Here is a 144,179-nt window from a genome sequence, read left to right as displayed (position 1 = left end):
AGAAGCCTGATGTCCTGCTTAGGTAAGTTCATGATTCACAGGAGACTGAAAGTCTGGGCGTTGGGATGTCACAAGAAGATTTTGAAGGGGCTTAAACATGATCCAATTTAGTAAATATTTTTGTATTTTTGACACCTAGCATTCTAAGGCATAATTAATTTTTAATCTAGCTGCTCTTGCTTGCATAGATCTTCCCAGTTATTTGGAAGAATTTTCTACTGATAATCTTTTCTGCCAATATATAAAAACAAATACTGGAAGACAGCAGAGCTCCTAGAGAGCCATCTTGCTTATATAGCTGCTGCTTCCCTGGGTATCTGCCACTGCCTCCAGGGAGCAGGATGCAATGAAACTGTAGACGCTCCTTTGAGGGATTCTCACTGAGCTGTTGACAAGTTCTTCATGGGCTGTGGACAATATACCACTATGCACTTGTGTCACACCACAGGGCCTCCCATTGACGCTTATCCTTTTCGTTTGGCCTCTGACCTCCGCTGCTTGCCACTTAGGGAAGCAGCAGTTCAGAAAGGAAAGCAAAAGTCAGACCAAAGTAGCTTTCATCTACCTTGGATAGCCTCGCTTGTACTTCTTGCTGGTTTTCAAATAGTGCTCGTAATTAATGCAGATCGTGTATATTTCCCCCCATTTTGAAATGAAATCCATTCTTGAGTATAAATGGACAAAACAGCATTGTTTCACTGCTACCCACATATGTGAATTTTCACCCTGACATCATTATTATTTTTAAATTTTTTATTTTTTTGCATATCAGAGGTAATCCAGAACTAACCCCAGAGAGTTAAAAAATGTGCAAATGCAAATTCACAGGTTTAGTCTCTCTGCAGTGTGTGACTTTCACATGTTAGTGATCTGTGCTTGGGCTTACCAAACTGAAGGCCAAATGTAATATAAAAGTACAGTTTAGACAATTCATGCAACAATGATTTTTAATGTAATCTTCTCATTCATCTGAGTAGTTAAAACATTCCCTTACAATTGGTCATTATATGAATGCCAATATTTAAGTCTGGACTGGAAGTAATTATATTACTCTGCATCCTGACTGTAGAGCTACAGCCCCCCAACTCTTCACTTGGTGATGCCAAATAATAACTTCAGTAGCCTCCAAGTCCATTAATTGAATTACAGGAGTGCTGAAAACCCTGTCGTTATCTGGGGTTCTGTGGTGTTGAGGTGTTGTACAAAATCAGAATGAAAAACCACCTTTTATGATGTGTGGGTTGGAAAACAACCCACAAAGCCTCCTCCATTCCTCTGCTCAATGCCCAGTAGCTGCTTTCCCCCTCCCACTGGTTCTGGAAGTGGTCATCAAATGAAAGGGTAGAGCTAGAGGGAGGGAAGTGGGTGATTTAATTAGAGATCTAAGGGGTCATTTTTTCCCCCCCCAGCATGTAGTATTGTTGTAACTCAGCACTTATTGATGTGTGATGATTACAGACAGCCAAGAAACTGGCCTACACACTCTCTCCTAGACTTATGATGGCGGACACAGGACCCTTTGATTTCAAGAATGAACAGTTTACCCTCTTTTTTTTACACTTAAACTGATCTAGAGGAAAAATTAAATGAAAATAAAATTAGATGACACATACAGGAAGGACAGCCTGAAAAACAAAGCAAATGTTAAAAATTGGCAGTGTTCATTTACAAAATAAGGTAAAGCTTTGTTGAAAATATATCCAAGAGATTCAGAAGTATAGATTTTATCAAAAGTCAGCAAGATTTAAATTCTAAGCCCCATATAGAGTTAGCAGTATTTTCTCTGGTGTTTATACTTCAGTTTAGCAAAGATAAAAATAATCTAAAATGTTTAATTTTGAATTTTAAGATGCAGAATTTAGGAAATTACTAATTTAGTTTTAAATATGTTTACTGACTAAATCTTTAGTTTTGATCAGAGGTTTCACAGTTTTAGCTGGTGGTCTTCAGATATTACTTGCAAAACTATGCTTTCATTCCTTCAAGAAAGAAAATAAGTTTCTGACCCTTAATAGGCTGAAAGAGCTCATGTTTAGAAACTGTCTTGTAAATGAGAGTGGAGGGATTAATCAATGATTAATGGATAATCAACGGTTATATGAATATATTTTAATACTTGCTTTTGGCAGGACCAATACATTAAGTGAGAATCAAACCCAAAGTTTCTTAGTGATGATTAAGCATCGAGACACTAGTGGTGAAAGGAAGCTACTGGATATCCTAATGATTTAAGGTAATCGAGTTACCTTCTTTTGCTGCTTCATTTCATGAGGCTAGGAACAGTGGAGCATAGCCGAACATTTAAATCCTTTTCCCTGCCCCACAATAAATTAGGAAGGTGATTCCTGCTTAAAATAGATAGACAATTATCAGACCACTAAGGCAACCAGTTGTAGCTTCATTCACACTGGTTCTCCATGGATGCCAAGAGTTTGCAGGTTTGAGGCCAGTATTTATAACTCCAATCTACTGCATAGCTCTTTTTCATGTCTTGATTCTTAACAGGTGCTCTCCTCCTGCCCAGTCTCTGCTGACTGTGAAAGCAATTGAAGGTATTATGGTTAGACACTAAATATATCACAAAGATTAACTTGATAAATGATCAATTCTGGCCTCATGCTTGAAATTTAAGTCAATTGTCTGGATGAAATGTGTAAATCCCGGTATAACAGACATTTATCTCTCTCCAGACTTTTCATTGCTCTGCACAAGATGAAAGCCAGCGAGTGGATAATTTTTTCTGGAGGTGATGCTGTGTTTTTTTCTTCCACTAGGAATAATTTCCTGGGATGTGGTGTCCAGCTGTGTGTATGCGTGATACACTGAAAATAAGGGACATGGCTACTTTGGAGAGTGTTTCCAGTGGTGAAGCTCTGAACGGCATGAGATCTGATAGATATCACAGGTAGAAAATGGAATCTTGCCTCCCGGGCATAGTCCCCAGTGTCCTTCTGGTCACACCCCTGTTCTTAGGGTTTGTCCCTGGCAAGAGAAATGGGAGTATTTATCCTCCGTAACAGCCTGCAGGCATTGTGCTGCATATGTTTTAGTGGGAATATTTTCTTTTTCTCTTACCTCTTTGACTTCCTTTCTCTCTTGATCCTAGCTTCTCCCCTTCTTTTGCCTTTTCTGGAGGGGCTGTACATTTTCAAAGTTTAAGGCTTTATTTTTTCCCTGTTATTCCCTAAATGGCATGGCTGAAGTGTTACAGGCCAGTCATCAAAGTGTCTTTAAAAAGGGAATTGTCAGGGACTCATATATGTTTGAACTATACGTCTTTGCATAGTGATTTTCAAGGGTTATCAGAGGAAAATATGCGTTGCTTTGACAGTGGTCCCATCACAAGTTCTTATCTTCAGGAATTCAACCTCCTACTTTTACAGCCTATTCATAGTCCCTTTGGAAATTTTAAACACAGCATGTTAGGATGTTGGTTAACAGCAAATAAACCTGTGTGCTGACCTGCCCATGTGCTAATAATAAGTCATGAGTCTGCTTTTTAAGAAACTCTGTCACAAATGGTGGTTGAAAAAATAAATGAAAGGCCAGATTCCTACAGATAAGACCATCCAGATGGAACTGCTAGGGGATAGGTTAATGAGTTGGCTCTGTAGCCTTGACAGTCTTCTTTCAAAAAAAAAGGGGCACGTGTTGTTCAGACAAGCCCATGGCCTCTGTTTTCCAAAAGTGAAATTTACCATGGAGTGAAGGGCCAGTGAAAGGTCTCTGCCTCGAGCTCACATGGGATTGGAAGAACAGATAAGGCTTGTGCTGGTGAACCTCATTTTTAGGGAGCAAACTGGCCCTTTTTGGGGGGTTCCTGAAGAGTAACTGAGCCTAGGCATGAACATTTTGTGTGGGCTTTTGGTACACTCCTGGTCCTTAAGGATTTCCAAAGAGACCTGCATTTATGGCTTAGGGAGATTCATGGTTACCTTGCTCATACCTTTACATGAGTTCCACAGAGGCTGCATGTATGGGAAATACGCCATTATTTTTTGCAAGAATCGAATGGTTTTAATTTTTAACTTCATTTTTTTTTTTGTTATATCACTAGAGTAATTAGTTCCACTTTTCCATAATACTAATCAGTTCAGTATTTTCTGAAAGGACTTTTTGTATTGCAGAAATTATTTCCATTTGCATGGAATGTTGGATTTGCCTAAAGTAAGAAATTATATTTTTTGCCAGTAGATAGCCCAGATATTTGGTACCTTTTTTTGGGGTGTTGGGAGGTGGTTAGAGGGTAACACTAAAAACCCCCAATTATCTGCAACTATTATATCTTTTGCAACAACATTTTGGTTTTTGGTATGTGGTGGCTGTTGCTTTATTTTTGGCCAAAACCAGCGTGGATAGCAACAGCTGAACTCCTTGGTCTTGGGAGTTGCTTCCTCTTTTGGCTGATGGACAATTTGCAGAGCTAGTTCCATGATTTCTAGTGTCTCAAGAGTGCTTTAGAGTTTCACAGCAGGAGATTTGTAAAAGGGAAAGGAATGGTGTACAGGGAATTAAAAGGTCTGTAAAACTAGAGGCTTACTCTCCTGCGAGGAGTGATCTTGTCTAAATCAATAAACGTCCATGGTCTGTGTTTTTCAGCTCTGATTGTTAGGATTGTGAGTTCAGTCAGTGCATGCTGAGCAGAGCCAATATTGACTTAATAACACCAAAAAATGTATTTACAGCTATTTGTCCAAATTCTGAATAACTGTTCCTTTTGTTCTCTGTCCGTTGCTATTCCTGAACCATAATGCAAACAGATTTTGGCTCTGAGTCCAGTGAAGTATTTCTAAGCATGCTTAAGTCCAGGCACATGACTACTCCAGCAAACATTTGGAAGACTTTCTTAAGAAGAAAGGCTTAAAGAAAAGCACACACTTAAAGGGTTTGCTAACTGCAAGTTTTGTTTTTCCTGAGTATTTAGGAGAACAATATTTTTAGTGTGCCACGCACAATAAAAGATGCTCCTGAATAAAGATTGTATTACCTGTCATTAATTTCTGTTATTCCATATCATCATTATCTGTGTTTCTGCTGAAACACAGATATGTTTATCTAGAACAAAATATTGCATTAAAGGGGCATCTGTGAAAAGTTGCACTGTGAAATGCAAGTGGTCAGAAACAATGGCTGAACAAAAAATCTGAGACGTCCAAGATTTCTTTTGCAGAAATGCTATGTAAATACACGGGGTAAAGAAAGAAGGAAATATTGCTAATGAATAAGAAAGGAGGAGTGAAGTGGCTCTGTGTCTATTTTTACTGCTAAAGGGTATCTTTTTACTGCAGCTTAACTGGTGCCTGCTGAGTCTTGTCCTGCAAGGTCCTACAGGCACTGCAGAAGCCACATGGTAGCTGAGCAGGCTCAACTCTCTCACAGACAGCCCTGGCTGCCTTTGCCCACCCTGATCTCTTAGAAAAACTGTAGTCCTCAGCCTCTGCTAAGGGGGATAGCTAACATTTAATACTATAAAGTTATGCAACTACCAAAGTAGTATTGGCAGTGAACAAAAAAACCCTATTTGCATTTATAATGATTATGAAATTGGTTCTAATTCCAGGGTAGCAGTTAGGGAAATGGAATTCAGAGACATTAGGCAAAGATGCAGTCCCAGTTGAATTTTTCATTTTTAAAAGTTAGAACATGAAACTGAAAACCAACTGTCTGGTTATGAGGAGGACATGTTCTTTATGAGCTGTTCGCTTACATTTTCTGATGATTCATCTCCTGTGGAAATCCTTTGCCATGCCTTATAGACTAAAATATCATTCTGAAGATAGAGGCAGGATTCAAGCAGTACCATTCTCCCCAGATATCTTCTGATGAGGTGTCAGCTTCCTTTTGGCAGAGTCTGCAGGATAGATAAGGGACTGTGGCTACAGGCACAAAGGGCTTTTATGACAAGGTGAGAAAGAGAAAGTTTCAGATTAGCAGGAATTTGTATCTTTATTGTGCTTTTAACTTCAGTTTCAAATCTTAAAACAGATTTTTGCTGGTACATGAACTCGGTGAACTAATGTCCTATTGCATTTTAATTTCATCACTCTGAGTCTCTGACTTCAAAGCCTGCTCTAAGTCTAGAGAAAAGTTTGCAATCTGCTTGATTTGGCCATAGAAATGTGGATTTCTTGTATGTGGTTACAAAACAGGGGGAGCTCTTGAAATTCATCAGCCATGACTAAAAATATTCTATGTGTTTGGGAAGAACCATTGTATTTGCACGTGGATGCAGAATAATCTTACCCAATTTACTGTTGAAGTGAGGATTACTAATTTTAAAGGAAACAAATAGAAATCTCAGAGGTAGACTAACTGAAAATAAAATTAAGTATAACAGTAAAACAAATATAAAAAAGCATGCAGGATGTATGTCTATCTTCTCTCCTTTCTACCATATTTGTCTTATTCTATCATTTTATTAATACAAAAACTTTTTAGATTTGCAAGTCTTGCCCACAAATACATGTTTTGGAGCTTTAAAATGATGACCTGTTAAGAGTTCACTTTAAGCCTGAGGGATAGATCACATTCCATGAAATTGTTAAGACTGTCCATCAGATCAGAGGGAAACCTAAGATCTCACCACTTAGGAATCACATTCAGCATTTTGTGTGGCCATCCTTTGATATAAAAGTCAGTGGTGTGTGAATTCAATTATTTCACATACATAAAACTTTCCAAATCTCTCCTGAGTTCACATGTTTCAGATATATCCATATCTGTTAAGTTACTTTGGGGAGTGTCAACTGTACTTTGATTTTGTGGGAAATTAGATCAAAAATAAATAATATTTGGTTCATTGGAAAAGGACAGTTAGAGGGAGTAGCTGGTGAAAATTAAGGTGGTAGGTTTTAAATTCTCTAGGCTGTTGAAATAATCCATGTACACCAAGAAAATTGTGTTATTTCTAGCATTGCACTGTATAGAAACTGCAGAGCAGAAATTGGCAAAGGATATTAAGGTACCTGGGGTTTTGTCCTGAATATTTATCAGAAGTGATAAGAAATTCAGGTCACATTCATCTTCATGAGAAACCAGATGTGTCCAAATGTAGCTCCTGATGTGTCAGATGTAGCACTTGATTCAGGTAATAAGCCAGGTGCAATTACTGTTCTTGTGGTGGCCCATCAGATCTATCAGTCCATTCTCATTTACAGTGGGGTTCTCTGTCTAGTAACCATAATTTGATCTCTGGTGCTTTGGGAGAACTTTCACAACAAGGCAGGCAGTGGCCAATACTGAACATTCCTGGATTATGGTTCTGGATATGCATATCAGTCCACAGACCCATCTTCATCAGAATCCACAAAGGTACATCAGTGATGTAGTGCTAAAAGTTGCCACTTCTTTTTGTGGACCAGGAGGACTGCTGGGGACTCAAATGTTTTTTCAAAGAAAAATATTTAAAAACATAAAAATAGATGCAGTACCTAACTTTAGGAGCTTATCTCAAAAGTCCTGGTAGTCCATATTTGGGCAAAGTAAGTATCAAGGTCTTTGCAGATTTGGTGATGTGAAGGCTGCTGGATAAGCATGTGGCTCCTTTTCCCTTACTCAACAGCAATTTGTTTACGTCTGCTCTATCTCACTATACTCATTCAATGGCAGATGAGCATATAAACAATCCTAGGTTGGTCTAAACCAACAGCATCTATCAAGAGTCTGGCCCTGTCTGCTCACTGGCACTCTCTGAATTTCTCTAACTTTTCCTTTTCTGTGTACTACATGAAGTCTCTTCTCATATCTGCGGAAGCAGATTTATTGGCAGTAAAAATGTCCATTTAAATTGAAAGTTCAGTTATTTACTTTCTAGTAGTGAATAGTCTTCAATAAATCAGTCTTTCTTTGTCTTTCCTATAATTATTTATTGTTTACATTCCTGTAACAGACATATCTCCTGTAAAGCCTTTCAGCTTTAATCCACCAAAGCAGGGAAAATGTGATGTTGAAGTGCAACTGAGGCAAAGGAGCAGCTAGACCTCCTGAATTTTATTTCCCATTGATGGATGAGGGGCTGCCCTATATGATGTTGTCTGTTAGAAAAAGCAGTTTTCACTTGCTTTTTGAGGCAAGAATTATTGTCTCTTTCAAGGGGTTCTGAGGGCCTGGGAGAGAAGGACGAGGGTCCCTGAGAGGGATGTGTGGCTGCTGCCATTGAGACAGTGGCAAATAGTAGGCAGTGTACTGCATTAAAAATGCTGTATACCTCCTAGACAGTAAGGAATATCTTGCATCAAAACCCAAATGCCCAACTGTAACCCAGACACCTTTGTGTTTCTAAAACATGGAAGTGTCTTCTGGGAGGAAGATTTAGGTCTTTGGCCACAGCTGAACAGCCTGTCCCTTGGAGTGCTCTGTCATGGTGTGGGGATGATGAATTGTGGCCCTCAGGTAGAATGTAGATTACATTTATTTTGTATGATTTCTGATCCCTTGGAGTGCTCTGTCATGGTGTGGGGATGATGAATCCCATGAACTCAGGGATGATTTGTGGCCCTCAGGTAGAATGTAAATTACATTTATTTTGTATGATTTCTGGTTTGTACATTGGAGATGGTAACTCTGTGACAATATAGGCATTTATGATGTGATTGAGGTGCCATCTTATTTAACCCTATTTAACCCTGGTGATGTCTTGGGTGACTTTATCCCTTTGGTAGATGTTTCACCTCTTTGTCTACACTTAGTTACTATTTCTCCTGCTGAGAACCATTCAAGTGCACCACTGACTGCAAGTGCCTGACTAAGCATTTTCTAAAGAAAAGCAGGATAAGTCTGTAACATCGGTTGCAAAATGTACTTATCAGCGTGTGCTGTGGTATGGTAGGTACTCTGTGTCACACGTGGCAAGAATCCCTGATCTGTCCCTGCAGCTATTCCTTATGTTGAAATTGCTTTCAAATCCAGTGTTATTTCTGTCTTTAATTTTGGCAGCAGGGTTGGCAAGTTTAAATTTTGAGAGTTGGGGAATGAGAGAGCGACGGAAGTGATTCTTGAAGGGATCCGAAAGGACAGGCTAGCTGGAAGCAGGCAGGACTGCTCTGAGGCAGAGGAAGGTGAAATCCTACATGGAGCCCAGATGTCCCTCCCCCATACTTTCATCTCCCCTACCCTATAAGCTTCTCGTCAGAGCCGACCTCTTCCTGCTGGAGGACGTCTGAGGTGATTCCTTTCAGGGGCTGTCAGCGCTCCTCCCGTAACTGCCCTGCGGAGATGCTGTTGAGTGACACGAAACACTTTTTCTCCTGACAGGATTAGCAAGCCATCTCTCCACACTGCCCAGCTTCCCCTCCGCCTCCACCAGCTCTCTCCATGTGGCCAATGAGGTATGCTTGTGTCTTGAATGACCAAATAGCATTGGGTCACTTCTCTCACATTTGCTACTGAGAGAGGAACTTAGAGAAAACTTTCACTCTTCATGCAGCTCCATTTTTGGAACAAGAACAGGATCTGTTAGTCTATATCCATTTCTTTTATGCCTCTCCATTTCTATCTTGTGGAAGCATAGGGATTGTCAAATGTTATGCCTAGCCTGTGGTCCTTCCAGATGCAATCCTGCTCTGTCCACAGTCTTCTCATCAGGTGTTCTGTAGGAGTGAAAAGATGATTGTGGTGGTTAGCCTATCCCAGCGGAAATACCATGACTAATCTCTGGTAATTGAAAACTTTCCTTCCTTTAGGGGAAGATGCATGATGAAACTTTGCCAGTGGAACTTCCAGAATGAGGATTTTTATCCAGGATGTTCATTTTGACACCCCAGGTAACAATGTAAGACAGCCAGGGAGATGTTTTTCAGGCACTCCATTATGTGATGAGTCTCACCATTAGCTGGGGGGCCAGGGGGGGGATCAAGAAACTAATAGTAACTTGCCTCTCCCAAGCTAATGCTTGGTGGTTATCCCATTCTTCATTGGGTGGTTATGCTTTTCTTCATTGTCCCCAACTGGTTTGTCTTTGTTGGGTGACTCAAACAGATCTTCTCTTTGATTCACTGCTTTCCCCTCATCAAAAAGCTTACTCTACCTCTTTTGGAATGGCTGTTTTTGTTAACTCATGCTAACTAAAGCATGGCAGCCAGGTCTTAATCTTGCCCCAAATTTAAATGTATACTTTTCTTTTTGCAAAAATATTTATACAAATATGTATAAAAAAAGACATTTTTCCTCCAATTGCATATAGTACAGAGAAAAAAGGAGCACAATTTTTCTTCATTTCATATGTAGTGTTGTTAGTACATATTCAGCTAAGTATGTATTCAAATAATTCATTCAGATTGTAGTAAGCATGTGTATTGAAATCAGTGTTGGGTCTGTTATGGGCTGAATATGGTTCTGCACATTTACTGTATTATATTACTACATTACAATATGCTGTCATGTTCAAATCTCTGAATTTATTAAGCAGGATGTAATGTGCCAGATCCTTACAAATTTCTTAGTGTTTTGATACTTGTTCTTGGCAGAATTATCATTAACATAGCAAGCCAAATGACCCTTGCACTAGATTTTCCAAGCAGATGTCGATTAGCAAGAAACTAATCTCAGTTTATCTCAAATTATTCTCCTTTCAGATGGTTATTCAATCCCTGAAGTATGGGATGATCCATATTCACATTATCCCAAGGGAAGCTCTTTGGAAGAACTGTGACCTCTTTGCACTTGAAGGTTAGAGGAAAACATTTTTTTCCAACTCTTTACAATTCTGCTTCCATAGGTTGCCAACTCTACTAATCTTTTTGCCAAGGAAATATTTTTGCCCTGTTACTTTCCCTCCTATTCTACCTCTATTTTGTCTTGTTCAGGGCTGTTTCTAGGGAAGAGGACTGGTTTTGTTCTCTAAAGCAATCTTTCCTTGCAACAGCCACTCAAGTATTATGGTCTTACCATGACTTGATTCTTTTGGAAACACTGAAGTGTGAAAAGGAGCACTTGAATCCCATGGTGATGAGCAGGCATAAAAACACTTAGGTAGATCAAAAAGACTGAGTTGCTGAGTTTTGTGGCTTCTGTTTGGATTTTTTATTTCATTTAACTTGCAGTGTCAACAGAGCCAAAACTCTGAAAGGCATTCCAGACAGGAAAAGCCAGTGGGTAAATGACCTGAAACTGTTTTTGCGCTGTTCTTTAAAAGTGACTCTTTTTATTGTTTGTAAGGCAATGGCTGCAGACAACTTTAGCTGGTTGTTATTAGCTGGTGCAGTGCTGAGGATTCCTACTGCATAGCGCCATTTCATGTAAAACTAGAAAATCCCAGAAAACTCTCATTTCAGACTTGAAGTTTTGGTTTTCCTATGGTAGGAATTTGTTTTGTCACAGGGACTTTTCATCAGACACTTGAAATCAATTATGAAACATGCTGAAAGGCCTTTGAGTTCTTCAGAGAATCCTGATTATTTTCCTGACACAAGCTTCTTATATTGTCTAAGCAGCATCACTAGGAAAGATGGAATAGTTGTCTGGTATGCAACAATAATGCCATAAAAAGGAATGAGAAAGGCAAAAGCATTATAAACCTACAAAGAAAACCACATGTAGAATGACCTCTCTTGATCTTTTCTATCAAGGAACCAAGTATGTGTCTTAATGTCCAAATCTAGATAAATTTAATCTATATGCTGTCTACAATATTCCCTCTAGGGAATGCAATGCCAAGCGAGCACACTGTGTTCTCACACTAAAATCTTCCATCAGCATTGCTGTGGGTTGTCAGGCAGTCTCTTTGCTGCTCTAGCCTAGAAAAGAGGCCAAAGTTCAAGAGTTTCATTAATTCCTTCAGGAAGAGAGGAAAGTAAAAACATGTATTTTCATTGATTGTCCTTGTTTCATAGTTTGTCCAGACATCCAACTCACTTGGTTGTCTCTTTCTTTTGCCCCTTCCCGCCTTTTCCCCTTCTAGAAATAAAGGGGTTATAGAATTTTAATATCAGAAATGAAGACACTTAAATAATTCCATACTCAAGTTTTTGCTTTAAATTTCTTGTCCTTCATTAGTTTATCTGATAATAATTTTCAAGCATAAGCTCTTTGTTTGATTGTGGTTCTTTACCCACTGAAATTTTACAAATTTTCTTTTCCTAGTAGTCACTGAACAAAGACTGTTTCAGGAATGCTGGCTGCTTTGCAGAGCCCTGGCTGTATGAGATAGCTCCTTCTCTCTCAGAAAATGCAACCTCACGTAGCATAGAGCAATTAAACTGTTGGGAAATCTGAGAAACCCTGTGGTCACAGGAGATGCAATCCTACATCGGCTGCAAAACTCCCTGCCAGATGAAATAAAAATAGCTATTAATTTTGTTGTGTTATGAGCTAGGAGCGCATACAGGAGCCAAGCTCCAAAGCCATCCCTTTGTATGGGCTTTCCCTGAAATGTAAATGCACTCATGCTGTCAAATAGAAACAGAGGCAACGATGTTAATACTAGACACTGCTGTCACACTTGCAAAATCTGGAAAAAATGCTTTGTCTGAGGCTGATGTGTACCAGTTTGAGAGCCCCACTGGAAACTCAGAGATCACATTCACTGTGGTAATTCATAGCTCACCCTTACAAATGCACACAAGTTACAGCATCGAGGGCAAAGAGATGAAAGAAGGGCTGGACTAGAAGTATGGAGGAGAGCAATAGATTACCTTGGTTAACTTGGTAGTTCAGGAGTTCATGAGAAGTTTGTGACTGCTGTTCTTTGTTTTTCTTCTGCAGAGCAATTTCCCCTGTCCTCTTCCGCCTCTTTCATGTTATTTATTTTCTAGTAACACCGACCTTCTGCACTGAAGAACTCTCCTACGTGAAAGGATTTTTCTTCAGTTCACATTTTGTAAATATATTTTCTCGCTGGTTTTTCTGGCTTGTGCATAAAACCATATTTTACATTTTACGTAAATTCTTTAAAAGTGCATTACTTGAAAACCTACATTCCCTTGTTTTCATTAAGATCTGAATTAATCTCTTAAGTCAGATTCAAAAATAAAGCTGGGCCTCATAAGTCACTTAGGTGCTCTTCAGACTTACTTTTAGGGTAAATCCTGCTAGTATTTTTTTCCCTGCGTTTTGTTTACAATGATAATCTAATGTTCAGCCAATGCTTGGCTGTGGAACAACAGAGTTGTGAGATGACCAAGCTCATTTCCTGAGCTGCATCTTTTTGTTTTCATAAGAACTCTTTATTTAACATTTCATTTAAGAAGCCTTGTGGACTATCTCTTGATTAGATTCTGTGTGTTTCCTGCCACTTGCATGAACTGAGAAATGTAGCCTTAAAGCCAGAGCCAATATAAATATTTTTTCACAGAGTGATGTAACAACCAGCTTTCTGTTTCATGAAATTCAGACTTGTTAAGAACTCTGAAACTTTCCTCCATTTTTGGAAGAAAAGTTCTGAAAAATCATTTCAGTTGGGCATTTATCTAAGTGAAGAAGCTGGGGATTTAGCATTGTAGAAAACTACTGCAGAGACACTGTCAGAAAATAAGCGGTTAAATTTTCTGAAGGAAGATTGGGATATCAATGTTCTTAGCATTACGTTAAAAAGTGGCCTAGGAAAACCTGTGTACAATTCACTGAACTGTCTGTAAGGTGAGAGTCCCCTTGTATTATTTGTTCACTGTTTTGTATATTCACTGCTAGGCAGACAAGTTATAAAAACCTTCATCTAATCTGCCTTGGAGCCAAAATCAACTAAAACTTTCCCCTCCTTGAATAATTTTTGGATTTAACTGCTGATTTGTGGGGCTAACTTTGTAGGCCCATAGTCTGCTCTTAGGCTTCATAGTGGAATCTGGACTGACTTCACATGAATGAGGTTACTCTGCAGATATCCTTGTCTGAGACCCGCAGCTAGTCCAGAACAAGAGTGTCATGGTAGGTATTTCTGGAGAACATGAAAAAGAAATTGTGGATCATGGTAACATCTAGACCAAGAGAAGAAAGTGGAAGTTTGTGCTATAGGCATAGTTTTGGGGAAGAGGCCAGCTGAGATAGTCAAGACTAACGATTGTCACCATGGGATATGCCCCTGAGAGGTTCAGCCAAAGGACTTGAATGTTGGAAGTTTTTCAGGTTTTTTTCCCCTTAACCAATGTAAGATTAATTTATAGTATTTGGGCAGGGGGAAGTTAGGAGATGGGGTCAAATTGATGGCAAGCTGCCAAAATCTTCTTAACTTCTTTATCAAAAGAAAAATAAACTTTAATCTGCTTTTCTGATGTCTTTGAGTGTGAAAATGGGTGTGTTGCAAAACAAATGTATAAACTGCTCCGTAGCAATGAATTTGAAATTCTTAAAGTTTATGGGACATTATGAAACCTGTAGTTATGTATGTTAACAATTGCTAAGTTTTACTAGCTTTGCTTGAGTTCACTTTAAAAAAAAGGAAAAAATCTCGGAGACTTGCCACTGCTCTTAGTTTCCAATGGTCAATGTCCAAACGCTGCTTGGATTTCTCTGCTGATTGTTTTGATTTGCTTCTCAAAGGCCGACATGTAATTCACTCAGTCTGGTTCCTGAGTGTGATTATGATTTTTATAGTGCTATCTCCCTGTCTCAGTCTTTGTAGGTTTTTTTGATTAGTGTAGGGCCATTGCAGCTTGGCTTTCTCTTGTGGGCTTTCAGTGAGATGTGCCAGGTCTGCAGAATGGTAATAATTTTTTCCCTTCTGTCTGATTGTTGTGTAGCTGCATTTATTCAAGTACGCCAAAGCTCCCAAAATATCCTAATTTACTATTTGGTAATCATTGTCCTTATAAGTTCCCCAGTTACTGAATTTGCCTGTATTTTCTTTCCACTCTCATAAAACTATTTTTATAAGACACTGTTAAATAAGACCCCCTTTTTAGTCACTTTGGTTTTGCTGGACTTTAAATGGTAGCTTTAAATTTTGTCAGGTGCATTTCTGCATCAAGCAGAATGTGTTTGCTTGGACAAAACCAGCACCATATTTGAACATTTTTTCAGAGTAATGAAAAGGAAAAATGTACCCGGTTTCATGTATATTTTAATTCTTAATTATTAAAAAGATAAAAAAGTATTTATAGCCACATGCTTTGAATCAGATACCTGACAAAGCCAGAGGTTTGAGCATTTCGGCCAGAAATATGTCTTTTGACAACCCCCTTGAAGAATTTTACCTTATTTGATGAAATTATCACCTTTTTGAGAAATCCAAATTGAATTATTTAAAAAATATTTTAGCTTATAAAGTCTCAATTATATGGAGCACTGACTTTTTTCTGGATGCTGAAAATGTCTGCTTTGCTCAGCTGTTACCAGTGTGGTGTCTTCTTTGATACTATGTGGTAAAATGCTTTTGGATATTGGCTTTTGAAGCTACCAGTACTGTTAAAAATACTGAGAAGTCAACTCCCAATTCTGAGATTTTAAGTAAGGATGGTAAACAAAGCAGAAGAAAAGAAGCCCTGTGTCACATGAAGACACTTTCTCTTCACTCATGGTGAGATGACTCATGGTGGATGGGGCAGGGTCCAGTTGTGAAAGATTGCCAGCAGCCATGCTGTTGATGGTTCTGTCATGTAACAAGTACCCTGGAAAGACTGAAGGAAAACACTGGAAAAGCACAGATAAGGATTTTCCTAAATGTTAAGTTTGTCATGGGTAAACCAGCTTGACATGGGGAATTTTGGTTATATTAATTTATTGCAAATTAACACAGAATTTTAATTGCTGGTTCAGTTGTGATGCTCTACCAATAAGCTTCAGTTTTGAGGTGTTCAACAGCAATGCTGGAGTAAGCAGGACCTTGTGGAGACCAGCCCTGGACCTCCTTCAAACAGAGTCCCTCCATTCCCTGGCTACCCACACCCTGCCGTTTAGGTCCAGCAGAAATTTAGGAGCATTTCCTAACTTTGAGTGTAGGTGAGCATAGCCTGAAACCTGAGCCTTGCAGAGCTCATTCAGATTTGGTCCACTGGGTAGAGAGCTGGATCTTGTGTTTCTCTGCTCCAGGGAACTTTGCTTCACTGAATTTTTAATGCTTTTCTGCAAAAGCTACAATTAAAGTTTTGAGGAGAAAAAGAGACATCAGATATATTTTCCAACATTTTCTGGTTCTGGGACTGAAAAGCTGCTGCAGCTAATTTATCCCTCTAAACATTACACACTGCTATTGAAAACATGCAGAGAGAAGTGGAATGGAAGTGTCCAATAAAAACATGAGCTTAATGGAAGATTTAAGAATACAAAACTTTTGGAAACAATGTTGAATATTATAATGTTTTCATCCTACAACACTGTTATGTTGATTTTTAAATGCACTTCTAATGAAAATAGTATCCCAGCTTACAGCTGAACTGCAGTCAGCTCCCTTTGTGCAAAACACCAATTGATATGGATGAATTATGCCAGCAAGAAATAAAGATAGAATATGTTATTTGAAAACCATGCTTGTCAGATAAAAGGGGGAATAAATTATTATGTACCTTTGAAAAAAAAAATACATTAAAGATACAAACAGTGAAGAGAAAAGCATTGGGTGAAGAAATACAGTTAAAAGAGCACATCTGTTTCAAATTCTTATTTGGGGCAAAAGATCCCCACATATGTTTTTATTTTAAATTTGCATGTGTGTTGTTATCCTTGTGTTAACTATTAGGTAAATAAACGTATTGAGAATCCATTTTTCAGTGAAGTTTGGTTAGGAATATTTGTACACACTGTATGAGAGATAATTTGAAAGCTAATTGAAGCTTTGTGAAGAACCAATTTCCCACATGTCCCTTAACTTTTAATACCTGCCTTTCATGTATTAGTACTGATCAAAGGCATTTATTTATTTTGGAAATGAAATAAGTTTCCCCTTTGGTTTGTGTTTTTGACATGCTTTACTAGAGAGCAGCATAACACAGAACTATGTCACAGCTACAGCTGTAGCAAGAGCTGAACTGTAGTGGAAACTCATTTGGTTGTGTTTAATGAGAATCATGTATTGAGCTGTGATTGGTTTAGATAGTGATTTTAGACACACTAAAAGTGAAGTCATAAATGTTCCATTGAATAGATAGGGGGATCTCGTGCTAATAAACTTAGCTGTTTGGGCACAAGTAGGAGAAATTCCAGTGCCATTGAAATCTTTGGTAAAAACTATCAGTTTCCTTCAGTGGAACTTGAGTTTTACCCTGCAGCCCTTGTGAGGGTCTCTCTGTCTCAGACAGCGTCTTTATAAAGATTTGTGGTGAAAAAGTATTCCCTTTATGTTGCAAAGTCCATGTCATTAGAAAAACTACTGCTTGGGCAGAACATCCTCTCCTGCTTTTGTCATCAAATCAAAGCACCTAACTCAGGAACCTTAACCCTTTCCAAGGCAAAGACAGAGAGAAGGCAATTTATCCCACCTGGGACCCGATTTATCCTCTGGGTGTGATTCGGGAGGGAGCTGCCTTGTACTTGCCCAGGTGGGAGAAGCTGGGAGCTTCCCTGGGGAGCGTGAGGTGCTGGGGTGGTCCAGGGAGCATTGTTAGGCTCTGTCACAGGCACTCTGAGGAACAGTTGCAGGAATATCACAAAATAAAAGTCAAGGGGACATTTCAAGTTACTCCTAAAGTATCTTGGCAACATAAATTCACCTTCTGATGTTGGCTAGGGGAGAACACAGGTGAGAAAGAGTTTTTACTGTATTTTGCAGGAGCTAGAAATGCATTTGCTCTTTGAATGAAAATGACTTAATGGACTAATTATGCTCTCTTCTTCACTGCAGAAAAGTTAGTGATTCAATATCATTGCCTCTGCCACTTTATTGCTCCAAGAAATAGTAATAAAAACTAGCAATAGAGTCATTACAGAACTCTATTAAAACCATCACTGTGCCTCTAACTGCTGCAAGTAAAGAAAAAGACTTCTGGGCCAAAGTTTTCTGTCCAAGATTTTTGCCCTCTGTAGAGACGAAGGAGACTAAAAAAGAAATCCCTGTCTGTAGTTCTTGCCAAATAGGCATGGCTTCAGTGTTTGGAGAGTCCCTCTCGGGAGATCAGGAATGGTTCGATGTAGAGAGATTTGCAGAGGCTTAAAACTTATAATGAAACTATTATCTTTGCTCTCTCTACTCTTTCTAAATCATATAAAGTCAGGTGGTGTGTTCTCACAGTAGTATTAGTAACTGCCAAGTCAGATATAAAACAAAAAATATTCCTGACTTGGGTAAAAGAGCGAGTTGAGGACAAGAACTGTCAGTAGAGAAGTGATTTTTGTGTTGTCTCCAATAGTAAGGTGTTGCTCTTGCAAATAATTCTCTATAAGATGGTCTGGTGCCAAGTCTCATTAATTTCAGCAGGAGCTTCGTGAGAGCCTGGGGATTCTGCCTTTCAGAGCAATTTGTGTGACTGAGGCTGAGATGGAGAAACAGCTTTGTGTGTTGGAGGACAAGGTGGGGAGCTGCTGGCAGGGGAACTAAGCAGGGAGGGAGCAAGGGGGAAGCTAGAAAGGTAGTAATGCCATTACAATCAGAAGAATTTTCTTGAGTTAAAATCCAGCTGAAATACATTCCGTGTTCTGCTTAAAAAAAATACAGCCCTAATAATCCTGGATTGCCACGGATCAATTCTGCCTCCACTGAGAGCACTGAAGTCTGTTGGTTGGTTTTACAAGCCTTGGTTTCAGCCCCTGTCAGATCATTCACAGACGTACGTTTCTGACTTGCACAAGGTTGCCAGAGCACTGCAGGCTTGGTTTATACCCTCCCCTGTTTTCAGGCTAAAATGGAAACATTTTGAAACCCAACCTGACAAAAGTGAAATTCTCAAAGAAAACACAGAAGTCCCTGTTAAATACTCTGGAGCTCATCTTGTGTTATAAAATTCTCTAAAGTTGGCTTGATAAACTCAGGAGATTGAGGATGCATCACCCTATTTGTTTTCAGACCTTCCTCCCCTTTAGCCATCAACAAATTGCTGCTGTGGTAATCACTGCAGCTGATGCTCTTAGGAGGAGAAACTCAGATCGTGAGACTGAGGCATGTGGAGAAAGAAAGTGAGAAAATTGAAATACACACTTTTCCTTTGCACCATGCATTTTCCTATAGAGGAAAAATTGTTATTGGGTTTTTGGTTGATTTTCATTTTTTCTTGCCCTGTTTAAGATACTCAATTAAAAAGTTTGTTTACTGTAGGAACTGGCCTGTTAACCTCCTCCCCAGACCAATCCTACCTTCTATTTCACAGAGGTCAGCACCATCCATGCCAGAGAACGTTTTGGGAGTGACTGAGATATGTGTTGCTGAAAAACCTGTCTTTAGGGTAAGTTTCTCCTTTCCTCTCACCCCCTTTAATAAAAGTTTTGCTGTTGTGGTGCAGTTTGAGCACTTGTCATTAATAATAATTAAAAAATAATGTCTACATGTTTGAAAAGACTGATTGAAAACAGGACTATATGCAATTTGTGTGCATTCAAATACCTAATCTATTTGTGCTGTCTTAATATAAATTTGCTTAAAATAACTTTGTTACTTTCAGAGACTTGGTGTTTAAACTTTTTCCCCGAGTCTCTAAATACTTTTAACCTTTTTTTCCTAAATCTTATTCTGTGCTCCATATGTATGAATTCTCGTTTTGAGTACTTATTGTTAATTTTTATGATTGGTGTAGAAGAGAAGCATGGAATCCGGGTCACTTGGATTGACTCCATGGGAAAATGCCCCTAAAAATTAATTTATGATGGATGAGATTGATGCTGAAAAGGCTGACTTAATTTGTTTCATTATGTTTGGAAAAAGAATCTGAAGGCTTGACAGCAGCAGACTGAGGTGGGCACAGCAAAGCCCGTTTCTTGGCAATCTTCACTCACAGCTTTGTCTGTGCATCTCTCTAATCGTAAGTAATGTGCTGATCTTTGGCAGGTCCTGAACAAAATCCTGAATCAATTTTGCACCCAGGGGAGAGTACAAATCATCAGCGTGATGTGGTTCGTGGTGTTTATTTCTCAGAAACTTCAGTAGTGCAAAGAAATGGTTCTAAAACAGAGACTGCTGGAGGGAGAATGGGAGAAATAAGGTAGAGTAGGAAAATAGGATTTTTCCTACCACTTTATTCAAGGAAAAATGGGGGCTTGAAGACTGGGTGCTGCTTAACCTGTGAAAAGCACAGGTGCTTAACAGGGATTTGTGCTTCCATGTACACCATAACTGTTCAGTGGTTCGTGAGCAATGGTCTGCTGGTGGCACAAGGATGTCACACATTAACTTCTGTTTGGGAACACAACCATCTTAAAGCTTCTGAGATGACAGCATTTCTCTTCTCTGCCCTTATTGAATCGGATTAAATGCAGAGCACATTTTTAAAATTTAATGTCAGAATAGCTCTCAAATATGTTATTGTGAGAACTTCTGTCATGAGCAGAAGCATTAACTGCTGCTCCTTCTCATTTGACTAATGAAGGGGATGACTAATGAAGCGAGAGTGCAAGAGTTCACGCATAATTTCATTCTATTTGAATTTGAAATGCTGGGTTACAAAAGTGTTATGAATTTCCATTTGTGGCAGAAAGATAACTTGGAATAGAGCTCCTACTTCAAGCTTCCTGCAGGAATTTTCTTTAGTGTTGCTTCTTTTGTTGTAGGGAAATGTAGAGATTTTGAAAATATTTTTCCGTTTTAAACAAAGGGAGCTGATTTTCTGACTTAGCTAGTTCTGTTGGTGGTGTCTGTGTTTTTCAGATGTGGTCTTGACACTCTGGATCTATTACAAGAAAAGCTGAGGGTCTGGAATCTGAGTAACAATGATGGAATCTACCTTGTTTGTCATCAAAACTTAGTCTGGGGAAAATTAAATTTTCCTTTAAAATAATATGTTTAACCCCATTTTTAGATTAGGCTAAATTTGAGAAATAAAGGCATGACTACCTGCTGGCACCTCGTGGTGCATCCAGCCGTGATGCTGTAAGCTTCACTTACCAATGAAAATGGGGTTTCCACATGCAAACACGGAGAAACCTATGGACACTTGGGTGTTAACAAGCACACAATGTCTGCGTGTTTATGGCTGTGCAACAGTACACAGACTTTGGCCACAGAAATGTTGTCCATGAAGTGCAAAACCATGGCTGTATACAAAAGTGCATTCCCTGCTGATTAGCAAGCTGCCATAAACCCCTGTTGACACAGCTATTGGTTGTGTGTAATCATGGTGCGCGTTTTTTAGCCATCGCCTTAAGATTCCCAGTTTCTTGTAAAATCAGTCACTGCAGTACTTTCTTTTTTTTTTTATTTATTAATACCTGTGTGTATGAGGTGTCTGACAGAGTTATTATCCACTTTGGTGATGAAAAACTCCTGCTGAGGTCCAGGGGAACAGGATTGCAAAGACCAGCACGATGTCTGTCTTATAAAGCGCTCATTCTTCTGGCCGACCATCTGTGTGTGAAAAAGGACTGCTCTTACGCAGCAGTAGTTTTGTTGAGTTTGGCCTTGATTTCTTTTTTCCAGATTCTGCCTAGCAAAAAGGGAGGGAGAGAAGGGAAAAAGCAAGTTTCATTGGTGAATGGAGGAGGTGGGGGTGGAGAGAAGGAGAGCTGAAAGCTTAAAAAATGAGTGACTGGTGGAAGAGTACAGTAAAGTCAGTGAATAATTTTACTGTCCTAGTCTAGCAGCTTGGGAATGTGCCATGTTAAACAATAACATCTTCCAAGTGAGAAAGACAGAGGGGGAGGGAAAAGTTGGGGTGAAGTGAGAGGAGGGGAGTGGAGGTAAGAGAGGGATTGGATCCTTGAGTACAGTCACTGCCAGTCCTTGGATCAGCTATTTTTTATTTTTATTGGGATTTTTTTCATTAAATATTTGACACTGAGTCAATGCCCAGGATATAAAAATGTGTACTACTCTGTTACCATTGCTTGACAAATAAAATTACAGATAGGCTACTGGCTTCAGGTTTTATCCAAATAAATTAAATCATTATTGCTTCTTTGGGGCCTTATGGACCTCACTTCCCTAAAATCATTGTATTCCACTGAAGGCGATCCAGAGGTAAAGATGTAGGACTGCCATGCAGCTTGGCCTGGGTCTCTTTTCAGTTCTGTCCATTCACCTACTGAAAATGCTATCCAGAGGTTTTGAAGTCTTCACAGATTTATCCACGTTTTCCAAATGCCTAGTAAGGTTATTCCTTGTGTCACCTGCTGCCAGTTTGCTCTTAGTCTGGTGCAGATCTGGGATTTCAGCACATAGCTTATCTTGGTCAATGTCATGATCTGCTAGGAAAAATTAATGCAGCTGGGTGCTTTGGGAAGCTTTGAGTAAATCCTACAGACAATTTCCTGCTCTGTTTCAGGTGCTTTCTGTACCTGCTTAGCAACAGTTCTGTGCTGCAGGAGTGTTGGTTTCAGGTTTGCCATGGAGGATAGAGGGGACTTTCAGGGCATGATGACCCAGAACAAAGAGGCTGTCTGTTTGCTGCTGGAGAAAACTTGTCCTGACAGAGATGGTACGTGAGGCTTGGGCAGTGGCCACCCTCAGTCTGGGTTTGGGCTTGCACTGAATGCAATTTTTGTGGTGTCTTGCCGACATCTGGTTGGGAGGAAACTGATGCTGTGAGTGAGTGGGGCCCTTAGTTCTTAGCTTAATTAAGAGTTGAGTTCCAGCAGGTCTGATGCACCATCTGGTGAGAAGATGTCCCGTGTGTGCCTGGCTATTCATGTGTGGTGTGCTCCTCCTCCTCCCCAGCATCAGCACACCGGGACAGCCACTCCCTCCTGCTGCCACAGCCACAGTGGATTTCATGCTTAAACCTGCTGCCTTTCATCTGTGGCTGCACAGACCCTGTGAGACACATTTCTCTGGAGTGGTGCAGAAAACAGGAGCTTCAGCTGCCTGATTGACTGGGAGGTTTTTTCAGGAGAGTGTGAAATTTTAGCAGCCTCAAGGTTTGTTGTGCAGGCAGAGAGACGGGACCAAAAACCTGAGAACATCTCTGGGATGTTGGATAATTTCAGGCATTTGAGCCAATGTTGGTAGGAGGCAAGCCTGAAATTAGCACTGAACTTGTCTGAAAAAAAACCAACTCCAAAACCAAACCCCAACAAAAATTAACAACCAAGAAAAGCCAAATATATATAGGAAGCTGAGCTTCCTATAGCAGGTCCTTTTTGAAGGAGCTAATTTATCATAGCATTGATGGACACCCAGCAAGAGGTAAGAAGGAAAAAGCAACTGCTCTTCTAACTCATAACTTATGTCAATTAAGAGGTACTTCATGCTTTCATGGCAATGGATGTGAAAAGCCTCCAATAAATGGGTGAAAACAATGTAGAAAACACTTCCCCAGTTATCTAGTATATCACAATGATGCAATAGAAAGAATGGCAACCACAGGAGTGGAAGGTTAGTGACAAAAATCTGTTCCCTGTTATTAAAATTATTCCTGATCTAAAAATGGGAACAAGCAATAAAAGCACAAGATTTGCTAATGACACAAAAATATTCAGGAAAACCTAAACTAAAATCAGCCCTGGAGATTGTAGATACTACTAGGATGCTGAATGACTGAATCTCTTTTCTCAGCTTATTTGCTAATATTAATAAATGAAGAGTGATGAAACAAGAATAAATTTCATATATGCCATGACTAGCAGGAAATAGCTACTCCCACCTGGTGGGGGGAACACCTCATGTGTCATTATGGCTGTTTCTGAAAATGTCATCTCAAAATCATGGCAGATTCATCTAGAATGCTAGGATTTGGTAGAAGGGGAATGGAAATCAAAGTATAGAACAAGAGCATCCTGCCACAGACCATTCACACCTGTCCTTCTATGTGAAACTTTGAAATAATTTAATATAAAAATATTAAGGATTTTCAGAAAAAAAACCCCAAAATTTTGGATCATAAGGATGGTATGGAGTGATTTCTACATGAAAAAGAGCTTGATGGATTTTCTAGGCTGGAAAAGAGTGACTGTGGGGAAAAGGTGATAGTTATTTTTAAAAGCCATAAGAGTAAATGAAGGATAGAGAAATTAAAGAAGGAACTATTTCTATATTCAGTGTTTCTTGCTAAACAAGAAATATGAACAAGCAAAAAGAAGTGCAATGAAGTTGTGGACCTCATTGGTGCATCTTGTCCTGGACAAAAGTATCAGCAGGTTCAGAAAGGGATCAGGCAAATTATAGGAGGATGGGTTTTTGAGTCCCTTCCAGACAGGATGGTGCAGGTGCCAACTGTCAGTTCAGAAATTTCTAAGCTGGTACCTTCCTGGGAGCTGGATGGATACAACAGGGAAAGAATTACTCTGTACATACCCCTCTTTCTTATAGGTATTTTTAGCTGAACTCTGTAGGCCTTTGATTGGCTCAGATGGTTGTGCCAAATTATGACATATGTTTTTTCCCCACTAGGCAAAGCAAGAAATTGCTTCTTGTTGGCCGGGCACAAGTGAATGGGGAGGGTGTTTGGTGAGGAGGAAGGCTCTGCACAGGGGAACCAGAAATGTGGCAAGGGTGCCCATGTTCCTCTCTGGCTGTGCAAGTGGAGAGGATGATGGAAAGTACTGCCAAACAATGTGCTCTTTCTTTGATACAGATAATCTGTCTTAAGTGATCCAAACCACAGTTTTACACCACAGAAGATGACTGGCCACAGCTAATTTGGGAGATGGAAGTCTGCTCTGGGAAAGTGAACAACAGCTGATCAGAGGGTCATGTTCTTGCTGATAGTGCGGCTGCTGATGTTTTTTCCATATCAGTGTCAAAGAGGGAAACCAGCAGCTCATGTGCCAATGGGAGGGATATCTGTTACCAACGTCAGTACTTTGTAAACTACTTCACTATACTCCTTGTATCTTCTCTTTACCCCTTAGACTCTGCTTTAATAAATATTTTAGATGGAGATATATTCTCTGAAAAACCTAAATGTGCTGTGTAGATACACTGTAAATGTGTAGAAGAACAGACCCTCCCTTTACCACTTGCTCTGGGTTCCGCTCACAAAAAATCTGATGGTAAAAGTGAGTAGAATAGATTGGGAGAAGTCAGGTGAAAAAGTAAATATGCTCTGATTTAGCCATAAAAGCTGATATTAAAAAAAAATCATCAAAACACTTAATAGATCTATGTGAAAAGACAATGACTTTCAGAGTGTAACATAAGTTTTGATGAAATTCTGCAATATTTGGTTCACATTGTGGGGTCTTTTTTTTCCATTTCTGATTTTTGTCCAAAACTGGAAGTGCAGGAAATCCCTCAAGAAAGGCAGTTCTGGAGCTTTCCAGCTTATTTCAGGGCTCTAGAGATTCAGATAGTTTGGGTAAACCTGTGAACTTTTGGATGTTTATCTGAACTGAACCTGAACTCTAAATCTTCTAGGGTTCACCCAGCTAAGTCAGAGGGAGGAAGGCCTATAATGATAATTTTAAATGATTATTTTCTCATTGAGCCATGGATATGACCCTTCTCAGTCTCCTGAGAATTTCTTTGTGCTGCATGGAACAATGAGAAAGCTATATAGTGTGTATCACATATGCACAATTAAACATTGTATGCACCATTACGGTTTCAGCTGCTATACACCCCAGTTGCTGGTTGCTGTCTTTGTAGGAGGATTTAGCTAGAAAACAGATGACTGTTTCCAGACTGGTATTGTCTTTAGTGATATCTTTCATGCCACATGAAGATAACTTAGGGAAAAAGCACTAGAAACAAAGTTACTGAACTGCAATAGGCAAAGCCATGAAAAGAAAAAAAAAGATTAAAAAAACACATAGGTGAGTGTATAGTGTTCATTCTGTCAAGTTTTAAGTGACTATAGTTACATTTTCCTTGTCTGACTGTATAATCACAGCATCTGAGTTCTTGATGTTTATCTATGGAGACCTCTGGGAAAAGGAGGAGCACTTTATAATAATATCTATTCTACAGAAAAGAATTTTCTATAATACCAAAGATAACATCATACCTTTCCTGATGTCAAAGGCAAGGTATAAAATCAGGAATCAGCTGATTTTTCTTGCTGCAGGACTTTTCTAGTAGAAGTTAATGTAGGAAACCCACAGCAGAGTGAGAAATGGAATCAGGATTTCCCTCCACTTTGTCAAACTATCCACACATATCCCATCATCTTCAACAATTACCACTGGGTCAAATTTGTACACTTGCATTACATGTCCAAGATTAAAAGATACAGAAGTGCTGCACTGGTCTAGCTCTTGTTTCTTCTGTCCTTGTGAGGCTGTATCAGGAATAACTGTGCTCTTGCACACACTGATGCACAGGTGTGGTGAAAACAGAGTGTACATAGTATTACAGTGTCCTTCCAGATGCAGGAAAATGAATTGCTAGAAGAGTGCATAGCTAAATTTCACTTGGGGAGCTGACAGACAGGTGCTCTGGTTGGAAGTCTAGAGAAGCAGTGTGCTTTGTGCTAAAGCTTGCTTCCCAAATGCTTTCCCAAGTCATGCTTCTAATGTTTGTGAAATCACTGTGACTTACCACATCAGCAATCATTTATGGCTCTGGAACTGCCTGTCATGCAAGAGAAATTCAGAAGAGCTCATTTTATTTTTCAAGGGAATTTGGAAACCATCAGTGTTGTGTTTGAGCTCCTGGGTTTTCCACAGGACTTGGCATTCAGCAGGGCTATGCTGCTATCATCAGCTTCTCTCCATGGAGCAGCTGCATGCTGAGACATTTTCCAAACTTCAAGGGTTGTTGTTGGGTCCTTCAGGCACAGGAAGTGTCTCTTGTGAACTTCAGACTAGACTTGTTACAGATTTTTGACAGGACTCTCAAACAAATTGCAGTAACTTTATACTTTTGAAGAGAAGCTATGTGGGATTCAGTAATTTTATGGGATTTCCAGATTTTTGAAATTTCACTTTCTGTTTTTCTCTGAGTATGCAGCCATGAAGTTCATAGATGTAAAGTTCTGAGAGCTATATTTAAGGACTGATTTTTACCAGTCCTTGTGAATGGAGTCTTCTAGCCTGGCTTACCTTCACATTGCATTCACTTTTTCTAAAATATTGCCTTCTGGAGAGTATGCTTGAAAAAAAACCTGCTGTCTAAACCTCATTCTGCTTCTAGGAACATCCTATTGGAAACATTTAGGGATTTTTTTCTCCTATTGGAGCCAATTCAGTGGAACACTAAGTGAGAGAAATGTGTTAACGAACAAATCCTCTGTAGGGAATGGCTTAGAAATGTCCATGCCAGCAGGATGCAGGAATGTCTCCTAAATGTATTTAACCCCAAATGTGCAACTGTGTTTATACAGCAGATCAAAGAAAATGAGCTTCTATACACAAGGTCCAAGGAGATCTGAACCAGGGCAATTATACTCACTTGAAGGATATAGCACAGTGAACTTCTTAAGATCAAAGACTGTTTTGGGGCTTTTCCCACAGATTGAACTCTTAGTCTTAGCTCAAGCTCTAGGTATAAAATTGATTCAAATGTTTGCTGTGTGAAATCTTTCTGTTTTTTCTAAATATGTGTTGTTCCTCTGCTTCTGTCTTAATACTGACATTTATTTTGTCATCCAAAAAATGGTTATGACTTCCTTTTGAAACCAGAACATTGGATACAAGTTTACAAACTTGAATCCTTGCAAAAAAAACCTTAGATGTGAGTCTTGCAATGTCTTTTACTATGAAAATATTTGAAAGAGAGGTCCAGCTGAAAGCAGGATGCCATCATCATTATGATTCTAGTGCTGATGCAGATTTCTTTCAGAGGTAGAGAAAAGCCAGGAAAAAAATGGTATTATCAGTGGAAATGAAAACATTCAAAGGAGTGAAGTGTAAGAATAAGCCTCTTTCACATGCCCCCAAAAGACATCTTTCAGCTGGGGCTTCAGATAAGGAAACATTTCCAGTAGAAGTGCAATTAGGAGAAATAATTGGGTTGGTTGAACTCTGAGTGAGTTGACCCTGAGCCTCATTGTGACTTAGGTCTGATACTCTCTCTGGAGAACAGATTCTTCCCTGAGTCCCAATGCCACAGGTTGAAGCACTGACTCTTAAAAATGTCAACCAATGGGGCAGCTAAGATCCTGATTTGAATGGGGATCTGAGCAGCATGGTTTGGATCCCCTTTATCTCCAGGGAGCTTTAGCATGCTGTGACACTTGATTTCTTTTGTTGCACTTATTTATTTTGAGTTGTATTTATTTTGAGTTGTACACAGCCCAGTTCCTTCTCTCCTGATGAAATCTGAGTGTGGTTCTTAATGTCTTGTGTTTTGTTGAGCCATGAGTTGCCATGGAAATGAGTTTGATGTTGCAAATCTAATGAAGTATCTTATATTGTGGAACAAAGAAGAGCAGGAAGTGGTGACACTCTGGGCAAGAAGCCTCATGTGAAAGTCTCTTGTCTGAGATCAGTATAGGTCAGCCTGGTAATCCTGGTGCTGCTTACCTTTGTCTTTCAGCAAATCAGAGAACCTTACTGGGACTTCCTCTGATTAGGAGTCATTCATTACATAAATGTGGATTTTAGAGCCTCATTTCCTATATGATTTTAAAATCATGGCTGTGACATTCTTGTTGTTTGCCTGCTTAAAATTTTTCACTTGTTGAAAAAGGAAGGAAATACAACAAAAACCAAAAATATGTATGGGTCAAAAATTCAAGAATGGCTGTGAAAAATGCCAATGCCCTCCATTTTAGTCCACGATGCAGTGCTACACGGTGGATGTGCTGAGAAGATGTGTAAAATCAGAGCACTGTTAGAGTAATGCTTTAATTGTTAAACTGTCAAAACAGCTGTTAATCTGCAGTGGAGGGACTTCCCAGGGCAGGGGTTGTGTCTTGACCTTTGTGTTTTATAGTCAATGCTCTTCATTTCCTTCACCTCTAATAGGCTTCAAAATTATACAGAATCATGCATACTGAAAGAAACAGAGTTCTTAGGAGGGGTGGTGCAATCTCTGAACAGCTGCTATTATTGTTTCCTCGTCAGTCGTACTTCCAAGTGTGTAGGAAGCTGAATTCTTCTTGTACAAATATTCCCTATGATTTGTATCTCACTTCCTTTCCTGGGGTGGGCTTTTTTCTCTTTGGGCATGTGAAAAGGCTGGAAAACTGCATGGATAATGCAGTTGCTCAGTGCTGTCCTTTTCCAGAACTGTGGTGTGTGCAGGATTGTGCTGGGAATTTTCCCCCTTGTGCTTGAGCCCTGACTACAATTTATAGAAGGGTGGAAGTCTTGACATTTGGAACACAGCAATGCCTGTTGCTTATTTCCCAGTAGAACTTTCAACTTAAAAGATTTAGATGCTTTTCTTTATTAAATGGAGAAAATACTTCAGTGTTTTCAGCTCAAAGCCCATCAGCATATCTCCATATTTTGTCAGGGGGCCCAGCTGCCAAATCTCAGTGGAAGTGCTGTTAGCAGTGGTGGTAATCCAGCATGGTGGTCTAAGAAAAGGATAGGAGCCAGAAATTTCTGCTCAGGCTCCAGTTTTCTCTTTTGTTATTTGGCTACAGCCACTGAAACCAAAGCTTTGAAAAAAAGTGTCTGGTTTGTGATAAACTAGATGGTCACCCCAGAGTCAGGACCTGCCCCCCTTGCTTTTGGAAATGTTATCACATAACTTTTTACCTCTGTTTCTTGATCCATCAGCTCTCAATGATGCTATATTTCTTAAAACAGACTGGGCTGCTTGCAGTGCAGTGGTTAAATCTAAAGAAATAAATGTGCAGATGGTAAAGTAGGTTGTTAATTTTGGTCCGTAATTGCAAACCGAGACTAGAGTAGGAAAAGTCATGCAAAACAGGAGTATATGTTTCAGACTTTAATGTCTGCCTTTAAATTTCCATCTCTGTGTGTCTCCTTCTATTCCTCTCTTATGTGCACATGTCCCCAGACCTCATACTCTGGAATCCAGCTCATCCCTGCTGTCACCACAGTGGCATTTGGCAGTCCCTGAGGTGAGAGAGTGAGCTGAAAGTGTGCTGTACGGTGTCCTGCAGCTCTGCCCTGATGCAAAACACATTTCCCACCTCTAGGATGCTTTCCCATGTCTCCCCTTTCTGAGCGCTCCCTCTTCCCTTACTCCCACAGGACAGAACTCCATATCCTTCAAGCAAAGTTTTACATTCAGATGACTAATTTTAACCTGATTATTGTTTGTGAAACCAATAATTGGAAGAAGTCAGTCATTGCTTAACAGCTTTAGTGGTAAATCAGTTCCAGCAGCTTGCTGGGCTGCTGCTAGCATGAATCCACGTGCTTCTCAGCTAGGCGCTCTCGTCTCTCTCTCCTCCCCTCTCTCTCTCTCTCTCTGAGATCCTTTGCTGGGTCCATATGGGTTTGGGGATGTAAGCACTTCAGAGGAGTGTTTCAATATATGGTTATGATTCTAATTTTTGGCATCAGCTTTTTATTACAAGTTGTTGACTGGCTGGAGGCGTGAGAGAGTGGGAGCAGGGAGGGTTCTCGACCATGTGTGAAGCGAGGAGACAGCAGTAGCAGAAATAGTACAATAACTCTTCTCTGGAGCATGAAAATGGGGTCTGGAGCCTTCCCCTTGGCCCCTAATCTCTTGCTAGCTCTGGGGTTTATAGCATGGACCGTGACAGTTTTGCTGCAAGGAGGGGTCAGGATTTCAACCACAATAAAAGTTGTAGCTCTAGTTAGTAGCATGTAAAGTATTTTGGTCTGGCAAAAAAAAAAAAAAAGGCACTTAAATTATGAAATCCAAACCTCTGTTTTAAAATAGTATCTATCCTAAGTACTGGTGTTCATTTTTGGTATTGTTTTGAGTTTGATTTTCTTGTGGGCCTAAAAATGTAATAAAAATGTAATAAAAATGTAAGCAGATGTGTTTATATGATAATAGAAAAAGAAAGACAAAAGCTCCTGAAATGCAGAAATTTGGTTTCTATTTTATATTATGCAGAAGTTGATACTTTATAAATAAATTAGTAAATGCAATGATATTTCCAAACAAAACCAGTAACAATTGTAAGAGATTGCACACATTTTTTAGTAAACGGCAGGATGCAGAGTAATATCCTCTGATTATCAATTACAGAACCTGGAGATCAAAAGCTAAAACTAAACTCAAAAAGGAATGAAAATTCTTCAGGGGCAGAAAGCTCATGTTCAGGCTCTGTGCTGGAGTGATCTTGTGTAGCTGCCTTACAATACCAGACATCATTTCTGTGTGTGCAGCACCACACACAGCTCTCCCTAGCAAAACAGTGATGCGCCATGGTTGATGGGAAAACCAGAATAACAGAGATTCCCAAGGGCATGAGGGGAGCAAAAGTATTGGGCTGACTTAGCATGGAGCCAGGTCTGACACAGCTGAAACTCTTAACTCTTGTCCAACACAAGCCCTGCTGAACATAACCTGGTCACTTTGAGATGATGAGCTCCCTGCATACCATGTTTTCCTGTTACTCTGCCTTGTGCTGGTCTTATAATAATAAACTGAGCAGCCTTTTTGAGCACCCAAGGACTGGGTTTGCTGGGCTGTATCATGCTGAAGCAACAGGATGAAAGCTGCCAGGGGGTAATGCTGGAGATAGAGGATTCCAGCTAGCTGCAGGTACTAGGCATTTGTGTCTTACTCCCAGGTGCTTTTACCTCCTCACAAACTACGTGGGTAGCTGAGGTACCTAAAAGAGGGTTAGAGATGCCACTTTAGAGTAAGCAGAGAGGTGGACCCTGTGATCTCATGTAAAATGCTTGCCTGTAAGAGAAAGTTTTGTGGTCTGTGAAATTTTGGATGAGTTTTGGGCCTTACTGAAAGTAGTTAGGGAACAAATGAGTGTACAGAGTCCTTCTGAAGGAGAAAAGGATGAGAGTATTCCATGGAGACATATTAAAGTCAATCCAAAGTGAACTGATGACTTTACAACCCTCAAACAAATTATCCCAGATCATTTGTTTTGTGCAACAGGATCATGTATGAAATATGAAAATGTGTACATGACCTTCTTTTAAACTGCTGTGATTTATTACTGCCAGAGCCACGAGGGAATCAAAATGAGTTTATGAAGAAATCAATGTTATGGGGGATTGCAAAATGATGCTGGGCCTGATGAATCCTTTCTGAAACCCTTTAACCACAAGAAATCTGCTTCTTTACTCAGATGTTGCAGAGTGGATAAGTCATCCACTCTGATTCCAAAAAGCTTTAGGTCTCTAAATGATTTTCAGGATGGTGATGTTTGCCTTTTTTATTGTTCTGTGCAGTCTTCTGCATGCACTTATGTTTTATTGTCATCGTGTCTCCTAGTTGATGAGAAATCTGAATGATGCTGCGTGTTTGTTTTTTTTTGGCTGCATAAAACAACCCGGATCACCTTTTTCAGATTTTTCAGCAACCTTTATTTTGCTTGTTTTGATAAACTTGTTTTAATTTAAAAGCTACTATATTCTTTCATATTTATAATTTGATGTATATTTTACCCATTTCCCCACCCTTCTCAATGTCTTCATTCTGCAGCTCTCTGCCGGTGATAGTTCTGAAGAATGCAGAAGAATAACAGGGAGAACAAGAAACTTTTGTTTTCTTTGAAGAAAAGAAAATTCTTTGAACTGAAAAATGGGACTGCACAGTCCCATTATCATAATACAACTACCTCTGTTTGGGAAGGTACCACAGACCCCTGATTTTCATTGCCTATCAGGGTTTTCTATAGTATAGGAGAAAATTTATTTGTGTCTTAAATTAGGTTTTTTTTCTCCTTTTCTGATTTCTGATGCTGACTGAAAGCCTTTGCTCATGAAACCATTTTGGTAGCAGGTTTCCCTTCTTTCCAGAAGAGGAGGAAGATGACACTCCTTTCCCTGAAGCTTCTGGACATTCAGCCTAGAATAGGCAGAATTTCCTTTCCTTCTGGTAGAAAATAGTCAAGAATATGCATGACAGGGCTGTGTCCTGCATGGACATATTAATTCTACATGTTTCTCATCTTGAGGTAAGTCTGGCCATACTTACCTTTACTTTGGGGATGAAAGAATGAGACTTCTTTTTCTCAAAAATAAAACCCCAAAACCTCAGCAAAAAAGCTCAACCAAAGAAAAGAAAAAAACAAAAAAGCAAACCCACAAAAACCAACCAACCAAGCAAAATTAGAAAAACTTTGGGCTCAGACAAGATTGGTGCTTTAAATTGTTTCTAATATTTTGATGAACAATCATATCCTGAAATGTTTATTATTATTGCCATGCATTGTTGCTAGTGCTATTGTTTTCAGTCAAATCTTTGAGTTTGTTTAGGTTTTATTCTCAGAAGCATGTTTTGCCTTGAGACCATAATTTGAAATTGATTTTTTTTTTTTTGTAGTCTGATTTGGTAAAATACTGTCCTTTAGTAGGGATGAAATGAGCTCAGGAGGGGCTTGGTTCATGTGTTAAGGACATGGATTTTAGGACTGGCCTTCAATCAGAGGGTTAACTTGACAGGTTGCACTTTGTGTCCCTCTCTCTGCTCCCACATCCCGCTCGTGAGAGCAGAGCAATTGGTGCTGGGGAGCTGATGTCTGCATGGAGCACATTTCACATGCCCTGTCTCGAGCTGTTTCCAGTCTGGGCCTGGAGGCTCATCCTCATAACTTACCACAGGGCAGTAGATGCACCACTGGAGTGGATCTTGCAGTTGAGTTTCATAATCCAGTTTGTAAGCCCTGAGGCTGTTTGAAGTGCAAATCAAAGGATGGTAACTGGAATCATGGTGGCATTTGCTTCCAAAGCTTGCTCCTGATTTGAAACAGAAAATTAGCAGAGCTGAACTTGATTTCTTGTGCTCAGTGATATCTGACACATTGGCCTCTATGTGAATATCCCTTGCATGGTTAAATCCTTAGAAATCACCTGTGGTCTCAGGCAAACTTAAGCATTTTTGACCTTTATGCACTTAAAAAAAAACAACAAAAAAAAATCCAAAACCCAAAACCCAAAACAACAACAACCAAACAAAAAAACCCCTCAAAATAAAAACTTAAGTACTTTAAGAATTCATGTGCAAAGTACATTAAAACTGTGTGAATGATTGTCCATCCCATGTTTCAGATCATATACAGGTCATCTGGAACAAGTATCTTGCATTTTCATCTGTTCATTTTCAGTGTTCAGTATTTTTTTCAATATTAAGTAGCCTTCAGCAGTAATTTTTCACATCCCCATGCTATCTATAGTGTCAGCTTTACCTGCCCTGGATTCTTTTCCACTTGCATTACATCCGCATGTCTACACACACAAGATTTTTTTCCCTGTTTTACTTTATCACCTGTAGAATATACACTTATCTTCTGAGATAAAAGCACAGTTGGTAACAGGGTGATGTGTCTATCCACCCCAGCCCAACTCAGATTTGGGTACATAATGTGTCCTATTAAATTCAGGATTACCTTCATCTATCAGCCACTGGTGTAAGTAGAGCTACAAGTCCAAAGAATGTAATTCTGTATTAGCCATATTTTTCTACATCTGTATGTTTATAAGAAAAGTATAGTTCTAATGTGCTTGATGTTTCTAGTATGTTAAATATATACAACAAACAACTATTAATGAGTTTTAAAACTGTGATGCTTATTCAGTCCACTCAGTGCTCTTGAATGTGAGCCAACATTAATTCAAGCTCAGTTGATCCTAATAAGTAACTAAGGTCCCATTTCATAAACATGCAATTCTAGCTTGTTGTTTCTGGCACTGCCATTAAGCAAAAGTCTCTACCCTCAGAATGACAGAATTAAGGGATTAGGGATAAACTGAAAATTGTGAATAATTCACAATTTCTTCCCTTCTCTCCTCCCCACCAAAGGCAGCTCTAGAGGGGCTCAGAAACTGCTCTCAATTATGCACCTTTTCTTCTGGGAGTTATGCACAGCAGTGTGACCTGCCAGTGCAATGAGATTTGCTTATATGAAAGAGTCTGTGGGACCAGATGTAATATCTGATACTTTCTCTTGTCATTATGGGTTCACTGGAACAAAGCACCAGTGCCTGCACTAAAAGGTACTGCTTACAGTTATCCACCCTGAAGGAGAACTTGAGTGTTCCCCAGTGTGTGTTGTCCCAACAATATGTATGTATTTTCAAAAGACATCTATGGCATTTCAAAAGAGATCTCTGACATTTTTTACTAAGATGCAATCAGGGTCACTCCTTACTCTGGCCCTCCAGGTAATGTAGAACATGTGCTCTACTTGTTCCTGGAATAGATTTTCTCTTCAACTTTCCTGATTTTGCAGAAAGATATTTTATAAAGACCCTGCTGAATATGAGAAGCTTTGCAGCAAATTAGCAGGAGATGCATTTTGCTACATAAAATCCAGTAAAGTAGAAGCTCACATTAAAGCAACATAGCACAACAATTGTATTTCTCAATGCAGACATCTCTTACTCAACCTTTATCTCTTCCATGCCACTGGATTTCAAGCAGCTGTGGAAGCCCTAGAGCTGTATTTCCAGGACATATGGGTTTGGAACCACCCTTTCATGTGCTTGTCCAGTGCCCAGTCACAGGTTCAGTCACTCTCTGACCTTGTAGGTTCTATGGCCATGTGGAGGAGAGTAAGAGGTAAGGAAACACTTTGCTTCTCTCCTACAGTGAGAATGACTTGCATTCATGAAGTCTTTGTTGCTAACACACTCTTTTGTGCAAAGGCTGAGCTTTCTTGCTGATGCTGTAATGTTTGTATAATGCTTATATACTGTTGCATTGTTGTGCCAAAATAATAATAAAAATATTTAGTTAAATTAAAAATTGGAATATTAATGGCCTTATAGACTTGCTGTCTTTATTCAGTGCCAGTGAATGGCTGTGCTGCTGGTAGCACTCATTAATATTTCTCAAGTGGTTGCTGATGTCATTATTATTATGGGCTTTCTTTTTCTTCATGTGCATATATTGTTTTTAACAAAGCATGTGGGGAAAATGCTGTGCACATAGCTGTGTGAGGAACGTATTCAGAAAAGGTCAGATCAGTTTGTAAGAGAAATCAGGTGTGTTGCCATCAAGTTTTGGGTCAGTAGCAGGGCACCAAGTGACTTGGTTTTCTTGAAAAACAGAGTAAGGCTTTTAATTTCCGAACAGAATGGGGGAATGCGTGCAACCCACAGAGACTGGAGTCTCTCCAGGCCTATCTAACATAATGAGAGAATTCTTTGTGAAATGCATAAAATGATGACATTTTAGTGGTGAGTGAAATACTTGATTACTTTTTCCATAACCTAAAATAATCGGAATGTTCTTATGCAGTCCCATTCCCAGCGAGGACTAGGAATGTGTAACCTCACCATGTATATTCTCTGAGACATCTCTGGGGCAGAGTGTGGTGATGTGGAAAAATACATTGGAAAGTGGGTTTTTTTAAGCCCCAAGGAGAAGTTACAGACATGTTCATCTGATAAAACATCCAGAAGACGAATTCAGAGTCATGGTCACAATCTGAGGAAAGAAACGTTGGTCTGGGCAAGGTTTGCTGAGCTCTTTGATGGCCACTGAGATAATGGTGTGTGTCTGACTTAGTCTGGCTTGTCCACATGGCTGTTTGTAGAAGGAGAGCAGGGACACAATGCCTGCTGGCACCTGGGGACAGGGCGACACCACCCTGATCCACGGGAGTGCCCGCCAGGATGGACTGACTGTCAAAAGGACAGCTGGGCCCTGAGCTGCCTCTTCACCCTCTTTCAGCACACCCTGTTCCCTGCCACCATCCTGAGGGAGTCCACATCCATTGTTAGTGCTCCTGGGGCTACCACAGTTTCTCCTCAGGTTTGGATATGGAGGATTAAGCGAATCATTCTCAAGGGATTTTGGTATTTTGCAACACAGTGGCGATTTAAAAAAATTTTTTTACATAGTATCTCTGACAACAAGGGTTAGCATGGTCTTTCACAGAAAATCTTTTCTGGTAGAATGAGGGGTAGGATGTAGCATTTCAGAGGGGTAAAGAAAAATGAAAACCTATTAAAATGGCATTGAGGACAAGTGTGCTCCTGCAGCAATAGGAGTACTCCTGGGTACTGTGTTAGGGTACTGTCCATGCTTCATGCATGGACTCTGAACAGCTCTGTCACAGTTTAGCATCACACTGACACAAGCCATAGCCAACCACAGAAGAAAAAGATAATTTCTGCCCTGTGGGAATGGCAACTGGACATTCAGGAGGAATCTGCTAGGCTGAGATTCCCAGTACACAGGGAATTGCGCTGGCACGTGGAACAGGAATAGACAGGCAGTGGGTGATACCGGTTTGAACAGCTTGGATTGCTTCAAATGTAGCCCCAATCTTTCTCCTCCCAGTAGCATCCCCGTCCTGCTGCCAGAGGGTGTACTTAGTCACTGAGGACAGGCAGAGTATGCATTGCTCAGCATGGCTGTTGTATCAGACTCAGTGGATAGTTCTTCCATATTTTATGTTGCCTAAATAGAGCAAGTTTATAAAAAGTGGTGTGCAAGATGTTGGCACAATATCTTGTGGGGACACACAGTACCCAGAGTGGCTGTTTCTAATGCAAAAACTTTGGAGCATTTAAAGCTGGACCTGTTTCACTGAGGAGTTAGACCACGAATAATCCTGTGTAAAGGAGCTAACACCTATAAGAGATTGAAAGAATGGAAAGGGCTGCTAGAGGTTATATATTGACTGAAGATGAGCCAGGCTACATCATGCCTGTTCACCAAATTAATTATTTGTTTCAATATTTATAAAAGTGAATAGGAAACAGATGGCAGAACTGGAGATGCTTGTTAGGTTTCTGTAATGGAGAAAGGAGAAAGAGAGAGTGGAAATCAGAATCTCACCATAAGAGAGGAACAGGAAATTAAAATGTCAGACAACTGACAAAACTGCAGGACCACACACAAATATAAAGAGTTTTCCCATAGGATCTCCACAACATTTTAAATTTAAGTATTTTCTCTTTTACCACCCAGAAATCAGAAAAAAGTGGGGGTTTTTTTTTTTCTTTATTTTATTTTTTTTAAGGAAAGTCTAAGCATAACCCTCAATCCAGTTATTAGAATACAGTATGTTGAAAAATTTTTTAGAAACTTCTCTGAGTGGTTTGGAAAAGTCCTACTGAGATATCGAATGAGAAGGCAGAAAAGAGCAGAGATGGAAGCTGCTGATTCATGGATTGAGTATTCACATCCTTGTCCTCGGCAGGAAGAATTAATACTCTTTTTTCTGCAAAGTCTGATGGTGTGGTCAGCAAAGGCCCTGCAGATTGGGGTTTTCAGGGACCTCAGGGCTGTGTTTGTCCTCTGTGTTTATTAAGAGCACCTGTGGCTTGTAGTCTGTCCTTGAATTTGGCTGCATTGAAATTAATTTCCCCTGATGTGCAAGAGGGGAGCAAGGGAGTCCTGCTGGCATGAGGGGCATCCTTACATCCACCTAGAATGTTGGAATGGGGGAGAATGAAAACAAGGGGGTAAAAAGACTGGGCATTTTCATATTGAATAGATTTGCATTGAAATTAATTTCCCCTGATGTGCAAGAGGGGAGCAAGGGAGTCCTGCTGGCATGAGGGGCATCCTTACATCCACCTAGAATGTTGGAATGGGGGAGAATGAAAACAAGGGGGTAAAAAGACTGGGCATTTTCATATTGAATAGATTTGCTGGAATTGTGCCAGTTGTATTAACTGAAGGTCAGGGATCCTGGATTCATGTGGGATTCTGATAGTCCACCTGCAGCCAGCACACAGCAATGTATTCTCCAGTAGAAGGGAGATCTAGCAAATCCAGGTTGCATTTCACAGAAATCTGTTTGTGCTGCATCATCACCTAAATCAGCTGGATTTGAAAAGTGATTGAGAATCCAGATATACATACTGGTTTCTTCCCCTCTCAGAACTGCTTCTAGTTTCCAGTATCCTTGGGAACACAGGGAGATATGGGCTTTGTCCAATATCCTCCCAGATGGAAGGGTTTGCTGTCACTCTAATAATCTCTGCATCTTTAGCTGCCCCTTGCTTCATATTCAGCAGTCATCAGTGAGTAAGGGCTGTCTGCTGACCTTTCCTTCAACAGTTCATTCTGAGCCAACTGCACTGCTCTGCTGAGATATGGCCTTTTTTCTTTCTTTCTGTGTTTTTTTTTCTGTCTTGTGGTAGGGTTTTCTGTGTCTCACTTTGACTTTGGCCATGTGCCTCACAAGCTATGGACCCTGAATGCCTGCTTTATTTGGAGAATGTAGGCTTTTCAGTTGGCTTGACCTCCCAGTTTCCTACTCTCCTTTGACCAGCTTCTGCCTTGCCAGTCTTTGTATTAAGCTTTTTTCCTCACTTTCATTGTATAAGTTCACTCATCCTTTATCCTTCCCCCCTAAAAGAGAAGAAAAAAATTTACTAGCTGCTGCTAACCATTGCCCAGTCCTTCTGCTCATGTTGGATGTTCACCCCAGAGATAAGGAATTTGCAAGTTCCTATTCACACCAGATGCTGCTGCTGAGGATTATCCTGTAACTTGTAAAATAGCTTTTTGTTTTATGGGTCTGTCTCAGAAAATTGTTGCCCACTGCATTTTAGCATAGATTGGCAAATCCAGCCCTTTTCAAGCAGGCTCTATAGTTTGAGAAATATTCTGTTCTGTCTTCCGAGAGTCGACTGTTTGGGTTAGTGTTGCTGAATAGAACTATAATTTTAGAGAGAAATGCTGGCCCCTCAGTTGGATCAATGAGAGCAAGGTTAGGCCTTTTAGATTAACTGCAGACCACAGTCTACCATAAAAATGACTTTGCAGGCAGCTCTTTCTCCAGTTAGCAGCTGGTAAACCACAAGAACAAAGCGAGGAGCAGAACTTGGCATGGTAAAATCCTTGTCCAATGATAATAAGATACCTGCAAAGAAGATGGGTTTTGTGATTTCCCCTGTATGTCCTTTCAAAAGGAGAAGCACTGGAAGGAGAGGTGAAATAATTGAAATCAATGGTGCAGCAGTTCAGGAGCAAGCAGAGTGGCAGATGGATTCATTCTTTATTTGTCTAGTGATCTAAAAGGGGAGTTTTTTGTAAAGGCATGGCTTTTTATGGCACTTGTTGTACACAGGTACTGTGGGAGCAGCAAATATATTTGGTTTTAGCCGGGTGTTAAAAGGAGGAGTTAGCACTTTGCTTTTTGCATTTCTGCCTTCCTCCAAACACTGGGAGATTTACCATGTGCTTCCTTTGGCAGGTAGGTATCTCAGGAACCTGGTGCTTCCCAAAGGTCTAAACAGAGCTTGTCTGAAGTTACCATTTACTGAGCATGTGATGAAATCAGCAACGTTCAGATGAGGCACACTAGGAACCTGTGACTTTGCTGTTCCCTGAGTACAAGACTCACCTGTGGAGCAGGGTGTGAAGGAGGTTTGTTGTGCAATTTTTAATCTACTCTTCTGACACTGCTTCTGATAAAGCCAGATCTAAGTTCATACCAGGGGCTACTCCAAAGATGAGCTGTATTTGGTCCACTGAATTTGTGACTTACAGGCTAAAAGAAGGCATACATGTTACAGAAGTGCTGCCTGTGACTGGCTGAAGAGTAAAAATAGTTTATTCTCCCCCAGAGAATCACAGAATGGGTAAGGTTGGAGGGGACCTCAGTGGGTCATCTGGTCCAATCTCCCTGCTCAAGCAGGGTCACCCTAATGCACAGTGCACAAAACTGCATCCAAACTGATTTTTTCAAGGATCTGGCTGAAGTAAATGGACTGCCTGGAATAAGTCTTAAAGGTACTTTCTTCCTTTCCTCTCCTCTCCACTTACCTGAATCCTGACATGTGTTTCCCTGCCGTTCTTCCTGCCTGTCTCCCCACCATGGTGCTGCTGTTACTCACAGAGGATTGTCACTGTGATGGACAGGGCATGAACAGGAGTGACCTGGTAAGGCCCAGTCTGGTGGAAGGGAAATGCACTGGAAGGCAGGGAAGAGGAGAGGAGAAGGATCAGCATCAGCACAATATCCAAGGAACTGATGTCTTTTTCAGAGCTGTGCTTATCCTTACTCTCAAAGCAAGCCTTTCACAGTGCTGCCTTCACCTGCAAGCCTTGCAAAGCCCAGCCTCTGGTGGGCTGCCTCCCTTTGCACCAGTCCCCAGGTTACCACACAGCCGCTGCTGTCTGTGTGGTCTTTGGAATTCACACGGCTTGGTGGCAACCAGTAGGGAGGGAAAATAACGTGTTTTATTTATTTAGAGTCAAGCACAGTTTAAAGTCCATTCTAAATAAATAAAAACTCTTAGCCAGATTTATATAAATAAAAAAGCAGATTTTCCCCTCTCTTTTGGCTGCTGTTGAACAGCATCAGTTTCAAGACCACACAAGGAGCTGTGTCGACAGCTCAGAAATGTGCAGGAGAGGCAGAGGTAGGAGGGGTAGGAAGGACCTTGATAACTTGCTTTGGGTTTCTAATGCATGGAGGTTCCCTGTGGACATTAAGGAGTAGCCCTGACACTGCAGTGAGTTGAAATGTTAGAAGGATATTCATATTAACATTCAATAAAATTGTGAATATCTTAGGTCTTTAACAGAGGAATATTTCTATAAAAAAACAGCTTTTCTTCGCATGCTTAGTCCACTCTACCAAGGAATCTGTGCAAAAGGTAGGATTAGCTAGCACAGCTGAGCACTATTTTCTCTCTCTCTTAGTATGGCTTAGAGGTGACTGAGCATCCATAAAAAGCAGTGATTTGAGGAAGAAACATTTTCTTCTTAGGAGGCTGATCACATTTGGCTTTTGGGGCTTGGGTCTGCATTACACAAAGGTTCCCAGCTTCCATCACATGGTTCTCCCACACAGGTGCTGACAGTGTCGTGTCTCCTGTTACAACCATCACTTAGGGAAACTCCAAGCATGGTTTCATTTTCTTGGGAGTGAAATGTATTATGTCTGCACAAGGTTTCAGATCTCTCCTCACTTGCAGACCTGCCAAGATATCAGGAAGGGTGACAAGCAGCTGCTGTGTAGAGCACCTGGGTTTTGTTACTCCAGATGAGAGATTATAACAGTTCTTAAATAGTTATCTGCTATCAATGGGTTCTCCTTGAGGCAGCATTTACTGTGTTGCTCATGGATGAGGATGGGCTAGAGAACATGATTCTGCTGGTTGCAAGATTAGGCTGAGAGCAAAAAGAGCCCAATTAATGATTGTTATTTTGTGACTGGTCAGAGGCCACTACAATTCTGACAAAGAAAATCAAAGAAACACTCTTGCAAAGCAAAGCTTTTCTCACAGTTCATTACCTCTTTCATATTCTGAACTTCCTTGTGCTGGCGGACAAAATGACCAACAGATGTTAGTCACATTGAGAAAAAATTTCAAAGAATAATTTTTTAAACATGTCCTTTTATAGCTTACTTTACCCACTTTATACATTATATTTAAAGTTATGTATGGTCATATATCCCACAATACTTTGGGTTGTCTTGTTTTGTTAGTAAAACATCAGCTCACTTTTCTCTTCCCACTTAACGACACAGCTGGGGTCACTGCTTGTCAAAGGCAATGGTGTCAGAACTCCTAAACATCTTCCCTAAACCTTTATCCTGAAGGAAGTTAGTACATCTCAAAGCTGTATTGCTCAGTGGTCCAGTTAGCAGTAAAATTACATTTTCTTTGCGCACATTAAACCATCATGCAACTTCTACTTATGCCATACCAACCTGCAGACGGCTGCTTCATCTACCTGAGACCTCTCATAGAGCAAATGGTCTTAGTCCCAGCCCACTCAAGTCAGAGACATGGAGAGTTTCCCTCCTGGCTCAGTGAGTCTTCCTCCTTAAGAACACTCCTTGCCTCACTGTGAAGGGCACACACTTTGAAAATTCTACTTAGGAATTATTATTCTATTTAGTTATGATTATTTATATGAGTTAAACTAGCAATTCTCGCTAGTTCTTAGTAGCATTGAAGGTACCAAAGTGGGCACTTGGTGCTGGTCTTGGCGGTGCTGGGTTAACCTCACTGTGAAGGGCACACACTTTGAAAATTCTACTTAGGAATTGTTATTCTGTTTAGTTCTGATTATTTATATGAGTTAAACTAACAATTCTCACTAGTTCTTAGTAGCTTTGAAGGTACCCAAAGTGGGCACTTGGTGCTGGACTTGGCGGTGCTGGGTTAGTGTTGGATCTTGATGATCTTAGAGTTCTTCTCCAGCCTAAATGATTCAATGATACTCTGCAGGAATGTAGATAGTGTGCAATAGGCTCACATTGCCTTCCTGCATAAATTTCAGGGCCCCACAAGTTGTTCCATGCATAGGGGAGTGGATTCCATTTTTATGTGTGCAAATTATTATTTCAGGAAATTGTGCTGCTTTTTGAAAACCTTCATGTAGGAGAGCTAGGAAAGATAGTGCAAAATACTTTCAAACCTGAATTATATATTTTTTTTCCTTCTTTTAAAAAAAGTTATTGAATGCTTTCCACTATGAGTGTATAAAGTCAGTGGCAATGGATTGTATGTGCAATAAACAGCTTTTTGTGTTTACTAAATACTCCAGCCTTGCGATTTAACCAGCCATAAGTTCATTTATTGTGTTGCAAGCTGAGTTGTAATGAAGGATATAATTTACTTATAACAGTACTCTATGTAATCATACTGGAGGTTATTAATTTTCACAACAGAGAATAAAATATATTTATTTGATTTTTAACTCTCAATAGTAACAATAAATATTTAGGCCTTATATATATTTTTCTTGGGTGAATTTTAATTCTTTTCTAAAAATGATAGGACTGAGCAAGAAAGCAGGTCTTTTATTGGGGACTACAAAATATCATGCTATCTGGCAAGAAAGGGCTCCTGGAGAAATTCTGTGCAATTTTACACAGAACAACAACAAATCTAAGTCTTGGAACTCTCAGAGAGATGGAGTTACTTTCCCATTTTAAATATTTTACTGGAATTCAGTGTAAATCTTAGTTGTGAAGCATCAAAAAATTCTGAGGAACAAAAAGAAAATCCTGTGGGAGGCTGTGTTTTAGGAGAATAAGCATAATTATCTGTGTGACTGTAGGCAGGCTAATCTGGTACTGATTCTGAACAAAAAATTTAAAATCTTCTTAGGACAAACAATTAGCTAGAGATTAGAAAGTAATTGCTGTCAATGAAGATTGTATTTAAATCAAATTTCATATTTTGTGGCCAAAATTAAATGTGATGACCAGCTGCTCACTTAATAAACTAGACTGAGATAATTAGCAGGAGATAAAAGCACTCCATATTGCAAGGATTAAAAATGTTTTGTAAGAAGCATCTATAAAAAGGTTATCATCATAAGTGTAAAAAATGGTTTTTTAATCAGGAAATCAGCCCGGCTGATTGCTAGTCCAGTGCTATAAAGTTGACTTTTGTTCCAGTTATTTGTAAATAATTATAAAGTTATTCCTAAAAAAGTTAGGTTTTTTTTTTTGTGTTTTTTTTGTAGGACCCTCTTGCAAACCATGGAGGCCTTTTTGCTATGGGTATGTTTGGAAGAACAGAAATTTTATCACAGACAGATGTGAGCACAAAGGCTTGTATTTAAGAGGAAGAAGGCCCTCCATGGAAGATTTCTGCATGCTAGAGGTTGGTGATCCTGCAAGTTTTAGAGTTCCTTGTAGTCACATAATTTAACATGAACTTTTAGGCTGCTTTTAAGAGCACGACTTCAGAATTGTGTGGGCAGGTGGGAGAACACTGTATAGAATTGGAGAGCTGATTATTTTTATAGATAGGACTGATGAGCTCTTTAATGGAAAAGCAGGTTAATTTCCGTATCTGTTAGCAAAGAGGATCATAAACCAAGGAAATATGCGGAAAAAATCCCAAGGATTCTGTAAGGGTCTAGTGATAATGGAGATGTTTAAGGCTCTCAAATACAGTGTATAACTTGGATATATAACACATATCATATACCAACATATATATTATAATATTAGTGTTGTAATAGATAAATTATAACTAGTGTTATAATTTTATCTGTAAATATATGAAGGTTTGTATAAAAGAGTACATATGTATATGAGCCTGTGGGCTTGGGAGGTTTGTGGTATCAAACCTGCTTCTCAATTACAATATCATCCATTTAACATCTCAGCCACTTAAGGGAACAAATGAATCCTTCTGCTAAGCTGTTGTAATTCAGCTTGCTCTACCTCACATATTTCTGTCCTTAAAATGCAGCAGCACTTGGTGAGACTGGTATTGTGTACACAGCTCTAGCTCCAGACAAACTTCACTGATCTCAGTTGCATAATGGACAGTAGGACTTGGCCCCCTAAAACTTAATATGTCAATCCTAAAATAATTTCAAAAGGAATGCATGTGTCTTCTCCTCCTCCACACTGCCTGTAACCTGAGAGTGTCCGTGTGGCTAAGAACACAGACTTGTCTTCTCTAAATTGAAGACGTTCTGCTCATACCACTGGAGAAACAAACTAAAAAATAAGGCAACCAGATGTTAAAAAATGTTGAAAGTTCCTTTTTTTGGAAAGGTAGCTACGTTAAATAAACATTAAAATGCTATTTTTTCTATATAACTATTCATTTTAATGTCACCCCAAGAGTTCATCCAAGGGTCTTTGGGTCACTTGGGAGAATATACAGTATATTTTGGCTTCACAGCCTTCAACTTGCTACAATGGGCTAATTCTTCCAATTAATGAAATAAATGCTGCTGATGTAGATGGATTGACAAATTAGTTCAAAGGCTGGTTTATTGAGGCAGATGGCAAGTCTGACACAGCTAGAACGCATTAAGAGCCTTCCCCTGGCAGGAAAGGGAACCCTTGGAAGAACAAGATACAGTGGCCATTCACTCCCATTCACCTGCTGGCATTTTTTCTGTCCAAGCAGAACTGTGACAAAATTAGAGAGTGTGAAGACTTTTTGTCCCACAAGGCTTTCAACAGGGCTTTTTGTTTAGGGCAAAAGAAACTGATTCAGGCAAGATACTCAAACAAGATGATGTAGCTGTATGTCTGGTAATCCCTGTTGGGCAGATTGTAGTTTGATGCAGAACAGCAGGTTAATTTATGGTGCCTGCTAGGAAAGGTGATCATAAGCCAAGAAAATATGAGCAAATAGTTAAAGGGAATGCTGTGAAGTTTATTGATACTTGCTCTATGATCAGATGCTGAAAAGCTAACAGAGCAAGGAAGCTGAAGGGAGAATTTCAACTCTGTTTATGCGGGTAAAATACTCTTGGAAAGAGCATGTTTTTCTTTTGAAAAGACATTCCTCTCTTTGAGACAGCATTCTGAAGTAGCTGCATTTTAATTCAGTTTGCAGAAGTTTATGAGAGCAGATGCATTGCAGTGTGGATAATACAGGGGTGGGTCAGCTCCATGGATTAATGCACTTATGTGTTTCAGGAATGATGGAGGTGGGCTGCTGCACACCTGAGACCCTCTGTAGGGCATACTGATGTCTGGCTGCAATTTCTGAGCTTTCCAGCTTTAGCTAGCTAGTGTGATAGCCTCTGTGTTTCCAGACAGGAAATAGCACTCACTGTCAGCTGTGCTGGATGTGGTGATGGAAGGTGTGTTCTACCTTCATACCTACTGACATAAAAGGGCTCACAGAGGAAAGTGTGAGGCTCTCAGCTGGTGCCCATCAGGGTAACGTCAGAGGGTGTAAGGTGATACAGGATGTTGCACACTGCAGCAATCTGGATCTACCACAACTGGCTGGAAATGCGCTACCTGATGTGCCACAGTCCATCTCCCTCACCACAGAGCTCAGCCAGGTCTTTGCCAGAGGAAAAGGGTGGGAGTAGCAAATGCAGGGATCCAGGCTGGTGCAGCTAAGCTGAATTTCTGCCCCATGAGCTTGGTCAGCTCTCTATATTTTGTGCTGTGCCAGATACCAAAGATAAAGATCACAGCTGGGCAGAGGGCACCCATCCTTGCAGTGGAATTAACATTCATGGTCTTCAAGTCTAGCTCAGTGAGAATAACAACTCCAAGCCATGGAACTGAATTGCTTTGCTACTGTATGAGCTTTAAATATTAATTAGCTGTGTGAGTGGACATCTGTGCAGAACTAGATAAACTTCCAAATCCTAACTGGACATTACTCCATGGGGAAATACTTGACCTCAGTCTATGTAGATAGGTGGATTTTTTTTCTTCCTATTTATGCAGGGGAGCCCGTCAATACTGTTTTATTTTGCATCACTTGGAGCTCAAATGTGAGCTGTCAATCTGCTCAGTGTAATATTATAGATAGCTGGCTGTTCACTGAGCTCCAGAAGGCTGAATCACCTCTTTTTAAAGTGTCAGTTTTCATTGTTAGTGAATTTCACTCTTCTAAAGAAAAATGTCGGGAATACATGTAAGAAACTTGCTTATCATTTATGTTCTGGTAGCAGCTTAGTAATAAAAGCAATTGTATTTGCAGTACACATGGATAACTTATAAAGCATTGCTTAGAGAGCCCAGGAGAGAAATCTATGCAACATGGCAATGCAAGAATTATGCTATCCCTTGTCTTAGGAGAAAGGTAGACAAAGAAAATAATTTGCTGTTTTGAGAGGAATCTATTTACCTTCTAAGAATAACCTATGAGATTGATTATTATCATTAGCCTATCTGCTGCTGCAGAGTCTTTGCTTTGCATCTTGAAGAGAAAACTAAGTGGGGCAGTATATCTCAAACACATGGGACATGAAGAGTATGGACTGGCATTAAAAAGACTGCTTTTCTGGGCTGAATTTATAGATAGATGTTAAGAAAGCAGCCAAGAAGGCATATTTGCCAGAGAAGTTTATGTGCTTAATAGTATTTCTTTTTCTTTTTATTTATTTTTAAGTCTTAGACTAAATAAAACACAATCCCATTTTTTAAACCATGCTCTGTCTGCAGATTGCTCCAGAATTTCTGTGCCTTCAATCTCAATTCTCTCTCTTTTTCTTTTTCTCCATCCAAACACGTCCAAGAGCAAGGAGGATAGTTGCTGGGATGTGGTAAAGACTCTGAAAGGATAAAATGAATTAACATCAAATGGGCTTCTCCTCCTCCCACTCTGCATACAGGAAGTCTTAAGGAGCCCACAGGACACTATCATACTGCCTCCCAACACATTCTGTATCCCAAGAACCCTTCTGTAACCCAAGAATCTATTCCTCTGCAACCTCCAATAACTTCACTTAAAGCTCCTGGTTTGGTGTTTCTTGTGTGAAATAATTGGTGGTGTTCTCTGGAAGGTGCAAATTTATGAATTCCCTCAGTTCCTCTTAATGTCTGAAAGAACTGGGATTGTAAGATGGTTTTTGGGGGCTATTTAAGGACAACCTACTTTAATTAATATCCAGTGGATTCAGCTCTTGGCATCTGCTGTTTTATACTGTTAAACACTCTGGTATATGCTTGGTGGCACCTTTCTTGTCCAGGGTACCCTACTGATGTGGTTTCTATCTGGCCTACATAATAAAGGAGTGTCAGTAAAATGTCAGCACTTACTGCATTGTTATGTCAGTGAATATTCTTTAGTAAAATAGAAGCATAGGGTCACCTTGCTTTTCTCAGTTCAGGCAGCAGAGCTGAGGACTAATATATGGAAGTATGCTCTCCTGGACAGGGCAGACCACTACCCCTGGCTGCAGCTGTCTTGTGTGTCCTCCCTCAGCTTCACCAGACACCTCTGAGATACCTGCCCGGCTGACAAAAGGGTGAATGTAAAGTTCAATGTGCAAAGATGAGATTTATTTCTGAATTTTGAAGTGCCAACTTATTTTGCTGTAATGAACAAGAAAAGAACCTCCTGATGCTTCTGGCTGAGAGAGAGTAGAGGGATAGCACTTTAGCTGTACTGTGCTAAAGTTTGTAGCTTTTCTTTGTCCTGTACAAGAAAAAGTATCTGTGTTTAGATCTCACTGAAAGCAGCCAAAAAAAACTACTCTTGTCACTATATTGTATTAGCTTTGATCTGGTGTATTTGATTATGTTGGATTTTTTTTTTTGTTTATTACAGGCTCTCAATTTTCCTTCTTTGCTCTAAAAACTGTACTCAGAATGTTGAATCACTTTTCTCCATATCAGTGAATCTGCTTATTGACATCCTGTTAGAGGCCTGTGCAAATAGTCTTCAAAAAGGAATAAATGAAAGACACCGGTGAAAAGCAAAGTTTGACCAGAGGGCAAAGTTCTGTCAAAAACACTTTATCTTTCTTTGTTACTGAGACATGACCAGATGTTTGTTTATAACAAAATGCCTGCATTGGGATTTTTCAAAGCCCAGATGAGGAAAACTGTATCTAATTGCTTCTAGGAGTGCAGTCATGTCCTCACTGCAACCTGGGTCAACGTGTCCTCAAATCCCATATCTGGAGATTCTGGGAGTGGAATAAAAGTGTCTGTGTTTTTGCTGAAAGGAGATAGGGCTGTCAGTTCAGGCACACACTGAACATCTGCTCTGCCTGAGCCCTGTGGTTTAACTAGATTAAAATGCCACATTAAAATGATCATCAGTCAATCAGAACACTTCCTCACTCTCAGGAACATAACATCACGCTCAGCGCTGCCGTTTCCAGGGAAGCCAATGCATCGTGCTAGGGGGGAAAATTCACAACAATGAAATGTTTCACAATTGTGGTTTGTTTGGCCTGTGTGATGTCACAGACTCGTGTTCAACCTGGGATCAAACAACTTGTAATTTGTTCTCCTAAATGATTTTAAATCTAGCTAATTATTTGGATTATTAATTTTGATTATTTTAATCTTGGCTATTAACTCTAGTTTGCAAAATGAAATGTAATTCATGTTCTAGCTTTGGGAGAGTTTCCAATCAATAAATCTGTATCACAGACCACAAATTTCTGTTGTTTCAGTGGCACACAGATAATTTCCCTTTTATTTAAGACCCCTGGATAGCTATTTAAGACTACAAGACTACAGGTCTTATAAATTAAGGAAGTAGGAATTGCCAGAAAGCTCTGTTTTATTAATAAAAAGAAAGGCAATACTAATAGAAAAAGCAACCCAGACAAATTAAGATAGTCCTTTCAGCTGGTTTTTATCTGTGAGCATGTTGTCTATGGCAAAGGATTCTTTCTATAAACAATAAACAGTTTGTTAACAGTTATGTAAATGTTGGTCTGAAGTACCTTATGTGATGATTTGCAAGTCCTTTTGCTGTATAGCTTTTAAATTGGAATTAAATGTCTGTTTGCATTTATTAAGGCATTTAACTAATTTGGTCTTAGTTTTTTTGGTGAAGCAGAGAAGGTAGACGTGTATTTTCTTTTGCACAGTTCATGTAGCAATATAATTTCTGAAGTCTAATGTGAACCAGCCATAAATGTATTCATCACATTGAAACACAGTGCTAATGAAAAAAATTCTATAAATCAAGGTACAGCAAGTTGATGTCCCCTTTCAGAAACACCCACTGCATGTTGAGGAAGCATCTGGTGCAATTTGGAATTTTTTTGTCAATTAATTTAATAACCAAATGTGGAAAAGGCCTTACTGCAAGTATTTCAAAATTTTGCTGATGGAAGTTACAGATATGAATTGAGAGACTGGAATCAAGGGACAGTTTATGACTTTTTGGAGCCTGAAGTACATTATATCCTATGGATCCTGAGTGCTTTTCCTACCTCCCTTCTCGTTCTTTCCCTCTCACACCCCTGGAACTGCAGTGGGAGGAAGGCTTCCTTCTTGGGAAGCATCTGTGGTCTTTTCTTTTGCAGACAGGGAATTTCTTGGAAGACCAGGCAGCTGTGGTTTGAAGGCTTGCCTTGGCCTGGCCTGCTGCACCTTTCTCTGAGTATATTTGACCGCTCCTTTATTGGGGTGATGCTGAAAGAGTCCTTGCAGTGACAGCTCTCACTGAAATGAATGAATGTTCATATTGCACTAAAAAGACCACACCACACTGGATAAATGCCATGTTGTCAACTTAAAAAAACCACAATTGTGTGCTAGACTAATTTGAAAAATTAAAATAAGAATTGATAATCCAGTATTATCAGATGATCTCATGATTAGGGATGGAAAGAACAGCATTTAGGTATCTGCACATTAACCTTTCCTACCTGTAGCGGCTCCAAAAAGGTCACATTTACAGGAAACAATTCTGTGTAAGGCTCTGAGGAGGAAAGCTCTGCTCCTTAAGGGAAGAGGGTGATTAATGCACTGTAAAGTTACTCCTGAGCTTGCCTTGTGATACCTTCTGTACGCTGTCACACCTTGTTCAGCCTTTTAGTGACACCTGAGAATTTCAGAAAAACTTGTAGTAATTACTGTGTATTATCATCTGCATTTCTGATACATAGGCTCTCATAAAATGCCTCTTAAGCAATTTTTTGCATTTTTTCCTTTAAGAGTTGCTGCAAATTACATCATTTTAATGTGAACTTCAGTTTCCAACACCTTGCATGGTAACACCTTGTAAAGTAGCTTAACATGACAGAAATACTTAAATAAAATTTGGGATTGATTTCAGAGATGTCCCCTTCAGGATACTGCAGTAAACTCATCCCCTAGACTGACATCCTTTTTCTGTATAAATTTAACTTTTCAGGGTTAACATTTCTTCCTGGTGCAAATTAATTGCTTTAAAAGGAAAAACTGCAATAGTGTTACACATATACAATGGCTTTCCTTAGCCTTTGGAAAGTACATGAATTTACCATTAAGCATCAGGTATGCTCTAGTCTGTCACATACTTGGGTTTGTTATATCCATTAATAAGAAACTAAATCTCCAGTATTCAATCTTTCTCACTATTTATATCTTATTTTCATCCCACCTTTGTCTGGTTTTCTTTCACTTTGGCCAGTTTATTTACAGCCACTAAATAGAAACGCTGCCACTCCTGCTTCACAGCTCAGCAGACAGGGAATGGTGGAATCACCGTGTTGGGCCATGCCTATTCAGCCTCCTCTGCTTGTGCCATTTGTTACAACTGAGCTCTGTCCATCATACCTCTGAATGAAGTCTGTCCAGTAAGGCCAGGCTCTTAAAATGGATGTGAATACTAAAGGTAGTAATATTCACTATTACTAGTTCTCTTCATTCTGCCATTTAAGCACAACTACTTTTCACAATATGTTTCTTTAACCCAGCATAAACCAGCACTCTCCAGCCTGATGTAATCTTTCAAATTCTGGGCAGGACCTAGGCTTCTCAAGTGATTCACTAAAATGTCATCTATTTTCAAACCCAAAATACAGGCTTTGCTTGAAAAACACCTAAAATTAAAAAGTGAGAAAAAGAAGATACTAGAACAGAATAGATTCTGTACACACAGTTCAGAAATAGATGTATGGAATGCATAACTCCTAACTAAATATCTGCATCATTTTTTCTCCCCAGGTTCCAATCAACCCTGGGTGGAATGGCATACATAACACAGGGATGACTTGAGAGAGCAGGGAACATTTATCCTCACAAGGCAGGAAAGGGAAAGGACCTCACCCTGTTAGTCACTGTGGTGGTGAGAGCATTTGGTGGTTACAGGGAATGGTGCCCTTTGCTGCAGCCCATTGTGTAATGGGCAAACTCGGTTTGCAATCAGTTAGAAAATGCTCTCTAGAATGAAGCAGATCTTTAACAATATCTCCTTTGCCCTGAGCAATTGCAGGTGGCATCCACACTGATATCAAGGAGGAAAAAGCTGAGAGAGAAAGAGGAGTCTGGAAGTGGTCCTAGGGAAGCATACTCAGAGTTTGCTGGGCAGACCTCAGAAGGAAATTTCTGGAGAAAAAACAGGATACTTGTGTGGATATTTTGGTGAATCTAAATTCTTACAAAGAAAAGGAAGAAAATCCCAAGGCAGGTAAAGCCAAAGCTTGTAATTTATTTTTTTTCACAGTCTCGAGTCTCAGAGATGCCTGACATTTGGAAGGAGGGGTAGGAACTGGAGGAACTACCATCACCTGGAGAAGTGTTGCAAGTGTTCATGGAGAGTGCAGAGTAGGCAGGAGGGGGAGTGATAAAAGTGGCAGGAAACAAGAGGAATTCCTCAGGGGAGCACTGAACACTAGGCAAGGAGATAAATTAATCAAGAAACAGTTTGCTAACTGTTGGCTGGGGGTAGAACGAGGGCAAGGACACAATACACAGCCAAGAGCTGCTATTCAGCCAAACTGTGTAGCTGCGTAAAACATGTTGCAGGAGCCTCCTCTGAGTCTGAAAATAGGTACAAAAGTTCTAAACAAAGCAAAACACAGGTTGAGAAATACCAGTCTGTGTTTATTTGCAGGGCGGTTTTAGAGGAACACTTTCAGTTGCGGTGTAGACAATATGGAGATGGGATCAATGGACTGAGCTTTCAGGAAAGGCTGAAGATAACAACAGGTGAACTGTAAACACATGGGTTTCCTGGCATATATGGGTAAAAAGTTGATGATGACAAAATTTGTAATTGCATTTGGGGGAAGAGGTATCTTTTACTGGACTAAAACTATGCTAACGACAGCAAGAAGGTATCCTTAATAGAAACACAGGAGATTTACCCTACTGTAGCCTTTGAACTCATCTTTCAGGTAACAGGAATGTTCCCTGCAGGGTAGGAAGTGGTCTGAGGACTACCTTTGCTGGTAGGTGCATTCCTCATAGACCAAGTAGCCAAACTGTGTTGGCACCGTGACAAATTTGGGTTCCACTGGCCAGGGAAATGGGATAATTTGGCTTAACTTCCTGGCATGGGCTGAGGTTCTCTAAAGTCCAGCCTTGCTCAGAGGATTGCTCCTGAGAGCTGAGCAGAGCTTTTAGGCTTTTCCATCAGCTTGGTTGCACCTGAAGAATTCTGCTGGCCCCACAGTGCTCCCACGCAGAAACATTGCCTGACATGGGCTCTGGTGCCCATTGGGTGGGAGCAACAGCCCAATCCATGGGGGAAGGGATGAGGCATGTTGAGCCACAGCAGAGCAGCTGGATTTCCTCCCTGCCTCCCTCCTTCCCTGCCTCCCTCACTCCCTCTGCGCAGGCAGTGCAGCACAGCCAGCCTTGGCGCCCCTGTGGAGCAACCCCAGCCTCTGGCACTGGGAATTCCCAGGTTACAGTAAGTTCAAGTAGAGTAAAGGTTCACCCCAAGCTGCTGATGAGCTGGCAACCACTGCCTTGATGACCTGTTTTTGATTATCCTACTGAGAGCTTAATTTAGTTTTATTTTTGCCAGTTGATATTTGCTGTCCCAGGGGTAGAGCATTGCATCGTGTGCTCTGCATGCAACCTTACGGTTGTTTTTCAAACATGTAAATAGAGGTAAGTTGTTTCTCTCAAATCTCTATCTATTAGAGCTCATTTTTAGTGCTATGTTCACTTACTACAAATCCCTTGGATTTTGAAGTTCCTGTTTCAGTTCGCAAACCTCAATCTCTATTTAAAGTATTATTAGAGTTGATTAACTGTAAGGAAAGTAAATATTAGTTTTGCTGACTAAAGTAATGCCCGTAAACACAGCAGATAGATTACTTTTGATGATGGATTCAAACACCTTCAGGGACTGCTTGGTCTCTCTATTTACTATTACCAATGTTGAAATTTTTTTATCAAGGCTGGCAGTTTCTTCTCACAGAAAATCTTTATTGCAAGGCTGACCTGCCTAACACCTCCCTATTAGTAACAGAAACAAATAAGAGTTGATTGTTCAGCTGCTGTCATTTAAAAAGACTAAATCAACCTGCCACAAAAGAATAATTCCCTCTGGTAACTTTATCCATTTGCCCTTCGTGGTGACACTGTGGATACCACCCTGGTTGAACTATATATTAGTTCCTAGAGAAGCATTTCTAAATATATAGCTCTGCACAATGTTGTGATTGAAAAAAAGCAAATAGCTATGCATGGTTCAGTAATCTGAAAAGAATGCAAAGGTTCAATTCTAATTGCTTTGCACAATTTAGTACCATTTTGCTGTGCTTTCCAAATGGGTTTATTCTGCTGCTCTGTGTATATCTGTTATATAACATGCCAGCATTGCCTATATACAGACAGCTCTGTTTTTTAAAATGATGTGTCAGCAATTTTATTTTATGTTTTGAGCATATTTTTAAAAGACTTACCTAACCAAATGACCCACTCTGTGTGTTTGCTTATCAGAGTGCTACAAAGGATGCAGTAACCTGTCAGATGAGTTATGAACTTGATTTTAAGCTTATTCATTATAGCTGTCTTTCTTTTATCATCTTGGAATCAAATCTCTATGTCCTCTTTGGACTGGAGAATGTTTAAAAGATGTTGTGAAATATATACTTTTTAAAATTTTGATTGTTGCATCCACTGAGGCTGACTTTTATTTATTTTGCAAACCATTTTTCTGTATGCTTTTAGATATTAAAGCCCATATACTACCTATCTGTGAAGAGCTGCTGTTCTGAAGTCTAAGGAAGAATGATTGAACAACCAATCATCGGACTGGAACTTCAGTTTAACTTCAAATTGCTTTTTTTATTTTATAAAACTGATGATTTTATTGTCACATTTTGCTCTTAGTGCATTCCTCACATAAATCCTACAAATAGTATGGTTATAATTGAGACTAATTAAAAATTATCTATAAGAATTGTTAATATTATTGATACTTATAAATATCCCAGAGACTAATTCACCTTGCTTCTTTTGAAGGTAAATTATCATACTGCTAATAGGAATGGTAATAAAAGTTAGTTAAGATGTAATTCAAAATCTGTCTCTGTCTATCTATCTATCTATCTATCTATCTATCTATCTATCTATCTCTCAAAGCTTTTATTCCAGCTAACTAGAGGAATGTTTTGGTTGGTGGGTTTTGCATCTGGTTATTTTAAGGTTTCTGTGCTGTTTTTATAATGATATGGATGAAAACAGAGTTGTACTGGGATTTAAAGCAGGCAACTCCAAAAGGGTCAAATTGTTAGAAAGCTTAGGAAAAACACTTGCAATATTTTCCCCGGTTTGTATAGACATGTATGTGCAAAAGACTTGAATATAAATACAATCACACATTTCACATGCGCCAAAAAGTGTGCTAGTAAATGTTACAGTGCTTTTGGGAGGCTTATTGGAAACACAATCCCAGATGAGGGAAGTGTATGGGAATAACTATACTGTCAGACTATCAGGATGTGAATGGTTTAACAGAACAAAATGAACAGCAGAGAGAAGCAATTTTCTGTTAATAAGTAAATTTAAAATAAAATTAGTCTTCTCCATTTTTGGTGGGAAAATTAAAGACAAAGGGAGACCAAAGAAAAGAGAAAATAAAGAGAAACAAATTAATATAACCTGAAGTAAAAACAACTGATGATTGATAGGCAACAGAGATTGAAACTATTTTTAGATTTCACTTAGTGGTATTGCACAATGATCTTCGTTCTAGGGCAAGGAAGCTTTAGAAAGTCTGTAGGAGATATGAGGAGCCTTAAGATGTTAGTTTTTTGTATGCATATCAGTCTCCAGGTAGCTGTAGATGCAAATTTTTAAGTTATCCTAACTTTCAGCATATTTGTATCCCAATGATATTGTCTTATTATTCAATAATTAAAGTCTTACACAAACTGATTTCTAATTACCTATCAGTATACTGATTATAGGATATAAAACTGTTGTTAGGACAGGTATTCCTTAACATTAAGATAGCCAGTAGAAATTTTCTCTCTCTAGCTAATTTTGATTAGTCCTGCAAACAGTTTGGGACTGATTACTCAAATGTTAGCTAAGATGGTCAGATCGTGACTGTTTTCTGTGGAGGCAGAGAATCCACTGAAGGTTATTTTACTATAGCTGAAAAAGAAGCTTTGAATTTGGAATCAATAACAAGATACAGAATTAAAGAGTTAACTTCTACAGTTTCACTGCTATTCCTCTGTGGCAGGACATTATTAACAAAGGCTTGATTGTTGCTTTGGCTACAAGCATAAAGTACAAAAAAACTTCATGAAGGTCCCAGACACAGACTGGCATCTAGTCCGACTGTCCTTTTCCAAAGCAGTTTTCTATTAAATAAGTCCATTATTACAATATGGTAGCTTTAATTAAATCTCTATAATCTTCCATCAGGAAAATGGCATTAGCCTGCTAGCCAGGAAAATATGATAAGTCCAAACAGTATCCCTGTTATTAGTACTTGATTGTGTGTTGGAGTGTTTGATCATAGGCATGGAGATTTGGATGCTGCTGTACAGGGAGGCTGGCCCAGTGCACTCAGGAGTGTGTGTGTGCTGGGCTTTATAACAGTTACAACTCTTTCTAACTTCTCGACCTGAAATCCTAAAGGCTGCACAAAATACTGCTCCTGTACTGGTCCAGCTCATTCTTGAGTGGTTGTGGCACACAGAAGTTCTTGAACTAGCAAGATTTATTAGCACATGGGAAAACAATGATGTGTGTAACACATATTTACCAAACATAAACGTGTCTTTCCCTGATGGTTATAGTGCTGGGAACTGTACATATAAACAAAAATAAAATTGTCATTTTTGCATTTAAGTTTTGGTTAGATTATATGAAATAACTGGATTAAAAATCACACCTTTAAATGCTGGTTCAGGTGTTGAGGTCAGGAGAATTTCCAAGGGATTTGATCCGTCTCTTTGGATAAATGCACTAGAGATAAAGAACTGGCAAATAGCAGCCACTGATGTGGTTGTTTAATAAGTGGATTTAAATGTTTCTGTCCAATTTGTCTCTAAGATATATACTTATCTTTTGTCTTCCCACCACTTTTGGGTAAGTGGCAGTCCCAGCAGACTGAGAAGGGGTGTGGTGCACAGGAGCTGTGTGTGCTGAGTACACACTGCTGGGGAGAGCTGCTCAGGTGTCTGTGTCATCAGACAATTCTTTCTTCTAGGGAAAAGCAGCAAAACAGAAGACCATGGTGCTCTTTTTGCTAGAAGTCCACTTTTCCTTGCTTCCACTGAAATGACTGTCAGCTGGTGTTGACTTCAGGGGAATGAGAATGAAGTCCCATGTGACAAATATTAAAATGATGGTAGTCCAAGAATTCTGAGTTTTATAGGAATGCAATTATCTTAAATATGGGCTGTTACTACCACCAGGAAAAAAAAAACCAACCCAAACCCAACCAACCAAAAAAGGGGAGGGATGCAATTACCCAGAGAGCAAGTGGCATGCTTTTCATTGATTAGACTGTCCTGTTCGATTAAATTCCTCAGTATTTTTAATTTTCTAGGCCTAATTGCTGCCTTACATTTTTCTTGGGTCCCTTTGTTCTAATTCATCTGCTTTCAGGTCCAGATTTATTTTTTCAATCCATTCAGATTCTCCACAAACTTATCCTGTCATTCTGTGTTTTGTCTCTCTCTACAGATGGTTATTTGACAGAAAGTTTCCATTGACTCCAGAGAATGAGTCCTGTAAATACCGTTTGTGGTTCTCAGATGGAGTAGTTGCAAAATGGAATTGATTAAAAGGTCAAAAAGCATTACTGTTGCAATGTCTGAATTGCTCCATCAAAGTGTTAGTGGGACAAATGTGTGCAAATTCTTGCATCAGACTAATCTGGATTTAAAAAAATTCTTTGATATCAGCTTTCTGATGTTTCCCAACAAGAGAGACAAGCTAGAAACTAGTGTTTCCTCTTATACTATTGTCAGTCAGTAGTAACTCTGGAGGTAATGAAGTTCCCTTAGTCAGAGTTACAGTATTTATACAGGATTTAGAGTCAGTATGTAATCTATTTTTAAAACTCTGGAAATTCTAAGTGGTTCAAAGTAGCAGTTTTGAAAACAATAATTTCATTAGTATATCTAGCTAAGAATTCCTGCAGAAAATGGAAGTAAGAAGTTATTTTCTACAGTGAGAAGTGATCTTTTCTACAGTGATTCTCCTATAGAAAGACGAGAGCGTACCTTGTCTTTCTACAGGAGAATCACAGGATTCTACAGGAATTACAGAAATCTACAGGATTTCTACAGGAGCCAGTGAGCATCAGTAATCCCAGACCTGTTACTCATAAAGTAAATGACACAGGAGAAGAGGTGGGTGTATTAACAGAAGGCCAGCAAAGTCTGAAAGGTGGTGATACTAATTTATAAGGGTGTCATATATGGGGCTTGGCAAAAGGTTATTTCTTGGCAAAATCTTATTTCCACAGGAGCCTTTACTGTCTTTTTATCTAGCCATCCTACAGGATGTAAATTTGCTCTGCATTACTTAAAAAACATCCCACAAAGAGTTATTGGCTCCTGGCTATCTGCACTGAATCTTGATGGAGACAACATAATTATAATTTTCTTGCCAGCTAGGTAAGCCCCATTCACTGCCTCCTCCTTGGGGTTTTTCCAGCAGCAAATGTCACTGAGCTGAATTGAACAGTCCTTGGTAAAACACAAACCTTTGCTCCACAAGGAAAGCAAAGCCTCAGTGTGTATAACTTCTGTGTCCCTCCTCTCACTTGAGAGCAGAGAGAGGTAATTTATGTCTGTCTGCAACATCTTTTGTGAACTTGAACTAAGCCTCAAGAGCCTAAATAGGGAGCTGTTTCTACTTTTTGTTATCTGCTCTTGTGAACGGAGAGCTTATTTTGGAATGTAGGAAGTCACTTTGGCTCACTCCTGGTCTAGGCAGGCAATCAATGGGCAAGAAGATTGTACACAAATTCCTTGTAAAGTTTGTATGTGTCCTGGGTGGACTCAAGAACTGACTTAAAATTTACTTAAAATTCTCATTGCAGATTCACAGGAGAGTTGAGGCTGGAAGGGACCTGGGGAGGTCACCTGGCCCAGCTTCTCTACTCAAGCAGAGCCAGTTGCCCAGGACCATGTCCAGAACGCTTCCACGTATCTCCAGTGAGGGAGGCTCCACAACCTCTCCGGGCAACCTGTGCCAGAGCTTTTTGCCTCACAGCACAAAAGTGTTTCCTGTTGTACAGAGGAAACCTCTCGTGTCTCAGTTTGTGCCTGTGTGCCTCCTCTCCTTAACTGGGCACCACTAGAAACACCCTGGCTCCACCTCCTTTGTGTCCTCACTACAGGTATTTATGAACACTATTGAGGTCTTTCTTCCTGCAAAACAATTTCAAAGCAAGTAGGTTTTATGAGGGAAAATAATTTTGCCTACAGATTTGAACAAAGCTGTTTTTGCATGAATCTTGGGAGTAGCTATACCTGTAGGATGTGTCATTGGTGCCTAACCTCCACTCTGTCTTCTGGAGCCCCCTGCAGACCTGCCTTTCATCACAAAGGAGCTTGTTGCTGCATGGACAGCAGGGCTGGCTGGCACATGCAGTTTGAGCCACAAATCTGAGGCACGTTGTCACATAGAGGGTGAGCGGAAAGATGGCAAGAGCAGCCAACAAGCACTGAATTATTTTGTGTGACTAGAAAGTGGTGATGTGCCAGATGAACTGTTGTGGTGGGCAGATGGCAGCCTGTGAGCCTGGGGCCTTATTGAACCAGACATACGACCTTGTTTCTTGAACAGTGAGAAGTATTCAACACGTCCTCTGGAAACATTTAGGGATTGCTGGTGTTATTGCAGTTTATCTAAATTATTTGGATAACAGAAAGTATTTGCAGAGAAATGTGACTTTGCATAATCTTAAAGCAGTATGTAGAGACAGCAGAAGTTCTGCAGTTCCGTGGAACAGGAAAATCAAATTGTAAATGTCAGGACCGTCTGCATCTGTATTTTGCAGTGTCTAGTGAAATGATAGATTGCAAATGTCAAAGGTAGAACACACTACTATATAATCCTCTAGAACACTTTTATTTTCTCATTACAATTAATTCACCATTCTTCTAGAACAGACTATTATTTCCTAGCAACAATTGTGATTTCTCATATAGTACGATTGATTCAACAAAAGCTCCTTTGGATGAGTGCAGGATTGTAAAGTAGCACGTTGCCAAGTTAGGAAATAGGTCTTTTTCAAAATAAAGTCCTATAACAGGAGAAAATAAACACACAATATAAAGGAGGCATAGAGGTTCCCCAAATTCTGTGACCAGTGGAGAGGAAGAGAAATCTTTGTCTTTTGTGTTTTTTCCTGCCTACCAAGAACAGCTATACACAAAAGCTTCCCCTGGTCCCTTTGGTCTGCTGTCACTACTATGCACTAGGGTCAGGTCTGCTCTTACCTGGTGGCCTGAATGTTCACATTAATTCCTGGCTGGAGACTGGCTGGTCTCAAAAAAAACTCAGGGTCTGCCCAACTGATGGGCAGTGTTCCTTGTTCCTGCATGTGTTCTTAAGGTGCAAGTCCTTACTTTCTTTTAACCCGGTTTCACTTTCCTCTTCAAATTTAAATCTGCTCCCTTGGTTTTAGTGTGAGGACTTGAATATAGGAAATAAAAATACAAGCAGGTAAACAGGCAGTGCTCTGTGATGTGGGTGCTGAAGCATGGCTGTCATCCCTCCAGCTCACCTGCTGAAACAGCTCTGGTGGCTCTCAGGTACCACACGTGGCTGTCATGGCTGTGCCATCAGTGTTGGTCTGGCTTGGTACTATTCATGTTCTGTTTTTGTTTTGGCAAACTTCTCACACTTTCCTGAGGAAGGAACATATACAAGGGAAGCAAAGCAGTGAATTCAAGAGCATGGAGCTGCTGAAAAACAAGGTTCACTTCCCCCTCCCCTATGATAACAATGCTGTGAGTAAAGCTTCATCACCAGTGTTATGTACAGCTATTGCAGCACAGGGCTGTCAGCTCTCGTTATTTAGAAACTCAGCAAATGGATTGCATTACTTCTTCAAACAATCCTCTGAATGCAGGCTGTTGAACAGAACAAGAGGCACCAGTGCAGCTAGAGTCTGTCACATAGTTTGAACTGAAGCAATCATCTTTCCCCTCTCCCCTTGCAGCATCAAGGAGTGTCAGTGTTGGTGCACGACCATGGAATTGAAATGCAAAATAAACATGCTGCTTTTTTTTTTTTTCTTTTGAGTGGAAGTTTAGAACTGTTTAGTTGGCCCAGGGCAGAAGTAAAATATTCAGTTAAGAATAAGCCTCACAAATACAAAAATATAAGGCAGGCTATAGCATGTAGTGGACAGTTTAACCTGTTTTTTGGGTTTCCACTGTGTCATGGTATTCTGTGAAAATTCCAGTAGCATCATCAAGTCTGTTTAATGGAAATTCCTGTCATTTTGTAGAGCATTTGTAGTAAATTACCAGACTAGGAGTACCCACACATTGGAATATTTAATTCTTATGATGCTCTACTACCATTATGGGTCTTTTAATATTTCATCAATGACTTGCCATTTATAAAATGAAGCAGCAGTAAGATAGAATTCCTTTAGAATTCCTTTTGGCCATAAGAGGGCAATGGCTACAGAAATCCATCTTTCAGCATATAGAAGTAACTTACAAATGAATATAATAATTTCTTTTTGAAAGCTAATTTTTGTTAAATGTGTGCTAAACAGCACTGGAATCGCTGTCCCTAAAATATGCTCTGTGTGACCCAAATACAAGACTGTTTATAACTAGTTTATAAAACCTGTAGATATTTTGCTTCTGTGGGACTTCTGCGGTCAGTAGTACTTAGCTCTACTGTTTGCTTTTGGTCTTCTGCTTAGGGATTGTGTAGAGCCTAAAACATTTAAAAATAAAATTTAACGGAAAGCGTCTATTTGCTAACAGTGCCACGTTCTTACAGTTCTAATTTATGATTAAAGATGTGAGAAAACCACTCTGCATATAAAATCCTTTGGTGTCACATTGGTGCCAGTACTGTCTACATGCTGCCTTTACAAGCTTCTTTTCCAGTTTGCAGATTGGCAGATACAGTTTGTCCTTTCCAGTGTCAGGGACAAGAGCTGGTGGGTATGAAATAGGACCATGTTTGTGTTTGGAAAAAGTAAAGAATTTTTTGCTTAGGAAATGTTCATTTTTAAGTAAAAATGAGAAGAAAGCTGAGTTAAGAATAATAGAAATAATTCTTGAGTTTTAAAAACATGAAGACCACCTTATTAAAAAAATAAATACTCCTTTTGAGTTGCAGAGTATACCTTCCTTTTATTGCTCTGATGATGCATGACAATTTTTTTCCCTTATGATACACTTTTATCCCTACATAGTCTTATACTGCTCTCATAATGCATGATGCTGCAATTTCTTTCTCCGATGACACACTTTTGTACTGACTTATTCATGTGTCTGGCAGAATATGATGTAGAATACAATTTTATATTTATGACTAAAAGTTAAGTTTTAGTTCTTCATATACTGCCTTCTCTAAGGTGTCACATTCAATCAATAAGGCTATGAACAAGTTGCTTCAAGCACATATTCTTTTTTTCTAGACTTATTTACTTTTATTTTGGTGAACAAGCTAGATAGGGTAGTTTAAAACTCAAGCATGGACTCATTTTCTGCAGGTCAGCTTGTAATAAAAAAATGTTTAACTTGTTAGAGAGAGGAACATCAATGAAAGTTAAGGAGATTCAGAAGTCTAGAAAATTATTTTTATTAATCCAAAATGGCATATATATGCTCTCTCACATGTTTATCCTGTTTCTAAGCCAACTAAATACTAATGAGGAGAATAAGAGAGACATCCAAGGATGCTCGTTTTTGTCTCTTCCACATCACTTTTGTGAGGTAAAAACCCAACAGATATGCAACGCCATCATAGGCACCAGAGACAACAACGTGAAATACATAATAAAAATTCTCAGTTTATTAGATTTGTCCTTCTGTGATTAAAAACATATCTTAACAGCAGACATCTGTTGGACAACTTAGAGGGTTCCTTTTTGTCTTGGTATGTGAGAAAATCCTGCAGGCTGTATCGCTCAGCCCTGCTAGACCCCAGCTTGTTGCGGATGCACAGGAAATGAAGCATATGCTCAGTGGTGGAGCTGTAATAACATGCAAGTTTGGTGTAATCTGTTGAAAAGAAAGAGTGTCATTCCTTATGATGTGCCCTATGGAAAGGAAAAGGGGGGAATGCCAGGAGCCTTCTTTCCTCACCTGATCTCATGTGATACCTCTGGTTGGTTGTGTCAAGTTTGACAGAAAAAATAAGTCAAACATAAGCAGCATGCTAAAACCAAAATAATTTTGCCTCTACACCTTTTAAGCCTTGCACTGTGGTTACTGCATGGAAAGATCACTGTAAACAGAGAAATGCTATGGAGCAGAGCACCACTCTCCTCACTAATTTTCACAAGCTAGATTATTTTTTTTTTCCACTCAGTAAACATATGTCCTTCAGGCTTTCTTAAATGGGGTACCTCTTTCCTAAGTAAAAGTATTTTTCTTCCTGTGGGCCCAAATAACTCATCTTTTGAAAGGTGACTGCTTTGAAGCCAAAAGAACAAAATAGCTGCATGGGCTGCCAGCATGCAGCAGGTTTTGTTTGTGTGTGCTTTCAAAGCTAAAAGGACCTTCACTGTTTTAACAAAGTGTTTCAGGGCCAGCTTTGTGTTTTGCAAGTAAGTATGCAATGAAGCCCATGAGAGAGTCACCAAGGACATAATATTTATTTACATGCCCATGGTTCATCTGAAATTTGAGTGCTACAAAGCTTTCAAAACAGATACAAAGCTTTATGAGGTGGATTTTCAAAATCTGGAAGATTCATATGAATGAACCAATGGTAGAGAAGGCTTAAATCTTCATGTTTCAGGACACAAAATAACCTCTATGGAATTTTAGGAAGGAACTCATCTTGAATCTAAACATGCAGGCTTTGTGCCTTTCCAGGACGTTGGCAGCAGCTGAGGTTAGGCCTCTGGAGCTCAGGTCTGGCATCAAGGTAATGTGATCAATACCAGGAAATGCAGAAATGAAAGTACATGCTGGGCACTTATCAGTCTCCTCAAGACCAATGATTATCACTGCAAAAATCAGAGTTAATGAAGTACCAAATAAGTGGTGGCTTCTTAATTTCTTGGCCTCCTCAAGTTGACATTGGACACCAATTGGCAGAACAGAATGTGATGATTCCAGTATCAGAGCAGCTGGGTTAATTTTACATGCTGTGGTCTGCCTGCTTTAGAGAACGTGGAATTCAAACTGCAGGATTCTAGGACACTTTCTAGTTCTTCACGGGTTGGAATGAGAGAGGCCTAAGAGAATGCCCTCCCTGGCTCCCAAGAGTTAATTTGAACAGGAATTTCAGCTGGATTCACTCTGTTGGCTGTATCTAGTCTGAGTGATAGAGAAATTCCTTAAAGCTAAGCTGTGAGTGTAACGTGAAGAAAAGTCAACATGTGCTGTGAGAAATCAGGGATGTCTTTTCCCAGTGTTTTACTTGGTATGTTGTAGGAATGAAGAGTTTTCTTCCTGAGACAGTGCAAGTGGCCTGAGAGCATGTATGACAGCTGGCTTTAGAGCTTGGCAAGGAGTGAGTGAAGAAGGTTGAGAAATTCTCCTCTGGGAAGTGTTGAAAAAGTGAGTCATACCTAGCCAGTTTGGAGAAATTCTGTCTGATTTATAGGTCACAGGACAGGAGCTCCTTTGGGTTGTGCTCTACTGAATTGCGTTAACTGAAAGGAGCTTATTTTTTATAAGTTTGGGAACATTTCTTTTACTAAAGTTTTCAAAACAAGTGTTTGATAGCTAACCCACAACTTCTATAAGTGGTACCAGTATTTTTCCATTGACAAGATTTCCTTTTCCCACATTTTTGTTTAATTTTCTCAGTGTCTAACCAAGCAGGTAAATTATTTTGTGTATAACTAGTATATTTTTCCTAAAATTAAGGCCTTTGATAATGTTAGAGTTCTGACAAATTTACTAACTGTATATGTTACCTGATGTCAAAAACACCCCACCTTTTTTTTTAACAGCTACAGCTAAAACTGATTTTTATTGCTATTTTAGTCCAAATACATATTACTGACTCAGTGAATCAAGATAAAACCACAATCTACAGTTGCTTCTTTAACAAAGACCAGATTGGGACCGTCATTTACTCACTCATGGACTTTTTTGGCTTCTTTCTTATTTGATGTTTAGCAGCAATTAACAAAAAAGTCTAGAAGAAGCTTATGCTTGATTTCTTGATTTTGGACCTTTGACAAATCTAGCTATATTCTGATAAGGAAGATTTGAAGGTATGTACCTAAGTTTTATATTTTCAAGTAAAGCTGTGAGGATCGACATAACAGTCACACAGCACAGAGGTCCTGCTTTCTGATGCAGTCACAGTAAAGATGAAAATCTCAAAGTCTCTTGATCTTTAGAATTTAGAAGGTATCTCACAGGAACTCTTCAGTAAAATCAGGAATTGCTTCTGCTCCTTCAAACTCTGACTACCATGAAAATGTTTATTTTTGACTTTGCAGTTCACTAAGTTATTTCAGGGGATTTTCCCAGTGTAAGGAAAAAGTTGATCCTGAACATATTTTTGTAGTATCATTTCCATTACAGAATTAGAAGAAAGCTCTTTTTTTTTTTTTTTTTTTTTTTTTTCCCTGGAAGGGGAAAGCCCCCCAAATTAGAAAGCTCTTTTTTTTTTCTTTTTTTTTTTTTTCCCCCTGGAAGGGGAAAGCCCCCCGCTTTTTTGTGTGCCTCCTGATTTCTAATAATACCACAGACTTCTTTGCCTTGCAGTGAACCACTTCCACAAGGAGATTGCCACATCAGATTATATGAGTTTGCTTCATTTCCAGGCACTGCTATTTAATATACATCTGCTATGTAATAGATGCAGCAAACTGAAATGATTTTCAGTTGGGTTAGTCTTTATTGGATCTGACCTCTGGTCTAGGAGGTGAAGGGAGAGTGGAAAATGAAAGCTGATTTAGTATTAGCCCACTATTCATATTAGAAAAAGTAAATGCTTTTGCGGTTTTCCTTACAGAGGTGTCTTTATTCATTTGACATGCCTTTAATAACTAATTCTAGTTGTCTGGTTGCCAAGATAGATTTCCTACAGGCAGACTTAAAAGTGATTTTGTCCTCTTTGAATGCATGGCTTCAAATGATCCCAGAACAGCAAACATTAAACTTCCCCCTAGACCCTGAGATTTTTCTGAAGCACTGTAATAACATAAAAGGATAAGACTATTAGAAAAAAATAAATAAATGAATTAAGCATTCTTCATATGATATGAGCAGGACTATAAAACTCCTTGTTTTTCCATGCAAAGTAATATCTCTTTTCTACTGTTGGCCATATGCTGTGGATTTCTCACAATTCCCATTTTATGGATTTTGGTATCATCACATAATTGTCTGGGAACGAGAATGTTTTGTAGGCTTCATCTGAAAGCAAGGAGCCAACAGAGCTCAACTTTTTTCTTTCACAGATTGCTTTGTCAGTGTTTTTTACTCACATTATCACAGAGCTTTAAATGAATATCCAGCGTACGTGCATCGATGTGTCAGGTATGTCTGTGAGCATATGTAAACTGGCATGGGAGCTGTGAAGTAGGATGCCTTCCTTGTCCTTTAACTGGGCTGTGCATGTTAAGAAATTAAAAGCAATTTTAAAACTTGGCTTCATACACAGCCGAGTTGAGTTTGGGTCTGCTGGTTGCTTAGAGAAAGAGCATGAGAAAGAATATTGTCATTTCCAGGCATGAACTCACACTCTCAAGAGATGTATCTGCTATGGGGCTGTCTCAATGAATTTTGAGTTGCTAGGTCAAAATTTGAAAACTGTCTCTCTAGTGCACTGATAGCTAACATCTACCTTCTCTTTGAGTTACTGAAATCGAATAAGATATTAATCATGGGTAATTGCTACAAAGTTTTTTACCTCAGCTGAGTCTTAAATCAGCTTGGTTTGGTAATAAACAGAAACAATCCTTCAGCTGAGAAGGACTTGGACAGACTTCATTTTTTAGCTGAGGCTCTGGGTGTTGTGCTTTCTGGCCAGGTCACCCAATTCAGTGCAAGGAGTTTCAACTCGGTCCTGCATTGCACTGAGCAAGCAGACAACTCCCTACCTCTCCTTGAAGTTGAATTGTTTAATTGTTACCTTGTGAAAGGTGGTTTCATAGGACGCCACATACTCTTCCTCCCAGGCCATGCCCACCAGCTATTTCTCCATTGCTCCTTTGACACTCTTTAAGCAGTGTTGAAAAGATCAATATGTTTTGATGTAACAGATCACAGCAATAGTTGTGAAGTGCTCACGCATTTTCATTTCACTGTAGAAAATACCTTGTGCATGAGCCTTGGGTCCATCCCATTTAGCTTTTGGAGTGGTTACATCACAGTGGCAGCTCAACAGCATTTTGTGATTGGTTTGAAACGTGGGTCCACAGAAACAACCAAAGGGGACAAATTTCTGGCAGCCGAATGCTCTGCTAACATCAGAAGTTTTTGTTAATTCTCCTTTAATATACTATATTACGTCTGATACAAAACAATTTACTTACTTTTGAGTGACCTCAGTTGGGACATCAAAGCCTTCTGACATGCCATTCTACACTTCTGTACTGCCAGTACCATGGTCATCAGGAAATTTTGTCAGCACAGTTTCAGGGTTGAAGCCATGGCTATAAATATCAAACATGCTCTGTCCCAACTGTAAACAACTCCCTGAGTAGCCATGAGTGGGCTCCAATGGAGCTGATAACATTTCTCAGCTACTCACTACTGTTAGCCTGGTCCCTTTCACTCTGGTGTTTGTTGTGGGCTTTTGGTTTGTTCAGGTTTTGTTTTCTGTCAATTTTTCTAATGATTTAGTGTCTCTCATGGTACTGAACCTGTACAGAAGCATAGATAAGTGAGACTGGTTTACTTTCTAAATGAAGTCACAAGGTCTGTCCAGATGATCTGCCTTTGGTAAAATCATGTTGCACATTTCCTATATAACTGTGAGTCTATTGTTTTTGTTAAAAATCTGTGGCTTACTTGGTATCCATGGACTAGTGAAGTTCAGGACTACTGTATGACTCAGTTCCCCTGAAAACTCTCAGTGGATCAGAAATCCTATGGCATAAATTAAATTTAATTTTGAGAAAAAAAACAAAGTCATGCTAGACCTCCTTTGCTGCAAAAGCAGGGGGTTTTCCAGTGATAAGATGAAGTGTTCTAGAAACAGCCTGCAGCTTATAGAATTACCCTGCCAAAATGAAACTATGAAAGCCAACAAGCACACTACAAACCTGCTTAAGGAATTGTAATTTTAAAAGCAGAACAGTTATTTGAAATGCAAATAAATATTTTGGAAAGTTTCTAAATAGTATTTGTGTTATTTTTACAGGACACTGATTCTCACGCCATGGAAGTTATAGCCATTTAATTGTATTTTATATGGTACCAAACTTTCTGCCAAAATCTGGTGTTGGAATGTTTTTCGTTGTTACGGGTCTATCAACATTACATCATTTACTGACTGCATCATGTGTGACACACATGTCTGTGCTTAACCTTTACAGTTGGGATATCTGAGCCTGCTTTAATCAAATGTTACACTGCCAAATGGGTGTTATTCTTTAAAGCTTCCTTGCTGAGGAAATAGATCTGAGTTTTTGTATGCCCACCCATTAGAGGTTGCTATCAAATTTAAAAGAACTTAATTAGCAACAAATTGGCATTTAGTAGAACCCAAAATTTAGGCTTGGTTGCCTTTTTTCTATTAACTAAACTTTTGTTTCTATAGCAAGCATACAAAAGCTATGGACTGGAAAATGCATGTCCACACTCTCAGGAAACCAGTAATGCAGAAAGAAAAATGGAGAAATGCTGGAGTTGTTCAAATGCAAAAATTTCTTTCCCCTTAGAGGTGTCTGAGGACACCCCCAACACATTCTGCCTGTTCTCACTGCTATTGATCTTGCCTCTTCAAACAGCCCTTTCAGTGTTGGGGGGGCAGGCAAAGTTTTGGTGTTGGATTTTGCACCCCTCAGGGTAACTGAGAGCAAGATTTGCTGAGTTGTTGAACAGCACAATGCAGCTATCAGTAACCTGCCCCACAGGGGCCTTTCTTCTGGAATCCCTTGATTAAGCTGATGACTGTTTCTCCATTCTGAGCTTTAGGTGGTAACTCAAGCTGCAATTTATATCATCTTTTGGAAAATCCAGATACTTTGGAGGGTTTCTTTGCTGAATATGACTGTCAGTACTGTGGGAGGAGATGATCTTTATGAGCATCTTTCAGAACAGGAGCAAATAATAACCTACAAAAGAAAAGCTTTGGCTTAGGAAACCCTCTCCTTCCTCTGTGTCTGCTCAGCCTACCCAGCTGTTTGTCGACTGTGAAAGACATGCACAGAGCAAAGACTCCTAAAATGCAGATGCAAGACTGTGGTGGGATTCCACCAAGTTGCTACTTCCATTGCTTTCAGTAACGTTCAAAAAATAGTGTGGATTGCAAATCCCAGGCCAGGACTTGCTCCTGGGGGTGGCAGCAGCTGTACTGGAAGGACACGGAGATGCCCCTGGATGTGACCCTCGTGTGGGCTCGTGTGGGGCAGAGCTCCAAGGGCAGCAAAAGGGGCTCTGCAGGGCAGTTCCATCAGTCTCTGAGGCAGCAGAATAAAGCCACTGATCTCAAACTGATTTCACCTGCCTGAAGTAGGTACTATATATAAGTATGTTGCAGGGTTTGAGCTAAAGGTTCAGTCCTGGTGTTGGTGAGACCAGCAGAGACACCTCACACAGTTTCTTAAACAAAAAAGCACCAGAAAATTGTGCACATCCAGCTTCTACTGCTCTGTGCCAGTGGAAATACAGCCTTCAGGAAGGTCAGTTCAAATCCGGTGTGATACAAATGGAGACAGTAATTTATTTGCTTGTCTGGATCCTAGAAAATTCTTTGCATCAAAGACAATATAGAGATACACATCTCAAACTCTGTTTTCCCAGAAAACAAGGAAGACAGGACAAGGGTAAACTATTAACTTAAAGATCCTCTCTGGACCAAGGGTAGTTCGTTTAAATAAATAGAGATTTTAAGCAACACTGTAAGAATATATTTTTTCCCAGAGTGTGTGTTTGTAAATATTAAGCATTAATTGATAATGACTGTTACCTATGAACCTGGGGGAAGCTAGAATTATTAAAGGGTGGGTTGTGGGGAGTTGTCTGGTTTATTGCTTGACTAATCAAAACATTTCTGTGCCTAACTATTCTCAATGACTAAGCCTGTATGTGGGTTAAAGACTTTAAAATTATCTGATTTGCAGCTCTTTTCTATTTCATTTTGTAGGTAGTGTAAGTGATTCTATGTCATGAGAAAATGTATACAACACTGATAAATCCATAAAGCATTTGACCTTTAATCAATCCTAATATTTGCAATCCACAGAGCCTTCTTAAATGCCTGTAACCTTGGCCCTTCCACTTCCATTCATCACAATTAGTGTTTGAGCTGTCTGATGCAATGCACAAAGCATTGCATGTTGACATCCAATATTTTATCATTAATAAAATAAAATTTAAAAAAATAAAAGAAGTAAGAAACATTCCAAGTATTTCTGCTGGTTTGATATTTTCCAGTGCAGTGCCAGGAGAGGAAAAGGGACAGTTGTGATTTATGTTAGTGCTAGCAGACATTGTTAATTAGTGTTTACTGTTAGCAGAATGTAGATGTAGTTGGCTCTCCAAACAAGTTGATTCTTGAAGTTACGCTAATTTTCAGTGATTGTTAACCTTTTCATACTGAGAATACTGTTTGTAAAATCCTTAGGTTAACAGTATGGATTGGATTTTAAACAAGAGTTTAAGGAATCTGGAGCAGGAGCATGTAGGAATTATATGGGAGCTTTGGACCAAACCATGCAGGTCTCATTCATGCTATGATACATGAGTTAATGCTAGTAGGATTGTTACAAGAAAACTAACATTTTCTCCTATGCCCCAAGACTTTTATTATTGTCTTGATCAAAGAACACTGCAGTGATGGATGGAAATACTAACAAGATTTAGCCACAGAGAGGCTGGCTTCTGTAGACAGCTGAATGATTCAATGCAGAGAACACTGGACTCCTCATGAGGGAACTTGAAGTTATCCTCTGTATCCAGGCAGTTGCTTTATTTTTTTTGGGGCTAGCCTTTTACTCTTTGTGTGCTTTGTCAGTAAAAATTTAAAAACATTTTTTCTTGGACAGTCTCTTTTCACACACGTTCCTGTGTCAAGTACAAAGAATAACACATTAGGATTGAGATAAGCATGATAAAAATAATATTACTGAAATTTCCTCTTGTAGCATTGTGTTTCACATCACCTATGATTCACAACTCCCATGAGGGAGTAGGTGCTGCCCAGGATTTTTGCTGAGATTGAACTTATATTTCTTTTGCCTTTGGAATGAAATATGAGTCCTTGGATCTCTGCTATATAAAAGCAACATTTGGATGTGTTATCATACAGCTAGTTGTCCAGTTTCAGACCAGTAAAATGCTCCCCAGACCTCTCACACCCAGTACCAAAATACTCTTGCACTGGATTCATAGAAACATTTATGTTGGGAAAGACCCCCATCAACCCAGGACTGCCAAGTCCATCACTGAACATGTCCCCAGGTGGCACATCTATACATGTTTTGAATCCACCAGTGGTGGTGACTGCACCACTTCCCTGGGCAGCCAGTTCCTGTGCTTGACAACCCTGTCAGTGAAGGAATCTTTCCCAATATCCAATCTAGGAGTATTCTTTACATACACATATATATCTTTATGTGTACAATTTTATATATATGCATTTATATCTATATGTCTTTCAGAATAAAGAGGTATAATGACTATTTCAACATCAAAAGGTCAAAAGTGCAAAGAAATGGCAACATTAAAACTTTTAGACATGTAAGTTCCATCTTTACCGGTAGGGTTCTGTGTTCTCTTTCTCTAACTTGAAGATTTTGCTTAGCATAGTTTTTATAAGTCTTAACAATTTATTAGCAGGATTTATACTTTTAATGGAAATCATAAAAAAATGACATGGGAATATGATCTAAGTCTCCACTCTCCCCTAGTGATATTCCGCTTTTTTTTCCAGCTGTTTTGCCAAGGCAAATAATGTCATTATAACTGAGTACTGATGTGTAAGAATTAGCATGATTGGCCTCTGCAATGCTGGATGGGAGAACGAGTATGAGTTCATTTTTACTGCAGTTACCACACAACTCTTTCTGCCTCTGCAGTTTTGTGGGTTTTTTGGTGGGTTTTTTTTTTGTCCTTTTTTTTTTTTTTTCCTGGTGGAATTTTCACAGGAATGCCATGGAAAAATTTACAGACTTTTTGGCCATGTTGACCACTAGCCTCCCTGACAGGACTCAGCCTGCTTCAGAGAGCTCAGGGATCACATCATTTGAGTGTGGGAAGTACGGGCTGTAGCATTATTGTACAGGGGGTACTCAAAGGCCAAAGCACCAGACCTTCAGTTCTACACAAAGGGGCTCTGAGAGAAAGCTGTAGGTGCAGAGGCTGACAAAATTAGTTCATTCTGCTCTCTTTAGTGGAACTATAGAATGCCAAAGGAGCTGATAACCTATTCATAAACAAAAATTGTGGCAGGAATTAAATTCTGCTGAGTACTGAATATCATTAACTCCCAGAAGAAAATGGCTAATCATCAGAACTCATGTTTTCTGCCATTCATGCAGAGAACATAAAGTTCAAGAGGTCCCAAAGAGCATCCATTTCCTTGACTCCATCTATGCACAAAAGCTCCATTGTTCAGATTTTGCACATTTTTATAAGGCTTAATCAGATAATATATGCAGCTTTGTTTCAACCTGGCATAAAATGCAGTGGCAAAGGTATCTGTCCCCATCTATAATGATAAGGTTTTCCATGATGGAAAGCCTGAAAAGAGGTCACTTTAACATCAATCCCAGGTATGAAACTGAAAATAGCTAAATTTAGGTTGGAAATAGTTTCACACTTTTGTGGAACAATTAGGTCATCTCCATAAAATGATGTAGGATGCTAGAAGTAGTCTCAGGTATTTACCAGCACGCATCTGTTTTCAGACAGGGGCTAATTGTGTGGTTGGTCTAGGACTCTACTTGTGTTTCCATAATCCATTGCCCTGTGGATGGAAACACCTAAAAGCAGCTATTTTTTATGATACCACCATACTGCTGGAGAGACTTTTACTGAAGATCTGACACGTATTGAAGTGTTGTAATCTCTTCCTTCCTCTCTTTGACTTTACAGACACATATATCCTCTAAGAAACACTTTTATTAGTCCCATATTTTAGGGAAAAAGTTTTGCCAATATTGTGAATGAGTATTATTCCATAGCTTCTGATTGCCCAGCCTTCAATCTTCTGCTGAAACTTTTTTTTTGCAGCTCAATGTCAGAGATGCAGTGCTGGTGAGACTTGTCATTGGTCTGTTGTACATGGAACACAGAACTGCTACTGTGGTGCTCATTTATTGCTGCATGAAGTTCTGCCAGCTCTCCTGGCACAACTTCATGAGAGAGAGAGCAGATCTGTGAAAAATGCCACTGGAAGTGTTTATATGGGAAGTAAATAGATGGGGAATGAATCCTGCTGTCTGATACAGTCCTCCATACAGGCAGATGTTATAATGGTGTATTTGAGCCTCTGCATGAGGCAGCCACTTCCCCCAGAGGCCTCCTTCTTTTAAATCCCTTCCCCACTGCACACAGGAACTGTTCAGGCAGAGCCAGGGCTCCCTTTCTGAGGACATGAGAGTGGTCAGGAGTTTGCTCCTCAGACAAGTGTTTGGGATGTTAATAATAGTGTTGCCTGAGTAAATGGAGAAAGGTTCATCTCTCACACTTGACTCTCTTCTGCCCTGAATGTATTTCCTTAGGGCTTGGAGTCAGCATCTGTTCTCTTCCCATTCTCTGCCTCCTGTTTCCTTTCATACCCGACACTCATTTGAAAGAGGCAGCCATATACAGACACTGGAACTGTTTATCTCTGTAGAGTGTGCATTATCTATGCTGTTCAGCTTTTTGCCTTAAATCTTTTGTGCCTCCTTTTTCTGAACTTGACTTGCTTCCTTGAGTCTTGTTGTTTAGTAGCCTTTTTATCCAGATACTAAATTCAGAGCAGGTGACCTTTCCCTGCAACCATTTTCTCTTCCAGTCTGAGGTTTCCTGAGTTCACTCTTTTTTATTTTTTTCCTAACAAATCTCTTTTTTGGCAAGTCCTGAACCAACTTTTGCAAGTCACTGGCCTAGGTTATTTGTGAGTGCTCAGCAAATACATCCTAAGGTCAAAGTGTGGTTTCAGATCAAAGAAACCTGGTAGCACAGTAACAGTAATCCCTGAAGGTGAGCTGAATCATCTGTTACTGCATGAGCTTTCCATAGTCTTTTCTCACTGCAGTTCTTTCTTTCAGTCTAAACGTTTTTACAAGGGTCTGATTAAATATTATTCTTTCTGTGTATTCTAACTCCTTCCCCTCTTTTCTGCAAAGGGAAGGGAGAGGTAAGAAAGTATATGTGACCTAGCAAGGTGGAAGTTTCTTTTGAAGCTGTTTATAGGTAAATGTTGTGGTATGTGAAAATATTCTCCTGAAAATTCCTAAAAATTTGTTTATTGGTGTCTCTTGAAAACTTGGGAACCCTAAGGCAAAAGCATAAAAGTTTTTAGTCTGTAGGGTTCCTGGATTTGCCCTGTGGATTTGACAGTACACACCACAACTAGAAGAGTTGTGTGGGTAATGATGCATCACATAGAAAAGACAGTAAAATAAGAACTTGTAGTTCTCTGCCAGGAATTAGCAATAAAATGAAATTTGCATCCAAGTTTCTGTGAGCAAAATGATACTGCTTTTTTTCCAATAGGTGAATCTACAGAGGCATTGTGGTTGTTCACATCCACACATCTTCATATATGGCAGCTTTATCATTGAAATATCAGCAGCTCAGAAACAAATATCAAAGTAAATACTTTTTCCTTCATTTTAGTTCAGTGAATTGTTAACAGCTGTTGCTTCCACTACAATTCTGTAACAGAAGAAGAAACTTCACGGTCTGAAGTCCAGCTCCTACGTCCAGCTCCTCTTTCCTTTATCAGAGGCTTATGACAGTGGCTTGTCCATATGTGGAGGTCCTTGAATTTCCTCCTGCTGAGCTCACAGAGCTACAGGGAGCCTGGGCTTGTATAGGTCTGTACCTTATATCAGCTTTACACGGCTGCTAAGTGACTGTGAAGCTCATCTCTACCTGCAGACCTTTGGACAAACATGCTGTGGCAGTCAATGCCCTTCACTTTTGAGGCTCCCATTGTCTGTGTTACGTGGTGTTGGGGAAGAGTGCAGTGTTTCCCAGGGGGAGCTCATGGCAATGTGGAGCAACCCGTTTGCCTTCTTTTGCCAACCCCCTGATGCGTTCAGTGCAATGGAATCCATTGCTCAAGGGTTTCTTGGAGTACAGGACCATCACTCTCAGCCAGTATGTGCATTTACCCACCTTTCTCACGTCCCATGGTAGTGGCTCTGTGATTGGGAGGTTTGATGTTCCAGAAAAATTGTCAAAATCATGTGCCATTGTGAGATCACACACACATAGAGTCATGAGCTGTGAAAGCATGTACTTCCCTGAGCCACAGGGCTTGGCAGCCCTATGTCTCTCTCTGTTATAAATATGTGAAGCTGTGGCTGGCCCTTCCTTTATATCAAATGCAGGTGGAATTGGTTGGAAGGTTCTAAAGCTGTTAAGAAGGCATTCAGTAAGACTATGTGAGACTAACCATTCAGCACTGTTTTCTTGGAAAGCTAGATGTTGTATAATTAGTCCCTTTTATTTGTTTTGCTTCTGATGCCTTCAAGTGTGTTTGGGTAATTTTTCCTCATTACCACATGGGATAAAAATTACATTCCTGTAAAGCAATAAAGACAAAACCAAAAAAACTGTTCTTGCTTCCAGAAGCTGAAGATGTAAGAAAACACCAAACACTTAAGCCTGTAGTAAAACACTGAGTTAGCAATGCTGCTGCTGTTCTCTTGTACCGGGATATATAATACATGCTCCCGCAGAAAGCAACAGTGCTTAGCTTCCAGGGAGCACCCAGACTTCTCGAGGAAACCCAGAAACCACAGCAAAGAGGCAGATTGAAAGGATCCCCTAATGAGTAAATACATCCAGGGCTTTTAGTTCCCCATCTGCTGTTTTGACAAATGCGTGTGAGCTGTTTTGCCAGCAGATATCACTATGTGTGTCCAAATTACGAGTGAGAATGAGAGAGAAAAAGCATTTCTCTGCTCATAAGAGACAGGCAGATTTAGGAAGGTCTGATGGAGTTTATGTGCATTATTAGGCACATTTTTAATTCTTTTGTCAACCCCTATTATGAGGTCATTTCACTTCAATGCAAATTAAACCAAAATTTTTCACCTTCATATGTTCTTTTTTTTCCATAATATATATTTTTTAATGTGTTGTTCAATCACAGCCCTCTAGAACAGCCTAAAAGCCCTTTAACTCTCTGAATTGAACTACTGTGGCCTTTCTTGTCAAAAAGAGCTCCTGGATTTATTTCGGTGTACATTGACACTATAAAATGTTACTTTCTTTTCTCTCTTCTGCAGGCAAAGAGCTATAAAAATCAAGTTTCATTGTCATTTCAACCTTTGTTCTAAAACATTATGATGTGTAGAAAATTGATTATACTGGAATTTAGTATATACAACAAAAGGAAACTTTGTTGAAATCCAGAGGGCCATTTCTGTTCATTTGATAAATGTATTAGTTTCTTTGGTTTCCTGAATTACCAGGTAAAGGGCAACATTTTCCAGATCTAACTAATTTCACTGAAACATATGAAAGACAAATACCAGAAGTCAAATCTAACATATTCTTCCCATGGGCCTTAAAAAAAACCCACCCCAAACTCTTTATTTTGAAAAGCTAAAGTAAGAGTTCAAAATTAAATGGATGATTCATGCGAGATATGTGAACTGAACAACACATTGAGCTGTTGCACCAGCTGATATGGCCTGGGTTTTCTCAGCACTGCTAAAGAAAAGAAACAAGAGGTGAAAAAAATTGATTGCTGTGCTACTCCATCTACTCAAGTGTCGCCGTATCTCAGGGTCACAGCAAAGCAGACCCTCTGTGAGGAGCTCTGTGCTCGGGGGGGAGCTTTCAGCTCCATGGGTGCAGGGCCAAATTTTGCTCCTTTTTTCTCCCCCAGGCACGGAGGAGCTGAGTGCTGGAGTCTCTGTAGGCAGAGGGTGCTGCTCAGGGGGAGTGGCCCTGCGGAGCCTTTGCTCACACTGGCAGCCCCTCTGCTTCCACAGCCACAGCTCGGAGCTGTGGGTTACTCCTTCATGAACCTATTCCCTCCTGCTGGCATCCCATCCCATCCCATCCCATCCCATCCCATCCCATCCCATCCCATCCCATCCCATCCTTGGATGTGTGTACCACTGCTTTAGAGACTCCTGATCTCACAGTCACGAGCAAAGGGTTCTACTGGGTTTGGTCATGGATCTTGCCAGTCTGAGGGATGCAGCAGCTTCTGCAGTCGAGCAGCAGGAGGAAAAAGCAGTTCAAACTGATAAAAGTAATAGTTATCAATTCACTGGCAAAATCACAATATGTTATATTTCTTACTGAAGGTACTGAAAGAAAAAAATCATGGTTTTGTGGTAAAAGTTATAATATATGCTCCTGCCTTTTTTTTTCTTTTTGAGTAACAATAACTTTAAGCAAAGGGAAATGTTCCCTACTGGATAAACAAGAATCCTTAATTTAATCTACTATCTGAGAGATGTTATGGTCCCCAGCAAATATTAACCTCTGTCTCTTGATGGAAAAAGACCCCCTTTGCCCATGTGAGTCACATATATTTCAGTCTAGACGAAATAGCTCCTAGGAGTTGTAGGGAGAAACAATGATGTCTGAGTGCCTCCTGGAGAACATTCAAACCTTGAGCATATTTTGGTTTGTATTGGAGTTGAACTTGATGTGATAGGTCTGGAAAAATATAGAGCTGACAGTCTATATACACAACCAGGTTTTTAGTCCACATGGATAATGAGACCTAAGCACCCAGCCGCTTTTTTTTTGTGCCACTGTCAATTTAAAGTGCATTTTTAAATGAACAGTGGGGTTATTTGGGTCTATTAATTACAGTAATTGTTTCCTGCGTGGAAACCACATGTATGAGATGTGAAAGGCGCGTGTGTGTGAGAAGGAACGCTGGCGTGTGTGAGACTGGAGCAATTCCCCTTTGAAGATTTTTTTTAATCCCTAGAGAGGGAGCTTGTAATGAGCAACAACATTTATGCTGAGGACTTCAATGCTCCTTGTTGCCCCATACGTTGCCTTGCCTTTCACATGGAGATGAAAGTCAGTGGTTGAAGCTGCTCCTCCTTTTCCCATGTGGCTGATATAAATTCTACATCAAATGGAAAGGAGGAAGGGCAGGTTTGGTTGTCAGCAAAATATGAAGGAGAGGTCTGAGAGCGGCAGGAGCAGGGGCTCAGGTCTCATTAATCTGGAGGGCAGCAGAGGAGTAAACATAAAACCTTGGGAAGATGCCCACTGTGCCCTTTAAACAAAGAGCCTGTGATTGGCATAATAAGGAGTGCTGATGGGTAAATGGGAAAATGCTTTTCCTAAGGTTTACTTGTTAATGGATATGATGAGAAACTCATGCAGATTTTTATAGTTTGTATAAAACTTGAATGCATTGATTTGTGCATCAAGAAAGTACAATAATGGTCCTGTAGTTTAATTTCTAACCCGTGTTCTATTACAAGTCTCTCTATTTTGACTTTCACAAGGAAGTTGTCTTTCTGCCAGGTTATGGTATTTTTTCTAGTGCAGAACAATGCTAGAGGAAAAATGTTTGGGAAAAAATTGGCATTACTCTCATATTCTTGAAATGCAGAATGTTATTTCCCCTTTTATGTCTCCTTTTGCTGCAGTGGCACATCTCAAATGTGACTCAGCCCATGTGTGTCCCTACAATTTGTCCTATGGAGCAGCTTAGTTTGGAGAGAAGAGGGAAGGGATGAAAAAAATTCAGCAACACATCCTGACAGAAGGCAGCCAGGGAGTGCGGCTTTATTGGGGAAGAGCTATGCTGGGAAGAGAGAGAGTAGATCTCCTGAGACATCTAAGAGCAGGTAGGTTGTATGTTGGAGTCATGGCATAGGCATAAATCCCTCCTCAAAGGCAGTAGAGTTCACAGTTTATATTGTCATGCTCTCAGCTTGATTTGAGCAGCATTTGCTTATTCTTTTATTTTTTTTTTCTTTTTTTTCTTTTTTTTGTGCTCCTGTACTGAGGTCCTGTTCTCTGCTCATCAGCACAGAAGATGAGAGGCAGACACTCTGTTCTGATGTGCCCAGAAATATAAGAGCAAGAGGAGTAGAGTCAGCACAAGGTTTTTTATCCAACTCTTAGTTCGGGAAGGTCCCCATGCATGAACATGGAAAAACTTACTCCTGACACAACTGGGACAATAAACAGTCAGAAATCAAAATTCTAGCTACACTAATCAATCCTGTTTCCCCTTTTTTTCTTTCACTTTCTTTCCTGGGGAAATATTTATATTTGTTTATATGGGACTTTTTACCTCTTCTCGTCCCACCTGAAGATACATGCAAAGACATCAAGGTTACGACACAAGGCTATGAAACAAAACTCTGTTAGTTCAGCTAGAAACTCGAACCACAGAAGATTATTACAAAGGTTTTAGGCAGGGATAGTCTTTGGTACTTTTTGAGCAGAGCTGAATGTCAGAAAAGTTTTATGTCAGCAGTGAGATCCAGCTAAGAGGAAACCACATTTTTCCCTCTCAAAAACCCTGTTGCTACCTCATACTGTTTACTGTCTTAGTGAAATTATTTCAGGATTTTTCCAGAGTTTAACAAGAAGGTTGGTGATATTTCAGGCTCTGCTGATTTTTATGAGTAATAGGTGGTTTCTTTGAAGCCACTGCTTTAGTACCAGGAAACATCCAGCTAGGCCAAATGAAGAAATAGCTGGGATTAATTCCTGGCCCAGTGACTCTCATCTCCTTTTGCAGGAGGTGAATTTTGCAGTTTTATCCAGTGTTCATGCAGAGAGGTAAATGGAAAACTTTAATCTTGGCTCCATTGTCTGTACACCAATTGATGGGACAGGATTCTCATGGCAGTTTTTGGTGGCAAAGCCAGAACAGAATGAAATTTGCTCTTACCTGGGCTTATTCACCAGAACAAGGAGACTCAGCTGGCTTTTGTGATGTGAGCATTCCACGAGGGAAATAACTCTGGCAGATGCTCTCATACTAGTGCACTGATACACAAGAGGATAAAGTTCTTGTGAGCTCATTAAGTTCTAAGTATCAGAAAAGGAAATGAAGAAAAAAATGAATCTGTCAAGGAATCTGTGTTTGATTCTAGCAGGTGTTTTGAGTAAAAGTGAAAAATAAAATACGTTCTTCCTGAAACTTTCACCTATTTTAAAACACTATTTTGAAGTATTTTTGAATATATTTTGTATATTTTGAAGTATTTTATGATGACAAAGTAATCTATGCAAATATGAATGTAGTAAAATTTAATTAAGATTAAATAGAACAATTAATTGTTTTAAATGCGTATTTTAAAATAGTGTCTTCAATCAAATAAATAAATATAATAGTCCTTATCAGTGAACTCCATCAGCCTAATGGCTTGCTATATTTTTATTTGCTTTATTAATGAAGAAAAAAGCAAACTTCGGCATGAGTTATTTTATGTTTAGGTTTGATTAAAGATTCTTGCAGCATCAGGGGATATTAACAAGCAATTATATTTTGAGCTGACAATGGATTGATTATTCTTTCCTGAGAGAACAGTGATGCACAGACAAACTGCATAGAAATAACACGTCAGCAATGTCATACTACTGTACAGATTTCAAAGATAAATTTCCATCTGGCAAGCAGACATTCAGGAAGGAACTTCTGTTAATGTGGCTTTCACACAAAGTTCATCGGGGATAAAACCCGGCTTGAAGATTAATTTCTACTTCTCTTCTCACACTTGGCAAATGTTAATTTACTGTAGACATTTCTTAAAGAGATTGAGTAGGAATAAGAAAAAGATAAGGAAAAAGCTGTGTTTCTTCTCTTGTTCCACTGGAAGTTTTGGACTAATCAAGATGGTCCTCCTAACAACCAAGAGCCAAACAGAAAAACAAATAGAATTTTTTTTAAATGACAACTATAAACTGAGAACAAAAATGCTCTGTAAATATTAATATGTCACTGAGAACTTCAATGTGATGAACAAACAACAGTTAGTTTAACTTTCTTGAGGAAATATAAATAATAAAAACCTCATTCACAAATTAGAAGGCAGGAAGAGACCCCGAGCATATTGCAATGATATCCCTGCTGACTTCAGTGGTCGTTGCAGAAGGTCTCCTCTCATCTGAGGGAGGTCAGTGCTGCTGACTGCCACAGGATGCAGATGAGAGCCAGGTTCTTTTCTGCCTTTCACCCCAACGCTACCCCAGCATCACACCAGGTAAGATAATGGAATAAAACACAGGTGTTCACTAGACAGCGCACTGAGTTTGTTTCCCTGAGGTACGTACCACTGATAAACATGAAGAATTAAACTCTCTTACAATAGTACTGCTTGACCCGAGATGTTCAAGGACTATTTGCAAAACAGGTACTGCATATTTTGGGAAGGAAGAAAAATCAGACAAAAGACATGTGATACTTTGCATATGAACACATAAGTGTTCATGCAAAATATTTTGACGTTATTAGCATATGTGTTTTAAAGGAAAGAAGATTTCCTTTAAGTGTTTGATTGTCATTGTTTTTTTAATAACACTTCAGCTTCAGAGTTTTTAAGGAACAGATTTGACTGACACATGCTTAGTCAAAAGGAAATATGCAGCTGATTCATAAGCACCAGTGGACTTTGTCTTTAAAGAGCAGTTGTACAATACTCATCCAGCACGTTCCATGCTACTTACGAGCTCTCTTGAGATAAATAGTTTAAAACAATATGGACTGTTGTCTTTGTCACTAATAGGAGTTACCCAAATCTGTCTAAGAAAGAGTGTGCTTTTTGGATATTTTTGTATTTACATTGCATATCACCTTTCCAATGACCACTGTTCCCTATTTTACAGAAAGCTGATTTATGTGCCAGTTGACTCTCTGTGGTTCCCTGAAATGAAGGCTTGTTTTAAAAGTGAGCTATATTGTAACTCAACCTGGTAAGTGTGGGAGACAGCTGTCTGCAGCTCATATTTTGAAATATTGTTTTAATAATTGTTTCTTTCCTTTTCTTAAATCAGTGGTAGAATATTGCCATTATGGGATTTTAGGTAGAAACACCCATTTCTTATAAAAGAAACAGACTTGCAGAGCATGAGGCTTGGAGATGGGGCACCTGTTAGCTATTTTCTCAGTCAGTCACAAACTGGGATCTGGATTCAGACAATTCCTCAGACACTGGGAAGAATGGAAAAAAGAAGTTAGCTGGTAACAGTCAAGCTAGAAAACTGTCTCTGGCTGAGCAATGAACATTAAAATGGAGGAGAGGAGGAACAAACGGGGCTGATTTTCCCTGTGACAAACAGGGTGAGGCTGGCATAGATGGAGAAGCTAGGCTGGGCAAGTAGGCTAGAAAATCAGCTACAAGTCAATGAAGAGGGTGAACAGGTTGGATGCTGAAGTCAAAAGTCATTGGTTTCTGTGCTGGAAGTACTCACTGAGTATAAAAATTTGCCAGCCTACTTGGCAATCTGAGTATCTGAGTAACTAGCCTAATATTAGCTAGCCAGGTTTCAATATTTTGACCTAAACCCCATTCGTTTTTGTAGTCACCTACAGAATTACTGCAGAGCATAGAGCTCTGAACTTAACAAATTCTGGGTAAATAAGGCCTTGATTCATCAGTATTTGCCAGATTAAATAATTTCTTAGTACACATCCTTTAGACCCCAAGATTTCTTATGGTCCTGCATAATAAACTGTTTGTGCAATTAGCAATAAATTTGTCAAAGTAAGTCACTCTTTAAAGCTGGGAACAAGTATAACATTTATCTGTGTGTTAGAGTTTGCAGTTAAAAATAGCCATCCTGTTTTCATATGGCCAGGGCACTTTCAGGCTTGTTTTCTCCAGCTCTGTTGATACAGAGAAGGTAACAGAATCAGCCTGAGTATGTGATAGAGAATGGTATTCTTTGTACAGAAACGAAGCTTATTTGCTGAAGGAAAATCTGCCAATCCTGAATTCACTGCATCGCCACCTATTTGAGCATTATGTTTTGGGCTTTAATGAATGTTTACCACTACCTGCTTTAATTGCAATAGGCCTTATCTGAAATGTGCAGTCTGGTGGTATGAATGTTAATACACTAAATAAATGTGCAAGGTTAAGACACCATGCAAAGCCCAACAGTGCCCAGTGCCCAGCATGGAGCTGTAGCTCTCAGGGGTTCACACACAGCAAAAGGCTTTCTTCACTCCAGGCACTGTGGTCCTGCACGGGCCCCTGAGGTGCCAGGCTGATGTCTCTGCATGCGCCCAGCTCCACAGTGAAGTTCCTGAGGCTGCTGACTAAATGTACTAAAATGGCATTTAGACTACGTAATGTGGCATTTACTTTCACTGCCTCTACCAGAACTGGTGGTTATTTATTTGGAAATCTCAGACATGAGGTGTTATTTGATTTAGGGAGAAGTTTGTGTAATTTAGATATCCTTAGGCTCCCTAGAAGACACCTTAATTAATACAATTTCCTTGATTAGCTGATTCCTAATTAAATTTAGTGTGGTGTATATATTTATTTAATTTGCAGCATATTTTTATTTTCTTCGGTTTAATTTTGTAATACATTTTTTAAGCCACTTATCCCTTAGCTTTACAAAATCAAAACTGATGCAATATACAAGAAAGAGTTAAACTCACTAGAAGCTTCAACCTGTAAGAGGTCTTTTTTATATCAGTGGGAGAAGAAAAATCTGAGCCCCTACAAAAATCATATCTGACCTATGCGTGGAGGGTAGTGCTGGGCAAAGTAGAAGTCTGAGAAGGAAAAGGGGGAGACTTAGGGCAAGAAGGATTCCAAAGAAAAGATTTAATTATATTGGAATTAACTCTAAACCATTCAACTGGACTGAAACAAAATTAATTATAAAGTATTTGTTTTGATGAAGCTGAGCCAGGAAAAGCACAATGCTGCCAAATAATATTTAATAATTGTATTCAAAAATTAGAAAAAGAACCCTTTGGGACTCTTAGGAGATCATTGAAACCAACTGCTCTTTTGATGAAGTATGTGTCTTTCTCAGATTAAATTACAGGGGCAGTCTCATGTTCTCATGAGATTCTGTAAACCTATATTGCATTATTTTAGTAAAAGCAAAGTAAAGAGAATTAATTGGTGATCATAGACTTTCTAAGGAAGGGCAGAGCAGAATTTTAACGAGCACTTACTCAGCTGTCTGTTTTACTGCTTCCCCCCAACCTGAGCCTCTTGTTTTCTATGGCACTGGGAGAAAGTACTTTTCTTGAACAATTTCACATTTCCTGGCCCTGCTCATGTCTTGCAAGTGATGACGTGTCTTAGAAAATAGGGCAACAGAGAAAGAGTGATGGCTCTTGAGTGAGTTGGGAGAAAACACAAGGAAATCTTAACAAAGAGAGAAAGTAATGTGTTTACCTTTTTCTTTGGCTTCAGCCATGTCTAGACACAGCTTTACGTGCTTAATGGTAACCGCAGGAACTAGGAGAGAGTCACCTCACTCATTAGTGCCTCCTTGAGACATTGGCTTCAAGCAGGCAGTAGGCAGTGCCACTAAAACTTCTAGTATCAGGTCTAGCAGGACCTGGCAGTGTGATTTTGGCTTCTTGAAAACAAAAGTCTTGAGTGCCATGGATGTGTGCTTCAAAATGAATGCAGCTCTGGTACAGGCTGTTCACAAGCAATGAAGCTCTCCCTTGAAACTCGAATATGGATGCATACTCACTGCTAACTAACTTCAGGCAATGCCTCAATGTTTGTGTTGGTTTGACGGATAAGGCTTTCTGAGATGTTTTGTGTGGAGAACTCAAATGTAGTCACAAATGAGAGAAATGTTAATTGGATCAGACAGCTCTGTGTTAGATCTTAGGTGCCCCACAGCTGTAAGCCTTTTTTCTTTTCAACAGTGTTTTAGTCAAGAAGTGGAATTAATGTTTGGTTTGTCTTAACATTTCTGATATTTTTCTTCTTAACATGGCTCCTTTCTTGCCCATTTTGAGACTCCCACTGGGAGATAATTGAAGTTCCTCCTGGGAGAGTTTCTGCAGAAAAACTATGGGTCTTTTCAGGCTCTTTTTCTGTTTTGCCTCACTTAATATTGATGGAAATATAGCTGGATGCATTGGTCAATTTTTACTAAGGCTATAGGTGACAAAAGCAGGTAGGATGGCTGATGTGCAGTGTTTTCTAATAAAACACAGCTAAGGCTCTTGGATTTTTAGGCATTAGATTTATAATTTTTCTACTGTGTTAGGCAGATTTTCATGTCTTAAGTTTCATGAAAACATTTTTTGACAACATACCCTGTGAAGCTGTGTGTGAAACAGCTTGGAGGATGGAAGGATTAACTTGACACTTTGGGATGTGGGCCTCTTAATGCTCTCCTAACGACTGTCATAGGACTTCTCCCCGCAGGTATGCTTCTCCCAGGATGTTCCTTCAGTCGGGAAATTTGTACTGTCACTTCCAGCATTTAGTGAAAGGAAAGCCAGTGCTGACTGTCCTGACTTTGCCTCTACACAAATCTTCTAAATCTTCGTCCAAAGTTCAAATCAGGAGCTCTCCCTAAATTAAGAGGGATGTGGCAGTCTCTGAAGAGTTTGCAGCTCTCTGCTCAACAACGTAGGATTATTGAATTGTTTAGGTTGAAAAAGACCTCTAAGATCAACACAGCACTGCGAAGTCCACCACTAACCATGTCTCTAAGTGCCGTATCTCCATGTCTTTTAAATCCCTCCAGGGATGGTGACTCCCCCACTTCCCTGGGCAGCCTGTTCCAATGCTTGACAACCCTTTTGGTGAAGACATTTTTCCCTAATATACAATCTAAACCTCCCCCAGTGAACTTCATGGTCTTGGAAACCTCATGAAAATAATGCTGCACCAAGGGGAAGGAGTGGAAATAAAAATTCATGGCCAGGTTGATAATTCCAAATAATTGAGTGGCATTTTGTGTATGAGTACTTAGTGATCATCCATGGCCCTGCTCCTGCTGAACAGTTTAACACCATCTGGACCAGGCTCTGGATTTACCGGAGACCTACAACAGGCGCTCTCCCTTAATCTCGTATGATTTCTTTCTTTTTCTTCCCCCACAAATGTAATGGTGTGTATCAGAAATAAATAACAGCAAAACTTGTCTGGAAGCTGAGGGATAAAATGGAGAACCATGAGAAAACATGTGGGTATCTCTTGATGGAAGTCCTTGCTTCCCAGAAGAGCAACAGTGACTCCCTCCAGGTAGGGAACCTGTGTGGCTTTCTGCCATACAACAGGCAGGGCAAAGAGGACATTTCAAGGGCATTTAAAAAAGCTGTAACTGCTTAGAAAGCCTGGTAATTCTTGCACATCTCAAACTATTATAGCAGGCTTGGATAGAGAGAAGATGCCAAATGGCTTTCTCCAGGGAGTGGGGATTCTGCTGTGCTCCTTGGGTAGTGCTCCGCCATGGGTGACTGTCAATGGGTGGAAGTAAATCTGTTCCTGTGGCCATTGTAATGTCCATAAAGGGGTTATAGAAAGAAAGTAACACCGTGGCACTGTGGTCTTGCTTTTGAACACACTCTCAAAGATATAATTAAAACCACCAAGCTTATTTCAGGCAAAGTTCGTAAGTGATGGGTCTGGCATCATGCCGATTGCAGGAAGGCTAATTACACCATAAATTAAACTTTTTTTTTCCTAACCAAACATTATGACCTTTAATAAAATTGTTTTTACAACCAGCTGTCAATAAATCATCCAGGAAAGCTAGTGAGAAATGTTCTGTGAACACTCCACTTCTGTGAATTTCATTAGCTGCAGTTTATTTGATTTTTTGTGAGCTATGATGGTTTTTAAATCTCAAATTAAAAGCCCCGAACCATAAAAACTAATTCAAGAACATTAGCATCTTGGTTTCTGAAAATGAGCCTCTCTAATTGCAGAAATTAGTCAAGATTGTATAACGATCAGGAGGTCATTAAAAAAAGAATAGTGGGTAGACTGTGTTTGACCCAGCTAGAGCAGCTCCAGAGAAGTTTTTTTTTGAATACACCCTTAATGGAAGAAAACTGTCTCCTGCTAGATAGATTTGAGAGCACTGTGAAAGCCTTTTAACCCAGAGGTTTGATTTCTGAGACATCACTTTCCTGGCCTTGTTTATTCTCTTAGGCGCATCAGGACTTGAGCTTGGACACGTGCAAGAAGTTTTACTGCGTGTTGTACCCTTGTGTCTGCAGCAGTGAAGTATGAGGTAGTGTCAATAGGCTTTACTTCAGGACCTCTTTTTGTTTTGCATTCTTAAGGCTCCTGTACTACTTCATGGTAATTACAAATATTTGTAAGAAATATACTATACTGCTTGATTTGTGACTTTAAGGTGGACATATTTTAAAGCAAGGCATTTTTATTAGATTGGTACCAGAAAATGAAGCTGTTAACATTCTACTCCTCTGCCTCATAAAGCTCTTCTAAGTAGAGAAGCGGGGTTATTTTGTGTTGTAGAAACATCTAGAAAGCCTTTAGGTTTGAATCTGATAAGAAAAGATGGCAATCCTCTTTTTTGGAACTGCAGATTTCCTCACATTTCTGTTTTCCTGTCTCTATATTTTGGCATGATAATTTCAAGCCATTCTTAACTCTCCCTGTTCATCTGACTTTCCATAGCTCATTTATGTGGAATATGTGTTATAAAAATGAGATACACCTTGCTTAAGTCCATGTGGCTTCCATGAGTCCCTGTTCAAGCAGTTTCTAACATCTCACACAGATATCTCTATTCCTGCCTAGTGGTGTGTATTCTAAAGGTTCCCCTGGAGCTCATCTGTAAAGTGTGCCAAATCCCTCATCATATTTTGTTTTAGGGACCCCAAAATGAATATTTAATTTAAAGGAGAAGATGATACTTTCTAGCACCTACTTTTTATTAGTAAATTTTAAATATTACCTATTTGCCTGTACTGTCCCAAATCCTTTCAGACATTTTTATCTTTTTCCTGTCTATTGTCACAAGCATTTGTGCATTTTCTGAACCAAAGGTCTTTTGTCATGTTTATACCAAAAAAATATGAGAAAATAATGTAAAAATATTTTGAGTCTTTATTTCTCATTGCAGGTTCCCTGGGAAACTTTTAGGGAAGTTTTGAGATATCCACACTCATTTCATGAGATCTCCTGAGTCTCAGTCTGAGACACCAATTTCCCTGCTGCAGATTTTCCTCTGGCTCTCACAAATAGGTCCATTCACTTATTTCTTGCCATATGTGCATGTACACTGCCAAAACCAGCCTGTCAAACACAAATGCTGTAATGTTGTCATTGTTCCCCAGCTTCCAGCCCCACATGCACCAGTGGGCCCAAGTTTATCTATGGAATAGGGATGGAAGTGACAGTTTTTATTTCGTGATTTGGTGTTACAGTAGGGGCTCCCTTAGTCTGCTAATACATTGTAGCCTTGTTGTTTTTGAAGCAAACAACTTTCTGCTTATTCCTCATATTAGATTTTTAGTGAGATTGCTATTATGGCTTTTCTGATGATTTACATTTTAAGAATTTCAGTTTAAATGGGGGTGGAACGGGGGTTTTCTGCAGGTATTTATGACATTTTCCCATGCCCATATGACGTGGAACCATCACTTAAATGCCTTGGCAAAACAGTTTGAACCTGTCCCACCCCAATTAAACACTGAAACAGAAACTCTAAACTTTTCCTGTGAGTAAAATAAATCAATTATAAATTAGCAAGATGTAGGCTACTGATGAAGGCAAGAGAAATCAGAATGTATAAATATGAGTTACTTGAACTCCATGAAACACATACACACACACACCCACACACACACACACACACACACGTGTCTGCATGTGCACACACACATAATGGTAAACTTGATCTGACACACACACACACACACACACACACATACACGTGTCTGCATGTGCACACGCACATAATGGTAAACTTGATCTGGACTTTTTCCTTCTGGCTTCATTAATCAACTGGCCAGTTAATCTGAAATATTTCACGTCAGCTTCACAGATCTGTTTTATGTATATACATTTTTCAGCTTTTATTTTGTTTGATGTTTTTTAATATTACTTGGCTTGGCCTTCCATTATTCTTGAACATTTAAAGTTGAAAAAAAAGAAAATTACAGACCCCCATGGACTGATGCAACACAAGAAGGCAGATGTTTTACACTATTCTCAGGTCACACACTGTTTGTAAATTAAATGTAATGAGTCCAATAAAATGTTTTATAAAAATTACCAATTTCATATAGTGGTAGGCATCTAATTCAGCAACTATGTTTATTGTATGTGAAAGTCATAGGCACTTCAGATGAACAGCCCCTATTTAGTCCCTATTAAGTACTAAGTTGAATTGATATGGCTTTATCCGTATGGAATATGCATCATATGTGTCAAAATTGCCTTGCTGAGCACTATATAGTTTCCATAAGTTCTCTACCTACTGGTCTATTAATCTTTGTATGTATCTATCTATCTATCTGTCTGTCTGTCTATCTATCTATCTATCCATTTATTCCAATTACAAACTGATTTTTGAAAAGGTACTGTACTTCTCAAATATTTTTCCCATATTGGTATAACAGGTAATTTTATAAAGAGTATTCTCTTCACACATTTCACCACAGGTGGAAATGGACATCCTGGCTACTGAGAGAAGAGTGTCACTTCACGGGATTCCTGCTCTGTGATATGACCAGCTTGTTAGGATTTTGTATTGAACTACTGCTGCTTTTTTGTTCTCTTTTTCTTTTTTTCCCCCTTAACCCCCATAGCATTAGCAGGACTACTCTTTTCATTAAAACTGGATCTTATTGTTTGGCTTTGTCTTGCAGCAAGACAAGTTCCTACAAGAGACATTACAAATATTAACAATAAAAGGCTACATCTGAGGCATGCAAAATGTGGCCAGCTGCAACATTTTTGTTCAAATTGGCATCGGATTTTTCAAGTTTGGAATGAAATCTTTAAACTGAGGCCTTATAGCAGGAGTGGATTCACTCAGCATTTTTAGTGAATATGTGATTCCCAGCAGCCCCAGGCTCATTATCAATTACCCAATTTTAAAGATGTTGCCATGAGATTTTTCTGAGTTTTTGAACTGTTGTCCTTTTATTACATTTTACTTGTTATAAAGGATATAAAAGACAAGTATTCCTTTTGTGGATAAGGTTTTTGGTTATTGACTGTGTACTCATTTCTCTATCCACACACTGCTATTTGCCTTCAATTCTGAAGTGAAAGTAAAAGGCTTTTTACACAGCTGAAAAAAGTCCCTGGATTGTGGGAATGCTCAGGAAAAGCCAAGATAGCAAACACCTGTTTTTCACTAAACTTGAGGATGTTGGGTAGGTCAAGAGGGGAGCTGTGGGTTAGCTCATTCCACTGTAAAGCAATGAAAGCCATAAAATATTATGAGCAAAAAGCCACCTGTTCTTGAATTAGTGCTTGCCATCTACCTTTGTGGTTTAAATTGAAAGTTCAGTATCTAGGCAGCCTGTTTTCCTTTTGCTCTGACTTAGCCACAGTGTATCAATTTATACAGTGCCTTCCCAATCAGCTCCATCTCAAAGCCCTTGGCAAAATGTAAATGCAGGTGCACAAATGCATCCCTTCCTCCCCCAGGCACACCACACTAACAGGAAAGCAACTCTTCTGTAAACAAAGCAAAAAAATAGGTGAGTGTCAGAAACTACATCCAATACCAAAGTACTGAAGATGAATTTCAGAAAGATAAATCTGTCATGATGAATGGCTGCAAGACCACTCCTTGATTTACTCCAGGTGCTGTATTTCACAAAAGTAAATGCTTTCCAAGTAGCAGCTCTCCTCTGGCAGCTTCACAGTCCTCTTTTGTTGGACAGGAAACTTGATGGACTTGCTTTGTTGAGATTTAAAATGTAAGTGTGGAAAAAAAGAGCTGATCTTACAGAGGAGCCGTGTACCTGACAGAGGTACTCTGAAGTCTGAAGGGGCCTTGCTATCCTCTTACTCCACGGACCAAAAGACAGCTGGCTGAAGGCAAGAAAATCAACTTGAGAGAGTTTTATCACGAGGTGCCTCGGGAGGCTGTAGCCTAAACTCTGTGCTACTCTAAAGGTGATGTCTGTGCAGCTGTCTCTTAGGGACTAAATGCCACACAGGTATATTTATTTCAGGGTTTCAGTATGAAACCTTTGACTCTTGTTCTTCTAAAATTGCTTGTTGTTACTGCTCTCAGTGATCCCTCGGTGCCTGTTTTTGCTTGTGGCATAAGCTGTTTAGCCTCTTGTATTTGCTTAGGGTGCATGCACTTCAATAAGCTCTGGAAGGTGAGCCTGGAGTGGCCATGCTATGTTGTCAGGAGAAATTGTTTTTTTCAGTAAGTCCATGGCTTTGAGGATATTCAGAACAGCAGTTATTTGCTGTTATTAATTTACCTATGATGCCTAAATGCCCACTTTGTCAGTGAAGAGAGAGCACATCCTTGAGGTAGTGAGTGACTCAGGTATCACATTACAGGGCTGAGGTATCATTTCTGGAGATTCCTCTCCTCTCCTCTCCTCTCCTCTCATGTACAGCCCAGCTCACTTCTTTACAGGCTCTTTACTGTAAAGACAGTTTCTTTAACAATAAAAAACAGGTTCTTTACTGTTAACATATGTTTGCCAAGCAGTACAAAATTCCCAGGAGAAATCCAGTGTGTTTTTGTTTCAATGGGTTGATATTTTCACATTTCTCTGTGGTTTTGTTTGTTTAAAAAAATATTGTCCAAAGGTAAATATTCCCTCAGATAATGATATAAATTTTAGTCTAGCTCTGATTATTCTTATTTTGGTAACTCTATCATATTTAAACTCCAGGATCAAGGACAACAAGTTTAGTTTTTCAAGCAAACATATAGCTAAGAATGATAGGAAAATGGTAAGAAGTCATTTCAGTCTCTGTAAAAACTACACACAGATTAACTGATGGATTTTAGGGTCAGTATTTCAAAGTTAGCTTGTATGACTTTTATTAGAAATACTTTAGAAAACGATTTTAAAAATCACCAAAAGATGAATGAAGTGCCCACTTGATTCATACAGGCTGCTATTTACCAAAAGAAAAACCTCGTGGTCTGTTCTGCATACTCCAAATCCACTTCCTAAATCTCTGAGCCTGTGCTACCAACTATTTCTAAAGCTCTGTGGTAGTACCATTAATAATCCTTTTGATATTCTTTTCTCTTGTAAACATAAATCCTTGTGAACTCATTTGGTATGAGAATGTACCTTATAAGCCTTTCTATGGTATTCCATCACTTTATAGAAACATTCAGGTGTGGATCTGGCTAAAATTCAAAGAACATTGTTGTGGATGAAAACCTGAAGGAATTCCATCTCATGTTGTGAGTATGGGTGCCATTGTGTACTGTGATGTGAATTTTGTCTGGATTGTGGCAAGTGAGACAATGAGGGAGATGCACCACTGATTCCTGCCTCCCTGAGCTTGGAGGAGGCTCCCTGCAGCATCCCAGGAGCCCATTGGGACTCCAGGCACTGGGCACAGGGTGTGCACTCTCCTGCACACAAAGGCAGGGCCAGTCTAGCTGGTCCTGTTCTTTTGCTTCTCTCTTTTGATTGCTTAGGTTAGTGATGGTAAAGGTGTCTCCTTCTTGGATGGGGCTGCTGGCTACAGAACTAGGCTGCTGCTACTGGCTCTTTGCTTCTTGCAAAGCTCTGTCTCTCAGAGCTGAGATGGTGTCTGCAAATCATGGCTCTGATATTGTCAGGACGTGGACTTTGGCTGTGAACAGGCCTGAAGTCGAAAGAGGAGCAGGAAGGTTCTCCTCAGATGGATTTTCAGCCAGTGTAAGCTGTTGTTGCTCTATGAGAAACCAAGAATAATTTTCACAAGTGAAGGTTTGCTTGCTTGGACTTTTAAACAGACCTCTTCATTCATCTCAGTTGGAATTCTGCTTATATTTCGCAGCATGTGGCAGTACCTGCGCAAAGAAGAAGCTACTCATGCTCTGCTCTGCTGGTCCTGCACTCTGAATTTTCCTGCTCACAGCAGAATTTCTCCAGCTGTGGGGAAAGGTGAAGTGATGGGCAAATATTTGTGCAGTACCACAGTATATGCATTGTCTTCTGCAGGAGGAAAAAAGGCAGGCCTGAAAAACTTAATGGAGACAACTGGACCAGGATTTCCTGTTTTGACTTTGAATTAGGTTTAGTACATGGCTCTGAAAACTGTGGTTGCTGGTCCTTGTGGAAAAACGAAGCACTGACATAGATTAGAAAAAGGAGATGATATTGTCACTTCAGTCCAGTATGAACTACAAAGATGGATTGAAGAAAAAAGTAGAACGACTTGTCTAACACAGCAAACTAGAGCTCCTTCACTACACCAAACAGACACGTCTCCCCATTCCCATCTCAAAATTAAAGCCTATATTGAAACTGCTGACAGACAACGTAAACTCTTCTCTTGATTCATACCATGTCTTTATAGTGACATTTTAAGTAAAGTTTTTCTTGTGCATGTTGGATTTGTTTTTGGAGGATTAGTTATTTACATTTAGACCAGGAAGGCAGAAGGCAGGATGGTTTACAAGATTCACATGGTTAACCATTTTTTCATACAGTGGGATATTATTTTGGCAGTAATTGCAAATGATCTTTGCACTTTAAAGGTATAAAATGTCACATTCTCAACATCTATTCAAAGGAAGGAAATATGCCAGCTTCTAATGAATCCAAATACTGGTCTGCATGATGTGATCGAGGTAAATTACATCCTTTTAGGACTCAAACAATTAAAATAGTTTGTTGTTTTGTTTTTTTTCTGTTAGCCTTTTTACTGTGGTTAAATGTCTTTCCTAAACAGCTTCTTCTAATATCTTTAATTTGCAGTATTTTCACTGGTGCCAATTGCTCCCCTGAAGTTTTGCAAAGGATTTAAACCATAGTGGTTTGTTCATTCCACTAGATGCCTACAGATTTCTTTTTGTCTGTAAGTGTGCTGTATAATTTTTATGTGAAATTGATTCTGTACAACTGTAACTAACAGGATTTTCCTGGAAGCAGTCAGAACATCTTGTACCAATGTTTACAATAAATATATAAGAAGAAATTGATAGCTATCTAACAGTTTCCAGGAAGATGGGAATTAATACAAAGCCAGCCTCTGAGTGTTTTTCAAAGAGAAAAATTTGGGTTTATTTTATTTCTATTGAAACTTGTCATGTTACTTGAATTCCCCTGACATTTTTTCATACTTCAGAGCCTTTTTAACATTGTCCAACCATCGACCGTTCTGGCCTTATGTGGTGCCTGGGAAATGTTAATTGAGCAATCCTGAGTTTAACCCTTCCTTCACATACTTTGTAAAAATACAGCTGTTAATAACGTTTATTTGGCTTCAATTTAGATATGAAAAAAATCCATTTCAGGAGGTTACTGAAAAAAGATTTAGACTTAATATGTGTTCCCCACATATTAAGAGCAATGGCATGTGCTGTAAAGAATAAAAACCACAACACACAGACATCAGTCCTCATGGGCTAATGGAAATCTAGACCTGATTAAAAACCCATTTCAGGACCTTTTTATTGCAGGGGTGGGTTTGATAGCTGTCAGTGTACAGGAAAATAGCACATCTGGAATCTTACTGTGTACTTGTGCAGGCTGGTATAACTCAACCTGTGTGTCAGGTTTTTTTTTTAATAGCCAAGATTTATTTGGTTGCTATTAATTTTTTAAAAGTCTTTGGTAAGTATGCTTATTAAGTACTAAATTTTTACCCTCCACAAATTAAAAGCTATATTTTAGTAGTGAGCAGTTTCCTTTAGAGAAAAGGAGGAAAGCCAGAAATATGCATTAGTAATGTAGGGAGTTATTTGATTACAAACGTACCCCAGTGGCTTCTTAGGGATGACTGTTTTGCAGCTTGTTTAATGAAAATTGCATTTTTCTTGTGATTTTTTTATCTAGTTATGAGAAGTCTAAAAGGAGATATTCAACAAGTAGTAGGCTCTGACTACTATTATATCAAGAGTTGTTTTCCCATTAGGAAATTATATATGTCTAGAAAATTGTAACTGTTGTTTAAAAACCACTTGGATTTGCTTGTAAAACATGAAATTTCAGTAAAGAAGAGGCTTTTTTTCTAACCAATGTCTTGGAGAAAACTGAACAGTCACATATCAAGAAGTTCAGTGTTGTTCTAACATGTTTTACATGTAACCATAATATTAATTAAATAAGTGACTTTGTAATCATCCTTAAGTTAAAAGAAAGAACAGAGCAATAAACATCTTTTGATGGTCCCCTACAGCCTTAGATTTATTGTCTAGTTAAAATTTTAATAGTGCAGTTCCAGAAGTTTTATACTTTAGTTGCTCTAGAGAATTGTACAGCTGAAATATTTAATATATATTTATATATTCCAATCATGGTCTAAAATCAACAATGATCTGGATGGTGCCTGTCTTGGATGGCCCTAAAAACCTCTAAAAATTGAACTACACACAAGTTACTGTTTTGGTGGTGTTATTTTAGTCCCGTTCTACTTGGCAAATGCACAATATTTTGAAATTCTTGCAGGTTAGAGTTACCAGGGGAAACTGTAATTCTTCAATGGGAAGAGAGCCAGAAGGGGATAAATTTTAATCACATTCTATTATCTTCATGATGGCAGTGTTTTTGAAGCAAATTATATACTATTTATTCCATTTATATACACTATAGATGAACACACATTTAAATGTCATTCCAATGTGTAAATGACTCGTTATAAAAGTCAAAATAAAGGACCTCTAGAATGTCACAACAATGTGCCCCAAAAAATCCAGCTAGTTCATTTTGGCTGAGGTTGAGGAAAAGAAAATGTGCACCTTTCTGGGGCAGTCACCCACAGGAACAATCATTCATCAAGTTGTCATAATCTTGACACAGCAGATTGTCCATCAATTTTATTTTCACCAAAGTCAAGTGAAATACTTGTGCATGAGAAATTTTAGAATTTGGTGTGATACCCTAATTTTGCTCCCAAACCTGCCAGTATTTTCAGTTTCTTAAAGGGTTTAGAGCAGAGTTCAGTAGTGAATTCTCAGATAATTATTTATGTTTTAGAAAATGTACTATGTGCATTTCCCAGTACTTTAGAAAGTATTATACATGAGAACTGTGCTTGTTGAAACATATGAGCAAAGCATATGTCATAAAGCAGTAGCTTGGCTTTTGCTTTTCTTTTTAAACAACAATTTTCAGAAAATACTTGATTTTAGAATGTTGTGATTCATGGGTGGTCATATTCTGGGCATTTTTTTTGAAGATGAATGATCCTGGCTTTTGCTGGGCTCTTTTCTGGACTCTTGCTCTGGGTTCTGATCTCATATCCTGATTAGTCTTAAGAGGTGTAAAGCCAGGGACAGAAAATTATTGATTAGCAAAGTCAGCTTTCCCAGACAAGACCCCTCACATTTTAAGTCTCTAACTCAGCTGAGAAAGCTATGAAGTTACTGAGAGGCTTGTGGACTTTGTAAGGACAGGAGTCTGCAGTTAGAAATTACTGAGAGGTATCACTGTTTTGTCTTGTGTAACAAGACATTTCTCAGATTTTGACAAGTAACACCAATTTGAAGTTGTGCATGAGTGGACAATTAATATTAAAGGTATGAAAATATCCTTACAAGACTGCAGCTCTTGCATAGATTCCTGAATTTCAAGAGAGAGGACAGATCCTATCAGTGACCCTTCACCATTTCTGCCAGCTATTCTCACATCAAGCTTATAGATTTGAATTAAAACAAACTTCTTTTTTTTTTTTTTTAAGGAAGACATTTGGTTTTGCTATTAAGTTTTCAAGTGACAGGGAATATATTATATCAAGTAGACTATTTTAGTGCTAATTTACCTACCTAGTAAGAATTCACATTATTTTCAGACTGATTTTTTTGCTCTAGCCATTAGACATTTTAATATCCCTGTCTCCAAGCTTAAAGCAGACTTGATTATTTATAAGATGGGAAACATTTTTGGCATGGATGAGCTCATAAAATATGATCAAGTCAAGAATTCAAATTACCTTGGATAAGTTGGCATCTATAGAGTCTTTCAGGAAAAGACAGGTTTTCCAGCCACAGCCCCATTCCTGTAACCCTTCTCTGAGCTATTCCCAGTTTCTGAACATCCCTTTCAAGTAAAAGTCAGATGGAGAGCACAAGCTCAGAGATTCAGCTTGTCTCATGCTCTTTTATTACTCAAAGTAATTTACCCTGTGATCCTAAGATGCCTGTAGTAAAAACCAATTTTTCATTAAAAAATGGTGAGCTTTATAAACCCTACAGAGCTCTCTTTCAGGATGGTAATTCTCATCATTTCAGCTGTCACACCATATTTACTGCTGTCAGTGTTTTCTGTAAAAATAATGAAGTGAAACAATGCCCACAATTGTTACCATCATTGTGGGTATGAAATGTTCATGTTTCCTGGCAGATACTAAACCAGAGAGAAGTAAATTGAGGAGAAAACCTTTGGCGACCCTGAAAACCATGAGCAGAAACTTGCAGCCTAGAGCCAGTAAAAGGAGATAGGAATGAAGATGACAAATGGGAGTTTGTGTGGGTGAGACCTCAGGGGATGGCTCTGAAAATCTCTTGGGTAGGGTGGGATATCCCTGTGTCTCAACATGGAAAATTTGGGTGCAAGGACCTGCTTGGCAAAATACAGTTGGAAGAAGAAACATTTTCAACCCGCTCTTGGATGCACCAGGGTTTCTGCTTCTCAAAACAACATATGAAGTCCTACAACAGCCTTGTCTGTCACTGTATTAGCTCTGCCACAGCCTGGGATGTATTTGGCATTGCCCTCTTAGTGTTAGCTCTCATCATGCTTGAAGACTTATTTATTTTTAGCATTCACAATACTTCCATTACTGTATGTCTTTATTAAATTTTATATTCTGTAGAAACTTCTTCACATTTGATGTTTACAGGGAAAGATTTTTTTTTGCCTGTAAGTGATCTTTCCAGCCCTGGACCATAAGAGACTGAGGAAGCAGGAGTTGGTGTGAAATGCCTTGAGGGTTTCAACCCAAACTGAACTGCAGGTAGAGGATATCCTGTGGGTAGAGGATATTCCTTTGTGAATGGACTATAGGAATTCTAGAGACATGAGAGTAAAGGGACTGCTCCTGGCAGATTTCAGAACATCACACTAGTTATAGTTAAAGGTAATTTTTATAATATAGTAATTTATTCTATATGGTTTATAGTCCTTCTCCCATCTTTAGTTCATTATCCCTTTGCTGGCTTCATTATTTTCTCAAATCCTCCACATTTTTGACTTTCCCAGGACTTCCCACTCAGCTGTACCAACAGCTAAAAGTGTGGGGGAAGAAGGGGAAGCCAGAATGGCTCTGTTACTGTAAAGGTGAATATTCTAAAATATACCAAAAACCCAAACAAAAAAAGAGGAAACTCCAGAGTAAAAATTATACTGATGGGAGTGTTCTGAGCTTGTAAGCAAATGTGCAGGTTGCTGCCAGAAGGGGGTAATTGTACAAATGCTTCTAATAAGCTGTAGAGTTTAATTCCTTGAGTAGAAATTTGAAAGCTGAAATTAATATTTTCTTCCAGAAAATATCAGTTTATGACATTCAAAGCTGGAAAGTACTATCTCTAGTTTATAAAAGTGAAATTAAATTCAGAGATAATTATATGATTTGCCTAAGATTTCAGACATGTGTGGAAGAGAACTCAAGCATGACAAAAATTCCAAGGAGAAGTGATACCTCCAATATATGTAGCCAGTCAGTTTAGCTCCTTGATGCCTGTGAGACCTACACTCCTGCACTCAGTGGCTGTGGCAAATATCCAGTCAAAATGTCAGCATTCAGTGTGTGTCCACTTTCCATGGGTGCAAATGGAAACATGAGATGGAACCCAAAATTTAGCCGACCATAGATGCTTTAATGGCTGTCTCAGGCATTTTTTTTTCTTAGGAGGACATAGATCTACTGCTATTTCTCTTAGCAGAAAGGGTCACTGAAAGACTTCAAATTGATGGTGCTTTTCTAACTGCTCTGAGATAATTGGTTGTGCTAAAATTCTTCCTGACTTGTGTTACCACAAAAATTGTAAAAACAGTTTTACAAGCTGTTGTGCTTTACTGCAAAACAAACACATTAAAAACATTTAATGACCATTGCTTCTTGTATTTTCCTGTTAATTTATGTAATTTAGTCCTATAAAGGAACCAAGAGCTCTTTGGTTGGAGTAGCTTAAGGTGTTTATTAATATTTGTTCATCGTGCTGTACTTGCAATCTGAGCCTAGACAGGAACGTGCAGCTTTCAGCACTGTGCTGGCAAGAGAAGTTTGCATTTGCATAAACACATGGAAAATAAAACAGTTATGATACAGTTAAATGGAGTTTGTTTTTTTCTACTGGATCCATTAACTGGAATTTTATATTCTGGTGATGTTCATCCTCAGACCCTGAGCCTAAAGGACCTCCCACCTCCACAGGCCTTCCAAAGCTGCGTGATAGGTGCCTGATTAGAGGGTGATTTGTGGTGCTATGGATACGTGATTGGTGTGTGATTGGAGTGTGATTGGGCACTGATAAGAACGGGGTGGGTGTGGGATGGGCGCATGATTGGCCTGTGATGGATGAGTGATGGCCACTGGTTCCAATTAAAGCTGAAGTGCAGCTGCAAAATTCCACCAGCACCCACATCTTAGGCACAGCTTTCCTGCCTCTCTTTCTGTATCACCAGGTTAATTCACAGTATGTGCAACTGATTTGGCAGATACATGGATTCCAGAATAACTTGGCACCAGCTGTACATATTATTGGCAATTTTTCAAACCTCTCCATTCATGTGGATCTCAAAGCCAGTCTCCCTTCATTTGTAAGTGCAGTAATTTGCCCAAGTCATGTGTGTTGCCCCTTAATAAAGTTATTTCTCCAATAAGTTTAGACCTGTTGGACAACTTTGTGCTGGAATTAATTATGCTTCCTGACATCCATGGAGGAGTGACTGCCAATTTGCATCTGCTTGCTTTGTGTCATAATTCCAGACCTGTCAATTGATCTTGTTCTGTATATTCTGTATAGTCACACTTTATAGTAATGTGGTTTTTCACAAGTCATGTAAGTTATGCATTTTATCATCTGTAGTTTCTTTGTGTCAGAATATTTGTGCTTCTTTTTTATATCCCAGATACAAATGAAATCCAAAGGTTCAGTAAGTGAGGCTTTATGAATACTGCTGCAAGTTTTCTACTGTGGGGCTTTAAAATACACTAAAAGAACACAGTATTTCATGTTTTGAAGTTCTGCTCTAGTGGAGGAGAAAAATGATGAAACTGGAGAGAAAGAAAATGGCTAGTGGTGAGAGAAATGTGAGGACATGGTGCAAAGGAGTCTGGGGCATCAATTTCTTTTCTCTTAGCTCTTGCACGGAGCTTGCATCTAGTTCTACAGAGTTATGTTTGATATGTTAGTGAAGAAAAAAGAAAAAGTTTGGCATAAATTTTAGGCTGTGCTTCTGCATGGTGCCCATTTCTCCAGTAGTGCCCTCAGCATCAATCATGTCAGCCAGTATTTTCTTTGATAATTCTACTTTCTTCTGTTATGAATGAGCAGACTGGGTCCAGCTCAGGCTGGAATACCAGGCAGAAGCAGCACACGTGAAACTAAATTTAATAATCACATGATACTTTCTGGTGGCTTAGATTTACTAGGGAAAAAATGGGGTTTCTACAATGAGGTTAAACAGGTCTGCAGGTGATATTGCTGGAGCAATAACACACCATCTAATTCACTGAGTGTGCCTTCTGATAGAAGTGTGATGTGCCAGCTGGATAGAATCCTGCTAGGAATGGCTATAAACCTTTTTATTAAACATGATTCAGCTTGTCTTACTTCCCTCTTCCCTCTAGTTCTCAGAATTGCATTTTCTATCCTTTTTATAGAGTAGGAAAAATAAGGTAAAGAATGAAAGATTTCGTCTGGATTATGAACCTCTTTCCTCAGACTTCCTAAATGGAAATTGTTCCTGGAAAGTTTGGACAGTTCCTTTGTTTCCCTTAATAATTGCAAGCACTAAACCACCACAGCAGAAGAGATACTTGTATTGCCATACACTACTTGGTGATTTTGTGTCCATTTTGACTTCTCCCTGTCTCTTTCCCCGTCTTCTAGTGCACAGCTTGTGGAAATATGTCACATTTCTGTGGTGCAGCAGAGTGGGAGGCAGAAAATCTGGATCTTATTACCAGTTTGGCCATGGTCTTCCTATGTGAACATTGGTAAGTAATTTATTTCTGCACTCATAATACAGCCGTGTTAATCACCTACTTCACAGGGTGAAGGTGGCTGATCTGTAGCATTCTTGAAATGTTTCAGCAGTTAAGATGGGACTCCCAAAGTATGTAAATTATGTCTTTGTACTGTTTTTGGCTAGTATGGGTACTTCTGGGCAACCTGAAGCTTTCCTGTGGGACAGAAAAGTGGCTACAGCTGCTCGTGCTCATACCACCCAGATGTCCTGGGACGTGGCTGCATGGCAGCCCAGACCTGCTCTTCAACAGTTCCTCAGGTGAGTCACTGTCATGTTCCACCCTGTTAAGATTTTGGTATGAAACTTGTAGGATTAACAAAGTTGGCAATCACTCTTACGTAAAAATAAAAGGAAAATGCTCTGAGCTCTGGTGAGAAGAATGATCAGAGCAAAGCAGGCTGGGAGAGACCAAGGCAGGTGGTCCACTCCCTCCTGCCTGATGCAAGTTTATACCTGCATGTCTGTTTGAGCCATGCTTTCAAACATGCCACTGATGCACCAAGCTGGTACCAAAGTGCAAATATCAGGATTGAGTCATATTATAATGTACCCTTCAGTCATCTTCTTGTTTTCCAAAATATATAAACTGCATGGGTTAAAGAGTGCTGTCTTCCCCATGCATGTCAAAAATCTCTGGCTCACTCTGTTTGCTCAGTTCCTCTGATCCTATAAATTACGTGTACTGTATTCATTTGAACTCCTACTGCCTTATTTTCCCACTTAGCTTGGCAATGTTAGAAGGGACATATTTTTCCTCCCCTCCCTTATTTTTGTTTTTCTGGCTGTGCATTTTATTTAACTGGTGCTGTAAAATGACAGCATTAATTGTCAGTCTGGCACAAGCTTCATGCTTTACTTGATAGTGGGCACTACTTACACTGGTGTGTAAATGCAGCAGAGACTCCTGCTAGCCTACTCCTTTGAGTGCAGCTTGTCTGTGCAGTGTGTGTAAGAAAAAGTCCCACACTTGGGACTGACAGGGCTTGAGAATAGATCTGGCAAAACATAAGTTTTCCCAAGGAACTGAACTGCGAGAGTGAGCAACCTCAAGGCTCACAGGCAGCAGCCAAGCATCGGGCTCAGATTCAAGCTCTCTGCAAACCTGATGGGTGACACAGCCCAGAAAAAAGGAAGAGGAGGGAAAGCTGCCTCTTGGTGAAAAGGCTATTCCCCAGTTGATTCTGTTTTAGATCTCCATCCAGCAAAGGTGCCTGTGTGCACTTTGTACATTTACTACATTTATACTCCCACCAAGCGAGGTGTGATTTTAGGGTGCTGCCCAATTAATCCCATGTAAAATTATGTCTGAAGATTAGGTGACTTCCAGGACTGATTCTTCACTGACCATCTCTGGATCATTTAGAAGGAAAAAAAAATAAAAAGTGTCTTTTCAGAGCAATCAAGACACCAGGAGGAGTTCATAATATGAAAAATTGACCTGTTTTCCCTCTAATTTTCTAAAATTAGATTCTCAAGATTCTCAAACATTTTATTACAGTTTTTTAATGCTAAGTCTTCCTTGCTCAACTACACTGAAGAGTAAAGGTTTTTGAAGGTGGAGGTGTGTATGAACAAGTTCTAAGGTCTTAAAATTGCATTCGTTGGTAGGGTGTAGGTGGTTTACCAGAGTTACCAAACAATACTTAACTTCCACACAAACACAAGATGCAATTAAATGCGTTCATCTGGTTCATCAGACTGGAATTGAATCAGCTTCCTGAATCAAACTGTGCTTGATATTTGCACATAACATGAAATGATCTCGAAAAAGTTTGCCATGATATTTATTTTTGTCTTTTCCCCAGTTTGTTGGGAACTAAGGGAGTAAATCTAAGGGAGCAATTTAATCAGAATATGGGGGTAAGTAAGTGACGGGAATTTAAAGGAAAAGTCAGGGTTATTAAGGTGTTATGCTTCTGCTGAACATCATCTTAACTCCTCATGCAAGACTTCCGCAACTTCTGCTTTTGCAAGTAACATTGTGGGTCTTCATAGCTGGAAACCTGATATTGTCAGTGGCCTTCACGGGTGAGAGAGCGAGTATGACATGCTCACCTTCTATCGATTTTCCAGATCCAAGGATGCTAATATTTTTCATATGAAATCACACTGGTGTTTACGTTATTTTAGGATTTGAACTCTGTTTTGATGCTTTATGAAGTCTGACATTGCCTGAATAAACAAATTCTTAATAATTGATTAAAAGGCATAGCTGTACCACTTAATCTGTCTGCGCGAGAGGCATTTTTCCTCTGGGAAAGGACCAACCCAGCATTTAGTTAATCAAGTTTTAAAAGCTGTGAATTTAAGCTCTTTGGGATATATACATTACCAATTGCAGGAAGTTGGGAAATAAAAGGAACTTTTCAAATAAAAAGATGTCAATTTAATAGCAAGGGAGCTGGAAACAGATGTTTCACGCAAAGCGTAAGAGTTGTGTCATTCCTTTAGGTTTTCAAAGTCACTTCTTGTCAGATGCATTGGTTAAGAGAGAAAATTAATGAGCTGTGTTAAGTTTTATTACACAATCTTCTGATGTGGGAAAGCTTCCCTGCAGGAACAGCTCTGTGCATGGCTTAACTGATTTAGGCATGCCTGGTGCAGTATTCTCCAGAATGTGTTGGAGATCAAAGTAGGGAGAGTTATTCAGGTTTTATGGCAAGGTAATTAAAAAAATATGGGGATTATTACATATAAATCATACTTGCATGAATTTGCTGGTAAAATAAAATTTAATAAACATTTAAAAAATGAGATCAGAAAAATATTTGGCCACATTTTTTACTATTTCAGATGCAAATCTGCACACTCAAGTCTACAGAGTTGACCTCTTTCTTCCACTGCAGAGAATTTGGCCCAGTTGTATTCTAGTGGTATTTTAGTTTTCATTTACTTAAAGAAAAAAAAAGCATACTGAGCACACTGAACTCTCCTGCTTGTGACAATGTGAAGATGGGCACTTTGTACCAGACACAAAGTGGTGCCAGGTAGAGCAGTCACAAGACTTCTCTGGGATTCCGAGGTGAATTCATCTGAAAATTCATTCTCCTAGAAACAGAGTTGTGTGTCTGAAATTTGTTAGCATATGTTACAGTGCAGACTCTAAGTGAAGAAAAGTTTTTGACCAACAGCTTCTGGTTAAAGGGGTTTAAAAAAAAAAAACTTAGAAAACTGCAAGGACTTTCTGTTCTCAGGGGAATGCATACAAGCTCAGGAAAGATTGTGGCTCATCCTTTCTGGACATGTACAGGAGAAATGGATGCATGCACTATACTCCAAATAGGGCTCAAAAATCCCAGCCTAGAAAGAGGGAGAAATTTTCCAGTTATAAATGTTAAAGTACTGATCACGAAATGCAGAAAACATTTTTCTCTGTGTGGGAGAGAAATGAAGATTATTGTGAAACTTCTGTTTAATCAGAGGAGAGCTTCCACATTTCTGTCACATAAATATGCAGAAAGGATAAGCTTATAGCTTCAGCTGTCCTGAATTCAGTGACACCATATGATGACAGAACACACATGCACATGCCTGTATAAATATATACATAGCTGAAGTCAAAACATATAACACTGTCAGGACTGAGCTTTCTCTCTTTAAGGATGTGCATATGCCCTCTTTAGTCTAATTGGGTTTATGACTCTTCATGCATGTGTATATGCAAGAGATACAAAATACAAGCACAGTAGCTTTTGATGTGAAATAACATTTTCTTGTACCAGCTGCAGGTCCCTGAGAGACTACATGTGAAGTTCACAGTGAAAACTCTGCAGCTGAAGCCCTGGCAACAGAATAAGGAGAACACACTTGGCTGTCATTTTTCCAGTCTTTGCTGCAGTCCTAAATTGCATTAAAGGGAAGCTATTGACTGGCAACTCTGTGCGGATGAAACAATTTTGACAAGGAAATCCTATGTGAAGTTTCAGGTGAAAATCTACCCATGCTTTGCTCTTCTAGGTGATGAAATAATTTCCTGAAGAAGTGGAAGAAACCACCCCATGATGTCAAAATGTTTCAAGGTACTTGATTATGCAATGCTGAACATCTTGGTGTTTGGCATGGTGCTCTCCCACTTCTAATGCTTTACAAAGAATCAATACAGGCTGCATCTAATAGTGACAATGAGTGTGTATTAGAGATATACTACCTGGAACTGTAAACTGATGGGCAGACCTGAAAGTATTGCAGAACTAAGTTTTATCTGCATGCTCCCTCAGTATGCAGAGCTGTTAATCACATGTTCAGTCTTGAAGAGAAGGACCAGAAAACTCACTGAGATTTTGAAACAACAATAATGTAAAGCCTGTTGCAAGGTTTAATATAAAATCTGAACAGTATTCTGTGATGTATCTGGTTCTTGTTTGATGTACTTCTACTGCCACAGTTAATATCGTGTTTGCAGTGCACACATAAAGCAGATATGCCCAGATCCCTCTCTAAAATAATTTAATTATTTTGTAGTCATGCAGGCTATCTTTTCTGTTATTTCTTTCCCACAATTTCTGTAGGCTTTATTTAGTTATGTAAGTTGTCCTTAACAGCTTTCAACATAATTTGCTTTAATATAATTGTAGCAATAGATGGTTATAGAGGAGGCTATAAAGATTCTTCTAAAAATTTCTAAGTAAGAGGGAAGTCCCTCTTTCTTGGGGCTTTCCAAAGTCTGAGAGAAAATAATACTCAAATGAGCTATTCAGAGACCAGCTTTTCTATTCTCAGGTGGTAATGATTGTGTATTTTACTACAGCAGAAAAAAATCACCCTCCAACACACCATCAGTCAAAGCTTTCAAAATATTTCAGCCTCCCAAAAGTAGAACTGAAGTATTTAATCTTTCCTAAAGGCTGGTGCCAGCCCTTCAGACATGTAGTTTAATTTCAGCCTTGCTTATTCTGTATGCTTGAAAACATCAGTAAGCTGAGGATTTTCTTGCCTTTGCTGCAGATGTGGATGTTTCATGCAAGATCTGCAGAGAGGAACATGCCAAGTCTATTGCACAGGCTGTCACGTCTGGCTAAGGTCAGTCTGACTTGAGTGTTCCCAACATATTCCCTTCTTCTCAAAATCCACATGAACGTTCACCTCAGTTGTGTTAAGGTCAAAGGCTGGCTGGCCAAAGCCGTCTCCAAGCATTTGGCTACTTAACATCATTCTTTTACCCTTTGTAGAATGGCATCGTTATTGGAAAAATCCTTGAAATTCTTATCTAGAAGCTGCATCAATATTGCAATGTTATTACTATTATGTTACTGTGGAAAAAGAAAAAATTGCCCTGAACTTTTCTCAACTGTGTTTATGATTAGGAGGCAGCCTACACGAACCTGTACCTGAACAGATTCATGGGCACAGTGTTTCTCAAGGCCAAAACTCATTTTAGAGCCTCACTAGGTTGACTTCAAACATTTCCATCTTCCCTGTTTGGAACAGCTGGTTACCAGCCTAACTGCAAGAATTAAGCCATTTATGGACAGAATTTTGTGTTTATGTACTAACACCAGTGTCAGCAGGAGAATGATCACTGGAGGTGATGCTAACTGTGAAAAATGTAATTGCTCTCCAGTAACAGTGACAAAAGGCTTTAAAGGGGAAGCAAGACCCTACAAAACCTGCTTCTTCTGATCCCAAAAGGATCAGATAAAATGAGGAATTGTCTCTGAAATGTCAGAATGGTTTTGTGATGAGATACATGGCTTGGGCAATCTGATTACAGGCCATCTGCATCTCATACATCCTTGAAGGTGAAATTTGCTCCTTGCCAATTTTTCCTTTGGAGTTGCACCATCTTTTGCTTGCAACTGTCCACACAGATGAGATTTTAATGCTTTTTTATGTAAGGCAGAGCAATTTAGTAGTTTTGCCTGACTGGAGCTGTACTAATATATCTGAAGCAAGGGCATACCTTTCTGACCAAGATCTCTCTAAACCATTAAATGAGTTGAACTAATGTTTAATGAGTGCAATGACTTGGTATTTATCTATAAATACTTTTTCTTCTGAGTGTGCAGTATTTAATGTATAGTTTTATTCATTAAATAATATTTATTTATTAAATAATGTGTTTATGTTACAGGGGGGTACAAGATAGGCTTTATTTATTAGTAAAATGCACCATGTAATCAAGCATGGCTTCATTTAAGCTGTTGTGCACTGAGGACACCGAGGTGCAGTTCTGACACAAGTGTCCAAACAGATATGTAACACTATCCATTGAGATGGTCAATTCACTTACATCAGCAAAGCTGCTGTAAGAGAAGGAAACCTTCTTACATTTTTTAACAAATATTGCTAACGGTGACTGATTTTTAATGGAATTTTCATTGTTATCAGGGTTGGTGTTGTAGAGATAACTCGGATTTCTGATGTGACAATGCAAAGACAGAGAGAGTCTGCTTTCCCTCACCTCATGGTATGCTCAAGAGTTAGGACTTAGGAGGAGTCACAGAGCAGCTTGGCAGGAACCTGGTGTCCAGCTAGTGACAAACCACCACAATTTAAATAGTAGGCTTCATTCAATTATCACATAATCACATAACAATTTACTTTTTACATATATATTTGCAAAACCTTAAAGCACTGTGATTTTAAAGACAAGGTCCAACACAACAAGGAGTGGAACAGCACACTGAAAGTTGAAAAGTGGCCACAAGATGTGCTTTCAAAACATGAAACTGCTTGGTCAGAAGGAGGAATTTCAGTTCTTTGCAATTAACCCCTCTCTAGTAATCTTTCTGCAAGAAGGCACAGACATCTGTTTGTCTTTCCATGCAACATGTGCTGTGGCAGAATGAAAATCAGAAGCAGAGCTAGTTGCCCTTCTACAAACTCCCAGATCCAATGTAAGATTATTGGCATATAGAGTATTTGAGGTGGCACAAAACAAAAACAGAAAACAAAACACAACCCAAATATCCTGAATTCCAGTATGGAAATTATAGTTAAACTTCCCTTGATGCACTTTAAAACCAGCTTGCAGTATTTTCTGCACTTATTCCTTATGCTCAGTGCAGGTAATCAACTGCTTTTAGGCTTTAAACTAATTATCATTCTGGAAAGCACTTTCTAAACCACAGCTGCTTTATGGGCCATCTCCTGTTCTCAGTGAATCACAGGAGTTCTGCTGGTGACTTTGGTGGGAGCAGGAGCAGTGCTAATGAAGTAGTCATATAAAAGAAAAAAACAGGGGCAAAAGTGAACTATCAGTGCTTTGAGGTTAAGGTTAGAAGTTTGCTGTAGTCATTGCAGCAAAATTATTTGTTCTATAGCTTTTTCTTGAAAATGTATGTGCAGCATTGGCTTATGCATATCCTGATCTCTGCCTGTGTCCATGCTCTTGCCACATATTCTGATTTTGGCAGGAACAAATATTAGAGTATATTTTGCTTTGCATTTGCTATAGACAACTTTTTTGGATGCCGTGTGACAGATCAGCTATTTCTCCCCTGCTGTTCTCAAAAGTTTTTATAATATTAATCTTAAAAATCACATTTTTTGGGCAAATTTCTCCATGATAAAGTCAACCATAAAATGGAAGACAAATACTTTTGGGCTTATGAATTCTTCTTTCTCTCAAGCAGCATAATGCTGTTATTCTGAGAAGTGTCTGTGTTCATTGTTTCTCTGAAATCTGAACTTTTCCCACTTGGAGACAGTTAACTCCCTGAGAATCTCGCAGAAACGGTATTAGATGTTGATCTCTTTGTAGGAGAGCAGGGGGAAGCAGACAGCCAGACCACATCGATCCGGGCTGCAGGATGTGTTTAGTGAAAAATCCACAGGCTCAGCTTAGGGTGTCAGCTGTCAGTCTGCAGAGCATCTGTCGGAGGAGGGTGTGCTGCAGTGCTCTCCCAGCGTGGCAGGACGGTGCTATAGATTACAGCCCTAATGGAGCACATCCTGAACAGCTGAGCCGGCTCTCCCTCGCTCATTCAACTGCGAGGGCTGCCTCGCTATAAGAGCTTGGGGGATTAGGTACTCCAAACAGCTGTCTATAGCACCATGGATTTATTTGGGCTAAATGAGAACTTGCTTTCTTTAGCTAAATCAAAATTTATCAGACAGTTTTACTGTTGGCAGTTAAAATAAAATGTGTTTGCTGAACAGTAAACACCTTGTTACTGTTAGGAAGGATTATATAAACAAAAGGCATACACAATGAAGTCGTATGCCAACTGACTTACTGTCAAAATAATATACTGCTGTTAGCGGAATTGTGCTCACTTGAAGGAAATTATAGGCCTAAAAACACATCTTGAATGACAAAGAAGCCATTTTTCCACAAATAATCTTTAAAAAGTTTAATACACTGTGCCTCATAGAAGTGGTTTCAGAGACCTAAGATGCTGAATCCCCATAAGGAATGTTAGGAAAAACTAGGTGAACTGCCTGAGAGCTTCAAAGGTTTACTGAATTTGCATAATGCACTGGATCAAGCAGATTTAACATTTCCCCCCCACGAGATATGTGAGAGATTTTGTCCAACAAAAACTACAAACCCTCCCTTTCAAAATAAGATATACTGTTCTTCTTTCACTTATTACACTGTGTAATTTATTCAACTACAGAAGAGTCATGAGGGACAAAATAAATGTAGCAATCATATTAGACAATTTATGTAGCATAAATAAGCTTCTTTTTAATCCCTGAGAAATTGAAAATAAGGTGGGTATTCCTTTTTGTAATCACAAGGATAAAGGCAGGTCACTGAAAGGAGTTATGGTAACTACAATGAGTTTTGGACTGTTCTTCAGAGAGATTGAAAATGAATTTATTTTCTTTGTTAAGTCCCAATACAGGAAAACACAGGGCTAATATTACATGCACTTTCTCACTCCATTCTAAATTTCACTGGGCAAAAAAGATTTTAATTTCTTCCTAAAAATGGACAAAGCATTTCTTTGAATTTAGGAGTTAAAACACCAGAATCCATCTGAAATTACAGGAAATGTCTTCCACTTGCAGAACCCACTATGTGGCTGTAGACAGGAAAGATGACTACACTAGGAAAGATGGACAGTATCTCAAAACTCAAGAGCTGTAACCTGCATTCCAGCTAACGGTTTCTTAACGATAATTTGAGGAAAGATTTATTATGTCTGCAAATTCTTGCATAAAGCTCTGTAATTTACACAGAGGTGTGTTGTGGAACCTCAGTGAAGCATTTATTAGTATATTTAGGTTTATTCCTTACTATGTCTATGTTTGGAAGACTTATTTTTCTAGGAAGAGAAAATGCTGGAGGTTGAAAAGGGGAATTTTAATGGTGCCTTATAAATTTCCTTTAGCCAAAACTGGCTCCAGGTGAAGTTAAGATGAAGCTTTCCACACATTTCCCAACAGAATTTCTTGCTTCCTTAATGTTATGCCTGACCTTAGAAATGCTCCTTTTTCATATTCTTACTGAAAAGCTTATATAATATTACTTTGTGGACAAATATAGCAATTTCTTTGCAATTACTTTTTCCAGTTCTTTAGGAAAAAGAACCCAGTAATAATCCCTCTGTGTTTTTTGTCATGACTGTGGTGTAATAAAACGTAGAGAGTCTTTAAATCCACCTTCTTACATCTTAGAAAAAAGTCACAAATGGAGAGATTTCTTTTAGTTAATCTTCCAGTAAGAGAAAAATATATCTGGTTATTAAATGTTGCTGCTGTAAATTTTCGGACAAGGTCTAGAACTACCATTTTGTTATGTTAAGCAAAAATGGACATTTAGCAATCTTTCAATGAAAAATCAAGTGTAATATCATGAGGATTTACTATTGGTCTTTTTAAGGCATGTGTATAATTTATATACATGGTACACAAGTGATTTGCCTGGGCTAATTAATTAGGGTCAAACCCATTATAGGTTTACACTGTTAACCTTTGACATAAACCTGAAGGATCAGGAAAGATGATCACCTATTTTAATTATTTTCTGAATTCAGGGGTTTTTTAAATGCAATTACAGACAGGGTATTTTATGGAGAACATGATACCTCAGAATTTAATCCTTCCTTCAAACCAGGCATTAAATGGCTTACTGTTCCAAGAAAAGGTCTGTCATTTATGAAACTGCATGCAAATTTTTACATGTATCAAATTACTTTCTCTGGCATGTGATATGGCACAGGCAGAGCAATGACAAAGGAAGAGACAAAATTAAAGTAAATTCTCCCATGCACTAACATGCTCCAGTGTGAAGCAATTAACATTTCCTGAACAAACTGCTCTGCAAAGAACAAGTCAAGTGAGTAACAGTTGCCTTCAGATTTATTTCCTTTTGTCCACTGAATTTCTTGCATTGTAAAAACTCCTGACACTTAGTGAGGAAGATGCAAGTGCTAGGAGCTTCTCAGACCCCAGCTATCCAGTTTGTGCACGCTCTTTGGCCAGATGCCACCTGCTACACAGAGGGTTTGATTGCACAACTCTACCTGCCCTCCTGTCTCAGCTGTGCACTGACCCAGCTACTGATTATCACTGCTTTTCTAGGAACTTGGTTATCTCTCTGACCTGTAATCCTTTGTCAAATGTGGTTGACATTTGGGAGAGATTTCCAAAGCTAGAAAAAGATAAATTGTGTGATTGCACAGGCTCATTTCCTTAGGGAAGAGTAATACACAAATACATATATATGTATCTGCAGTGATTTATCTGGTAACATATGTATCAAAGCTGTAGGTAATTTGAGATTTTGTGGTAACTATAAATGCTGTGTTCAGAGACTAGCAAAGTGAATTGAACTTAAAAAGTTGAAACACAAAGGAGCTCCAAAAATTCCGACTTTGGATCTGCTGCCAGAAACATAAAGTATGTTACCTTTAAAAATAAGAGCCCTTCTTCCAGATGATGTGAGTTTCACCTTTAAACCAGGATCAAACTATTTTCTTTGTAAAGAAACCTATACTTTGGTTATTATCTCTCATTACTCTCCGTGGGACTGAGGCACACAGCCTAAAATTCTCTAGCAAAACTCACCATTGCCTCCAGGTAGCTGCTTTTCTGGACTTCCCTAGCCTTTGCTCACCTTACATGTTAAGTTGACAGGCCTGTCATCACTCCCAGCCATCTTTCACTGCCACACCAATGTCCTAGCTGTCCTTCCTCTTGGTCACCATTCAAGCAATGTCCAGCAGTTTTATTTTTCATTGAAGGGAGTCAGTGGTTTGCCGCTGTTCTGGGTTTCTACCTCTGGCAAGCAGAGGAATGCACATCTTTAGCTCTGTTGGCTTTACTGCGTGTTTTGCTGAGCTGTAGCTGGTCCATGTACCTGCTGCTGCAGTGCTGCCCCCCAGTAACTCTGTGGGACTTCTCTTGCAAGGTGACCTTTTCTGTGTTTCAAAGACCTGGTGCTAAGGCCACTCAATACTTCACCAGGTGATCTTCGCCTGCTATTGCTCCTCCTGCAAAAACCACCACCTTGGCTTTGTTGAAGGCAGCATTTAGCTTTCTTTCTTAGGTGGTAAAGTCCATGATTGCTGGTGACAGTCTGGCTCCCTGAAACCAGTGTCCCCTCTAGCTCCAGTAAGGGGACGATCAGGGACAGCAAAACATTCGGTTAGGTTTGGTTCTGTTAGTTGACTTGAGGTGTTTGCTTCCAAGAGAAAACTTTAGGAAGAAGTTGCTGGCTTGCACACAAAGGATGTTTGCCCAAGGAAAGAACGTTTTCATCAAAAGGGTTTTTCAGGAAGGCACACAATATCACCTATATTTTCTTTCAGACATGCAAGCAAATTAAGTCATATCAAAGACACTTTATATGTTTTGAATTGCTAAAAGCACCATAGCTCTTTAAATAATTGCCAGCCAGAATATGGGTTTGCATGTTTTTGGAAATGCACATTAGTCTTGACTCCCCTCCAACTGGAATCAGTGGGAATTTGGCCAACTATATCAAAGGAAACAGCACTGGGACATGTAAGTTTGATGCAGATGGCTGATTATTGAAAAATATGTATTTGTATGCATGTGAAACAGGACAAAATAAACCCAGGAATACAATCCCCATTAGATTTAAAGAAATGTTTGGAGTAATTTTTTTTCCAATTCTGCTCCAATGGTTCTTGTTCCAGAGGAGATTGAAAACTATGCAAATAGCTGCCCTTCTCCATTTCCCACTTTTCAAGATGGCAAAAGTTTCAGGCAAATCAAATTGATCTGAGAGATTACTGGCCCTGTGGAAACTGAGAGCATATCAGTATGATTAGGACTTTTCTCATGATTACTGAAATGTCAGACTTTTCTCTTGATTTGGCCTCAGATGTACACTTTGATCCTGAGTCTAAAATATTTTCTGTTCTAATGTATTTATCTCTAACCTGAACCACAACCGGCGCAGTGGAATGTGTGCTCTGGGATCTGCAGTGAGCCCTCTAAGCCACACTATCAGCACAGAAAGGCTGTAAGACAGATTTAAGCCACTGGAAAAGCAGCAGTGCCCTTTGTCTCCCTGTATGTAACATCAAGGGAAACAATCTGGCTAAAAAGGGCTGTGAGCACAGCCCTTGGGCACTGGGCATCTATATCTGGAGGGACTCCTTCATGTATAGGGAAACTGCACCAGAAAGATTCATGGCTACATGCAGAGGATGTATTAATTTTTCTTTTCTCCCCCTCTGCCTTTCTACAGAAGCTCTAATCACAAAACATGCCATTTTTGTCTGAAATGATTTTGCGGGAAATGCTGTGGATTTATGCAGATTACTTTATACCACTCTTGGCAGTGTCAACAGGATTTGAGTACATTTCTGTTTGCAGTGTTCATAAAACCTGGACTATCTGCAGTTGCAAAAATACATAATAGATCTGGAGGTGTTTGATTTACTTTCTGCGTTTTGATGTTCTACTAATATGCTGATTCTCGGAACCTGTATCTTTTAAACTATCACAGACAACCCTCAAACCACCTCTTATTAAAAAAAAAAGAGCCTGCACTGCATTGAAACCCCTTAAAATAAATAGAAAATAGCTTTTTTTCCCCTTCCAGAGCACTCACATTTGCTCTTTCAAAATTAGGATTCAGCAAATAGTTGGAATACATCTGTACTCAGAGGAATCCACATCAGATCATAAATTTGTTCATGTTAAACACAAACATATGAATGCACTCTTATATCCAGGGACCATGGAAGGGTTTAGAATTTGCACACTTTACTCTGTGTAATGCCAGGGCAATGTTTCACTCATCTATGTAAATAAAAACAGGCTTGTTGCATTAAAGGCATAAGTATCCGTATGCTCTGCATAAACATCACAGGATTCAATTTTGAGAAGGAATCACATAATTTGTCATATCTTTTATTGTGATTGACTTCAGTGACGGGCATACACAAACATGTGATTTTCCACTCAGTGTATCAGTGTATATCTTGGTGTGCCTTTGCTGCTAGAATAACAGGAAAAAAGATTAACCTCAGATATGCAAATAAGCTTAATTGAATAAAACAAGACAAATTGCCCCTTCATTGGAGCAGTTCCTGGTTTGGCGGTGTTGCATGCACCACAAAAACACTGGGAAAGGGCTCGTGTTGCTGCCTCTCATTCCTTCCCTGTTTTTTCTGAGGCTCGTGGCAGAGCTGTACTGGGGTGAGAGTATCTCAGCACAGTCAAACACTGTAGGCATAAGGAATCCCAAATGTACTATGTTACCCCACTGCAGTATAATTTAGAGATGTGAATTTACTTATGCCTTGCAGTCTTTCCCAAGAGCCTCAGTTTGGCAACTCAAAAGAAAAGAAACCCAACAACGCCTCCCCACCCAAAAAACCCAAACCGAAAACTTCAGCCTTCACCATTAAAGTTTATAACCCTTGTCACTGCAAAGAAGAGGGTAAATGTGAGAACAGCTGACATGCAAGGCCCCGGGGTGGGATCTCTGCTAAGACCATTAACCATGTGTTGCACACTGCCATTGCTGGCAGTTGCTCGCGTGGGCTGGCAGCGCTGGTGGCGCGGGAGGCGCCCTCAGAAGACCTCTCTCGTGCCAGCTGGGGCTGCATCTATGTTATACCATTGAAAAAAACCCAACAGGGAATGTTTTGGTATGGTCATATTGTTAAAGAAATGCGTCTTAAAAGCAGCATCCTACTTATCAGGGAAAGGAATCTGGAGGGGAAAATTTCTTAAGAAGTGTCTTTCCCACCCCTGAAGCTTCATTCTTCCTCCCTTCCCTGGAAAAATAGCGGACTCCAAAAAAATCTATTTGTATGCCAGATGTAGGTTTTGTTAAGCCATTTGCTTTTTGTGAGTGTTGGCCCTCTCAAGTCTACTATCTATCTTCTTTTACTAAACAGATAAAGAGGATTTCCTTCTATAAAAAATGTGCAGCTTAGGGCCCAATAATAAATAACCTTACTTGTAAGACAACTCCTATTGAAGCCAAAGGAATTCCTTGTTTGAAAAGCACTTGCAAGATCAACCACTAGGAAGAGAAAGCAGTGAACGATGGATGGCTGCAATACTGGGGGGAAAGAAGCAAAATTAAAATATGAGGGATAGGAATATCCTGTGACAGATAATGAGAATATTTAGGTGCCGGGGACAGTTTTGGGTGCCATGGTGTGAGAAAGATATGAAACTATTAGAGAATATCCAAAGGAGAGCAATGAAGATTGTGAAAGGCCTTGAGGGGAAGCTGTATGAGGAGCAGCTGAGGTCACTTTGTCTGTTCAGACTGGAGAAGAGAAGGCTGAGGGGAGACCTCATTGCAGTTACACCTTCCTCATGTGGGAAGGGAAGGGGCGAGCACTGATCTCTTCTCCGTGGTGCCAGTGACAGGACCCAAGGGAATGGCCTGAAGTTGTCAGGGCAGGTTTAGGTTGAATATCAGGAAAAGGTTCTTCACCCAGAGGGTGGCTGGGCACTGGAACAGGGTCCCCAGGGCAGTGGTCACAGCAGCAAACCTGGCAGAGTTCAAGAGTTTGGACAGCACTCCCAGGCACATGGTGTGGTTCTTGGGATTGTCCTGTGCAGAGCCAGGAATTGGACTCAATGATCCTTGTGGGTCCCTTCCAACTCAGGATATTCTATGACTCCATGATTCCACCAATTCCAAAGGGCCAATTCCATTAACTTACACCAACAGCGATATTAATCTTATCCCATAATTTATTTTCTGTTTTACTTGGTAAATGTATGGTCTTTGATTAAGATTGCTTCAAGAGTTTCTTAGGTGACGTGGATTTCCTTGTCTAGGCTGGATAGTGCTTTGGCTCTCCAGGCTGAAGTCAATTCATCATAGAATCATAGAATGGTTTGGTTTGGAAGGGACTTTAAAGATCCAGTTCCAGCCTCTCTGACATGGGCTGGGACAGCTTCCACTAGACCAGGTTGCTCAAAGGTCCATTCGATCTGGCCTTGGACAGTTCCAGGGAACAAAATTATTCAAACTGAAACCTTGAAGGACAGTTGATCATGGAAAAATCTTTCTAGACTTTTAAAATGCTGAGCTGGTTTCTTGCCATCTCTGCCCTTAAAGCAGTGGTAGCCTGTTGTTGTAGCTCTGTGATGGGCTGAGCACACAGGGCTGGTCAGACTCAGTAGAGAGAAATAGTCTGTGTGTAGATAGGAAAAAGAAAAGTTTCTGAGTGCACAGCCCTTCTTCAAGTGAGCAATGTAAGTGGATGAAGCTTGGACCAATAATTCCCAAGCTATATTCAGCTTGACATTTTTTCTTTATTTTTTAAACTCCAAGAAGGGATTTTGTGCTCAAAAGTGTGTCCATTTGTTCAGTTCCAGGCAATCTAACAAAATCTAGCAACCTTGCTCACTCTTGAAAGGACAATCACCATCATGCAGCATATTTTAGGCTAAATCTGGTCATAATAATCAGTGCAAACTGTTTATTAAATAAGCCCCTTTTCTTGGCTCTTGAACAATTTCTTTATAATCCTGCTTTTGACATTCATAATTCTTGTGTCTGTGAAGTTTGCAAACATATTTGATCTGGGAACAGCACATACAGAGTTTGTACTTGCTACTCTGAATTTGCTTATCCAAGCGTTGTGATTGATCATAACTCCATTTTACTTGTTAACTGGATGATTTATGTGTTTATAAAGTGTATCTGCTTCTCTGCTTCCTATGCATTCAATTCAATTTATTTATTAAGCCAACCTCTGCTACTGGCCCAAGATATATATTCTACAGATATTTACAGAGAAAAATTTTCTTTGAGAGCGTGCAGAAAATAAAATGCAACTAGAATTTCCCCAAAGCTGAAGGAATACTTTTTCTCCCCTGCCCCCCTGCCAGTGTTTAGACAATGGAAAATTCAAACACCCAAATTAAAACAGTATTAAATATACATACTTTTCTTTCTTCTATTTCTGTCCTTTCTGTCAAATTAATGAAGTATTATAATATTGTCATCTTAAAATAATCCCAAGTGCTAGGAATAATAGTTTGCAAAATGTCTGTGAAATGGCACTTTCTAAATGGTGAAGCAAAGGACACTGAAGAGTTTTGGTCAAGACTTACTCTGAGAGTCAAACACCTATATTAATCTCTGCATGGAAATCACTTTTAAAAACATATTTGGTGCAAATTTCATGTAACTTTCTTGTGCAAGGAGCCCAATATTTTCACCAGCCTTCTTCAATCTAACCCCAAATTTTTAAGTTGTGAGGACTTAGGACATTTATAAAGACTATGGGGAAAAGGAAGCTAACTCTGAAATAGGTGTGACAGATTAAGAAAAACCTTTGCATTACTGAATATATTCAACTTTTTCATTCCAGATCTGTAGAGTCTTCCTAAGGAATTGAATTCATGTGTCTTACTTACAAAGTGCCAGATAAAAAAAGGTCTGCATTCAATTCTGATGAGTCCTCTGTGAATTGCAGCTGAAAGTGAGTACTATGTTACTGTCATTCACAGATTTGTTTTGGAATGGTCTCCTCCAAAAGCATATACAAAAATATATATTTACTGTTATGTGTATGTACATAAATGTATATTAGCTCACATGCACTCTCATGCTGTGGGAAAAAAGCCCAGACAACTAAATAATCACAAAACATAGACTTTTTCCTATGCACTACTAGAAATTAAAGTAAATGTTATGCCTGTGGTCTCCTTTAGTTTCATCCTGGATGGTTCTCTTAGCTAAAATACATCTGTTGTCAGCACTATGAAGAAATAAAATCTATGGTTTAAACTTAAAATGTGATGGGATATTGCCTGGAATGTTTTCTCATATAGACAGTGTTATCTGAGTCCTTCCTTGGCAAGAAGTTCAATCTGGAGACAGTTCTCAGATAGTTTCAGCAGCTTAGTTTGCAATGCCTCTGGAAGCAGCACTCTGTTGTCCTCTTAAGGAATTCTCCCTCCCTAATCCTTCAAACTTTTTCATCTTTCGGGAAATTCACATTGAACAAGAAATCTCCTTCAACTACTATTAGCATTTCTGGAAACCAGTTGTAGAATTACCTTTTTCTACTGCCATTGATGACACAATCTGTGCCTAGAGGAGCCACATGCACTTTGTCACCCACGGGCCCTCGCTGGTGGCTGCAGCACCCCGAGGTGCAGCCTGGTTAAACCTGCAGTGATCAGAGATCCTGTGCCCTCGCATTTGTTTGTTGTGCTGGGGGAAGCCACTGCCACGAGTTGTGGCACTTCAGTACACAGATAGATGAAGCCTTTCATGACCTATGAAGTGCACCTAAAAACTGATCACATGGAAGAGCTAATTCACAAATTTCAGAGGCTTTAAAGTTTTTTTTTCTACTTCTTTGGTTTTTTGAGAGACCAGCACTCATAAAGCAGCATAGAGAGGATATTACCATAAGGAAGCAAGTAGAAAATTTGTAGGTTTGCCTCTAACAGCTGGTTTGGGAGGAACCAGCCATTAAGACAGAGAAGGAGGAATGTGGGATGGGGGAGTGAAAGGGAGATTGTAATAATACTCATAATTAAAATACTGCATTCTAGCTGCAGATTTCTGGAAGAAATTTGATTCCATGAAGTGCTAGAGGCCATGAGTGAAAATTCTTTCATAAGCAGGAAGTGAGAGAGGGAACTATAAGGAAATATTTTGTTTATTTTGGCCATCATTCTAAAAAGCCTAGGCTAAAAGCAAAGAGAAATGAAAGAAAGAATACTGATAAATGATGTGTGAAAAGTACCCAAAATTTTTGGAAACTGCAAAGCCTAATTTACTAAGCACGAGTAATTTATTCATGTGTTGTCCCGGAACTAATCAATATTTTGCACTTTATTAGGAATGGAAGCTTGTGTTGTCTCTTTCAAACATACGGTAGTTGGCTGATTAATTGAGTGGTTTGTTCAGTAGTATGACCAGCTGTTATATATGGTTTAGTAATTTTTTGGCACTAGAAGTAAACAGGACTTTTTTTGTCTGTTTGGCTGGGCTAAATAGGAAAGCACATAGCCAATAAACCTAGATCTTGTTTCAAATCCTGAATTTTGTTTTAAATGTATAATAACCCTAAATGTGTTTCTATGTTTCTAAGCAACCTCTCAAGATGCAAAAATAGATAATGATTTTGCTGTGATTAAAAGCTCTTTTGATGTACTTATTTTGCTTTACCAGTTCCCCTCTGACTGGCTCTAGCCACTGCTAAAGAGAAGTTGAGGCCTCCTTGAGGCCTGGTTTTGAAGGTTCTGACATGTATTCTTGGAATAGGCCTCTTTTCCTTCTGGAATAATATCAAGGAGGTAACTGGAAAGTGCTAGAGATGCTGAGTACGAGCTCAGACCCTCCAAGGAATATCCCTGCTAACATTAGAACTGTGTAGCATGTGAAAACTATGGGCATTATAAAATGCACAGGGCGGGTTGAGGAGGTGAATGGAGGTATATTCAAAAATAGGGCAGGCTGGGTGGCAAGGGGCATGGGACTGCAGTTTCCTCAAAATACTGGATCATCTAAAATGTTTAAAGATGGCTTGTGGCCATGAGAAACATGTTTATCAAAATGCATCCCCATGTCTGGGGATGGCATGATTTAAGTGCCAGACTTTCATTTGGATTTGTAAAGCTGAAGCCCATCCATGTTTATGCTTGGTTCCTTGCTGAGCCTGAAGATGTTTTCGGGCCGAAGAATGGCATTGTGTAGTTTCCATTGTCGGCTGTCACACTGCATATGTTTTGGGACTGATCTGAAGTTTTGTTTGACATCATGACTTTTATAAGAATCAAAACCCCCAAATCCCTCAGATGAAATCCATATGGCTTTGTTCACAGGCTGAAATAAAATCATGCTCACAGCCTTTACTGCAACTGAGGGATATTTGGTGGGAGTAGTTTTTTGCTTAATAAAAGCATAACGTTCAAATGCTTGAAATGTGGATATTATTAAGTACCTGCTCTGTGAGAATAACTCAAATGCTATTTTATTCCCTGCCCTTTTGTTAGTTCATATGCACAAGAGTCAGATCTGAGGCTGACATGAAGAACGATCTCCGCAGCCTGGCATGGACCCAGCTTCACCTAAACTCTGTTTTAGATATTATTGGGGGTTTGTCTGCATTTTGGCTCCTTGCAGCTCAGTGCTGAACATTTGGCATAATGTGTGGTAAGGGTTATTATGATACACAGAGGTGAGGTAATTCACATAATTTCTGCAGTGTAGGCAAGTTTGCTTGGCTGCTAGAGCGGTTAGAGCAGGAAGCTTCCCGGTGTGCTGAGATGCTGATTACTGAGGGTCAGGCCTGCACTCACCATGACATCATAAAACACAACCGGGGGCTGATTTATTTAAGAACTGTCATGTCACTGGTTTTGTCAGCAGAAAACCAGAGGACAGACAAGGTGAGGGGGAGCAGTAGGCTCGCACAGCACAGGATTTATGTTGAGGAAGAAAACACTGATGGCTCTTTTGCCAATAATGTAAGAAATGTTTTTTAGTCACCAGTGGGTCTGAGGCATGGAGTGGCACTCTTCTTCCACTGTGTCATTTCCAAAATAAAGAAAACATTAATAGCATGTCTGGCAGGAGAGGAAAGACAGAGACAGAGCTCTGGGCAAATAGTTAAACCTCCTTAGCCATTGCATTTAGCAAATCCAACCCCACTTGTCATTGGAAACACCTGCAGTGTGTGCACATCCATTGTAGTGCCTTCAAAGGCGGTGCAGTGTTGCATGAGAAAACTTTCCCAGTTTGTCTTCCAGAAACAGCCGTGATCAAATGATGCTTGCAGTGTCCCACTGCTGGGCTTCTGCACCACCTGCTCCAATTCCTTGTGCAGGACATGATATGTGGTGCTGGATTAAGCATGCCAAGATTGCTGGATACTGTTCCAATACTCCAAATGCTGTGTGAGTGGTACAAAAGTGGCATATTGGAGGCCTTAACCTGACCACTTCTGTAATTACTTATCAGAGAAATAAATAATTCTTTCTTTCTCCTCACAAAAATTGAGTTTGCTTCTTGAAGGTCAACACATAAGACACCCCCCCACCAAATTAAAAATAAATTAATAAGACTCAAGCACCACAAAAGCAATGGAAATTCCCATTTGAATGAGACTGTAGAATGATAAAGGTGTGTATATTTATAAATGGACAATGCAGATCTCCATAATGATAGGGTACATCCCGTCTTTTCCATGCATGTGGTTGTAAAAACATGTAAAAAAAGCTTTGCACAGCTAACATCTCACTTTAAGACTATTTTCCTGCCTTGATTCACTAGACTTTAGCTTCAACTCTTTAGTATATTTTCTGGAAAATGTATCACTTCTTCTTATGCCAAAGTGCTCAGTGTTTGGTTTGATACCCTACTGACTAAGTTATTTTTTGTAGTTCAAGTATTTGCTTCATCTGGCTGCCTCAAACCCTTTTCAAATGTGAATTAGGACCTGCATCAGCTAGGAGGTACTATTAATAAGGGCAAATGAGACAGGCAGCTTCACTCATTTCCCTGAAGGCCCTGAAATATGGGACTATAAATGCAAAAAATACCTGGTACCTTAACTAAGTAGTACTGCTGAAATCAATGTTTACATGCAACTTGGTAGAAAAAATCTCCAGAAGAGTGAGTCTAAGCTGGGGTAGTATACACATATATCCCTTAAAATGGGATTTATCAACCACTCTTGAATTCACTGTTACACATTTTTCATCTTTAAGTTAAAATCCTGTTTCAGGGTGATAAGGGCTTGCATCAAGCACATCTCTTATCCATAGGTTGCTCCTATACCCAGTTAGAGATAGGGGGCATAACGTCTGAAATTTTTTGTTCATTTTGTACTTGAGAAAAGCACAGAAGAATTTTGATGAGAGTATTGGTATCTTTCAGCACTGTTACCAGAGGGATGCTGGAGAATATTTTCCTTTCCATATTGCATACAGCAAAGACAAGTGGAGAACACGAGGCGGGTCTTAGGTGTCCCTCTCTTTTCTTACTTGTGATGATGCCCTGAGCCAGGGAAAGAAACAAATGCACGGAGTGCATGTTTCCATTTGGATGTGCTGAAAGCAGGCACCTTTTAGGCAAAGGAGAGGAAGCATCTCTATCCAGATCCCATTCTGTCAGTGTAATACTGCCATTCACACTCAGGTCCCAGCGTCTTTGCTCTGTTTAAAAATGGTTTAAATTGTTGCAGAAGGGTTTTTTTTTTTTTACATTCTGAAAAATATCTGGGTTGCTCAGAGCAGTTCCCAGCTCTACATCAGAGGAAGGTTTGACTGGAGAGAGAAGTGGAAAATTGAAGCTCTAATTGAAGTTAGTGGGAACTTAAGATGCTTATCTTGCAAATCAGAATATACCTGTCTCTAGTGTTAACTCCCTTGATTTGAGAAATATTTAGGTCTTTTCAGGATAGTTTCATTTAAAAAAGTAAAAACTCACAAACTGTGTAATTTAAGTTTCCCTCCTTGTTGCAATCCTGTATTTTTATGGGCAGTACATGGAAAATCCTGTGTTGCCACAGGCAGCAAGTGGAAGTGGATACATTAGATTTTTTTTTGTTTAATTTTTTTTTTTTGGTCTCAGTAATGAGTCTTCTTTTCAGGGTACCTTGATTTTGGCCTTATTCAGGGCTGAAGGACGGGGGCCAAGCTGTGAGCTGGCAGCAGCCAGAGGGCTGTGGCTGCTTAGCAGAGCCACAGCTTGGCTGTGCCTCCTCCTGTCCTTCCCCGTGGCTGCTCAGTGCCCAGTGTGGCCTGGGGGCTCCCCAGTGGCAGAGTCCAGGCAGGTCCAGTTCTGGTGAGAGAGTGGTAGAGGTTAAAATCCATCCCTGTCCTTTCCTCAGAGGACTAGAGATGTTCAGACACTGGTCCCTGCTCAAACAAATGATTGCTATGCTGAGAGATATGGCAAGGTTACTGCCCAACAGACTGTTAAAGAATTTTATTTCTTCAAATAGGATACACCCTTAGACTCTGTATATGGGCCAGACAGGAAAGAACACAGGGGCCAGAGAGAGAAGGGCTTTCTTAGAAATCTCATTCCTCTGTATTTCTGTGTGGTTTTAGCTGGCAAGCATGTATTTAATATTCAGGTTATAATGGGCCTCCCTAAGTCAATGCAAAGAAATCGTATCTTAATGAACATCAGTCATTACAAAATCGCCACAAAGGACAAATTTTGCTGAATTTTAACAGTCCCAATGACAGCTTGTATTTAAATCACAGTATTTTCCTTAAATTCAGTCTTTTTTTCAGGGCTTAGTTGCATAGTAATGTGACTGGACAATTGCTCCTGGTATATTAATGAGATGGAGATTTTTTTTTTCTTAATGTGAAAAAATTTTAAAGGACTTATGTCAATTATCCCTGTCTCCCTTTTGATCCTAATTTAAATCTTAGGCTACTGAACTTAATACTGGTAGTATCATTAATTTGCAGCATCTCTGTTTTTTTTTTTTTTTCTTGAAATGAATTGCAGAAGGCCAAGAACTGGCAAACTCACTCACTAAATGGTGATTTGTATTGGTGGTGGTCCTTGGTTGTCTGAAATCAGAAGCCCAGAAATACAAGAGGATTTTTTCCAATCTTGATCAATGCTGTGTGCGAACCCTGTTTATTTAAAAAACAGCAGATAGTTGAGTGTTCATCATTCAAAGGGAACTTTTTATAACTTTTTCCTCTAGGTTTGGGCTTGCTTTCTGACCCTACTGCTCAAATAAACAGCAGGGTTTGTTGCTCTTTACATACCAGCAGTTTAAGTTCTAAAGCCACTTTTACTGACCTGAGATCAGATAAATACTCTCCTGGGAAGTTTTAGGGTTTTTTGCTGACAGTCAGTTGGATTAGGAAGGGTACAATTTTGTGAAAAGGCAGAAAAAAGTAGAGATGTTTCTTTCCTTGAAAGATAATTGACCCTTGCTCTTTGCCCTGGAAACAGGGGTGAGGGAGCATTTCTGCAGGGTGTGTAAAAACGGTCGAGCAGCTTTTCTTTTGTGAAGAAGCCTAAACCAATCTACTTCAGTTCTGTGGTCATAGAAGACCTTGACCTAAGCTTCACTGGAATTACCAAAGAAACTGAGTGAGCTTCAGCAAGTATCAGATGGGTCCAGAAAGCAAAACTGTAGGATATGGCTTAGGTATTTAAAAAACCTTCCAACAATCAAACACAACATGCCCAAACATAAAACTACCAAACAAACGAGCCCAGAAACTCACAGATCAGCTGCACTGTCTTCCCAAGTCAGCTTGGAAAATACTGATAATCATGAAGGATCTCTTGCTTCTAGTTCTCACAGCACAGTAAAACATAGGCAGTGACTGTGGAACTAAGGAAAATCCTCATGCATTTCAGAAAAGATCTGAGGACTGGACAGAAAGCACCTATGTAATTCAACTTAATGTTCTTCTATATAATTCTTCTCTCTGCCTCCTCCTACTCTTTTACTTCAGTGTTTTCTTGGAGAAGTTTTGCCTGATCTGAATTAAAGGAATAATATTTTATACTCACTGGAATGCTTGCCTGTTTTACATCTCTGGATGAACATTAAAAATGTGCATTACTGCTTTTTTCTTCTTTCTTGCTGTATGTGAGTGCCAGATTTATCAGTTCTGTTTTTCCCAATGCTGGAAAATGAATTTGCTTCAAATTATAACTGTTTGAATGGGACCAGTCCACAAATGAATGCCATTACTGTGTGTCTACAATAGGGCCAAATCTCTGATCTCAAATTCAATTTTGAAAATGAAGAGTTGACTCTAATAACTTCAGTCAAATCACCTTGGATTTACACCAGGGAAGAAGAAATCAGAATCTGGACTTTCATGTTTGGTCTGGGAAGCATTTTGAAATTCTTGTGGATGAAAGATACTAAAAATGTATGTTATTATTATGTTATTTTTTTTTCATATCCCACTTCACATCACAGGACTGACCATATATTTTAGGATTGTTCAACCCACATTTTCCCTAAATGTTACCCCTTTAATCTGATGATTATAGCTCATTCATGTCATAAATCTACAGTTAAGGTTAAGCAATCACGAAACCATTCTCTTCAGTAGTGTCCTGGGAAATGTGAATGAAATCTATTCAACCATTTTTTGAACTAGAATATGGGAAGTCAATGTTTTTTCCCATTTTTAATTTATCCAGCCTTTTCTTGCCAGTAGTTTACTCAAAAGCTTCTTAATGCATAGTCTGCAAACTTGGCTTGGACAACTGAGAAAACTTTGTATATGTTAAACCTTTGCTAATAATAGTCCCAAGCAAGAGGAGAAACTGCTGGCTTAATGTACAGTAAATACAATAAACAGCTAGTGGAATAAAAGATCTTTGGAAAGGTAAGAAACAATGCTGAAGTCAGTGCTTATTACAATTGTGCAATACCACGGGGTTATCTCTTCAGAAAAGTTTGGATTATGAACTTAGAGCTGTCCTTGGGCTTGCAGCTTCTTTGTCTAGATTTGGCAGTTCATGAATGCATATCTGCAAAGTAAAGCTTAACAACTTAATGAAAAACTGAACCTTAAAGTTTAAATGGATGAAAAGGGGGTTTAATGGTAGATGCATAAGGCTGTGGTCCTGGAACAAACACCCCTGGCCAGTCCTGACTCTGGAGGACCCCACAGCTGAGGCCATGGGGAACTGGAACCTCAGCTACGTAGGGCCTCTGATCCCACCCCTACTGAAATCGGGGGCGCGGGGGGAACAGATTTAAATTAGATTTCTCTGGCCATGCTCAGGGAATTATATTTAAAGTGCATTTTCAAGCATGGGTTTTGGTCTTTTTGACCAGAATTTGCACTGTTGCTTGATATATGCACCTCAAATTTTGTTACACCAGTGTGGTTTTCAAGTTTTAAAAAGTTGACTAGCCTAAAATATTTTTTTTTTCTGCATGGCTCATTTGATCTTAAAGCTAGAATCAGAATGAAACTTTGTAGCTCTTTCAAACTTTGGGTGGTTTTATGGCTTTTTGGTTCTTGAGTTAACAGTTCAGGAAAAAAAACTTGGAAAACACAAAACAACATTTTAGATCTTCTAATATGTAGTTAATTTTTTTGGAATAATGACAAGCTTTGTTCATTACTACAAGTATCTAAACTCAAACTCAGACAAGCCAGGAATAACAGCTAAATACATTTCTAGCAGTAGGGTCTTTTAATATCCCCTGCTAATACAATTCTAACAAAAATATCGCGCCTGAATGTTCTACAGGGCTTTTGCTCTTGGAGTGTTTTACATAAAAGACTGGTGATGTTAAGCTCCTGTTAAATGAGGAATCACTGTGCAGTGTGATGGGAAGGTTTTCCAGCAAACTAGTGACAGGAGTGAGGCTAAAGCTGACTCCTGCATGGTGAGTTGGCTGTTCCACCCATGCCTGGCTGGTGCTGTTTACTGTCAGAGCCAGACTGCACTCTGCCCGTGCACACTCTGCTCCTGCTGCTCCACCTAGAGAGGCAGGAGCTGCCTCAGCTCCTCTTCTGGTTCCTACGTGTCCTGAAACAAAAACTTGCTTTCTCGATTCCAGCTTTGCTCAGAGAGAAGAGTAAAACTAAAACTACCAAACATGACTGGGACAAAGGGGAAAGGACTCAGTACTGAGTGTCTCAATTGGTTAGCAGTTTGTCTAAGACTCCATAAAAAATAGAGCTGGGGAACCCTAAACTCTGAGACCTGTAATTGATAATGGGTATCATTGAAGGCCTTGGAACATAGTATTCTGTGCAAGAACAAGCACAGTTTAGTTTGTTTCGTGAGATGCTCAAGCCTGGAAGTCAAGTGGCAAAATGTGCGGTAGTGTTCATTGAAGATCAAGTACAACTTCTCATCTTGAAGATGTAGCAAGACAGGCACAGGAGAGTATTACCTTGAGGTTCCTAAAAAAATGAGCAGCAGCCAATCAACAGTTTCTTTCACTACTCTCATGTTCAAAAATGGCAATCTCTAATGCATGATGAAGTGTATAGACTTTGCATATAATCTTTCTCAAATAAAGTAGTTATGGGAAATATAAATAATATAAATAATATAAATAATAATATAAATATAAATAATATAAAGCTCAAATAAAGTAGTGGTGGGAAATATCTCTACTTTATCCTAGTAGTGCAAACCAGCTTTCCCACAGGAGACAGCTATTGAAAGTCCTCCCTAAAGCCATCTCTAGCCAGTCCTGGCTATTTAATGCCACACTTAAATCCATCCTTTTACATTCTAAATGGAGGAAACAAGTCTAGCTGCATTGGTGGGTATTTCAAATAACCTTTATTATAAATCTTTTCCAGGCCTATCAGTTTCTTCCGGGCTTTTTCCCTGCAAAAGGGTTATACTATATAAACAGGAAACATATAGGAACTTGCTAATTGCTGGTTTATTTTTCTGGTTTATTTTTCTTCTGCAGCAACTTAGGCTGCTTTTCTTACTGTCACTGCAGGGATCAAGTTACAGCATGGAGCTTGGATGCTGGAGAAGAATGTTAAAGCAGTAACCTCATTCAGGCTCAAGAAAACAGGGTAGGTTAGGTCTCTGTTCTGTTGATAAAGCCCATCAGTTGTTTATTTTAAAACTTCTTTATGCACCCTGTTGAAAAGATAGTCCCAAAAATGAAGGGACTGTTGATTTTTTGGGAAAACTGCTTTTATATCACAAAGTGATGCTTAATGCTGTGTGTTTTAAAGGTGTTGTTACCTGTACTGGCCAGTATATCTGTGAGTACTGCACAGCATTAAACATTTCTTTTTTCCTGGCTGTGCTGCTGTGTAGGTGTCACCTCAGCCTTGCTTTTGGCTGAGATATATTCTCTCTGAGGCCTTGTGACAATAATACACACAGACACAAAAATATCCAAAAGTATTAGAGCTGGCTCTTATTTGAAGAAAACATAGAGGAAAAGCTGCTCACTGATAAAGAAAGCTGGAGGCAGCCCTGTAAAGGGATCCATTTGAGGATCTCCTGTTCCCAGTACAGAAAATGCCTCATTCAACCAGGACAAGTCCTTACATAAGATCCTTTAACCACAGATCTGGATCAGCTTTTAAACCCATTGTAAACTTTATTTTGGGACTAAGTTCTTGGTACAGTTACCCTAGCTTCTGACTTTGACTATTTCAAGGTTCTCTATCACAAGGACAGGGCTCTCAGCATTTTCTTTTGTTTCCAGTGCTGTTGTCTGAGGGATTGTGATTGACTCTTATGTTGTCCCTTTTTTGCTTTGTTTTTGTTATATCAAGCACTGTGAACCAGCTGGAAGAAATCCTTGATAAATATAAAATCATGTGTTGATACAGAGTTTGCTTTCCTGATGCATCACACAAGATACTTGCAGAGTTTGTGCTACAATGGATTGCTATGACTGAATTTAATGTATGCCCCTAGATTCATATCTGAGAAAATATATAATGTTATTGCCCTGCTAATAATAGTTTCCTTGTTTGCCAAGAAGAAAAATGATCATTGCTGGGATCTTTAGGAGTCATCATAAATTAACTGGAAAATAACCCCATATGTGAAGTGCTGGAGTGTTTCTTGGAGCATGCTCAGTCAGTCTCCCCAAGGAAGCACACCCCTCCTTGTAGTTCTAGGAAAGCAGAGGTGTGAATATTTTCCTGAGAGAAAGGGGGTTGGTTGTTGATAGCCTACTGTCAGTGCCAGAATCTCATATGTTTTTGCAATATATTTACTGGCATTTAGAAGCCTGAGGAGGTAAGTGATTCAAAGGAGCAGTGTGTTGCAGAAAACAGTCAGTGAATCAAAGTGAAAAAGTGGAGCTAATGAGACAGTGATGATACAGTGAGGAGTTTACCAGTAATCCTTAGGCAGTGCTTTTTGCTCTCTCCTGAAATTCTGTCACGTTCTCTCACTGTTATAGTAAAACATTTCTGAAATGAAGACCAAGACTCTGCATAAAACAGAAATAAATCATGGGCTATAATGAGGGACTCGTCAAACATTTCAAAAAGTAACAACCAAGTAGTGGGGAATGTTATACTAACCTGGTACTTCTGGTTGGTTACAGTTATTAGTATAAAATCTTCCTTGGAGGTCTATGGCTCTCTTAGGATGGCCACCTCATATACTGAATTGTGTGTTTCCCAGGCAACAAATGCATTTTGCTTCTGTGCTTCAAGTTTATTTAGGGAGAAATGAGGCCGTCAGGATGTAGGGGACCTAAAAAGGGGAAGGAAATGAATAGTTGCAATATGAGAATATCAAACAACAAGAAAAAAATAAGCTTTTTTCTTGCCCAGAGCTGGGTTCTGCATACCTCAGTCCAGAGTAGCCCCAGTGAAGCTGGTAGAGAAACCTATGCAAGCTGAGTGAAGCTGGCTCCAAATTGGAGGTATTTATCTGAAAATACCTTAGAAGTAGAAAATCTATCAGATTTCAGTTAAAATAACAATTCTTTGCAGCTCTGCCAAATGTCTGCAGGGTTCTGGTGATTTATTGTTCGACCAATGCATGGAGAAAGCTGAGGTCTGCCTTCCCCTCTTTCTACGCCAAACAGAGGAACCTTCACAAGACCTTGGCACTTGTCAGATTTAAATCCTTAGGGCAGTATTTCTCACCTCAAGTGCAAAATTCACCACTTCCCTGTGAAAATCAGTCTGGGTGAGAACTGCACACAGAGCAGAGCTCACTACTGGAGTTTATACAAGATTGATTATGTGGGTTTTGGGTTTGCTCTTGGTGGTGTCAGAAATTGGGGGGAGGAGGGGAAACTGCTAATTATCCTCCACCCCCTTTCCCAATAAATTTAAAATAGCTGTGTTAGAGTGCAATCTGGGCCTGCCTAATCTCAGTACTGGTTTTGAGAAATAATCTCATTCCCACTGTCTCGGTTTCTTTGAAACCTAATGAATTGGCATTACATGTAAATGCCAGCAGTATTTCAAAGGGAGGCTGAAGCACAATGTCTGGCTTCTAATTAGTATTGCAGTGTGTGGCCTGTAAACTTGATGATAAATGAAGCAATTGGCCATCAGTGGCTTCAATTAGTTGGCAGTAAAAATGGTAACAAAATAAAGCCACCAGTAAGGAAATTTGCTCTGAAAAGTGCTGCTGTGGGTGGACTTCAAGCTTTGCAATGAATTGGGGCTAATTGGCTTGTTTGTTCATTGTTCCTCAGGGGCAGTGCAACTGCCTAATTAGAGAGAGTTTTCCAGGGCCCAAAGAAAACAGGAAGAGAAGATGTGCCATGGTTCCTCAGAGTTCCCTGTCTCCCCACACCAAGCAAACTACTGCAGGGAGAGCACACACTTCTCTTGCTTCGCTTTTTGGAAGATTTCTCGGACATTTATTGGCAAACCAGACTTCAGCAGAGCCTTCTCAGACCCTTTTCTTGAAGCAACAATCAGAAGTCAGGAGCTGGCATTGTGCTGGGGAGAGAAGTAAAAGGCAGTGAGCCCTGTGATTGCTGGGCCTGGCAGTGATTCCTAACTATGGCTCACTGTGTAGCGCACAGCTCTGTTGGTATTGACACTTAAGTGAGTGAAAATAAGGTAAATAAAAATATAAATAAATAAATAAATAATAAAAAAAAAACTCTCACTTTTCCTAGTGAGAGATCCACCAATATTTTCCTACTTTGCCCAGCCAGTCTTTTATTCCAGGACACTCCCCTCTGTATAAACAGGACAACTTAATTGCTACCAAAAATACACAATAGGGAAAAGAGTCAGGCTGGTGGTAAAAACTGTTTTCTGTCTGCTATTCTGAATACATTTGTCTGTCACCACCTGTAAAGTCATGCCTCTCAGCAGTGATTATCATTATTTTAATGGGAGATTTTGAGGCTGTCTCACTTTCCCATAAATGCTTTTCAAAGATGATGAAGATGCACAAATAAGATAGAAGAAAAGTGTGAAAAAACAAGGGATTTTCAAATTGGCGTTTACGTTTTCAATTAGGAGACTTTGTTATTGAAAACAAGAAGCTAATTTGTCAGAAGCAAAGGCTAATTTGTCTTCACCTCTAAAAAACAGAGGGAAACAATACATCCTGCTCACTCCAGACCCTCTGGGGAAAACCAAAAGGGCTGCCCAGTGGCAATTCTCCCAATTCAACCTCTCTAGGAAATGCTGTGCCTGTTTTAGAGGATGATGATTATTCCTTTCCAATTTTTTATGTTTTCCTAAAATGCATCCTAATTGAAATTCAGCAACTACATGGGGGCTGGTGTGAAGAAAAAACGTATTGTAATGTCAAGTTTATGTGATTCAGGAGTAAGATAGGGAGAGCTGGGATCTGGCCCTGCTGAAAAATTCATTTTTGAGGGTGTTAAGCCCATCTGCTTCCAGGACAGATATTGTATTTCAGTACAGATTTTACCAGAATGATGCCAAGATGTTTTGGACAGTGCCTGTGAAAATTGAAAATTCAGTTTGAAAGTATAAAAATGTTGCTGTGGCACACTTTAACACTAAATTTTCTTAATTTTTTTGCATCTCGGGGCTAACATCTCCAGTGGCACTTCACTCACAGTACATTCATTGCACATAGCACCCTCAACATTTTACTTAAAGCAGAACAGACATTTTACTTGCCTGTCTGGGCTGCTGGATGTGTCTGCCTGTGTCTCAAGGAACCCTGTGTCTTGGCTCTGCCTGGAGCTGGCTGGGAGGGACTCCTGCTGGCAGCAGGCAGCCCTGGGTCAGACCCACACTGGGCTCTGCAGGGACGGGTGCACTCTCAGGAGATAAAAACAAATGTCCTAGGAAGGTTGGAAGGCACCACAGTTGGTCATCTGGTCCCACCTCCCTGCTCAGTCAGGGTCATCCCAGAGCACATGGCACAGGATTGTACCAGGACAGTTCTTAGTATCTCCAGTAAGTGAGACTCCACAGCCTCTCTGGACAACCTATTCCAGTGCTTGGTCACTTCGCTGTAAAGAATTTCTTTTTCACGTTCAGGTGGAACATCCTGTGTATCAGTTTGTGCCCATTGTCCTTGTCCTATTGCCTGGCACCACTGAATAGTGTTCACCCTTTTGACTTCCCCACCTTCAGACACGGACACTGATGTGGTCCCCTCTCAGTCATCTCTACAAGTTCAGGAGGTCTCCTGGTATTGATGCCATTCTCTGGATAAAGACCAACTATCCTATGTGCTCAGAATTGTATCTTTTTCAAAATTACACATTTCCAACAGTAACCTGCTTCTTGACTAATTTCTCTTTTTCAGAGAGTTGTTTTTAAACTTTCAGTGCTTCTGCCTCAGTTCCCTGAGCAGTCGAGCTGTGGTGTTCAGAAAGGCTTTGTGGCATTTCAAAGAACAATCTACCATTTTGCTTCTCTTCAGGGAAGTGTGAACCAATGCAGTTAGCAATCCTGGCTGACATCTAAATTCTTAATGAGAGGAGTATGTTCTTGCAGAGCAGAGAGAAATAACTGAGGCTGCATTGCCTCCCCTGCTAGTTGTGGTTATTATCAGTATACATATATTACTAGCAAACTGCTGGGCTGGACATTTAGCCCATAAACTAAAAATACTTTTATGTTTTGCTCCTCTGTTTGAGGATTTGCAATTGGAAAAAAAATAGGGTTGTTATTTAAAAACAGGCTGCTAAAATGAGACACATAAAATATTGCTGTATTTTTATTATATATAAAATGAAGTCTCTGCATTTGTTTTTTATTACTGCGTTACACACAACAAATGAATATGCTCTGAGCCAACAATTTCTACTGTTACACATGTGCACTATGTTCCTCTGACTGCAGAGAGTTTTGACTAAGCCCTTCTAACCAGTTGAAAGAGTAGGCTGAATGATATTAGCTTAAGCAATGAGAGTCAACAGGAAATGGGGGATTTGGGGTCTCAATACTGAAATGAGTCTTGGGGCATGTCATTTGCACAATGGCAGTTCTTGGCATCCAGTGGCTTTGTGCTAAAAATGAGAGTTGATTCCTCAAAAGTCTCCAATTTAGGGAATGTGTGGTGGGCTTGAAAGGGCTCAGAACCTCTTGCCTGAACAACACCACTGGGGCTGGAGGGCAGATGAAGACTTTAATCACTTCCAGTCATCTGCTTTGCATGGTTCAACAGGAGAGAGTTAGAGAGCATTACAGTGAGCAATGCCAGCATGTAAGACATTTTCAATCACTGGTACTATAAGACCGGTAAAATCTTAGAGCCAACAATATAAAAAATATTACTATGTTCTTTTTTATCTGCAGTGGTGACACAATACCTTGCCTACCCACACCATAGCTCCCTGTAGAGTAGTGACTGAATGCCAGCTAAAATTGCCTAAGAAAACAATTTTTTGGTTTAGATTCATTGCAGAAGGACAATCAAAACTGAAGAAAAAACAAAGTTTCCTCATCTTGAAGTAGATTCAAGGAAACATGCTAGGTCTGGGACTCCTTTTGCTTAGTTCAATATTAGAATGTTGTATCTTTGGAAATATTCCTGATGCACATCACAGGAAGTCAGGAAACAATGAGATCTGATAGCTTTATTCAGAGATGAATAATGGGGTAGACCAGCAATCAAAAATCTTCCAATATTGGAGAAGAACAAAGCTTTTCTTCGCAAAGCTGTAGCTGGATGCAAGCACAGAATAAAGGTTTGTTACATCAGAGAGCCCTCAAAAACATATAAAGCAAACAAAATTAAGATCAAAGAGAAATTTGGAAGGATGGTTTCTAAAGGATCTGAGCATTGCCAGGAAAACTCCTCTTTTTTTTCTTTCTTTTTTTCCCTTTTTTTATCATTTTACTTGTTTTTGTTGTCTTAATCCATTGACAATGGCAACACCCTAAAGACAGGAAGCAAGTCCATGACCCTTTCCATGTTAGTGAAGGATTAAGCAGTGTAAGGCATAAACCCTGTTGTCAAGCAGTAGCTTGGCTCATCCTGCAAGCCAGTATTAAAGTGTACAGATCCCATTTCACTATGATCTTTACCTATAGCTGTGCCTTGAAAACTTGCATTAGTTTCAATTTGGATCTGAGCTGTTCAGTCCCAGTGCATGATGATCTTAATTCTCATGTATCTCCAGTGGGTCCTCTCTTTGTAAAGATTGCCTTTACTACCTGGTAAAAGCAACAGGAGCAAAGATTGGGAATCTACCTGCCCCTGGTTTACCATTCTCCCCGTTAATGCAAGATGGGATGTTCAAGATAAGTCCCGAGTCCTTTTCCATCATGGTATTTTTCAGAGTGACCCATAAATCTATTATCACTCCAGAGGGAATAGTTATCCTTAGGTCTGATTGCAAGATTAAAGTATGGTTAAGGACGTAGAAAATGGCAGGGTAAATGGCAGGTGTAAAGTCCATAACATGAAGACAAACATTATTCCTTATTATTAGAGTATTACCCACCACAGGCTGTTCCTCCATGGATTTACTGCCAAATGGCTTGGTCAAATGCTCATTCCTTGACACTCTTTATTCTCTGGATGGGCGAAAATTGAACTTGGTTATAGAAAGTTAACATAGCAGCCAAGGAATCAGTGCATAGAAAATAAAAATATCTTTCTTGACAGAGTACAGGTGAAGAAATGTTTGGATGAGAAGATAAGAATATTTATATCATTTCACACCAGGACAAGTATTATAAAGAATGTTTGTCTAAGTCCTAATAGTAATTAATGAATATGGCATTGTTTAAGACAGATTATCTTCCTAGGTTGCTCAAAAACTAACTCCCTAGACTGACAGATGTAAAATGTCTGCTAATAACAGCTTACAAAGACAGAACATATATACATATATGTATATAAAATATATATATATATACATATAGACATGCACACAAACAAAAACTCAAATACTTCTCGGCACAAATTTCTCCTGTATAATATATATATATATATAAATATATATACATATAGACATGCACACAAATAAAAACTCAAATACTTCTTAGTCATCCATAGTATTCTTTTCATGTCTGCTCATCTACCTCTACAAATGTTGAAGCAAAAATTTATGTATTTGCAGTTTTGAATATGTTATTTACTCTGCATTTATTGGTAACCCACAAATTATGTTAAGATGAATGAAAAATACCTTCCATTCTTTCTGAGTGGCTCCCCTAAAATTTGGAATAAAAGACCATGGACAATCCCTTCATGTTCCAAGGGGAAAACAAAAGGTATCAGGATATACTTCAAAATAGCTACACATAGTGGCAAGGTAGGTGTTTGCTGGACCAAATATCTTCTGGTGTCTGTCATGGGCTAAAAGCTCCTCTGTCTGCATCAGGATTGTGAGGAAGATAATAAGCCCTGACACTTGCAAGAGAATCTTATTTGTGTGTTTATTGAACATTGTGTTGTTTTAAGCAAGTTTCAGTAATTTCTCTGGCAATACCCAAGTCACTGGTATGAATAGTTTCTCAGAACCTGGAGATTTCTTGCTGCTGTCCTGACCATTTCCTCTGTGTGATTTGATCTTACCATTCCATTTCAGGCAAATTAGGAAATTAATAAATGGCATCCAGTAGTTGAGCATTCATTGCTTCTGCTTATGTTGAAGAGTTGCCTCATTGAGCAGAGGCAGGGTTGCACTGATAACATTATGCAGAAACTTGAAGTCCAGTGTTGTAGGAATTGTATAATTTTGCCTGTTCATGGCATAAAAGGGTATTTTCCAGGCTGCTTCCAGTGCAACCCTGCCTCTGCTCAATGAGGCAAAGACCATATTATTGACTTTGTCAAGAAGAGAATTGGATTTACTGGACCAAGTTCTCCTTCCTGTCATCACCTACCTACCAGAAAAGTTGTATTTTTCTGGCCTTTTCTGAGCCCTCTCAGCTTCAAGAATAAGATCTGACTAAAAGACATCAACCTCTATGAGCAAGAGGCAGCTTGATGTTTGTTGGGCAAGCTCTGCAGCTCTGTCCCTGACACTCTATCAGATGCTGGGCAAAGCCTGAGGGAAGCATCAGACACAGCTACCAAATTGTTTAATTGTTTCAGCAAGAAACACTGATGTCCAGTTAGAACTGGCAGCGAGATACAGAGCTGGAGGCAGCTCAGGAACAAGAGGCAAGTGCCCCACTGGAGGCACTTCTACCCAGGCGCCATGCAAATCAAGGGCAAATACTATTAAACAGCTATTCAGGACAGTAGTGTTGTAAAAAATAATGTCTTCTTTTCTTCTCTATTCTCATTATATTTACTTCCATGTGCTAAAAACTGAATTTCAATGCTTTGAAGTTTATCTTTAATGAATGAAAACATTGCTTAGCTGAGTAACAGCTGAACACTTTGAGGACCATTCACTGTGTACCATTCTATAAAAGAAAAAGAAATAGGAAACAAAACCTCTCAGTTATCAGGGAGACTGTGGCAAGGAGTAAATAGGTGCCAGGCATGAGTATTTGCCTGAAAGTTAATAAATAGGCAGTAGCAAGGGTAGGCACTCAAAGCTCCTCTCATGTATGGCAGATGCTGTGTGTGATCACGACCTGGGGCTGGTGTGTGCTGTGGGATCACGGATGGTTATCTCATTTAAGCTGCACTGAATAAAACTCTGAGAAGGGTTGCCAGGCTTGCTTCTACATCTGTGTTTTCTACAGCCAGATGAAAGTAATTTTCTGAGAGCTGGCAATTGCTAACAGGGTGTGCAACGATGGGCTCTGTCCAGAGGTGAAGGTCTTTTCCACAGGGGCTGAATGCATTTTTGGCAGCTTATGTTGCTCTGAAAAATCAATGGATTTTTGTAGCTGTTTGTTATCTAAAGGCTGTGTTATGCTGTGCAGTGGTCTTCAGAGGAAGGTGGATTAGAAGTAGATTAGAGTTGCAGTAAATGTGGCTTTGCATCAGGCTCTTGCTGTTTGAACTTTTTGCAGTTTGCAGTGCAGGCCTCCTTATCGCTGAGCTTCTCCCAGCCAGGAATCTGAGGAAAAGGAGTGTTTTAGTTGAGGACCATATTTTGATTATTATTTTTTTCTTGTTGGGTTTTTTGGTTGTTGTTGGGAGATTTTGTGTGTGTGTGGCTTGTTTCTGTTTGTTTGTTTTGTTGTTTTTGTTTTTTAAATTTTTTTTAAAATTCTGAGAACTTGTATTGCAATAGGAAGCAGTGTCGACAAATCTCCCCCCAAAGGATTTCCTGGTGTGCTGACATAGTAAAGGCAGATAGTGAGGTAGCCCATACCCTAAGGAGGTTTGCAATACAAGCAAATAAATAAAAAAAATGAAAGAGCATAATGAGTCACACAGGGATTGTATGATTTTGTTCTGGCTTTGCAGCAGAAGGGAAAGAAAAACTCTGATTTCTCCTGTTGACATGCCAATATTCTGTCCATTAGTCCACATAAAAAGTAAATGATGCTTACGTTCTCTTTTCACACAATTATATGCTGCTTACTGCCAGCTCACAACTTTATTAGGCTATCCATATGACCATGTGTTCTTCTGTTTTTTAAAATCTTAGTCCCTAGATATGTATAATTACATGAGAACCTCTCTTAGGATTTATTGTGTTCATTCTTGCTTTTGTTTTTAAGTACATCTAGACCTTAAGGAGGAAAGCTTGCCTGTGCTTTGTGAATACAAATTGCTCAAAAAGCAGAAGGCAGATAAAAGAATTAGAAGGGGTTGTTGCTTTGGAGTAGTTAGGCCAATGGAGTAGTTAGGCCATTGAAGTAGTTAGGCCAATGTCCTAAATTTTTTAAGACTGATTCAACATTTTTTGAATCCTTTGGCTTTTCTCTACCCTGGTTCTGAGAAGCCTCTGGAATAGGAATTCCAGGAACCCAGAGAAATGGGCCTGTTATGCTTTCTCTCCAATTTGATTTTGCTGCATTTCATAGGAATCCTCATTCCCACCTGGGGAGAGTGAAACAGTTTGTAAGCTGGAGATGAGCTTTCCTCAGGCACCTAATGTTAGAGGCTTAGAAATGCTTCCTTTCTGTCATGAAAAGGCAGCATGACAGCAACAGAAATGAGAGAGGAAGAGAGATTTAGGAAAAAAGGAATGAGAGAGTGGTTGTGATACATTCTGAATACCACTGTGCTATTCCTTGGCTGCTGTCCTCTAATTATTAAAACATGCTGTTGGCTAATACATGTGTTTTATTCCTGGGAGGTTTGCACAGAATTATTCACATTTATGCATTTCATGTCTCATAAGCCTGGGTATAAATAACAGAGGCAGACACCTGATTGTCCTGAGCAGCCTAATGTCAGTCAAATGAATTCTCCAATTCAAACCAACAGGGAGCATTTCCAGAAAGAGGATTTTGTTGTGGATGTAGTATTATTCAGGTTGGATGTTTTAAAATAGTGATGGTGTTGTGCTCAGCACTTTTTCTTGTGAACAAGTATAGTTGTGTGGCATTTCTAGTAACCTAGGACTCTCACCAGTGTTAGCACAGGCAAGAAGGGGAATATTAGTCCCTGACTCTGAGCAAGGCATGAGACAATTCTGACTATGAATAAATTGATAGCCTCAAATGGATCTGAACTCCGGCCTACCTTCCACCACTTACATTGAGGATATGGATTTGATTAAAAGTACAGCTTCTGAAACCATTCTTCCTGTGAACTTCACAATCCTTAGATTTGAAGTTCATTATTTTCCACAGTGGCTGGCCCTGATCCATCCTTCCATACTATCTTGGTATTCCCTGTGGGACTCACTTAAAGCAATGCAACTCTTTGTTCAGACTTTTAAAAAAATTAAATCTCACTAGATTCCCTATGGATATTCATCCCCACAAAAAAATTCCAAATACAAGGCTTTTGCCTTAAAGCCACAGTTAATCTTCAATTAACAAGTACCCAGAGCAACACTAGACCAGAGCTTTGTCTGGAGCAAGGCAAGATATCTCCCTTGCATCCCCGTGGCTGAAATGCTCCATGTTTGTGGAGGTCACACTGCATTTCTCCAACAGTGCAGCAGAGGCCATCCTTCCTGTTGCAGGCAAGCAGAGTGCTCCTTCATCTCCTTGCAGAGTAATTTAGCCTGGCTCCAAATCTGTGCCCCAGTGGTGCCTGGCTGCCTGCCTGGGCCCTGGGCAGGGAGTGAGTTGCTGGTGCACCTTGCTGGCTGCAGCACGTGTTCCTGGGAAAATGCCAGGAAACTGCTCTTTCCCTCTCATTGTGTTATAGAATAACTTAGGTTGGAAAAGACCCTTGAGATCCAACCAATGCCAATCCCATCACTGAGCCATGTCTCTAAGTGCCACATCTACATGTTTTTTAAATAACTCCAGGCATGGTGATGTATCTCACTTCTTCCTCTGCAAGCTGAGGGCTGACATCGCTTCAGCCTTTACTGCCCTGCTCAAATGGTGAGAGCTTGAGAGCATCACAGCAAGACAAGAATTTGTACACTTTAGAGCCCAGTACAAAGCTGGGGAGGAAGAAAAGGTATTAGATGTGAAACATGATGCTATGACAATGCGTGTGCAGAGCTAGGGACTGGGAGACAGAAAAAAAAGTCAAATCAAACTTCACAGTTGGTCAAGGGACGTGACACACTCGTAAGGAGCTGAGGGTGGTACTGGCCAGGTGGTTCCTGGGCTCCTGGGTGTGCATGAGCAGTGCAGAGTGCCAGCCTCATCTCATGCTGGGGGTAGCTCTGGGACTCCAGGGGGATGATGGTGATACACCCTTCAGAAGCCTTTACCCCAAATCTACTCACTTTCCTCTGAATGCCAGGATTGGGATGTGCCCAAGACAAACATGCTATCTTATACTCCTACCATGAGATTTTATGGAAAAAGACTATCCATTGATTTAAGCTTAGCCAGACTTTGCTGTATGGAGAGCTGGGTGCCATTTCCTGCTGGATGATTTGTCCTGCGACAGCTACAAGAGAGGCTAATGAAAAATGAGAAGAATGTGCTGGCCATCTTAGGAGCCATATTTCACAGTGTGGTTTTGAAACCGTTTGTTTTCTTAACTTCCTGAGGTCAATGGTTACGGGAGATGGATGTCACCACATGTGCTCATTTGGAAAAATAGTGATGGTCAGGCTTTAGCTTAGTGAGCAGCAGTATGGGAAGGCAAAGAAATTAAAACAAAACAAAACAAACCCTAAAAAAATGTAACATTTGTTTGGGATATGCCAGGATTTCAAAAATCTCAGTTTAGTATGTTGATTAGGCAAATTCAACAGGCCTTTCAGTTAATGTATTATTTGTTCTAGACCTGAATAAACAATATCCAGAGTTACTCTAGGCTTTTAAAATTAACATTAGGGCTTTCTTGAAACAGATGGACTCCCATCCAGAAGGCTTTTGATCTCTTAGCATGAAAACTTGTTGTTCATCAGGTACTGGAAATACATTCATTTAGGATACCAACTGAAAACTTGAAGGTATTAATTATTTAGGAAAGTAGTCACTACTATTGTTTATAGAAGTCTAAGTGCTTGGAGGTTTTAAATAAAGCACATTTGAGTTTAAGTTGTGAGACAAATTTGAGCAGTGCAAGTGCAATTGTAATGGTTTTAGCACTTACATAAAAGCGTCACTGCTGGCTCCAAACTATTTCCCAAATAAGGATATGCATTTTACAGACAAGGAAGGCTGATGTAATTTATTGGTGCTTAAGGGCAGGGCTAAAGACCCTGAGCCAGCTGTTAATAGGGCCAAGAGGGAGCGTGGGTCTCTGCCCTCCTCAGTCAGTGCCAAGCCCAGGCAGTAGTGGGGCGCCTGTGGCTGGCCCAAAGCCCCTGGGACTCTCACAGCTTAAAGCCCAACATGGCATCAGCCTTGTGACTGCTGGATGGAAGTGCTCCCCCCCTGTATGAGACACAGCCAGGCTGGGACGGTCCCTGCTGAGCTGGCAGCAGCAGTGTCTCTATTTGAATCAGTTGCTAGCTGTGGGATTTGTCACCCAGTGCCCACTGGCTCTTCTGGAAGTGATGCCGGCTGGCTGTCCGATGTAGGGAGCTGGGAATATTCTGCTTCTGGCAATAATAAAGGGCAAGGCAACGCTCCCTCCACTGCTTCAGCTTCCTGACTGCATCATGCAGCGCATTTGGTGATACTCAGTGCTGGCTGGGGATGAAAAAGAAATGAATTGGAAGGAAAGAGTATGACAAAAACGAATGGTATGGTATAACAGAAACTGGCTACAACGCGTGAGACGCCAGCGCGGAGCAGTTATGCTGAAAAATGTTGAACAGATGGCATAGGACAATGCAAAGATTGTTTAACATTACCCTGAGGTATAGTGAAATATTGTCAGGTGTGGGAATGGAGTGAGATTTTCCAAAGAGGTCTTCTGGGACTGCTCACACGCCCCAGCGTGTTGGCAAGCGTTGGGAGACAAATTGAAACTAATGGCTGAGCAGGTGAGACCAACAGGATCTGCACTCCTGTTGTTAAAATGAGTCTTTAATAACACAGGGTGGGACAATGCTGTATACTTGATAGCTATTTTTGTTGCCATTGCAACTAATTTGTTTTATGTAGACATTGGAAAAGACAAATTACTAGCAGCATAGGTGATTAATATGTTAGGCAGAAACACTGCAGCTCTTCTTTCAGATGCCAGTGTCCATACGCAGGAAAATTTAGAGGGAGCTGTGAGCTCTGGCAGCCACTTTAGAGTGCCAGAAATGAAGGCACTTACTAGATTTAAACCAAACTTTAACATAATACATTTTAATTGAGGAAAAAACCCTAAGCAGTCTGGGAATATTTTTAAAAAAACTTAACTATTACAACTGGTTAGTTGCACAAGCATTTTAAAAAAAGTAATTACATTGGATTTTTTAAACATTGATTCCTATAGCACATTAAAATAATTAAGAAAAAGTACTTCTTTCTTGACTTCTGTCTGAAAGTATGAGACAAAAGTTGTCAAACACTTGAATGTGGCTTCTGTGGAATCAGCCCCAAGAGTGTTTTCAGTTACAAGAAAAAATGCTCTAATTTTTTTGAGAATTATATTGGCTTGGGATGTGATGAGGCTGGAGAAATGCTTTCTGTTTTATTCATAAATAGAAAAAATTTTGGAGGTCATATGTCAAACTTGAGTTTTTCCTGTTTTCTACAAAAACAGCAGGTGGTACTTGCAAGAAAACTCCATTCTTCTAATTTGCAAAAATTCCCAAGAAGAAAATATATGAGAGAGCTGCAGTTGGTTCCAGTGTGAAACTTGGCAAGAAAGATTTTTGCCTGCAAAAATCAGGGCTTAGTTATTACATTTGGCGCTTATTCTTTTTCATTATGCAATAAGGACATGAAACATCCACTGGATGCTCCCTAGAGATGCCCAAAGGTCTCCCTTGAATTCTTTCTTATAAGAAGTGTATACACATAATTTTTTAAAGGTTTCCATGAAATAGAAAAATGAAAGCTGGAAATGTTGTGAAGTTGTTGGGGATTTTTTGTCATGCCCAAACAAAAACCCAAATAAATATTTTTTTTACAAAATCCCAGAAAAATCAAAGACTATTGTTTACTTATTTAATTTCTGCTGAAAGATTTTGGGAGCTGTTTTCTCTCTGCTTGTCAACTCTCCTAACTTCCTTCTCTCTCCTGGAAGCATCTTTTTTTTTTTTTTTCCAGGACTGCTTCATAAGCCTTTGTTATTGTTTACAAATATTACAATTTTCAGTAGGAATCTACAGTTTCTAGGAGTTCCTGCCTGTATTATGTTTTGAAAGTCAAGGTTTATAAATGTAGGCACTTCGGTTATTAAGGGCTTGAATTGGCAGTTTTGGACAAGGAAACCCTTCCCTGTGAATGTCAGAT

General features: G+C 39.5%; 2 long non-coding RNA genes across 3 annotated transcripts; both read left to right on the top strand.

The window, feature by feature from the left end:
- Nucleotides 1-2,776: 2,776 nt before the first annotated feature.
- LOC120496895 lies at nt 2,777-10,665 on the top strand. The gene is made up of 4 exons (XR_005626373.1): nt 2,777-2,905; nt 9,253-9,326; nt 9,681-9,761; nt 10,572-10,665. It is a non-coding gene; the product is annotated as an uncharacterized LOC120496895 (long non-coding RNA).
- Nucleotides 10,666-58,674: 48,009 nt separating this feature from the next.
- On the top strand, nt 58,675-102,065 carry LOC120496973. 2 transcript variants are annotated; one of them, XR_005626383.1, is made up of 6 exons: nt 58,675-58,780; nt 59,476-59,775; nt 79,516-79,716; nt 82,712-82,798; nt 87,985-88,066; nt 90,471-90,785. It is a non-coding gene; the product is annotated as an uncharacterized LOC120496973 (long non-coding RNA). The 2 variants fall into 2 exon arrangements; XR_005626382.1 differs by lacking the exons at nt 87,985-88,066; nt 90,471-90,785 and adding an exon at nt 102,017-102,065.
- Nucleotides 102,066-144,179: the final 42,114 nt, after the last annotated feature.

The sequence above is a fragment of the Passer montanus genome, unplaced genomic scaffold (genome assembly GCF_014805655.1).
Source record: "Passer montanus isolate IOZ18808 unplaced genomic scaffold, ASM1480565v1 scaffold12, whole genome shotgun sequence".
NCBI lineage: Eukaryota > Metazoa > Chordata > Aves > Passeriformes > Passeridae > Passer > Passer montanus.
This window is presented reverse-complemented; position numbering and strand designations above follow the sequence as displayed.